This window comes from Nothobranchius furzeri, chromosome 6 (genome assembly GCF_043380555.1).
Source record: "Nothobranchius furzeri strain GRZ-AD chromosome 6, NfurGRZ-RIMD1, whole genome shotgun sequence".
NCBI classification, from domain to species: Eukaryota; Metazoa; Chordata; class Actinopteri; order Cyprinodontiformes; family Nothobranchiidae; genus Nothobranchius; species Nothobranchius furzeri.
In genome coordinates, this window is record NC_091746.1 from 54,567,459 (window position 1) to 54,669,794 (window position 102,336).

General features: G+C 40.5%; 3 protein-coding genes and 1 long non-coding RNA gene across 8 annotated transcripts; 1 reads left to right on the plus strand and 3 right to left on the minus strand.

The window, feature by feature from the left end:
* Positions 1-6,460: 6,460 nt before the first annotated feature.
* Positions 6,461-14,748, minus strand: fbxw5 (F-box and WD repeat domain containing 5). Its single transcript, XM_015942483.3, has 10 exons — positions 14,632-14,748; positions 12,487-12,682; positions 12,237-12,394; positions 11,842-12,025; positions 11,588-11,736; positions 10,424-10,759; positions 10,140-10,323; positions 9,912-10,059; positions 9,512-9,724; positions 6,461-6,980 (listed from the first exon to the last, which is right to left on the minus strand). The coding sequence occupies exons 2-10, from the start codon at positions 12,671-12,673 to the stop codon at positions 6,695-6,697; spliced, it is 1,845 nt and encodes a 614-aa protein (XP_015797969.1). The 5' UTR covers positions 12,674-12,682; positions 14,632-14,748; the 3' UTR covers positions 6,461-6,694.
* Positions 14,749-15,624: 876 nt separating this feature from the next.
* LOC107374889 (uncharacterized) lies at positions 15,625-16,359 on the plus strand. Its single transcript, XR_001571605.3, has 3 exons — positions 15,625-15,726; positions 15,926-16,009; positions 16,085-16,359. It is a non-coding gene; the product is annotated as an uncharacterized lncRNA (long non-coding RNA).
* Positions 16,360-17,582: 1,223 nt separating this feature from the next.
* LOC107374344 (PR domain zinc finger protein 12) lies at positions 17,583-20,923 on the minus strand. Its single transcript, XM_015942495.3, has 5 exons — positions 20,594-20,923; positions 19,203-19,393; positions 18,928-19,083; positions 18,566-18,680; positions 17,583-18,484 (listed from the first exon to the last, which is right to left on the minus strand). Exons 1-5 carry the CDS (start codon positions 20,811-20,813, stop codon positions 18,033-18,035), a joined length of 1,134 nt encoding a protein of 377 aa, XP_015797981.1. The 5' UTR covers positions 20,814-20,923; the 3' UTR covers positions 17,583-18,032.
* A 5,198-nt stretch (positions 20,924-26,121) lies between these two features.
* On the minus strand, positions 26,122-84,992 carry fubp3 (far upstream element (FUSE) binding protein 3). 5 transcript variants are annotated; one of them, XM_054744366.2, is made up of 19 exons: positions 84,840-84,992; positions 64,412-64,523; positions 61,503-61,533; positions 60,737-60,786; positions 60,589-60,660; positions 59,490-59,547; positions 59,099-59,261; positions 49,238-49,336; positions 48,988-49,092; positions 48,787-48,889; positions 48,457-48,557; positions 47,203-47,332; positions 32,063-32,223; positions 31,722-31,795; positions 31,578-31,654; positions 31,191-31,247; positions 30,926-30,979; positions 30,713-30,840; positions 26,122-26,366 (listed from the first exon to the last, which is right to left on the minus strand). In XM_054744366.2, exons 1-19 carry the CDS (start codon positions 84,933-84,935, stop codon positions 26,358-26,360), a joined length of 1,680 nt encoding a protein of 559 aa, XP_054600341.1. In that variant the 5' UTR covers positions 84,936-84,992; the 3' UTR covers positions 26,122-26,357. The 5 variants fall into 5 exon arrangements, with proteins under 5 accessions (XP_054600341.1, XP_054600340.1, XP_015797991.1 ...); XM_054744365.2 differs by having other exon boundaries at positions 30,926-30,976; positions 61,503-61,536; XM_015942505.3 differs by having other exon boundaries at positions 61,503-61,536.
* Positions 84,993-102,336: the final 17,344 nt, after the last annotated feature.

Consider the following 102,336-nt stretch of genomic DNA (forward strand, 5'->3'; position numbering starts at 1 on the left):
AAAATTGAATAAAACTCTAAATGTAATTTAAAAACTTTACTATAAACTGTTCCACACAAGGTTAACCACACAAACACTTCAACCAGTGTTTCCTTTTACTGGACAAATAGCGACAACGGCTCACAGTAGGATCAGTGATTGCTAAAATTATACTGTTGGCAGAGCTATCCAGTCGGCCTGTAAAAGTGAATATGAGTTTTCTTAAAAGTGCTTTAAAAGTACAAATGCCTGCTGTTACAAACATCTGACTGGCACTGCCCCCTCTGGGTATTTTAAGTATGATTCTTAAGGCATCATTGTATGCAACTTGCAGCTTATTCATGCTGCTAAATTAGTTTGAAATTTCACTTAATACCAGGTTTAATATCTGAGTTGTTTTATTTACACAAATTAGGAGTTAAAGTTCAAGAGACTCAGCAACCTGCCCAGGACTAGTTCACAGTTCTTCATGTGCAGGAAAGAAGGAAACAAAAGACTAAGTTCAGCTTTGTTCATCAGTGAAGAAGCTGCCATTAACAAATACTCAAAATATCTACTCTATAAAGTCCAAAATGTCTAAGTTTATGCATTTGTAGTGTTGAATAAAGTATAACAAATAAAAACTGGACTTCTTTTGAATTCATTTCAGATTTCTCTCCTCTGGATTGATTTAACAGTAACCATCCTCAGATATTCCTGAAGGTCTATTTAGATAAATCTTTTAGAACGTTTCATGCATTTTTAGAAGCCTCAGGTTTGACATTTACAGCCTCAGATTCTGTTTAAATATTTAGAGCACCTTCTAATAGGATCTCAGCATCACACATACACCTGTGACACCAATAAGTCACATACCGTATAAACACCCTATGATGACCAGAGTCTCAGAGTCGTATGTACAGTCTATGGTCTCAGGGTTAGCCGCAAAACACTGACAAGTCAGTGGCTCAATGCAATCTGCTGGGTTCCTTCTATAGGAAACTTTTTACTGATTGGCTTAATAAACTGAACTCTACTACTTTGTTAAGTGCTTTGAGACAACTTATGATTTGGCGCATATAAACTCAATCAAACTGAATTGAATATATCAGAATAAAGCAGCTGCTGCAAGAAGGAAAGAAAACACTGTTGAATCATTCATGACCAAATTTGTGGCTGCATGCAGATGCACTTATTTTAGTTCATGCTGGTTTCCTTCCACATTGGCTTGGTAGAATACGTCATCGCTGCACAATGCAGTGCTAAAGGGGGCCACCCAGCCTGTGGAAAACCCCCTCATTGGTTTGAAGAGCAGTAATGCATGTCCTTAACAGAAAACTACAACAAAGTTTGTGTATCTAATAAAAATGTAATTTAAATAATTTAGATATTTTGCAAAATAAACAGAAAATAACTGTTCAAAGATTTCTTGGGATTTTCTAAAGAGATTTCTAGCTAATTTGTCTAGAACAAGAACTCCAAATATTCTAATAAAATTTGCTATTATTTTTTGTCAAAGAGCAGAATTAAATAACGTGTTTGTACATCTAGTTCTGACTGTTAACCAGCAAAAGGATATATGCATCATCCAGCCTTGGAGGTTATGGGGTTGAGATAGTGCAACTTAGGACTCGGGTGTGTGTGTGTGTGTGTGTGTGTGTGTGTGTGTGTGTGTGTGTGTGTGTGTCAGTGTGTGTGTGTGTGTCAGTGTGTGTGTGTGTGTGTGGTGTGTGTGTGTGTCTGCCCGGCAACAGGAGTATGCCCACACAATGACTGTAAATAAATACAGGCTTTTAGTTTGAGTTTTCCCATATTTTAGGTGACATTCTGAATCTCTACTACCACCTAGAGGCAAACATAATTTTTGCACCATTCTGGCTATAGTCAGGGTCCACACAAACAACTCTGAAAACGTAGTCCACACAAACCCATAAAAACACGTGTGTGTGTGTGTGTGTGTGTGTGTGTGAGAGAGAGAAAGTGAGAGAGAGAGAGAGAGAGAGAGAGAGAGAGAGAGAGAGAGAGAGAGAGAGAGAGAGAGAGAGAGAGAGAGAAAAGACCAACAGACAGTGATTCAAGTGTCTGGCTTTGTGAGACGTGCTTTTTATTTCAAGTGAAATATGGAAACAATTATACAAAACAGGAAACATGATTGTAAAGACAGAAAGAGAGGGAGAAAGGAAAAAACAACCTTTACAAAAGACACCTCCAAAGGTCAATGGACAAAGTTCGAGTTACCACGAACGCTCTAAAACTCCGGTGGTTCACGTTGTGGCACTGGTGACAAATAGTAAAAAATAAATCAGTCAAATAATTTTAAATGTGGCAAACCCAAATGAAAATGTCAGTTTGTTGGAGGTAACACACCTGGAGCTAATACAGGGGAAACAGAAACTGATGAAGAAAATCAAAACTCACGTGACTGATTAAAGGGTTTGGGTTAGCTATTCTAATATTTGCAACTTCAATAAAGATCTATGAGTTGTACCTTTTTAAAAATCTGTAAAAAAGAAAAACATTATTTTATCTGCTAAAGCTTCTGCCCGTGACCTGACCACGGATAAGCAGAGGGAAATGGGATGGATGTATGGATAGATGTTTAAAAAAACACAATTGATAGTGTCAAACTGATCAACAGCAGATCCAGATAAATAAAAATTGGGGGCTTTTGTCTATCCATCCATCCATTTTCATCTGCTTATCGGGAGTAAGGTCGCGGGGGCAGTAGTCTAAGGCGAGAGGTCCAGACTTCCCTCTCCCAAGCCACTTGGGCCAGCTCCTCCGGGGGAATCCCAAGGCATTCCCTGGCCAGGTGAGACATAGTCCCTCCACCGTGTCCTGGGTCTACCTTTAGGTCTCCTCCCGGTTGGATGTGCCTGGAAAACCTCACCAGGGAGGCATCCTGACTAGATGCCCGAGCCACCTCAACTGGCTCCTCTCGATGTGGAGGAGCAGCGGGTCTACTCCGAGCCCCTCCCGAATGACCGAGCTTCTCACCCTATCTCTAAGGGAGAGCCCAGCCACTCTTCGGAGAAAACTCATTTTGGCCACTTGTATCCGTAATCTTGTTCTTTCGGTCACTACCCAAAGCTCATGACCATAGGTGATGGTAGGAACGTAGATCGACCGGCAAATCGAGAGCTTCGCCTTCTGACTCAGCTCTCTCTTCACCACAATAGACCGGTACAACGCCCGCATCACTGCAGATGCAGCGTCAATCCGCCTATCAATCTCACACTCCAGTTTTCCCTCACTCGTGAACAAGACCCCGAGATACTTAAACTCCTCCACTTGGGACAGGACCTCATCCCTGACACGGAGAAGGCATTCTACCCTTTTCCGAATCAAGACCATGGTCTCAGATTTAGAGGAGCTGATTCTCATCCCAGCTGCTTCACACTCGGTTGCGAACCGCTCCAGCGAAAGCTGAAGATCACGTTCTGATGAAGCCAACAGGACCACATCATCTGCAAAAAGCAGAGACCTGATCCTCAGGCCACCAAAACGGATGCCCTCAACACTTTGGCTGCATCTAGAAATTCTGTCCATAAAGGTTATGAACAGAATCTGTGACAAAGGGCAGCCTTGGCGGAGTCCAACTCTCACTGGGAATGAGCCCGACTTACTGCTGGCAATGCAGACCAAGCTCTGACACCGGTCATACAGGGACCTAACAGCCCGTATTAGAGGGCCTGGTACCCCTTACTCCCAGATCACCCCCCACAGGGCCCCCCAGAGGGACGCGGTCAAACGCCTTCTCCAAATCCACAAAACACATGTAGACTGGTTGGGCAAATTCCCACGCACCCTCCAGGATCACCCTAAGGGTATAGAGCTGGTCCAGTGTTCCATGGCCAGGACGAAAACCACATTGCTCCTTCTGAATCTGAGGTTCAACAATCCATTGGACCCTCCTCTCCAGAACCCCTGAATAGACCTTACCAGGAAGGCTCAGGAGTGTGATCCCCCATAGTTGGAACACACCCTGCGGCCCCCCTTTTTAAATAAGGAGACCACCACCCCGGTATGCCAGCCCCTGATGTCCACGCGATATTGCAGAGCCGCGTCAGCCAACACAGCCCCACAACATCCAGAGCCTTAAGGAACTCCAAGCGGATCTCATCCACCCCCGGAGCCTTGCCATAGGCTTTTGTCTGACTTTTAAATTTCTACAAAATTCCACCAAATTTTCTCCTTATTCCCACCCACCTTACTCCTGGATAGGCTCATGGAGAAACGATGATGCGAGCAACATCCAGTGAGATACCCGAAGTAGCGCATACCCATTGGTTTGCATGGTGAGGTTTCGTTGCTAGTAGCAGTTTATTTGAACGTTTGAAAAGATTTTAAACAAATATTTACCCCATAAAAGTACTTTGTGGTTGTCAAGAGAAAATAAAATTTGTTGCTACAATGGCTAAGTAGAGAGAGAGAGAGAGAGAGAGAGCGAGAGCGAGAGCGAGAGCGAGAGCGAGAGAGAGAGAGAGAGAGAGAGAGAGATAGGCTGCGAGGGTCGCTAGAGTTTTCACCGCCTCCCCAGAGATGGGGAACCACGAAGGATGTGGCTGAAATATCTTAACTTTAAATTTAACACTAATTTTATTTGCGTGTTCCTTAAATTTTGTTGTGAAAACCCCAGGGAGGAAAACCTGCATCCTACTTTGTTGTTGTGATATGAACCACCTCCGGAGAAGAGACGCCAGGTGGTAAAGGGAGTAGTCTCACAACAACAGGTATGATTTCATGTGTACAATTTTCTGAATAGTTATAATGTAGACTCTAGAGTAATGGTGTCCTGTTTGAGCTGTGGCAGCTGGTGTTCACTCATGTTTTCTGTCTCCCATTAAAAGAAGATTAGGACGGATGAGTCTTGTAGGGAGCCGAAGTCTCCTCCCTTTCCGGTCGGCTCATGGGTCCCAGAAGAATGAGAAATGAATGGAAGTCAATGGGGCTAAAAGAGCTCATTTCTAATCAGTTTTGTCTTTTTCCCCGGATCGCACATATGTTGTACTGCAATTTAAATGAAAACTAATGATGGGTGTTTCGGCCATGCTTGTCAAGTACTTTGATATTTATTATCAACTTGTAAATGTTTGTAATAGCATGACTACAAATTAAGACATCGGCACGTCGCATATATGAGGTCACCACAGAAACTTTTCTCCCTAGCGTAGCTGCTTCTTACCACATGGCCAGATTTATGGTGGTTCTATCCTCCTGAAAGAAGGATTTGAAGTTCGCTGAACTTACAGCATTTTCCCTGTTTTTCTCTGTGTCTGGTTCGATGAAGTCACTGTCGTGAAGGGAATTTGTAGTCCTGGACTTATTTTCACAAAAAAATAACGTTTCCCACCGTTTGAAAATAAGCCCCTTCTTGGTATCAAAATGCGTCTTTAAAATTCACGGACATCATATGTGAAACCCATGGCACATAACAAGCGGAATTAGAAAATAGCATTTTTTGCCCCATTGGCGTGCATTCATTTTTTTGTTCTTCCGGGGACCCATGGTGCGGAAGTAGATGGACGTGACTTAGGCTCCGGACCGGAAGTCGGTCGCATTTTCATGCAAAGGCTCACAGGGATAGAAATAAGGTGGATAGCCAATAGTGCAAATTTTGACTTTCAAACAGAGCCAAAGCAATGCAAATGTTTATTGATATTAAGGATAATTAATTATTTAAATAAAGATTTTGAGCTTAAGAATTCAGATTTTGCTCAGTAAAATTGTTTATAGCTTTTATAATATTTAAATTTAAAAATAAAAATCACGACATGTCCAGTGTGCACATTAATAAAGAGAAATAAGTCATATTAGCTATAATAATGAGCTAAAATGATCTTTTTATTCAGGCACCATGCACTCAAATGCACAATATTAAAAGCTTTTAAACTAAATGTAAAATCCTCTTATGTTTAAGGGAAAGGAAACATTTGAATGAAACAAATCAAGTGGGTAGGTTTTTTCTCGTGTCACAGGAGACTCTCCCAAATTAAAACGGTGCAGCTTTGTGCCGATAATAACTGAAACAGGGTCCTAAATACACTTTCAATTAAATTTTCATCTGTGACACGCTCATAGCATTTTGATGATTCAGAGTCATGCTTTGTGCTGGCTTCTCCTCCACCTACCTGGTATATTAATATAATCTATTTTCTAGAAGTACATACAGTAACGATGGATTATTTCTGAGACACAAAACCAGAATCTGACAGGAATAAAACCAAGGAAGACTACGTTAAACACAGATTTATCTTTTCTGTCCCTTTAAACTGTTTTATAACTCTCTGAAAACACACTTGATAAAGATTTTAGGCTGGAGACAATATTTAGAGATTCATAACGATAAGAAAAAACTTTGTAACGTTCAGTCACTGCACTTGACCTCAGATGAGAATGACGTGATCACGTCTCATGTCCAGGAGTCCAGAATCGTGTCGTTTGTGAGGGACGGCTCCGTCTCCTAGGAAAACCTTTGGATACAATTTAGGTGTCAGCTCTGCAACAGACCAGCAGAAGTTGGTGTTTCTTCTGTGTGCTGTGACAACATCGCCCCCTAGTGTCTGAGCCGCCTCTGGCAGCTGAAGATGCCTGATGTCTGCTTCAGGTCACCACACCAAGTAAAAGCACACACACACACACGCTTTACATAAACGTGGAGTGTGTTCATACCACAGAGGAAGAAGGTCAAATTCTCCTTGCTGTGCTCTCTCCCACATGAACCTGTTTTCCAGCCTCACAGCTTTCCGTTCACGCCACCCGCCAACGCAGAGTTCCTGCTTCGCATCAGCCAGGACGTCAGCAGGCTGCGGGGCTTCAGCTGTCGGGCCGAGGCTTGTGCGAGCCGGACCATACGAGGCGAACGCCACACCTTGATGGTGGAGTCGTCACTGGCGGACAGGAGCAGCTCCTGGTCAGCGGGGCTGAAGGCCACCGAGTTCACGACGTCGTCGTGAGCCAGACGTGCCAGGCAGATGTTGTAGTGGCGGTCCCAGATGTATCCGTGCTTGTCCTCTGCTCCGCTACAGGGGACGGGAATGTTAGGATAAGTCGGTGGAATTCCAGTAGGACATAAGTTTGATGCTTTACGTTACCTTACTCAAGCCACTTATAATTATTCTCAGATTTATTTATGTTTGTAGTAAAACAGGTGTGCAGCGTACAGATTTGTAGAGCATGTTAAATGTATTTAGTTGATTTAATATAAAACATATTTAGTTAAGTTTTTGTGTAAGAAAATAAAAATCAGACCTGAATTGGTCAAGAATAATGTAATTAGTTTCTTCAGGAGTTGCTGGATCAATTATAATTCACTGAATCTGGACTCAAGGTTAGTGGTTCTTAAAGAACCAGTGGTGACATCACTGCAGGTCACACAATTTTCAGTTAAGGCTTTTGAGATGATTTAAAGAAATTCTTAAAAATTACAATTTTTGTTGTAAAAAGCAAAAAAGCCATGACTAATAAGCATCGTTTGTGTTCATTTAGGGGCAGCAGTAGCTCAGGAGGTAGAGCGGGTTGTCCAGTAATCGGAAGGTTGCAGGTTTGATCCCAGCTCCCACCAGAGATGGCTGTTGTTGTGTCCTTGAGCAAGACACTTAACCCACCTTGCCTGCTGGTGGTGGTCAGAGGGACCAGTGGCGCCTGTGTGTGGCAGGCCTCATCTCTGTGGCTACATCATAGCTCATCCCTACCAGTGTGTGAATGTGTGAATGACTGATTGTGTTGTGAAGCGCCTTGGGGGGTTGTAGAACCCTAACCCCTTCTTTCCACGGGAGCCATCAGCAGCACGTCTTGCTCGCGTAAACTGCTGCTTGGCCCTTCCCACGAGACGCGAAGCAGCAGGGGAGCAGCTGTCACCGACCGAGCACGAAGTCACACGAGTGACTTCGTCAGTAAACACAACAACAAGCAGGAGAAAACTACAACATGGTTTGTGTTCTATGTTCTGTCCGTTTTATAATCGCCAATACGGACCTGAAAAACAAAGGAGACCGCTAGCTAGGTGATAACTTCTCACGGGGCTGCACATTTAGTAACTTTTTTAAAAGTAAAGCAACCGGAAGGCAGTACGTTCTTTATTCTGAAAATCTCTGGAGCTTCTCTCCATTTCCGCGTCCGATTTCATGTCTTTCCTTCCCCAAAAATGTCGAACTTGACCCGTTTCAGAGGTGTCATGCATAGAAAATAGAACCGGCGCGTAAAGGCCACGACATGCTGCTCCTGAGACGCGGCCGACTCGCGCTGCTGACGGCTCCAGTGGAAAAGGTTCTGTTGACCACAGCGGTTCCTATCAGCAGCTATGACGTGCTGCTGCAGTAACGTGCTGCTGACGGCTCCCGTGGAAAGCCGGGGTAAGAATGCACTATACAAATACAGGCCATTTACCATTTATCTGAAACCTCAAGATGGCTATAGGTTTCAGTTAGACTGTTCAAATGCGGTTTCAGAAACAGAAAAGGAGACCAAGTTCATGCACAGATGCAACACAGTTTTTACTTTAAAGATCGATGTATAATTTCCCAGGTGATGGGGGCAGTACATACCTAAATCATTGCAAGCAAGCAGTATTTTTGTGTTCGAGTAAGACCTTACCAACGGAAGCCCACTAGAGTAAAATATCCCTTGGAGCACAATTTTCAAACGATTACTTCATCAGATTGTTCAACCTCCAGCAAAATGACAAGCACGCCAGTCTCCCTTTCATCACTGGCGTCGAGTGAAGAGGTAAATGTGTAAAAGGTTTATGAATGGTGCAAGTTTGGTAACTGCGTGTTACAAATCAATAAGTTTGTTTTGTCCTCACAGGCTCCCGTAGGAGGAAACCTGGCGTCTAATACGTCTATGACTTAGACCTGCTCCCATGCATTTTAGACCCAATTTTATGGTTATATGTTACGAAGCCACCAGCATTTCACAACTGGGCATCATTTATTTCGTTTTAAACAAAATTTCGAAGGATATATCTAGAGATAAACGGTAAGAACTACACGTTGTAGCTTGGCTGAAGGAATGATTCTCCTCTGCAGTTTAAAAACAAATCTTTAAAAAATAATGACTAGTGACTAAAAATGAGACCTTTGTGTTCTTATATGTTACAGTTATTCTGAGTAATTTTCTAATAAACTTTCAAACAAAATAGTTAAAAACCACAAGATGTATGATGAATTTCCCAAGACACCTACACACAACTGTGATCTCCTTTGTATTAATCACAATGAATAAAATCCCCAGCAACAGATTATTAAAAACACCCACAAGTCAAATGCTGTCACTGCTGTGCTAGAAGGAAAAAGCTCAAGCCAACACCCCAGGAGGCTGACTTTTACACCCAAACAGGTTTTGAAATAATCTCTATCATGACTAATCTTTGCGTTTATGCCCGACAACATACATATGAAACTAACATTGCCTAAATCTTCCCCATAATGTCGTGTTTTGCTATTGAGCTATGCGTTAGCAAGTGGACAACGCCGACAGGATACTTAAATATCAACAGTTTACAGATTCTGCAGAATGAAAAGAACCTCAGTCCAAACCGTATGGAACTCACCTTGCAACAAAGTCTCTGCTGACATCGAGGAAGATGAAGAAGCACTCGTCGTTGGGCGTGAAGGCCCGATGCGCACGCAGACTTCTCCTCTCCTCTCGTAAGTTCTTCAGATCGATGACATGCATGTCGATCTCCTCGGCGATGGGGGGCGGAAACATGGGGTCAGAGATCACGCATCCTGCTGGCCAAGCCCGGCTGTTCACGTACAGATACCTGGAAACGTTATAAAATTAGAGCTGAGTCATGATCTAACAGTACCACTTCAGAGTGATTCCAGATAAACATTTGAAGGTTTTCTCACTAGTTGCATCCAACTAGCTGGTTTAACACAATTGAAGGTCCTGTTGATATAAAAAAATAAGTGTGGCACAAAAATATCCATTTAAAACGTTATATTTGCCTGTGGTCTGGAGAAAGGCCCATGCCGATGATGTGGCCGTGGATGTCGATAACATGGTCCAGTGAGTCAAAAAACTCATCTGAGCTTCGCTCTTCTCCCAGCACAGGACCAGAAGTGGTCATCTGGTCAGGCTTTATTCTCTTAATGCCTAGAAATGGAGGCACACGGCCTCGTGAGAGGAGAAATCTAGCAGCGTTGCGTCGTTTCATTTAGAGAAAGTTAGTTTACCGATCTGGTGAGGGGAGTATGTAAGGCTGCCGGTGGTGAAGAGTAAATACGTTTGGTCTTCTCCCTGCTCCGACTCAGAGGCCTCGATGAGGCTGGAGTCGGGGGCCTTTGTGTAGGCTCTGCCAATCATCTGAGCAACATGGGTCTCAATCTGCAGCTCCCTCGCCCCCACGTTTCTACGACTCTGGAAAGAAAGAGGAGCAAAAAGAGGGAGAAGGATGGATGAGTGGAGTAAAGAATATAAATAAAATCCTAAAAAATATCAAAGATTACACCCAGCTTACATGAAGAACTTGCTCCAGGCCTGAGATGGTGGGCTGGGGGAGGTGCGTGGAGGAAAAGCTTTGGCTGTTTGTTTCCCTGTGACACTTTTCCTCTCCCTCATCATCCTCCTCTTCCTCACTGCCAGACATTCCCAGGTCAAAGAAAAGAGGCTGGTGCTGATGCTGCTGTTCTCCCTTCTCCCTCCTCGCCTGAGACTGAGCCTCATAGTCCAGCAGTAAGTCTGGGTTGTCATGACGACGACAGTGGGCCACCATTACGGTTCGAATGGTGCTGGCATTGATATTCTGGATCTTGAAAAGACGTTTCACCACGTTGACGTTCTCCGACTCAATATCCTGAATTAGAAAGGCATAAAGGAAAATACAATGTCACTGATTTCACCCGTTAATCTGTTAGTGCTTTTAAAAAGGTTCTAGAAAGACATTTTACAATTGGAAACTAGTCTTTGAGCCTCTATATAGCATATGAAACTGTGTTAGGGCTCAAAATAGTTCAGGAGCCCTGATAAAGGGCCAATTACAACCCCAAAATAAAGCTCTTCAATGTAAAGATTGGTTTGCCACGCCCACTTGGCAAGGACAGGAAATTAATTGAGCTGCGTGATGATTGCCCTGTTTACCCTGATGACTACACCTCTGCCAGAAGATGGTAATTATGCGTACCACAATATACATGTAGTGCAGTCGAGTGAGTGTGTGTGTGTGTGTGTGTGTGTGTGTGTGTGTGTGTGTGTGTGTGTGTGTGTGTGTGTGTGTGTGTGTGTGTGTGTGTGTGTGTGTGTGTGTGTGTGTGTGTGTGTGTGTAGCAGTTCAAGCTAGCATTAGCAGTAGCTCAGGCTAGCATTAGCGGTACCTGATTATAGCATTAGCGGTATCTCGGGCTAGTGTTAGTAGAGGCTTGGGCTAGCGTCTGCACTAGCTCAAGCTAGCGTTATTTTGCAGTTAGCATTACTGCTAGCTTTACTGTCAGCTTGGGAAATGCTAATTCAATGCCATGTGTCTAAACTGATGTGTTAAACCAGCTTTTCTCAGAATGAACTGTTTCTCCGTGGCTACTACATAACTGATTTACACTGAGTTTTTGATATGTTACATTAAACACCCCAAGCGATGTGGTTTTGAACTTCGGGACACCTGTAAAAGCTGTGAATGAAATGTGCTCACCTGGAAGGCTTTGTTGAGCCAGAGCACTGAGCAGGACGTCATGTTACCGATCCAGTGCAGGTTCCCAGAGATCAGGTGGGTCTCGTTCAGCCAGCAGCCAAACACATCGTACGGTTTGTTTCGAACCCGCGACAGCAGCGTGTAATTTTCTAGTAGAAAAATTGCATTTTTTACAAATAAATCTTTCATTAAAATATCTAAAACCTAAAATAAATAAATAAAACAGGAAATTATTAATTTTGTCTTGCTCCTACCCATACTAATGACAGCAATTTCCCCAGATGACGAATGGTGTGGGCCCAGGTAGACCCCCGACACAAGCAGCAGACTATCATCAGGGTTGAACTGGGAAAACTGGGTGTAGCCCCAGTTTAATGGTCTCATACTGGAGCTGTGCACCAATGAGATATTTCCATCCGGCCGCTCTGTGTCCCACAGCTGCACACAAAGAGCAGGAGAATTTTAGAAGTAACTGAATGACAGACGTCTGGCAGAGTTATATGAAAACTACCAAACTGCATAAAAGATACAGGTTTTGGAGGGGGGGGGGTACTATGGTTGCATATTAAATTTTGTTTTGAGATCAGATAATCTGTTAATAGTCCCACAGCGTAAAGCAGCGACATGAAGACGCAGGCCTTAAGTGTACCTTGACTGTGCAGTCTTTGGAGCAGGAGGAGAAGCGGTGGCCCCTGTGAGAGAAAGCCAGGTGGAGAACTTGATCAGTGTGCTCTCTCAGCGTCTGAACCTCCACACAGGGGATACAGTCAAACAGACGCCTGAACTCCCGGTACCACGACAACGCCGCTGCACACACAGAATCAAAATAAGAACACTTTCTCTGAACCACTAGTAACCACTGAATCCGTCTGTTAAAGATGAGTTTTAAATATATTTACAAGGGTGTCGAGGTACGGAGCGTGGAATCCGGTAGTAGCTGTAGAACAGCTCCCTCCACAGGAACTCATCTCTGGAGACGGCCAGCCACTGTCTGCAGGTCAGACCCGCTCTCAGCACAGCATCATGGGGCAGACGCAGGAAGATCTCCAAAACCAAGCTGTCCGGCAGAACTGGACCACACTCCATCTTAACATCCTAAAGAACATGCCACAAAAACAACCATTTCTCTGTTACAATTACGACTTCATGAAAGTACATAATTATTTTGTTTGAAAATCCCTCGCTGATTTTTAAACTTTGGGGAATCTAACTGGGAAATCAAACAAGTTCAATGATTTCTAAAGACTGCTGTTAGTTTTTGGTGAAACAGCTAAAGTTATTTTTGTTTGTTTCAGTTCTGACACAATGTTTAATGATAATGCTATTAGTGTAGAATATTCTAGTCCAGGTTTGAGGAGTTCACTTTAATGATCCACATCAAGAACTGTTCCATTATGGCAGCAGAGCTATTCCAAGTCTGGGCCTCGAAGGCCGTATCCAGCACGTTTTAGTGGTTTCTCTGAACCAACACACTTGATTCAGTGGATGAATCACCTTTGGAGCAACTCATCAGGCTCAGAGCTTCTCAGCTTATAGCAGCCTGAGCGGGGGATGGGTGGCGTGGCCAGCTTCAGATTGTTTTCTTAAAGTGACAGCCATTAAACGGCTCATTCTGGACGGTACTGAAAATAACAAGAGTAGAAATGCTGAAATCACTACGTCAGAGATTTAATGTAAATAACTTAAATAAAATGTCATTTTTCGACCACAGGACTATTATAACTTCTTTTTAAGTCCTACATGCCTTCTCGATAATCTAACTGAGGCACAATCAGTATGGGTACTTATTTGTAGAGGCCGACCGATATGGGAAAAAAACAGTGTGTTGTGGTCCTTCGGGTCCTTTCTTCAGTCTAGTAGTGGTGGCAGTTGGCCACACAGGTGCCTGATTTTTTATTATTTTTTTTTTTATTATTGGCTTTTAAAAATAATTTTGTCAGATATAGAAAAAATTGAATATACCAGCCGGCCAATATATCAGTCAGCCTCTACTTATTTGGGTTGAATAGTACTGAGTTACATGCAATTACAATAACCCCAATTTAAAATATATAATGATAATCTGAAATATGACAAAATAAATTACAGACACTGACCAAAGTTAACTGAACAGTCTTGAAGGTTTGACAACGAATGCTTTTCAAACCAAAAATGAGGCACAGATGTAGACACGAACCAATTTTATTCATTCCTAAAGCTTAAAATCTTCTGCTCTAAAGCAAAGTAGCTTGTTGTCTTCAGAAAGGTTTGAACACTTTGTAGATCAATAATTAGAATTAAACAACACCCCACCTGTTGCAGCATGGTTTGTTTTGTTGTTTGTTGTTTATGTGAACTTAATTTGACTTCATCATCTCAAATAAACAACAGGTAAATGTAAGGTAGACATATAAAAAGAAATATCTTTATGACACAAAATGTTGCGATAGTCCTTTTGAGTATAAACTCCGATACTGACAATGAAAATGTTTTTCAGTGAAACATGTTACACAAACCCACATTCAATTACATTTAATAAACATTTATGTTGCAAACTGCTGCTAAAATAGGAGCCTGACAACTGTTAGAAACCATCAGAGTGTATGTACCTTTGTACAAAAAAATACAATAAAAATAATGATAATATGTCAGGAGAAATATTAGTGTAAAATCATAATGTCAAACCAGTCTGATTAATACGTTATTTTTCTGCATTAGTTCCAAACATAGATACAGACGTGTCAAGTTGACCTAACATGGTCAAGTTTTATAAATGAACGCAAAAATGATTATAAGTCACTTTACGTAAACCACACGAGGAAGACTGAGACGGTAAATAGAGGTTAAAATTCTACCTTTAGCTTCTTGTTTATCAAAGATAATATATTCATTCGAAGATAAACTAAACAGCTCAAGTTAGCGTTAAACTAGCTGTTAGCTGCCGTTTGTAACCAACTTTTAGCAAACGGCATTTAGTATTTCTGTATCTCTAATGAATCAAAGCTAATGCTGAAGCAGTTGAGCAAATTGTTTAATATCTAACCTCTTTAAAAACCGACACCCACCTGATAAATCAACGTCGGTTGGAGAAAAGCATCCAACAAACGGTTAGCTAGAAGCTAGCACCAGAAAAATGACAACAATCCACCATCAGCGAGACTCGACCAATCGATGTCAGAATCGTCGCTGGAGCAAGACCAACTCAGTTGATTTTGGTGTTTGTGAACAAGTGACTAGGAAGAAAAAACAAAAATATTGGTGTCTTTCTTATAATCATCACGTAAATGAAAGACTGTATTTACAAATCGTTGTACATTGAGGCTTAGTAAATTAGTATATACAAAATTTTAGAGGGCTTTAGTGGTCAAAGACAAACAAGTCAAATTTAAATAAAACAATTACATTCAGTGAAATTAACTCAATGCACTAATTTAACAACTGTTAAACATGTGAATGAATCTCAAACAAAATGTTTCATAAATTATTTTTTCTATAGATAAAAAAATAAACGCAAAATTAAACTAAAGACTATTTAACAAATAACACAGAAAAAGCACTAAGTTGAAAGATACAACACAAACGTTTGAATCTGAGAGAACAAAAAGCTCATTTCCATAATTTAAATCATTTTAAAATACCACAGGTACACGAGTTTTGACTGAGAGGAGTATGAACTTGTTTGTGCTTGGCTGTTGCTGATTTAAGAATCTAGAAAATTAAACAATGGCAATAAAAGCCAGAAGAATATACTCAGTTGTTTTAAACACAAGCATGATAACTGTGTTGCCAAGTAACAGAAATAAAACATCCATCATGTTACCTATTTATCTATTAAATGTATTAATTGTGATCAAAATAATAGTTTTCAGATACCAAATGTGCATGAGTCATTAACACTCTTGAAGTTACATTGTTCCTGAGGGAAAAAACCCCAGAAGAAATAAAGAACGAAACACGAGTAACACTATACTCAGCGTGCTTGTATCAGCAGTATCGATGACTCAGTGGGCAGCTCTCCAGAGACCACAAGAACCCATGGGACAAAAAAACGCTGTGTCACTGTTTTCTTGTTACAAATGAGCCAAGTAAACCAAAAGTTGCACGTTAACACCAACTAGAAAATATAGATTGAGAGAAAATGCTGTGACTGCTAATCTCTGGTAAGTTCTAATTGTTTGCTTGTATCATATCATTAAGTTGCGCAAATGATGTTTAAAATAAGATGAATTGTATCCTAATTATTGCTCATTTTTAAGTCAAACGTGAAAATGCATCATTAGGTTGAAAAATGCTGCATTTTAAACCTGATGGGAATGGGATCCAGTTTGATGCAACTGACATAAACCTGTTTTCCTGCAGGACTGCGTCATGCAGTCAACTGGGTAGTTTCCTGCTGTTGCTCCACCAGGAAAGCCACAACCTTTCCAGTACATGGGTGTAAAGGTGCTCTCTGTTTAGTAAGCATTCACTTTTTTATATTTCAGAATATTTTTATGAATGTTTTGTTTCATTTTGCAGGAGCAACAGTTTGGACGGTGCCCTGTGATGCAAAACCATCCAGTCAGAATTCTGTTTAATGCTTCCAGAAGAGGGCTCCAAATGTCCAGCATGTGTCACATATCTGTTCAATTGTGTTGTGTTTGTCGAAATGATGACCTGTCCGAAAACTCCTCGTTAGGAAGCTGGACAATGTCTGACAGCTGATTAAAACAACACCAACTCTACTGTAAGCATCATTCAGTAAATTATAAATAATAATAATAATAATAATAATAATGCATATGAGTAAACAAACATACCCAATAAACTGGTTAAAAAGCTTCTGGTGATTTTATTGTCCTTCTTATAAATTATCTCATGTTTTTGTTGCTACAATAGTCTTTTTGTGTGTTTGGCGCCACCATATGGAAACAAAACGTAAGTACAGAAGTAAATTACCTGCCCTGTGTGGTATTTGCTTAATAAGGACAAACGTTTATCACACATACGACTGTGACTTTTCAGACACTTAGACTATAAATTATTATGATCACAATATTATAAAAAATATTTCCACATTTAGATTCAAACATTCCTGATGCTTAATGCAGAAAACAGGCAACGCATGAAAGCATGGGAGTGGAATGAGAGGAATATGAGACGTTTTTCATTTTCCCTGGAGGTTTAATTCTAAAAAGCTACTATTTATTTTGTGAATTGTGGATTTTTCCTTTAACGTGAGTAAAAATTTCCTTCTATAGGTTAAGTTAAATTAAACAAGTTGGTGTAAGAGCTAAAACCCACATGTTTCCCATGGGCACTTTGAGGTGAAGGAACATAATTTTGGAGTCGTAAATGTTTAAATATCAGATGTAATAAAAAGAAGAAACAATGGACTTTTGGAGTTTCCCCAGAGTCACATCTCTAAACAACAATTTTTGGAAAATCTGAATAAATTCTATATAAAAATCTTATTTTTCATCACAGATCTGCTCTAAACAGTCGCAAGATGTAAATAAAAACAGCCACAGTGAAACCGCAATCGATTTTGCATGCCCAGTTTATTTTAAATAAATCTTTAACCATTTTGTTTCCTGCCATAAAATGTCAAGTAAACTCCTAATGCAGCATGTCAATGACTGCAAATTAAATTTAGGTTAACATACCATCACCAGTTATTTGTCTTATTTATTGCTTTGATTTAGTCTCAGTTCGATACATTTACATGGATTAAATACTTCTTTTAAAAGACTGATACCATAAATGAAATTATGTATTAAAAGTCTGTTTAAATTATAGTTTGTCTTAAACTGTTGCTGTTTTACGTCTGATTTGTTAAACAACATTTTTGCACTCCATTTCTAATATTTTTTCTGTTTGAAATTTAACCAGAGATCATTTCTGTGATCACTTCTTGTAATCTGGTAAATAAAAAAAAACTAATAGATTTTTTTTTTGCAATCAGAGAAAGTTTACACATTTTTCAGGCACCTGCAGAGCTTTTATTTTGAAGAGAAATGGAAAAATCCTCACCAGCTTATGAATGACCTCATATGATTTATTTAGAATAGCAGAACAAACGTATTTATATTCACATGTACAAGATACAATTTTACATTTACACAATCCAGTCTGTACAGGTTTAAAGTGACATTTTCTGTTTACAGTGAAAAAACAACGTGGCCCTTCCTTTTACCTTTTATTCTCTGACTGAGGATGTTTCCACCTGAGCTGCTCAATGTATCAAATAAAATAAACATGATGCAAAAAGGTAGAATTTTTGAATTTGAAGCACCAACAAGTGAGTCTGAAACGACATTACAAACATCAATACGTTATTTTCCCACCAAATGAACATTTATTTTTTTTAACAAAAGGCCATAAATTTACATTTCTTTGCCAAATGCTTCCAACAGGCTTGAGATCCTTTACTGGAATCTAAAGTGCAAACGTCGCTGCGCATCAACTCCTGCCCGGATGTTGGTCATCATAGCACCATGGTGGGAATGTGGCGCACCAGGGGCATCTGGTGCGGGATTGCGGCCAACTGTGGGGGGTGAGGAGGGGACACCTGCGGAGGCGCATCGGCACTATGCGCCACTGGTTTGTGTCGTGCGCTCTTCTGGTGCGCCCTGAGGCCCGCCAGCTGGGAGTATGCGCTCTGGCACACGTGACACTTGTAGGGCCGCTCGCCCGTGTGCAGGCGCACGTGATTGCGCAGCGTGGACGACTGGCTGAACCGGCGGTTGCAGAAGCGGCAGACGAAGGGCTTATCCAGAGTGTGGATGCGCATGTGGGAGCGCAGGTTGCTGCGGGAGTTGAAGCCGCGGTGGCAGATGACGCAGCGCATCCGACCGCTGGAGGTGGTGGAGGAAGAGGAGGAAGAGGAGCAGGAGGAGGGAGAGCAGGAGGAAGGTCCGTCGCTTGAGTGGAGGTCATCTGGGAGAGGATGGGATCATCCGTTAGTTTGTTTTAAATGAAAGATGTATTTCATATTTTACTTTATCTTATTTTACTCACCATTTCTGCTTTTCTTCTGCAGTTCTTCATCTGTTCCAGGAACTCCAGGGATTCCTAGGAATGTGTTGTGTGTGTTTCCATACCAGACCAGCAGCTCCTGGTCTGGTGGGATGGTCTGAAGGAAGAAAGGAGAAAAGAAAACGTTTTCTATTTTAACATTTCAAATTATTGCGCCATGTGTGTTTGTTTTATACAACGTTTCGTTCCGATAACAAGTCTTTCGGAGAAAAACACAAAGTTGTGAGGGTAGAATGACGTCAGTTTGCGCATTTTAAAGTCCCCGCTTTGCGCAAATTGCCAAATGCCTTTCGTTAACTGCTCAGTGATAAAATCAGCCTTTTCTTTGCGGACAAACTTCTCACCTCCACAGCTTTGTAGAAGATGCTGCTGCCGATCTGCACCACCTCCAGGTTCTGCTCCTGCTCGTTCCGGGCGCACTTTATATAAGTCATCCAGCTGCGATGGTCCTCTTGGCTGGCATCGATAAAGTAACGCACTGTTCCGTCTTCATTGAACACCTACAGATTAATAATAATAATAATAACAACAACAACAACAACAACAATAATAATAATAATAATAATAATAATAATAATAATAATAATAATAATAATAATAATAACAGGTCCTATCTCACCTCCCACATAAGATTGTTGTTCTTGAACAGATCCACGTGTTCAGGGGACAGGAGTCTCCCAGTAAAGGGCCCCATCTCGGTCCCAGCTTTGATCCAGGTCTTCGAGAAGATTCCCAGTCCTTCTCCAGGGATTGAACTCTGGGCGATGATCACCTCGCTGGGCAGAACCAAGCTGGAGAGCTTCTGCACCTCTGCAAAAACAAATAAAAACCAAATCAATAAAAGAAAGAGCAAAATTTGTTTTTTATAGATCTTAAAAAGTTACACTCGGGTTCTCAGCAGGATGAGAAAAGAGTCTCGTGAGACCGGATTGGTTTCCCAAAAGAATCAACTGATCTGGATTTTATTGGAGCTGCACCTCACTCTCCGTTTAATTCGATTATCTGGATGAATTGAACGTTTTGTTGTGCAAAACTCTCCTCGTAAAGCATTTTATTCACGGAAGAAAAAAAAGGAGAAAAAGGTGCTTCTTTAATGTCAAAATCAAAGATTCAGTCTGCGAGGAGAGAGAGAGAAAAGTCCGGGTTAAATGGTCCTCTATTGCTCAGGGTCCAGCCATTTGTCATGCTTCAGATGTGATATTCATTAAAGTTTACTGGAAAAGGGAACGGCTAATTCCAAATTCATTATCCTTTTAAGAACTTTGTCGCAATAAATTTGCGCTGAATGCCACGAGGACTTGTTTAAAAGACTCAGGAATTTCTGCAACAAAAAATGGAAAGGCGATTAGATGGTTGACATGCAATGAATAGCATTAGATTTAGCCTTCACGGCGCATTATGCGAGGAACAGCAAATCTTTTTAAGGGGAGAGAAAGAGAAAGGCTCCGGAGCCCCATAGCTGCCAAGAGAGGAAAAGAGACTGTCCGGAGATTGATGAATGCGGGATAAAAACCTCGAGACATCTCAAAGAAAGGACACCCTTTTCTCCTCCAGGTTTAAGTGGAAACTTTCCCAGGTCAAGCACAAAGTTAACCGAATGAATTTAATGCTCTGCGGCCGCAGTTACACGCCTAACAAGCTTCCAAACTGAGCCTGGAAGGGGTTAACGCGTTAAATGGCTGTGAATAAAAGCAGCGAGAAGCTGAAAGAGGATGGAAATCATTCTTTGGATGAGAAAAAGTTTGGGGATAAAGGTGCCGGAGAAGCTCAGCTGAAGGTCTCGAATTTTACACACACGTTTTTAGGGGGAACACCCGTTTCAGTCAATTACATTTAATTTTGCGCGATAAAAAAATTATATTGCTTGAAAATCTCTCCCTCAAAAATGCGTAAAAATCAAACGCGCATTTTACGCACAAGTGGATCAGAACAACATCGGGTTCAAATGACAGTAAAACACAGAAATGTTAAGTTTTGGGTTCAGATCCGAACAGAAGGTCCTACACATACCTCCAGCGAAGGACTGGGCCAGCACCTCAGCTGTGAAGGCGGTTTTGGGACTGCTGCTGCTCTGCCGCTCCTCCGTCAGGTGCTCCCCCAGCACGTTCCTCCACCTGCCGTACAGGAAGCTGTGCAGGATGTCCGAGGTGATCACTTCCGACAGCGAGCGGCCGGGACACTTAAATCCAGACTTGAGAGCCAAAGCGTCTGCGGGCAGCACGGAGCCCATGTTGCGTGAGAGTCTGCGGTTTTTGGACCGTTTTCCAGGCGGGGCGCTGCTCGTCAGTCCTGCTCCAAAGCGGGTTTGCGCAGGAAAGCTGCTGCGCCAGCCTGCGAGGATCCCCTTATATACGTAGCTGTGACCCCTGTCTAATTACTTATTAATGACACACCCCTCACAGAGAGGACCTGCCTGCTGCACCGCCACGGGAGAGGGGGCGCGCGCAGGAGAGAGGGGGGCACGTGAAACTTTATTTTTGTCATTATTTCTACTCAAAGGGGCTTATCTAATTAGAATGTTTTGCAAGAAGCGCAGATATTTGGTAAATGTACAGAAAATACATTTTTAAAAGTGCAGGAAAGTTAAAAATAATTGATCGAATTTGTGAATTTGCGCTTTGGCGCATCTGCTGCGTGTAAAGTTGCATCCGGATGAAAAAGAAAGTATATATATATATATATATATATATATATATATATATATATATATATATATATATATATATATATATATATATATATATATGCGCAAATGGGTCAGCGAGAGGAGCCAGTTGAAGTGGCTCGGCATCTGATCAGGATGCCTCCTGGACGCCTCCCTGGGGAGGTTTTCCGGGCACGTCTAACCGGGGGGAGACCTGAAGGTAGACCCAGGACACGGTGTCTCTCACCTGGCCAGTGAACGCCTTGGGATTTCCCCGGAGGAGCTGGCCCAAGTGGCTGGGGAGAGGGAAGTCTGGGCCTCTCGACTACTGCCCCCGCGACCCGACTCCATAAGCGGAGCGGATGAAAATGGATGGATGGGTCAAGGGAGTCTGGGAGTTGCTCTCCCATTTTCTTCTCAGGCACTTTGTATTCATTTGCTGGTAATATTAATTTTTTTGTGTGGCGAGTTAGCGCGGGAATGACAAGAAACAAGCGTTTTTCTTTCCCAGCATTGTTCCCTCACCAAAAAATGCAAAGCTGCTTTGACGTGCTGCACTTTTTCAAGCCCTTGTTGAGGTAAGCGGTTTAATATTCATGGATGTTCGGAGCCCCCTCGGTATTGTGGCTACGTTTAAGATGAGTATATATGGCCTCCTTTCTTCTCTCCTCTGTTTTTTTACTTTCCTTCTCTTGCCCATTTTTCGGGCTTGATGGACTGGGGCTAAATGGGCAGTTTTCCTTCTTTTTCAGCAGAGGACATCTTTATTCCATCCCCAGCTCACAGGTTTCCCATTCAGCTCCCCTCCAAGTAATGTCAGGGCCCTGAAAAGTGCTGCAAATCAATCTTTCATGGTGTTTTGAGTGCAATTTGACATCCATGCACTCGTCCTTTCACTCCAACAACTACAAGGGGGATTGTCCGAAAAAAATGAAAGAGAGAAAAGAAGGGGAAAAATGGGCAAGTTTGAGCTTTCTCTCTCTCTCTGTGCGTCTTTGCACGGGTATGAACTGGGGCAAAGTAACGGGAAAAGAAGATATGGGGAGTAAATACAAAAGGAGAGTTTTTCTCATCTTTTTGGAGCAGCAGAGATAGAAAAAAGGCAAGGTGAGTGACAGGGCACGAAAAAAGATTACTGTGAAACAGCTGCTTTTTATGAGCGGCCCCTCCCTGTTCCCAGATGAAATTTCTCTGCTCTTTCAATGGGATTCTTTCTCATCTAGATTGATTTACATTTATGGCATTCATGGCACCAAATCCCGGGATGGAGAAGGGTCTGGGCTGGGTGGGGGGAGATCGGGGAGGAGGTGGGCCCGCTTCTTTATTAAAGAGGAATTAAATGAATTGAATTGGGGTAACGCGCGGATTTGATTTGCTTATTTATGCATTAACCTGTGGCTTTATCTGGAGCTGGTAAAGCCGCGGGCATGTCCGCAATAGCAAATCATCCCGCTTAGCCGCTCCATTGTAAGACAATTTAAGCCATCATTGTGTCCATTTAAAGCCTATCAATTTAATGTGGATGATTGACAATTATTGCACAAAGAATGTGGTAATGGTTGGATTTCAAAGCGCTGGTGGGAAAGCGTTTGTTTGTGGAGCTTTACGCTCATAAATGAGGGAGGAGCTGCGGGAGGAAGGGGACAAAACACCGTTTGGTTTATTAGTCAAAAAAAAGTTTTAAAAGGGAAACATTAAATGGGAATTTATTTTTTAAAAAGGCTCCTATCCTAGCTTTCTTACTGAAACACACACACTTGCAGCGCAGGGTCTCCGGGGATTCTCCTCAGAGCGTCATTAAAAACAGATTAAGGTGCTGCCTCAGTGTGCTGGATACTCAGGATCAGCTTATCTGTAGCAAAGGTGAGAGCAGCACAGACCCTCCTCCCCCAAAGGGACCACTTCACCTCCTCCTCAGTGTTGATTGACAGGACAAGGAGGAGACGGGACACCTGCTGGAAGTGGAGGTGTGGGTAATTACGCACCAGGACAAAACAGCATTTTTTTTCTTCAAATATCGTTTTTAGTAGACGAACTGGGTTAAGGATCTTTTAGAAGGCAATGATAGTTTGTTTAGATGACTTTCCTCATGGACAAAAGAGGATTGTTGAAGACAAATATGGGCACCAACGAAGACGTCATCAGTGGAGGACAGCTGATCCATGTCTGGATCAGAGGAAGTTATCAAATGTTTTAGATGTGATTAAAAATCCCTAAAAATGTATTTTCTCCATTTAAAATCTGCATCTTCTCATCGTTTTACAGACGCTTTAAAATCACAAATATCACGTTTTACTGAAAGAACCATTAGATGGCCTGCTCTGTGACGTTTTAAGTCACAGCAGTAAAAGTCGTTTGGCTTTAATAATTTAAATATATCATCAAATCTGATTATATAAACTGCACTAAAATAAAATGGATTTTAAGTAAACATGTTTTAAATGGTCTAGAGGCCTTTTTATAAATCAACATAAAAATGTAAAGTTGAAATCGAGTACAAAGCTTTTAATCCTAAGTTATCAAATTCACACAAATTGTTTCAGATATAATAAAATTTCATTTTTAGTTTTTATCAAATTTTACAACCAAGTAAAGGTAAAGTTAAATACAGTTTTTTTCAGCTTTATTATAGAGTTTTGACAAAACGCCCCATTTTTTTTACGCTTTATAAAAGTTTGCTCAACGCATTATAAAATACACAAATTCCCTTTTCATAATCAAAATTTTTATGGTCCACTACACTGTTATTCAGGATTTTTTTTGCCCTTTTTTTCATCATAGCAGCAGCTTTTATCAGTTGTACAAAATAAACAAAAATACCCACAGTCAAAGTAACCTCAGTCAATGAAAGCTCCAAAATCACGAAGACGACGGCCCACAAAAGACCAGCAGGTCTGACGTGTCCACGGGGACGAGATGTTTGGGAGAGGGGATGGATCAAGGGTTGGATTTGAAAACAGCTGCACGGCATCAAAGCAGGAGCCTCCCTGCTGAGGGAAAAGATGTGCAGCGACAGAGCTGGAGGGGATCTGGAAGTGGAAAGGGGGAGGCCAGGGGACGGGAAGCAGCCAACATAAAGAGAAGAGTGCAAGAAAGTTGGTTTCTACACTTAACCCTCTCAGGCTCAAAATAAGTTTTGATAAAAGGACGAACCACCAAGTCCTTCAGGGTACTTCAGAGTTAAAAAATGCTCATGAAATACGTGTGGAGTAACCAGGTAGGTAGGTTTTAACTGTTGCAAATCTGCAACATCTGCCTCCAGAGGGTTAAATAACAGCTTGTTAACGCTTTTCTGCAAATTAATCCAACAATTTTGGGGGAAAAGAACATTATGAATGTTTCGTTCCATTTTCCTTAGCCATGCGGCGATGGGATGAAAGCATCGAAAATTCAGCACAACTTGACCACAAGGGAGGCTTGCGGAAAATTTATTTGAGTTTGAGAACTGGCAGTAGACTCTAGAAAATATATATTTTCTTCTTATAAAACAAGAAAACATACATTTGGCCTATAGATCCTCTAGGTTTCATCTGGTATTACACACAGTAGAGCTTTCAGTTTCAACACTTTTAGTAGCAGAATACAACAAAAGACATCCAACTGTTTAGAATATTAATCTAACATAAAATCATCTTCAACAGTACACGTAAAGGTAGTCTGGATGTTTTTAATACACGGTTAACTGTACACACGCAGGAAAATAAACACCATAATTAGACATTTGAAATTATATCCCTTTTCATTAAGAAATGACATTAATACCAGAATCATTCTCTATAATGATGAATCATTTATATTAGATCACACAAAGAAATAAAAAACTTAGTTAATTAAAACGTTATTAGCATTGGACTGAGTCCAGCGTCCCACAGAGTCCATGGCGAGGGCTCTGTGGGACGCTGGCGAACTGGGAGGTACCAAATAAGAAAGTTTTTGATCATAATACTTAAAACAGAAAAATACTACATTATTACACAGGTACGAATTGCAGAAGCTTAGCAGTCTTGAATAGTTTGTAGATACAGAGTGAACGCACACACACAAAATAATCTACCACTTCTTGTTTTTCTTCAGAACAAGATGCAACATCGAATTTCAAAAGAAAATAAAAAAAAAATCACACATTCACAATCTTTGAACATTTTCAGTAAGAAAAACAGAACAGAAAACAGAGGGACAACCTTCCTGCAACGCAGATCACAGGAAAAATTATTTTATAAGTGTCTATAATATATATATATATGAAACATATATATTTAAATTAACAGTCAAATATATGAGCATATATATATATACACATTGTTTTACAAGGTAGTAAAGGCAAAAAAGCTATTTGCAACATCCCCCTAAATCCTATCATATCAAATCACTGTAATAAATTATCCATGACATCTCAATTTCAAAAATAGGAAAAAAATATTATCTTAAAACTACAAGTTAAAAGTCCGTCAAAATATTAGAGAAACCATCTTTGTTTCAAAAGTGAAATAAGATATTGCACCTTTTTAAACCAGAGAACAATAAAATGACAATGGAAAAAACAGCATACAACGCACAAGAGGAATTAAATTAGAACTAGCGCCACTGGCTGACATTAAATCTGCTTTCAAACCTTGTAACAAAAATACATTTGCTGTAACAAAACATCACAGTTTCATTTCACTGAATTACGTAAAAGGAAAACATTTTAAACACACGCTTTTAAACATTTTACGACGTGACAAAACCGTATTCAAGACTGCTAAGCACATAAAAATCATCGTTTCATTTCCACATAACTAGAAAAAATAGATCATATTGCCTTTTGAAATGTTACACAACTCTTGGGTTCATTTTGGCGCTTACAATCGGAGTCAAGACAGGAAAAATAGATCAACAAAGCAGCTCTCTCAAGTCCAAAAAGGGATCCCAGATACTGTCTATTCAAAATAACAGTGTACATATGCATTTAGTAACAAATAAATGTTCCTGATTTTTTTTTTAAGAAATATTACTTAATCATACAAGTCATTCTACAGCTAGTGTTTCTCACTAAGAAAAAAGTCTTCAAGGCGTTGTAAATCTAGAACCCCTCCGTTAAAAAAGGGTCGTTTCATCCTGCGATTCAAGTCTTTAACCAGGGCGTCGTCTCTAGTGATCCTGCAGGAAAGCAGAAACGGTCAGTTTGAAGGAAAGGGTTCTGGTATTTTAGATATATGTACTTTTTTATTGTGTTACAACCAATTAGTAAGAGGCCCCTGAAACGGCCCGGAGAAACAGACACACGCGGAGTGAAGCAGGGCCGAATGATTTTAGAGTAAGTCTGGATTGAAACTGGTCAGGCAGAAACTGCAATTTCAATTCAATTTACGTTTGTTTCCAAATCAAACTTCAGCTCAAGATTCACAATGCAACATTTACAAACATGACATCATTTCTAGGGATGCATCCAAATGAAAAATCTTGGCCGAAAGAGAAAACACGAAGAGGCGGCTGAAAACCGAAACACTACAAGAAATTCTGTCAATATTTAGAACCACAACATTATGACTGTAAAAATAACCAGTTAAGCACCAAAGCTACAATACTGCGTTTAACGAGCCAAATCTAATCGCTCATTACGTTACAGCTTTACACCAGAAGACAGTGGAGATGTGTCGCTTCAATCTGAGCAACACTTTTGGGTGTTTCAGTAGAGATTTTTGGAGTTTATAGAATTGGAAAGTCATAATACACTGTAGTGTAAAGCACTTTGGAGTCCTCTGACTCTGAAAGGTGCTATACAAGTACAGGTCATTTATCATTCAAGTCTACTTAGGGTTTCTGCAGTGAATCTCGGTTCGCTGTCTCTAATCTAACACTAACAAACAGTGGAGGGACAGACTGCTACAGCCTAGGACTAGGCGATATGGCCTAAAACCAATATCCAGATATGAGGATTTCACCTCGATAATGACAAATGTACGATAACTACAGGTGTGGGCAGAAATAGAAGTTGTCCACTAGATGGGGCTGTCAAATGTATTACGTTGAGTCACATTTTTACGTGAGTCAAGGTGGTACAGCTACTTAAAGGTAAATGAATGCTGCCAACCTACACACAACTTTTCATTTTTTATTATCACATTTATTGACATGGGAAAAATCATCTCGATAAGTCAGAAATTTCAGTAACGATAAATTTTCAATTTACAAGTCCTGCTAAAAAAAATTAGCAAATTGTGATAAAGTTTATTATTTTCTGTAATGTACTGATTAACATTAGACTTTCATATATATTAGAGTAATTACACACAACTGAAGTAGTTCAAGCCTTTTATTGTTTGTAATAGTGTTGATTTTGGCATACAGCTCATGAAAACCCAAAATTCCCATCTCAAAAAATTAGCATATCATGAAAAGGTTCTCTAAACAAGCTATTAATCTAATAATCTGAATCAACTAATTAACCCTAAACACCTGCAAAAGATTCCTGAGGCTTTTAAAAACTCCCAGCCTGGTCCATTACTCAAAACCGCAATCATGGACTGCCGACCAGACTGCTTTCCAGAAGGCCATCATTGACACCCTCAAGCAAGAGGGTAAGACACAGAAATAAATTTCTGAGTGAATAGGCTGTTCCCAGAGTGCTGTATCAAGGCTCGTCAGTGGGAAGTCTGTGGGAAGGAAAAAGTGTGGCAGAAAACGCTGCACAACGAGAAGAGGTGACCGGACCCTGAGGAAGATTGTGGAGAAGGACCGATTCCAGACCTTGGGGGACCTGCGGAAGCAGTGCACTGAGTCTGGAGTAGAAACATCCAGAGCCACCGTGTACCGGCGTGTGCAGGAAATGGGCTACAGGTGCCGCATTCCCCTACAGACGGACTGCTGCTAAGTGGTTTAAAGTACTTTTTTCGGATGAAAGCAAATGTTGCATGTCATTTGGAATTCAAGGTGCCAGAGTCTGGAGGAAGACTGGGGAGGGAAATGCCAAAATGCCTGAAGTCCAGTGTCAAGTACCCACAGTCAGTGATGGTCTGGGGTGCCATGTCAGCTGCTGGTGTTGGTCCGCTGTGTTTTATCAAGGGCAGGGTCAATGCAGCTAACTATTAGGAGATTTTGGAGCACTTCATGCTTCCATCTGCTGAAAAGCTTTATGGAGATGAAGATTTCATTTTTCAGCACGACCTGGCACCTGCTCACAGTGCCAAAACCACTGGTAAATGGTTTACTGACCATGGTATTACTATGCTCAATTGGCCTGCCAACTCTCCTGACCTGAACCCCATAGAGAATCTGTGGGATATTGTGTAGAGAAAGTTGAGAGATGCTAGACCCAACACTCTGGATAAGCTTAAGGCCGCTATCGAAGCATCCTGGGCCTCCATAACACCTCAGCAGTGCCACAGGCTGATTGCCTCCATGCCACGCCGCATTGAAGCAGTCATTTCTGCAAAAGGATTCCCGACCAAGTATTGAGTGCAATAATAATTAACTGAACATAATTATTTGAAGGTTGACTTTTTTGTAATAAAACACTTCTTTTATTGGTCAGATGAAATATGCTAATTTTTTTTAGATAGGAATTTTGAGTTTTCATGAGCTGTATGCCAAAATCATCACTATTAGAAACAATAAAAGGCTTGAACTAATTCAGTTGTGTGTAAATAATCTAATATATATGAAAGTCTAATGTTTATCAGTTATCGGTTTATCAGTCAGACAATAATGAACTTTATCACATTATGCAAATTTTTTGAGAAGGACCTGTACTGCCCAGCCCTACTACAGCTATTATTAATATCGGCTGTAGAACTGCTACGGAAGGGAAAAAGTAAAAAATAAAAATAAAAATTTACGGGAAAAAAACAACCAAATGTGCAGTTCTGTCAGCTCAGAAATTGGCTTGGCTCCCTTAATCTAAAACTTGTTTTCTAAATGGTTTCAGTGGTTCTCGAGGCAAAAACTTGAGCAACTTCACATTGAACAGCACTCTGTAGCCCTCTGCTGACCAGAAACTTCACTCAGTTTTGTGGTTTGAGTAGGAACTTTGGAAGCAAAGCAAAGAGCTAAAAGCAAATTGAACATAGGTGCGGCCAACAATTCTCAGGGAGCTGAAGGAGGCTGAACAAAATAAAATCACAGACTGATGGTGACCTAGCTTGGTCGCTGAAATTGTTGCAAGTTTTTTCATACATTTTGGATCTTTATACTTCATGGCTTATTAATTAGTTGGCTCCTGTTAGCATTAGCACTTCTTTAGTGCTAGCCACAGCATGGTTGCTTACTGCAGCTGTAATTCCGCTTTAAACCAATAGAAGTGAGAAACTGAAAACTTTAGTGTTGTTTAAAAGGTGTAATATTAATTCCAAAAAACAAGCTGCAAAAGGAACCCAACATTTTATTAGGCTGTTAAATTCAAGTGAGACAAGTTGCCCGTTAGCGTCAAAAGAAAGATTGAGAATAAGATCTGGTCCTATGTTTGGTTTACACTCTGTGTGTGTGTGTGCACGCGCAAGCGTGCGTGCACTGGCCAACTTATTCCTGTTGTTGCTTTTAACACCCTCTAGTGTCCATTTGTAGAACCAAAAGCAAAGCCTATCTCCTGGCTGCGCGATCGTCTTTTTAACACCTTAATGTAACAGCTGCCACGTCTTCTGGCATTCTTTAGTTTCTACAGGAGTGGTTCATCACTAAAAGCAAATCAGCAGTGTTATGATCTAAAACATGCAGTAAACATGCTGGAAGCAAGAAGCAGCACCAGGTATGTCAGCTCCATTTTTTTTTTAAGTCCAACAGACTGGACGGGCACTCTGAAGTTGCAAGTGTTGTTTTCTGGCCACAGAGGGCGGTTGGGGTCTAAGTGACATTTCATTAACCTTGTTAAGAATCATTGAAGCACATACCGGCTCAAGCAAATGACTTAAAATATGAAAAAGGTGCTTTATTTTCTCTTTAATGGATAACCCTTTAGTTCAGATGCATTTATAACCCATATGATGAATTCAGTTAAATATGTGACGTCTGATATATAAATATGATTTTTAACTGATAACAGCCAAAACATTTAGGCATAAATCTATAAGTTTATGTTAACATTCTATTTTTGACTAAACTTTAAACAATTTTGAATTTTGAAGGAAAATTGTTTAGATCATTCAAAAAGTCAAAAAACGTAGTCAACTGAGTAACCGATTCTAAAAATAGTCCTAATAACTTGTGTTTAATTTTTTATGGAAAGGGCTGAACGACCATAAAACAATCACATTTCTGTTCCAAAAGTGTGATCCCATCCAAACATTAATACAGAAACTTAATCACTTCATTATTTACAAAAATTTGAAATTTTAAAGAGATGCAACTCATATTACACACAAGCTTTTGATTTTAATGGAGTGACTGTTTTTACCCTCCTAAAGAGATTAGCAAACATCAAAACCTCACCCCCCTCACACACACACGCAAACATCTGTGCTGTGAAATCCGTTGTGACACATGTCGGTGCAGAGCCGGGAGTCAGATCTCACCTGAAGGCCTGGGGCTGGTGTCTGCTGAGCGCTCTGGTTGAAGAAGGCCATCGGCTGCCTGTAAAAATCAACCCAGGCGTTGTAGTCTGGATTAGAGGTCTGCTGAGATCCAGGACCAGCTGTCTGGCCTGAGAACGAGAGCAAAAAGCCAAATTAAAAACCAGATATTTGTTTAAGATGTGCTGATAATGAAAAACTTCCTCGAGGACCTACCCCAGGTCTTGTTGTAATCAGGGGCAGAGCTCTGGGGTTGATTCTGCTGACCTGCTGAAAGCAAACAGATGTTTGAATCTTCCTTTCTAAAAATCTCAAAGGCTGCTTTTTGCTTTGGTTTAAAAATGCTGCTTCTACAAAAGTGTGAGGGAACTGTTATTATGTTGTGTTAATGAGATTTAAATTTAAACTTGGTTGATAAAGCAAAGTAAACTCAAGCTTAAGCTGGATGCCAAGTATTCTTTTGTTCTTGAGTGACTCTTGCCTAGCTTTTTATAATACTGGTCCCAGTCCATCTGGCCCGTCTGGGATCCATTGTGACCTGAAACCAGACACAGATAACACGACCAGATTTAGTGAGAGCAGGTTTTTGCTTCTCTTTTTTTCCTGGTCCTTTTTTTAGTAATTCTGCTTCCAAATGAATTCAACTGACAGAAAACTTAAGTGTGTCTGTATGAGAAGCGCGGTTAGTCGCGAGGAAATGCGAGCGTCTCATCCCTGCACTATTTTAGTCCCATTTCAGGTCCAATAAAAAGCTAAAACGATTTTGCTTGCATATAAAGTCAATCGGTCTGTATTATAACCGGTTTATTAGTTGCTTATTTGTGTGTGTTAATAATTTAACACCACTAGCTGCACTTTAAATACTTACTCTGGTCTTGTTGGCCTTGAGGCTGCCAGATCTGAAAGGTTGTACCCCATCCTCCAGTCATAAACATCTGAGGGCCACTGAAAGAAAAACGGTCTGTGTGAGTACCCGGTGATCGGATACTGTTAAATCTGAAGAGGAGCCTACTGTTGAGGTGGAGTAGTTGGTCCTTGGTTGTAAGCATTCACACCGAAGCTGCTGTTGCTGCTGATTCCTGGGCCCTGAAGAGGAGAAAAGAAAAGAGGAGGTGAGTGAGAGACCACACTTGTGTTTAAAGGGAGCCAACAGGCAAGGTCAAAGGGCAGGGGCGAGCGCTGATGCACTCCATTAAGTCCATTTGATGGATTCTTCATGTTTAACCTCTGGTGACATTCTGCTAGCCATCAGAACCACAGCAGCCCAGAAGCTCCCTGAACTGACATGTGTGCTCATGAATATAAGGCCAGACAATAGCATTTTAAAAGAAAAGGGTGGGGTGGACCACCTACCCCAATTCTCTCATCGATCAGCTGACGGGCTTTTTCCAACTGCTGAGGGGTTCCTCGGATGGAGAAGATGCGGACATTGGGGTCAGTGTTGGGCGGCGGGTTTCTCTGCAGCTCCACGTGGGCACGAGACTGCTCTTTGATGTTTTTGATGGTTTCTCCACCTGAAAAATGAGCAAAAGAGTTGATTCATTTCAGTTTCAGTACATGGACAGTGTCAATATTTTCTTATAGAAACTCAGTTTTCTACAAACCTCTGGGGAAAACACTGAAAAAGTAAATTTGGATGTCCGGGGTATATGCAGGAATCTCAAAATTAAATTTAAGACTTTTTCAAGACTTTTTAAGACCTTGTAAAAATTAAATTAAGACTATCGCAAAGAACTAATCAACTGTTAAACACTCATATATTGTTTTTAAATACTGCATCGCTTCGTTTTCCACTTCATGTTGGGTTACGTCACATCCGGGACAGCGAGGCTGTAGCAATAATACATAAAGCCAAGTGGCACAAAAATGCAAACCGCACGCATAGAAGAACAGTATATATATTTTTTTTTGTTTACATTCATCTATTTTTCATAGCCACGAACTCCGAGGCTGTGAATAAAGTGACAACTAAAATAACTCCCCCCAAACAAGGTCCTCAAGTGCTGCAGATGTGCATCTATTCTACAGTGGGTTTTGTAGTGACCTCTGACATTTATATACTTTTATTTTATTGAGAATATTTAAAAAAAAATTTCATGTGGTGTTTTTGCTAAATGCAAGCAATTTTCTACCAGTCCTACTGTTCAAGAGAGCTAAATATAATACATTGAAATAACTAATCATATAATGATTAGGAATCATCATATAATAATTAACTATTATTATGAAACTAATTTCACAAAACACCAAACATAAAAACATCTGAAAATATTCCAAATTCATGTAATTATTCTTAAGTAGGACCAGATCCCAACTCATCACATGTGGGACAGAGACTGCTCACTGGACGTGAAACTTTAATGTAACCAGATAGTTAAAATGTTTTTTTTTAACCTATTCTGCCTTTTATCTCTAACATGACTGTTAAATATACATACAATTATTATATAATTGATGTCTTATATATTCTATTTGAATTAAACTTGAACAAGCAAACAGCAAACGCATTAATGCTGTTTCTCAGTTCCTCTCCAGCTACCACAGCTTAACTCAGGCTGGACCTTCTACAGTGGCTCTGAGTAGCGATGGGTACCGAATTCTGTACTTTTTAAGGTACCGACCGAATTCCATAGTACCGACTAGGGCTGCAACAAACGATTATTTGGATAATCGATTAATCGGATGGGGTCTCGACACGATTAATCGGATTACATAGGGACATTTTTAAAAACTGCTAGGGAAACGTTATTTTTCTCCTTCCTTCACTTTATTAAACACACCATTATTAGAAAACAGTTCAATAGCAGAAAAACAACATGCCATCACCTAAATTGTCTTATAAGGTGTATAGACAGAGACCCTAAGCTACACTTATCTGTGACCTAAAATGCTTGGTCCAAGTTAAACAGCTTAAAGAGCAAGTCAACCCCTACCAGAGTCTAACTCCACTCCCGCTTCATGTTTGAAAAATGCAACACATGCTGTTGCCTGGCAGACCTGCTAACAAATACACACACACTCAGGCTCACGACAGCATTGTGACATCATAATGTACCAGTTTACATCATAGCAAACTTCTTAGCCAATAGTGGTGGCAGATTTAAATTAAAATACAGTGCAGAGTTTTTACCTGACAACGGCACAACACTGCCAGTTTGAGGCAGAATATTTAAATTTTAACTAAGATGCACTGAAGTGCCAAATTATTGATGACACGTGTCTGCAGCACGATTAGACACTAGTTTATTTAGTTTATCAGCAAAAAAAAAGTTTATTTGGGGGTGACTTGTTCTTTAAGGGCAATTCTCATCTGTTTTGTTTGATCTCATCTGTAGACATTTATTATAATTGGGGATGTCAAACAACTAATTTTTAAATGTAATTAAACATAGGCTGTGAATTAATCAAAATTAATCACTATTTCCAAAAATGACTGAAACAATACCAAATAAAACATAAATAAATGAATGCCATCCTCCTTGCGATGATGCCCTGGGCAACTGCCATAAAGTCACATCAAGAAATGTTGCTGATCATTCCAATGATCCCAAATACAGGGCCGGCTTTGTCGACAGGCGACACAGGCGGCCGCCTGGGGCGCCATCTGATGGATAGGGCGCAAAATTTCAAAAAAAAAAAAAAAAAGTTCATTAAATTCATGTTTGTAATATGAAATGCACTCTCTACATACTGAAAATTCCCCTTTGAAATGACATGAAATTAAAACATCAATATTTAAATTCTAATGATCTGGCTGCATTTCGAGCTCCCGCTTGAGCCACCGCTCCAATGCATTTGACCGTTAAGGTTGCCAAAGCTAGATCACGTGTGTGGGCAGCACTGTAGAAGGACTTCCTGTTGTCGTCGCGTTTAAACGTTTGACATTTTATGATGAAAAGAACGCCTAAGCCATCGGGATCAGCATTCCGAAAGCGAAGGAAGGAAGAAGAATAAAAACGGGCCCAAAGCAGAGGTATGTAGACTTTATAAGTTTTGCAAAGGAACTTTTTGCGTTAGCATTGTAGCTAACTGCCTCTCCTGTCACGCACGGTCCACGGACGGACCCTCGCTAGCTGTTTACATTCACAATACAGTATCTGTAACTTTAACCCATTCATTTTACTTTTGAATCGTCGTGTCCAGATGCAGTGAGCAGGGTATCCGCGGGTCCTTAAAAAGTCTTAAAAAGTCTTAAATTAGCTTTTCCAAATTTAAGGCCTTAAAAATCCTTAAAAATGACAAATAATCCTTAAATACAGTTTCCAAAGGTCTTAAATTACCAAAGACCCAATAAACAAGATCCTTTTGTTTTCCTGAATTTCTAGTTAGTCTTCAGCATTTTTTGTGTATAATGGTTGGCATAAGCGGAACCATACACATTCAGTTGGTTGTGAAAGGGGGCTATTTTTAGATGAGCACATTAGCTGGTTAAGCTAGTGGGAGCTTGCGCCATGGGGAAGGGCAAGTTCCCACTAGTTTAATGGTAACTGGATGGCTAATCCTACGTTCGCCACGTGGTTAGCACCGGTTCCAGGCAATAGCTGGAAATTATAGCTTAAATTTAATTTTAAAAGTAGCTTAAATTTGGTCTAAGTGGCCTTAAAAAGGTCTTAAAAAGTCTTAAATTTGGCTCCCTTAAACCTGCAGATACCCTGAGTGAGACAATGTTGAGTCTCACTGTGATGATGAAGAATGTAAGATTTTTTACTGGTTTTTGGAGCTTGATTGCAGCCTTTTATGAATGTTGTTTCAAGTTTTAAGTACGCATACAATATGGGCACTCTCGCCTTGGGCACCAAATTACCCAGAGCCGGCCCTGCCCAAATAGACTCACATTAGGCCACATGAAAGCAACTGAACCCAAAAATATATTAACCAGTATATAACTGCACTCACACAACACGCCTGCAGCAACAGTTAGGATTCCTCCCTTCCTTTTAAAAGCGTTTTTGCTTCCGAGGACACTGTGGTTGTAAAACCACATGTTAGTAGTCTGGCCCCGGTGTGATCAACCAGTTTCTGCGGGAATGTGACGGCGGAACCGGTTCGCAGCGGCGCTTACAATTTTATAGACTTTTTTTAACGAGCTTAGGGCATGTCTAGCGTGTGTAATAATCCGGGGGTTGGGTGAATCACTTTTGAAAAGTTTTTAACTTACCCGGACACCGAGCTCTCTCCTTCCTCGCTGATGATTCTGACATGCTTGCGTTTAAGACGCTGCATCATCACCGTAGTATCCCCGTGCCATGCTAAGTCTGACCTACAAACGTTGCATGTCTTCGCCTGATTTAACTGAAAATGCTCCCTAACTTTAGAAGTTTTTACTTTTTTGGGGTCTCGCTGCTTCTGCCATGTTCCTCTTACAAACACCTGCCGGCTCTCCACCGGTCTGCGCGCAACGGCGGGCAGGAGGGGAGGGGGCTTTTGGAAGAGTTGCGTAACACAACGAATCGATGACGCAATTCGTTGCCAATACTTTTAGTAATCGATTTTCATCGAATTTATCGATTCGTTGTTGCAGCCCTAGTACCGACTGAGCACTGATTCACGTCATTTGAAACGGTCCCTCGTTTCGGTACCCGTCCTTCATAACGAGAACTTGCCTAGACACCTGCGCAAGAGCGTTATGTCATCGGTCCCTGCGAGCGAGTTGTAAACAGAGCAGCGTGGGTATAAAGAACAAAAGCTAAAGCTTGGGTCCACTTCACTAAATGTGATGGGTAACTGGGTGATGACGAAACCAGCGACAACGATCAAAGTGAGACATCCTCATCTCAATCTGCTTCGGTAGGTAAATTAAATGTTTAAGATATTGTTAGCTTGATTTGTAAGCTTCCATTGCGCTAATGGTGTGTTCACTTTCTCCTCGGAACTCCGAATTTCCGACTAGAAGAACATGAACGCGCTCTAAAGTTCGGCTTCACTTTACTAAATGCGACGGGTGATTGGGTGAAGATGAAACCAGCGACAACAATCCAAGTGTGAGGCATCATTGTTTTAATCTGCTCCAGCAGCTAAATAAACTGTTTAAGATAACGTTAGCTTCCATTGCCACCGTTGTTATCAGCTAATGGTGCGTTCACTTTCTCCTCGGAAATTCTAACTTCCCAGTAGGAAAAATCAAAGAAAAAGGACGGCAAAAGGAATGAAGATACACAGTAAATTTAGTTCACAGAAAAGATGTTTGCTTCAGTTTAATTATCAGCTTATAAAACTACAAGGACGATGTTAAAATACAAACAGTTGTATGTTATTTATCGTGATATTTATCAAATATGGTTATATATTGAGAAAAAAATATATATTTTATGATAAAAGAGAATTAAAATATTAAACACTCAAAAGTATCTAAAACTGGTACCGTTAAGTAACCGGTATCGATTCCTAGGTCCCGGGAATCAGTACCGAATAAATTCAAATGTCAAAGGTACCCATCCCTAGCTCTGAGTAACTTTAGTTAGTTACTTTAAACCATCAACTGATTTTATAAATATAGACAGGCCCACTATAAAATAATGAAGGTTTAAGCAGCTTTTTAATGTTTTCACTGAATATTTGTGCTGACTTTCCACAACAGAATGATAGAAAAAGTACCAGAAACATCTTTAGACCTATTTATGTTTATTTTCCATTAATAGCATCTCATTAAGAACAGATCCATACTGTTTTGCAAGTTTTTCTTCTTGATTTCAAATCTCTTATATAACGTGTAGGGAAGACGTGCCTAAAGGGCTTAGCCTGTATGCACCTGAAACAGCAACTGCAACACCTTGTCGGTCAGAATCTTCTTTAGGTTAGGATGGACCTGTCTAGTTCTGGACAGAAAACTGACGTATCTGGAGGGGATTTTTATGATTTTACGAACTTTAAGCTCCAGCCGCAGCGAGATGTTGAAGCGACTGTAGTAGCGGTGCCATGATACCGGCAAACGCAGCGTGTTTTCCCCTAGCACCTGTGGGCGACGGTGGCACAGGAGTTAAGTGCTCGCCCCGTAATCGGAAGGTTGCAGGTTCGAGCCCCGCTCAGTCTGTCGCTGTCGTTGTGTCCTTGGGCAAGACATTTAACCCATGTTGCCTGCTGGTGGTGGTCGGAGGGACTGGTGGAGCCAGTGCTCGGCAGCCTCGCCTCTGTCAGTGCGCCCCAGGGCAGCTGTGGCTACATTGTAGCTCATCCCCACCAGTGTGTGAATGTGTGTGTGAATGGGTGAATGACTGATTGTGTTGTAAAGTGCCTTGGGGGGTTCCAGGACTCTAGAAGGCGCTATATCAAATACAGGCCATTTAGCTGTCTCCGTGACTGTGATTGGTCAAATGGCGACTCGTGGCCCACTAACAAAGATGGTTTGTGAAGAGGATGAACACTCCTCATTTTTCTGAAACTGATTCTTATAAAGAGCGACTGAAACCCAAATGAAAGACTCACCTTCCCTAAAACAAAAACTCATTGATTCACGTGAACACATTTGGTTTCATAAAAGGCAATTTTCGCTGAAAAGCATCAAGTTTGCTAATATGAGACGAACGTATTTTAAAATCACGTTAATATGAACCAAATTTAAGACTTTTTAAGAGTTTTAAGGGTCTTAATTTTCCTTTCATCAAATTCAAGACTTTTAAGACTTTTTAAGACCCCGCGGATAAGCTCAGATATAATGCCTTATCCAAGCCAAATACAGAGCGGATGCGGTCCACTTTACGTACGGCTTTTGGATGGACCGTCATTCACACCAACTGTGGTTCATGTGCTGAACGTCTCTGAATATTTGCTCCTGCAAGAGCACCAAATCTCTGGTAAACAAAGCCTCACTTTTGTTAGTAGTGATTAGAAATTTGACAAAACATTTAAAGCAATACTTGTAAAACTAATGTGAACTACTTTGACCCGTCATTAATAATGATCTTTGCGGAAACCATACAGAGTTTGGGAAGCATCCGTTCCACTCATTTGAATCAGGCACAAGTCAGTCAATAATCATTCCTTTTGAAAAATCAACACTGAATCCTGATTCACTCGAGCCAAAGAATTGTTTTCAAAACTTCTTCGGCAGCCAAAAACAGTGATACAAATATTGTCTGCAAAAGCTTTTATTAACAAATGGAAACCTTCAAAACCCAAGAAACTTTAATTTTAAGATTATCAGTGAAACTCAATAGCAAAATTCAAAATCTGCTTTAAATGTTCAGCTAAGCAAAAACAAATAACATATCTATTAGTGATGTAACTAAATATTCAAACTGAAATTTTGCAATATTTTGTGTTATGATCCACTCTTGTCAGCTAAGAACAGGAAACTGAGGCTACAATTCACACAGGCTCACCAAAATTGAATAGAAAATTAGAAAAATGTTGCCGGTCTGATGAGTCTCGATTTCCGCTGCGACTTTCAGATGGTAGAGTCAGAGCTTGGAATCAACAACATGAAAGCATGGATCCATCCTGCCACGCATCAATGGTTCAGGCTGGAGGTGCTGGTGTAATGGTATGGGAGACATTTTCTTGGCACACTTTTGGCCCCTTAGTATTAAATTATCATTGTTGCAACGCCACAGCATACCCAAGTATTGTTGCTGACCATGTCTATCCCTTTATGACCACAGTGTACCCATCTTCTGATGGCTACTTCCAGCACGATAATGCACCATGTCATTAGCCTCAAATCATCTCAGACTGGTTCCTTGAACATGACAATGAGTTCGTTGTACTCAAATGGCCTCCACAGTCACCAGATCTCAGTCCAATAGAGCACCTTTGAGATGTGGTGGAACGGGAGATTCACATCTTAGATGTGCAGCAGACAAATCTGAAGCAACTGTGTGATGCCATCATGTCAATATGGATCAAAATCTCTGAGGAACGTTTCCAGTACCTTATTGGATCTATGCCATGAAAGATTAAGGTAGTTCTGAAGGAAAATCTGGGTCCAATCCAGTACCAGCAACAAATAAAGTTGCCAATGAGTGTTTTTTCTATCATCTTCCCTGTACTGTGATTTCTGCTTCCACATTTAGTCGATTCATCACGGTAACGTCAACAAGACAAAATTGTCGACAAATTTAAAAATAGTCATTGTTTATTCTATGAAGCTTTTTTTTTCTTGCCTGCTGCAGCACGTTCTGCTGATTTCTACTAGAGGCACATACTAGTGGCCATCCGGGTCAGCTGTCCCATTACCGGAATAAACAAGACATCATAGCGAACCGGCAACGTAGCTAAAAAGTTTGGGAGCTATTCACCAAGATAAAAGAGAAGCACATGCAGTGCAAAACCTGCAAAGAGAACGCTCCTTTCAGGGGAGCACTATGATGATACACAAACGCTTTAAAAGGATGCTTGTTGTGGCCGAGGACGTCGCTGAAAGCTAATTACCTCTCGTTAGCTGCCAACATCAACAGAGAGTTGCTTGTATTTATAGCTGTAACAGTAGTGACGGTGATTTCATGACCTTCAGCACACGTATGTCCGATATTAGCTCTAACGTTAGGTTTTTTTTTAAAGTGCCTTTCTTCAACGGACGAGTTTGCTATTAAGCCAATAACACACACCTCGGCAGGCAAAGACGGACATGAGGCACCTGCGTTTTGATTAGTCATCTTGTCTTAATTTTTAGATTTCACATAAAAGATCACTTCAAACTAGAAGTTAATGATGGGTATATTAGAGCAGCTGCATCAGGTTCAATAAGCTATATTTTTTGCACAACACAATTAGTCAACTAATTGCCCAAAATAACTGGCGATTCATAGAATAAATTAATCATTTGTGCCAGCCTTAATTGTGATATAGCTATTAGAAATGTTGAGTTCACAGAGAAATGTTCAACTTTTTACTTCTGCTTGGGGATGATGTGTTCATGGAAAGGAAATGGCTTTTGTTTTATTCTCAGGTGTGAAAAATTCTCTCCATCTATTCTCACCATCGTATCAAACCAGACTTCCCATTCACTTAACTCTTGATGGTCGTACCTTTTGAAAAACCTAGCATGTGTCTTGCCACTTATCTACCATTCTCTCCTAACATCCATGCAAATCAGGAAACAAAAGACGACATCCCCCCCCCCCCCCCCCCCCCCCCCCCCCCCCCCCCGGATAGCATCAGATGCCAGCCAACGTGTGAGAAGAGCAATTACACCAGCAGGGAGAGATAAAACATATCTGGCAGGGAAAAAGGACAAAATTGAAGCGTATCCTCCTTCAGGGATATCGTTATTCCCTTACGCTTCCCATTCTCCATTTGTGTTAATTTATGAAACGAGGGGAAGATGGAGGAGTGCTTCCCGGGGTGTGTGTGTGTGGTGGTGGTGGTGGTGGTGGTGGTGGTGGGGGGGGGGGGTTCACCAGGCCTGTCCCAACATCAATTACACATTTGTTCACTTGTGCCCGACACTGATGACCCTGACTGACCCCCGAATGAAAACGCTCATCAGAAGCTCCTCCTATGGTAGCCCTCTCCTTGCTGCCCACAGACTGCCCATGGGCCATTAACTCATTGTCAACCAAATGAAACCTCTGCCTTAATGAAGCCATTATGATCTCTTCTGGTCAGACAGCAGAGAGCAATGAAGACCCTGACTATTCATTTCATGGACTGGGCTGTAGAGGAGGCAGATAATACGGGTCTGTCTTATTAATGAGACTGGTTTAGTGAGCTGCACAAAAGTGCAACTGGTGACAGCATTCAAGGCAAAAACCAAGGGACTAGTTAGCTGCTGGTCTGGAAAATAAAAGCTTCCTGAGGTATCAGGGGACAATAATGTAGTTGAAAGGTTTAGTCAAAGAAAATACATAAAAAGTCTGGAAAAACATTTTCTTCTCGTCTCCTTTAAAGAATGAAACATGTTGGTTTTAATAAAAACGTGAGCGAAAAGTCCTTTTAAATCATATTTGAAATGTGTTCACCAACGTTTATTATATACACCAAAACTGACAAAATCTTTAGAAAATTAACTTGTTTTGAATAGAGGACATTTATTTCTTTACAAATGTGATCTCTTTTTTTGACCCCCACTTAATTTCAAATCAGTAAAATCAGCTTACCAATAATTATCTGCCAGAATTGGCACTGGAACGTAATATCGGAAATGATCAGCTTCAGTTTTTACTTTAACAACAACTATACATACCATAGCGTGCACATGTTGTATATCAAACTCCTCAGCTTCTTCTCCTCTCACTTAAAATGTCAAAATATGACAGATCTGAGGAAGAGCTTTGGAGATACTTTTGTTCGTTTGGAACAACATGCAAAGTAGTAGAAATTTGCCCTATGTAGAGAGCATTTGTCAGGATTATCTCAAGGTGATTGTGATTCAGTTGCTGTTTTGGACTAAATAAATATGGCCTTTAACCATATTGGTTGTCATATTTTGGACAGATAATATTTTAAGTTTAAGCATGAACAACTGTGTCATGTTAGTTACATAAATTCATAGAAACCACCCATGCTTAGTAAAGTTTAAAATATAAGGGGAAAATAAAAAGAAATACAAAATTTCAATAGTTAACCCTAACCTGGAGGCATGTTTAAGTCAAACATCAATACTTTCTATAAGTTGCGCACTAAAATGCTAAAACTCCACCTTTAAAAAATTCAAGCGTCAGTTTCTTCTCCTGTATAAATGTGATTGACCTCACCACGTCTTAAAAGCTCCTTCCTATTGCATAATGACAAAGACCTAAATGTATTCCCATCAACTAAAAAACACCATACCAGTTAAATACCAAGAAGCAAAAATATTCTCTGACCCAAACAATCTTCTCAGAATAAAAGCTCCTAATGCGTGAACACCAGTTTTAGCGGTCTGAGGTCAGAACTGGCACCAGCAGGGTTGCTCTTATGTTCTATAGTTGTAATTAAGTCCAAGCAGGCTGGTGGGTGGCTTGATTTATCAAGCTGTGTGTGACTGAGTGTGTGTATGGGGTCAAAACCGAGGGGCGACCGGCTGCATATGGCATCGTAAAGATATTAATCACTGCACCCTTTAAGGGGCGGCTGACAGCACCCAGACCCACCGCCATCTCCACCATATTGGCTCACTTCATATGCTAATGCAGAGAGAGGGGGACGCAACGCCCAGGTTTATTTGTTTCCCTCGCCCCACTACAAGCACAAAAGCCACTTGACATTTCTATTGCCATGTTTTTATCTTAGGTAAAGAGGCCCCCGTCGACCCGCCCACCGTTGCACATATGCACGCACACACACACATGCCACCAAACTACACGCACACACACACCGCCTTCCAACGCAGTGGTCAATGACTTTTAAATAGCTGCCAATAGAGTGGGCATGAATAGCCAATAAGCTAATTCCTCTTATTCATTCGCTCTCTGCACTCTATTGAAGTGAAAGAGCCTCATTAGATGCCAGGCAGCCTTCCACATGATTGAGGGCTGTTATTATGCACCTTTAACAATTAATGTCACATTACACGCATTATCCCCGTCATTAAGCCCTTAGTGAAGCCAATGAATACCGCTTGTGCTGTATACATGAACCCTGGGGGAAAATAGGAGGGTGGCCGCAAACCCCCCTCCTCTCATCAGTTGTGGCCGAACACCAAACAGCATTCAGTTATTCAAAGCAAAGCAGCTGTCTGCAGAGTTGGACTCACTTTTAATAAGGCTGATTTGCTTTGATGAACTGTTTTATTTGAGAACGTCAACACAAGTGCTGAGTGAAACAAAGAGACCTGCAGCTTTTGAGTATTTCAGGGATCAGGAACTCTATCAAATGATTGAGTAATCAGATTTACACGTGAGCCCAAGTGAATCCATGTCTGTGATGTAAAAGTCTCATTTACTCTTTTTCCAATAAATTTGCTGTGGTCTCTAGAATGAATGAAAGGCTGGAGTTATTTTTGCTGCTGTGCTTCCGTTTCACCAGGAAGAGGCTTGTCGGAGCAACAGGCAGCGAACGATGAGAAGATTTTGAGTCTTAAGCCCGTTTCACACAGAATGCAGAATGGATGTGGCCTCGTTTCTTGATGGCTTTCACTAAGATCAAAAACTGTTTAGTCCAATCGGAGCATTCACACCAGCTGTGGAGCAGCGCAGATCTGGATGCAGAGCTCTGGAAAGTGTTGCATTATTTTTGCCTGTTTTTGTCTTATTAAAGTGTTCACAGTGTATGACAGTTCACATTATTTTTACAGATATATTTTTAAACAGTCAAGATTTCTCATCATTTGGAGCTCTTGTGGAAGCAGATATCTGAAAACATTCAGAACATAAACAAGTCAGTGTGACTGGCTGTCCATCTTGAATCCGTGCAGGAACCAGCCTGCTTGACTCATTAATACTCATGATATGCAATCGTCAAGCCTCTAATTGGCTAACAGTAGGGCTGTAGCGAAGCCTTGACGTCGACGGCTCAATTCTAAAAATTTGTCTACGTCAGATCCGGTAGTCGACGCACCACGCTCACTTGTTGCATCCTCAGGAGTTTGTAAACAGAGGAGGAATCTGCCTGTTTTTCCTCTAGTTCGCCCTCTTCTCCGCCTTCACTAACATCTCCGCCAAATACCGAAGACCCGGAACAATGTCCGTCCGCTACTAGATTCCTTTCCTGTTTTGGCCGCCTTCGTCTCCCGGCAAAAGACAACAACTTCCAGGGTCAAATGCATTGCTTTGTCTCTACCGCAGATGTAGAAAATCACCGGTAGTTTCTCCCTTCATAAAGGAGCCTTTTCAGACGTTAGGAGAGCTGTTTTGGTGGTAGCAGTCTCTCCTCCGTGCTGGTCTGTTTGCTGCTGGGTGTTTTTGGTTTATTTAAACTTGGTAACTTGAACTTAACATTGGTAAAGCTACTGTTAGCATTTTCCCTAACAGCTTCTTGCATTTGGATAAGCTGTTACGTTTTGGTTTAGAGTTAATCTTTTTTGTGGCGTAGATCTCCCTTTTATTACATTTAGAGCACATATGTCAGACTCAAGGCCCGCGGGCCGAGCATTTTTATGTGGCCCGCGAGATAAATATCAAAAATATATTAAAACTGGCCCGCTGGCCGATTTTACCGCAAAGACTTCAACTCCCATGATGCTTTGCTGCGTCAGCGCGGAGCCGACGCGCCCCCCTCCTTTGTGTTTTTTCCAGCGCCTGCTGCCGGTGTCTGCAGCTCCGCTGTCTCGGACAAACTAAACACTCCTCTCACTCAGCGCCGAGTTCACTCAGCTATTTTCTGACATTGAAGCCCAGAAACGGAGATTCTAGCCGCTCAGCAATGTGTTCACGACTGAAAGAAAAAGTTTTCCAACTAACGTCCAGACAGAGCTGATATAACTCCAGCGAGCAGCGACACGCTCAAACCAGCACGACTCTGTGGTTGCTGTCATTGTGTTTCCTCCCCGACACACAACAAGGTGGTCAAGCTGCTCAGACATGTTCATCAGCACAAACCTATGAGAGCACCTGTTGTCATCTAATGTTGTCATTATTATGATGAAGATGAACAAAACAACAGGAGTCTCCTCCTCAGCTCAGGTCAACCCCATGATGCAGGTATCTGGCTGGAACAGGTGAGCATCACAGTAAACCAGTGGAGCAAACTGAGCTTCAAATATGTTGGTTTTATGCTCTTTTTCTGCTCCAAAACATGAAAGTTAACAGGTGAGATGTTGCATTTTCATTTAAGATAAAATGATTATTTTATTTTGTTGTTGGCCCGTGAGAAAAGATTTAAAAGATTTTAAAAATGCTGATTATACCACAAGTAATGAATACCACTGATGCCTTTTATTTAAAACTGACTTGCTCGTGTGTAATTTGGTTATTCCACATTCAGTGTTAATGCAGAAATAAGTTTGTTTCCAAATTTAAAGGTTCAAAATTGCATTTATGTTGATAAAGAAAATGTGCAAATTTGCCGTCACTTTTTCAAAGTTTGGCCCTCGACTCCGTCCCAGTGTTTCATTTCGAAACCACCGTTTCGTGTGAGTTCGAGTTTGACACCCCTGATTTTGAGTGTTGTGGGTTTTCGGTTTAGTTTAAAACATCACCTTGAGTTTGGTTTAACCACCCAGTTTAGAGTTTGGACCTTTGGAGATCCTTATTTTGGGCCAGAACCCAGTGATCTTTCCCAAGTGGGACATCCCTACTTATTTGTACTTTTGTTTTAATTCCCCACAGGCAGAATTAGTTTTATTATTCCCAACCTGTGGATTGAAAGATTTAGGTTTTTTTTGTAGTTGTAAATAAACCTGATCATCATTTTAACTTTTAAATCCCGTTATTGTCCCTTCCTTTTTGCACACAAGCCAAACCCCAGGAAGGGTCGTAACACCACTCGCCTCACGCACATAAGTGACCAAAACAAAGCAGCATGGAGACACTCCGTCTCTCCAACCACCTCTCAGGCAGCAGCCTGCACTCCCATGCTCTACATGTCACCAGAACATAACCAACCGCAACACAATAAAAGCAGTGTTATACAAAATGGAAGGCTTGTAGTGTTTATTCTCTTACAGTAACAATTTATCAATTTTTTTTTAGGAATTAAGAGATATTTTGGTTTTTATTAACTGTGCAATAGAAAAATAATCATTAGATTAATTGTTTAAATAGTCATTAGAATAGTCGACTATTGGATAAAATAATCGCCAGAATAATCGTTTTAAAAATAATCGTTTACCCGCAGACCTAGCTAACAGCAAGTGGTCATGTAGTTTTAAGTGACAAATATAAGAATCTTGGTTCAAGCATTTTATGTGGCCGAGGGCAGCTTTAGGGGCAGTAGCAGCTCAGGAGGTACAGCGGGTTGTCCAGTAATCAGAAGGTTGCAGGTTCGATCCCAGATCCAACCAGAGAATGCTGCCTTTTTCAGTGCATCCCAGAGCAGCTGTGACTACATCCCCACTAGTGTGTGAATGTGTGTGTGAATGGATGAATGACTGATGGTGTTGAGAAGCACCTTGGGAGGTTGTGGATCCTTAGGAAGGTGCTATACAAATACACTTACATTTACCATTTAGTTAGATGCTGAAACAAACTTAAGAGCAGCGGTACTCAATAGTACTGCAGACCGGACCCCCTCTTTGAGGCCCTCCAGGTCATTTTGTTGAGTTGCCCTCAGACCATTACATTTGAATAATCCTGCTTTAGAGCATCACAAATAAATGTTAATTTTGCCTCAGATACACAACAGTGATTAAAATAAATAAGTGAAAATTTTTTTTTTTAAATAAATAAAACTGACGTGCCCCGATATTACCAACCAATATTTTTTCCATCATGTCTCCATTTGTTTCTGTTTCAGAGGGTGAGGGAGGTGATGTGTATTTGTTCAGTCATGTGATAGTGATGGTAATCATCTCAGAAGCATAAATGTGTGTGTTGTGTGTACATAATGTAAATTCAGCTTTAATATTTTTCATTCTATTTAAAATCTACTGATTTTAGAAGAAGCAATAATATCACAAATATCAGTTATCGGCCATAACCGTGATTTTAATATCGGATATCGGCCCAAAAATTTCATATCGGTGCATCACTATTCCTTACCTTTGCCAATCACGAGGCCACACTTATCAGCGGGCACAGCATAGGTCACCTCCTGCAGTCCTCCAGTCCCTCCCACGTTACAGTCCCCACGCCCACGGCGTCCGATAACTCCACCAAATCCATCTCGCTCCTGTTTGGATGGAAAAATAAATGTTTAATTCTGACACAAACATGTCTGAACGTTCCTTTAGTATACGACTCTACTCAAGCCATTTTTGCAAAACAATGCCGTCAATTTGCCACAACACCGTGGCGGCATCAGCGAGCCTTATTTCGTTTACAAGTGGTCAGACCGTGGCAGTAATGTGGAAAATTCAGTGCAGTTTCTGGTGATTTGACCTCCAGCTCTAATGGAGAAAAGCTCCAGGAGCGCAGCAGTTTGCCTCCTCAGCCGATTCTGTTTACAAAAGCAAAACTCACGGCCTGCATTTACTTTTATTTTCATATAGTTGCCGGCCAGAGTTCAGCAGTAGCTCTCCACGTGATCATGACACCTCCCTCTGTTGCACCAAGGCGCAATCCCTGTTTATAAGCCAGGCAATTACTGCAATATTACTACCAAGCTAGGCGAAGGAAAGCCGCAAAATTTGAAATTCACTGTGTCGCGTTTAAAGGTCACAATGTTGCAGTAATATGCTGATATGTCAGCACAGTGTGTCTTGTAAAAAGGGCTTCAGTTGGTGTCTCACAGACTATTGGATAATATCTATTATGACTAGTTGTCACTAGGATGATTTAAATTTCTTTATTTTTCTCTCATGGGACAAATTTGCTTTTGGGCTACCAAAAAAATAAAAAAATAAGTAAATAAAAAAATATATGTGTGTATATATATATATATATATATATAAATAAATAAAATACTTTACATTTTTAAAAACTTATACATGCTTGAATAAATAACATGTTGTTAAAAGGCACATATGACTTAAGTTAGAAATTGTTCTATTAAAAAAAATAAAACCATGTTCATTAAGTTATTTGCACATAAAATGATTTCAGGATCTTTATTCTCGACACTCCCAGTATGTTGCTTTAATGGTTTTAACCAATAATGGAAGAAATGAGTGCTTGTACTGGTTGAGCTTACAGCATCCTGAGTTTAGGAAAACATACTTGAAGGGAGAAAACACACACGTTAAAATGGTGTCTGTCTGAGACGGTTTTGTTCAAACAGTGGGGTTAGTACAGCAGTTGTACCCTCTGTGTTTCTGTGGGAGTTCCTGCTTTAAACCTGACAGCAGAAAAACCTACCTGAGCTGTCTGAACCAGTTCGTTGATGAGGTGGGCCGCATGGTGGCAGTGATCGGGCTGGCCCATCACCTGAGCAACTCGATCAGGACTGACTCCATCATCTGAACAATATAAAAGGTTTCAACAGTTTAAACTCTGAAGAAAAGCAACTGATGCCAAAAAAAACTTGTATAGCTACAAGGTTTCAATAAACTAATAACATCAGTCTAACCAAGAACTGTAGACTAAAACACATTGCCACTGAATTTGTATTTTAACACCTGGACTGTTGAGACACTTTCAACAGATAAACAATTGCTCCAGACAAATGAAACTTGAAGCTCCCCTGACCTTGTTTGAACTGGATCCTGACACCTGCATCACTCTGAATCTTCTTGATCATTTCTCCGTTCCTGCCAATGATGATGCCAACCGCAAATCTGGGCACAACCACCTGGAAAATCCAAACAGAATAATTCAGGATTCATTGACTTTTCAATTGCCATGAATGAAAGGAAATAAACTTGACTTTTCTGAGTTTGAGAGACTTACATCCAGACTGCTTCCACCCATTTTAGATCCAAAGTCCACCCTGCCTGCCCTGAAGTCTCCTTGGTCTTTGTCCCGAATGAGTTTCACCACAAGCTCACGAGCTTGCTGGTGGAAAAATTGTCAAACATTTAACAATTTATTTACAATGAATGATTCACATCAACCAAATTCAAATGGAAACAAAAATATTTTCATTTATTCAAAGAGCATAAAATGTGTAAAAGATGGAGGACACACTGCAGGGTCTGACCTGAACTTTGTGGGGATCTCCAGTAATTCTGAGGGGCTTGTCTGCTCCAGTGGGCATGGGGTCATCCTGAATCATTATCATCTGCACTCCTGTTCTCTCCTACAGGGGTACAATCAGACAGGCACACAAAACACAGCAGTTACCTGGGGTGCAAAACACTACTCACTCAGGAGGGCAGAAAGTTTGTCGTCAGTCAGGCGACACCAAATTTTTGAGCAAATGCCAACAATATGGGGAGGCGGTGAAAGAAAGAAGATGTTAAAGCCAGAAAAAAGAAAAATAATTACTAATAGGCAGAAATCTGCACTTTATACAGACAGTTCTGATGTAAAAATCATAAAGAATGTCATTCTTATTGATTCAGACCTGCTTTTAAAAGCAAAGATCCAGGTGGAAAACAGTAAATACTTCATAGTTTATTCATCCAAATTAAAGGTGCAATTTGTGAGAATTGTTTTGCGAAATGAACTCAAAACAGTGCAATGTCTCAATCATGTTCAATGGAAGGATAAATTGAAAGATTACACTTTCAGCCAGATGGGGGATTTTCAGTTTTTTTCCTTTCGAAAAAAACTAAACATGTTAAAATCATTTGAACAAAGTTACTGTTAGTGTTTACAGTCTGAGTTTTTGAGGCTGCGGAATCTGCAGCGAGCTAATGCAGCAAGCGCAGGCATTTGTAATTCGACACCACCAGACAAAAAGCTTCAGAGAGCCAAAGTGAACCAGAAGTTATTTCTTGTACCCCTTAGAAGCCATGGCATCATTTTGCTTTACTCCATTGTCGGGTGAAGCAGGCTAGAGGCCAACATCGAGCTAACGGTGAATGAGAAACAATCAGCTCTAAAAATATCACAAGCTACCTTTTGAATTACCAACAAGTCAATATTACAGTGAAATGTATGTGAATCACTAAAGTGTGGCATTTTAGAAGTCTTCTTCAAAGTCCCCATGTGTGAAATCCATTGAAATCATGATGAAAAATGTGACTCTTAAGCGCCATGCAGTTCAGAGAAAGTATTGCAGCTACGGTGGCTCACTCATGAGTTTGACTGTATAATCAATTTCCAACCTGTGTAGCCTAACCCACACAACTTAAAACAAGCTACTCGACCTTTTTTAAAAAGTCTTTATAATTATGACTGTTTTATCAACCTACCAGTCCTGATGGAAGCAAGCTAGTTCTGTTGTTGAAGCGGTCACGATTCACACACTGAGGAAGGGCGACGTCAGCCCGGAGGTCAGGTGTTTTGAAAAATTGTGTTCCCCTGAAATATTCTGTCCCCCCGTGTCGGGAGATCGCACTTCTGGCTATTTTCACAACATTTGTGATCAACTTTTATGGGAAAATTATGTACTGTAATAATGTCATGATTGTGATTTTTTTATCTGCATCTCCTCCTAAAAACAATAAAAAAAATACAGTAAAAACATCTCTTTTGCAGCAAGCTTTTTATTTTTTAAAGTTATGTAAAAAGATGTAATCTCACTCAATTTAACCATCTTTTATTTGAGGTAGTTTAGTCCTCATAATGGACAATAAGTTCTGTGAATTTGGAAACATTTGCTAAGGGCAACAGAATATTTCAGGGGAACATAATTTCCCACAACACCCGTTATAACCAGGCTGATGAAGGAGTGTTGGTAAGCCGGGAACATGCTGGAGATCAAGTAACCAGTGCTGACTTATCCACCAGCTAATCGTGGCTCATGGCTGGCGTGGTGGAGATGGGCATCACAAGCTACTAGTTAGCCATGGCTAGAGCCGGGGAGACGCGGTGTATGCTGAGCGTGAACTCCCATGGATTACCAGCAAAAGGAAACCAAAGTCTAAAGGTAACGTTCGAGAAGAAGCCCTCTGTGTCGGAGCGTCTCTGTAACGCGTGGAGAACTACATCGACGTTAGTAGACTGTTGTGGAGATGAAGCAAACAACGCTGACTTAGCCACTGGCTAGATGAGCGTGTTGGGTGAGACGGCAGGCTGCAGGAAGAGAGGAGACTTGAGTAGAAGGACTTTGCAACGGACACGTTGGGACCGGATCGGGAGTTCTGGTACTAGGAAAAGACGGATGAACAACTTCAGGTGAGTTTGGGAGTCAGGGACACTAATCGGAGGCTGGTGTCCAGCTAATAGCAGGTGGGGGTCTGAACATATGTGGCTTCCTTGTGTTGGACATGGCAAACTCACAAAATTTTACTTGTCTTTTGATTTGTTTTTTTATTCAAACTAACAAGTACAGCAAAGGTGTAGCTATTATTTTTATTTCTTAGTTGAAATAGCAAACTTCATGCTTCTAGGGCGCACTGCTGCCCTCTGCTGGTTCTTTCAGGTTACAGTCATAGTCCAAACGGGTAACGTGGAGCTCATATGTTTATGTTTATGTATTTAGCAGATGCTTTTGTCCAAAGCGACTTACAAGTGATAATCGGCATATTGCCCTTGAGGCTAACAACAACAATAACAACAACAACATTGACATCAGTCATGGAGAGTAGGGAACAAGGAGTGGACAGTAGAGAGGGGGGATGGGTGCAGGCAAGGTGCTAGTTAAGAAGATGCTCTCTGAAGAGCAGAGTCTTCAGGAGTTTCTTGAAAATTGAAAAAAAAAAAGCCCCTGTTCTGGTAGTGTTTGGAAGGTCATTCCACATTTGTGGAACGATGCAAGAGAAAAGTCTGGATTGTCCTGAGCGTGGTGTAGGCACTGCTAGCCGACGATCCTGTGATGACCGGAGCGGCCGGGCCGAGACGTAAGCCTTTTCAAGAGGATTCAGGTAGATGGGAGCCGTACCATCTCGGACTTTGTATGCTAGTGTTAGCAATTTGAATTTGATGCGTGCTGCTAGCGGTAGCCAGTGGAGCTCAATGAACAGAGGGGTGGCGTGTGCTCTTTTTGGCTGATTGAAGACCAGATGCGCCGCTGCGTTCTGGACCATTTGAAGAGGTCTCATATCGCGTCAGACCCGTGCCACAACCCGTGCACGCGCATTGGGTCCACAGCGCGCGTGTGAACGGGACTCGCGAGCGAAAATATACATGGCAGCGCGCGCGTGAACGGGACTCGCGAGCGAAAATATACATGGCGAGAGGTCATTTGTGCACTGAGAGGGAGCAAACTGTGTCTGTGAGCGCACAAGGATGTGCACAAGTGACAAACCTGCGTGCGCGCGTTGCCAACGAGCACACGGCAGAGGAAAACGTGCGCGCGCGGCAGCCTCTCTGCGCGCTCGGCAGCCTCTGTGCGCTCGGTTTCTAATTCCGCTCGCTCGGCTGTGAGGGCTTTTGGCACTCTGGAGGCGTGGCCTGTGGCAGATCTTTCCTGTCCTCTGATTGGTTAGTTTACCCCGCACTTTACTCTCTACCCATCTATATAAAAAAATCTGAGATTCAGCAGTTGCTGTCATAGCTCAGCTGGGAGAGCGGGTGACTCTCACTCTGGAGGATCCAGGTTCGAGTCCGGCCAAGGAACATAGAGTTGATGTCATTATTCTTTCCTAATTCCTGTGATATTATTTTACAGTTGTGACCGTTCAACTGTCATTAAACGTCTGAATGTTTGCTGGGCAGTGTTTTAAAAAGTGCACATAAGCTAGATGGTTTTAACCAGGTAAAAATAGACTTGTGGGTGTAGGTATGTTCAAGTTTAAAAAGTTCTTGCCTCATTAATGTTTTGTATATTTTTTTCAACATTTAATTGACAAATTATCCTTTCAAATAATTAATTGATGAGTTACATAATTGTCCATTTAGAATTGTTGAATGGACTGAGTCAAGTTTGGTGCACTTTATATATTTCAAAACATGTTTTTTTTTTATTATGCATATAAATAATTTTAATGTTAATTTATTGAAATATTTCTATTTTTTCATTACCTCACCCTTGTTTTGACAAAAACAAGACCTTGCTGGATAATATCACGGAGAAACTATTTGTTCACAGTACTTGGCTCAGTGAGGATCTGTATACCAAAGGAGGAGATACTCAGAAATCTGTCTGCAGATTGTTACAACCCAGACTGGAAGTGGTGGGCTGTAATAAGAAAGGAGACCAAACAGAGGAGTGGGGGGTTCAACAACTGATTTATTTAACAAAAGTAAGGATTTACTAAAGCAAGTTAGTGAACAGAAAATGGCCATCTCAAGGTTTTACTCGGATGTCCCTCAGCAGGGTGCAGCACTGTTGAAGGTCATCTGAATGAAAGCTTGATATGCAGCTTCTTTATGAAAGTGTGTAAATATACAGTGTGGTTGCCGTACATATGTTGAGGTTCTCAGACATCAGGCTTCTTTGCCCAGGCCTTCACTAGTGGGCTATTTTAAAAGTTGGTAAGGAGAAAAACCACAGCATATAGCTGATTGTTTACAAATGCAAGGAGGGGAATAACAATCAAAAAGCTTGTGTTCTTGGACCAGATGAATGGAGCGCTCCACATGCACTCAGAGATGTTATGGCTTCTGTTTCTATAACTTTACATGCAGACATTTGAGGTTTGCCAGAAAGAAAAGCTGGCCTGTACACTTTGCAGGGCACAATGTCATCAATGAAGAAACCCCTGTCTACCATGATGACCATCTCTAGTTGTAGCATTTTCAACACACCAGATTCCCAGGTTGGTCGCTGATAGTTCCAGCATACAGTGCTGAGACAAAGGTCACTGGCCTATGTGGCACAATCCAAATGAGCCTCTTCAGAGTGCAGTTGAACTTGAGGAAAATATATGACTCTGGAAGAGAGGGGAATATGGCCATTGACACCTCAGATCAGTGCAGTCAAGAAATACTGGTGTTTGGGTAGTCCTGAACGTGTTGTGATGCCCCCACCGTCTTATTGGGTTTTCATTTGTGTTTAATTGTGTTTTTCTTCTGTTGTAGGCAGCTCGTTAAGCAGCCTTGGAGGCACCTGGGCTCAGGGTGTGGTGCTGCCTACAAAGCCTACTGTTTTTCTGCTTTCACTGGGTCTCTCCTGTGTGGTGGAGAGTCCTCACTGGCCATTTTCTGTTCACTAACTTGCTTTAGTAAATCCTTACTTTGGTTAAATAAATCAGTTGTTGAACCCCCCCACTCCTCTGTTTGGTCTCCTTTCTTATTACAGCCCACCACTTCCAGTCTGGGTTGAAACAATCTGCAGACAGATTTCTGAGTATCTCCTCCTTTGGTATACAGATCCTCACTGAGCCATGTACTGTGAACAAATAGTTTCTCCGTGATATTATCCAGCAAGGTCTTGTTTTTGTCAAAACAAGGGTGAGGTAATGAAAAAATAGAAATATTTCAATAAATTAACATTAAAATTATTTATATGCATAATAAAAAAAAAACATGTTTTGAAATATATAAAGTGCACCAAACTTGACTCAGTCCATTCAACAATTCTAAATGGACAATTATGTAACTCATCAATTAATTATTTGAAAGGATAATTTGTCAATTAAATGCTGAAAAAAATAAACAAAACATTAATGAGGCAAGAACTTTTTAAACTTGAACATACCTACACCCACAAGTCTATTTTTACCTGGTTAAAACCATCTAGCTTATGTGCACTTTTTAAAACACTGCCCAGCAAACATTCGGACGTTTAATGACAGTTGAACGGTCACAACTGTAAAATAATATCACAGGAATTAGGAAAGAATAATGACATCAACTCTATGTTCCTTGGCCGGACTCGAACCTGGATCCTCCAGAGTGAGAGTCACCCGCTCTCCCAGCTGAGCTATGACAGCAACTGCTGAATCTCAGATTTTTTTATATAGATAGGTAGAAAGTAAAGTGCGGGGTAAACTAACCAATCAGAGGACAGGGAAGATCTGCCACAGGTCACGCCTCTAGAGTGCCAAAAGCCCTCACAGCCGAGCGAGCGGAATTAGAAACCGAGCGCGCAGAGGCTGCCGCGCGCGCACGTTTTCCTCTGCCGTGTGCTCGTTGGCAACGCGCGCACGCAGGTTTGTCACTTGTGCACATCCTTGTGCGCTCACAGACACAGTTTGCTCCCTCTCAGTGCACAAATGACCTCTCGCCATGTATATTTTCGCTCGCGAGTCCCGTTCACGCGCGCGCTGCCATGTATATTTTCACTAGCGAGTCCCGTTCACACGCGCGCTGTGGACCCAATGCGCGTGCACGGGTTGTGGCACGGGCCTGACGCGATAGTCTCACAGTACAGCCTGGAAGACCAGTTAGAAGGGCATTGCAGTAGTCAAGGTGGGAGATGACAGTAGATTGCAACAGGAGCTGGGTGGCATGTTGTTATGTATGGTCTGATCTTTCGTATGTTATACAGCGCAAAGCGGCATGAACGGGCAACAGAGGCAACATGATCTTTAAAGGTCAGGTGTTCATCAATCACAACACCCAGATTTCGAACTGCCTTTGAAGGAGCCAGATATAGGAAGTCATTTTGGATTGAGATATTGTGCTGTATGGATGGTTTTGCTGGGATCACAAGTAGTTCAGTTTTAAGCTTGGTTTACAGGTGCTGGCCAGTAAATTAGAATATCATCAAAAGGTTGAAAATATTTCAGTAATTCCATTCAAAACGTGAAACTTGTACATTATATTCATGCAATGCACACAGACCAATGTATTTCCAATGTTCATTACATTTAAATTTGATATTCATAAGTGACAACTAATGAAAACTCCAAATTTGGTATCTCAAAAAATTAGAATATTCTGAAAAGGCTGAATATAGAAGACACCTGCTGCCACTCTAATCAGCTGATTTACTCAAAACACCTGCAAAGGCCTTTAAAAGGTCCCTCAGTCTTGTTTTGAAGGCACCACAATCATGGGGAAGACTTCTGACTTAACAGCTGTCCAAAAGACAATCATTGACACCTTGCACAAGGAGGGCAAGACACAAAAGGTGATTGCTAAAGAAGCTGGCTGTTCGCAGAGCTCTGTGTCCAAGCACATTAACAGACAGGCGAAGGGACGGAAAAAATGTGGTAGAAAAAAGTGTACAAGCTCTAGGGATAACCGCACCCTGCAGAGAATTGTGACGACAAACCCATTCAAAAATGTGGGGGAGATCCACAAAGAGTGGACTGCAGCTGGAGTCAGCGCTTCAAGAACCACCACGAGGAGACTCATGAAAGACATGGGATTCAGGTGTCGCATTCCGTGTGTCAAGCCACTCTTGAACAAGAAACAGCGCAAGAAGCGTCTCGCCTGGGCCAAGGACAAAAAGGACTGGACTGATGCTGAGTGGTCCAAAGTTATGTTTTCTGATGAAAGCAAGTTCTGCATTTCCTTTGGAAATCAAGGACCCAGAGTCTGGAGGAAGAGCGGAGAAGCACAGAATCCACGTTGCATGAGGTCCAGTGTAAAGTTTCCACCGTCAGTGATGGTGTGGGGTGCCATGTCATCTGCCGGTGTTGGCCCACTCTGTTTCCTGAGGTCCAGGGTCAATGCAGCCGTCTACCAGGAAGTTTTAGAGCACTTCATGCTTCCTGCTGCTGACCAACTTTATGGGGATGCAGACTTCACCTTTCAACAGGACTTGGCACCTGCACACAGTGCCAAAACCACCAGCACCTGGTTCAAGGACCATGGTATCCCTGTCCTTGATTGGCCAGCAAAGTCGCCTGACCTTAACCCCATAGAAAATCTATGGGGTATTGTGAAGCGGAGGATGCAATACGCTAGACCCAACAATGCAGAGGAGCTGAAGACGACTATCAGAGCAACCTGGGCTCTCATAACACCTGAGCAGTGCCACAGACTGATCGAGTCCATGCCACGCCGCATTACTGCAGTTATTGAGGCAAAAGGAGCCCCGACTAAGTATTGAGTGCTATACATGCACATTCTTTTCATGTTCATTCTTTTCAGTTGGCCAACATTAGAGAAACAAACATTTTTTCATTGGCCTTTGGAATATTCTAATTTTCTGAGATACCAGATTTGATGTTTTCATTGGTTGTCACCTATAAATATCAAAATTAAACGTAATAAACATCGGAAATACATTGGTCTGTGTGCATTGCATGAATATAATGTACAAGTTTCACGTTTTGAATGGAATTACTGAAATATTTTCAACCTTTTGATGATATTCTAATTTACTGGCCAGCACCTGTATGCTTGACGCATTCACTTTCCGCGCGGTGATGCGGCTCGCGGCTGGAACGCGCTTCACAACTCGCAGCGTTTATGGTTTGTGCGGCTCGTCTCTGCGGTGAGCCAATATTCTCCCTAACTGAACGGGGCAGCATGGAGCTCTACAGCATACATCCAACACTACACCATAGTAGAAGTAGAAATTACTGTTTACAACACGGCATTTCAGCATTTTTAAAAGCGTTCTCGTCTTTTCCGACAGTGCGAGCTATTTCTCTCCAAGAATTATTAACAACATGTTGATCACGGTGATCTCTGAGAGCTGAATCATACAAATGTCTGTATTTACGAACCTCTGCCGTGCCGGTCCGCCATGTTTTTCCGCGTCCGTCCGTCCGCGTGGTTAGAAATTTTCCGAGGTGCGCATTGCGGAAATCTTGGGCCGTGCGGAGACGCGGTGGAGGGGTGTGGTTGTTAAAATGACGCAAAATGACGCAACTTTTCCGCGCGGAGCCGTGCGGACCTCGCGGACGCGTCAAGCATAAACCAACCTTTAGAGCGGTTGAGTTGGAGATGGTGGGATTTCATCCATTTTGATATGTCAGAGAGACAGTTTGATATTCATGCAGAGACAGTGTGGTCGTCCGGTGGAAATGACAGATAGAGCTGGGTGTCATCTGCATAGCAGTGGTAGGAGAGGCCATGTGATCGAATGATCTCACCCAGTGAGGTGGTGTATATGGAAAAGAGAAGAGGTCCTAGTACAGAGCCCTGGGGGACTCCTGTGGCAAGATGGTGCACGGTAGAGGATTGTCCAAGCCAAGATACACTGAATGATCGTCCTGTGAGGTATGATTCAAACCAGGCGTGTGCTTTCTCTGTGATGCCCATGGTAGAGAGTGTGGACAAAAGGAAGCCATGGTTGACAGTGTCAAATGCTGCCGATAAGTCAAGCAGGATAAGCACAGAGGATTTGCCTGTCGCTCTAGCTTCTTTTAAGGATTCCGTCACTGCTAACAGAGCAGTTTCAGTGCAGTGGCCCTTTTTGAACCCAGATTGGTAAGGGTCAAGCAGACAGTTTTGTGAGAGGTATTCTGTGATCTGCTTGAAAGCCACCCTTTCAATGATTTTGGACAGAAAAGGGAGGAGAGAGATAGGTCGGTAGTTCTCCACATGATTTGAAGGAAGAGATGTTCTTTTAGCAGCGGTTTAACATGAGCATGCTTGAGAGAGGTGGGAAATGTACCGGATGTCAGTGATGCGTTGACCACATGTGTGACTGCTGCGGCTACTGTAGGAGCAATAGCTTGGAGCAGCTTAGTCGGAATGGGGTCAAGTGGGAATGTAGTAGGGCGGCTGCACATGAGAAGCTTGGACACATAGTTCTCAGCGACATGGGAAAAAGAGGAAAATGAAGCAGTAGGGCTTGAGACGGTTGGGCTTGAAGGAGTTTGTGGTAGTGAATGTTCAGGAGTGGCCAGTTGAGTAAACTGTTTGCTTATAGCTGCCACTTTGTCAGTGAAGAATGAACAGCTACTGGATGGTGGATGACCATCGAGTGTCAACCACAGTTTATGTATATAAAAATTTATAATTTCAAGTTGACAGGAATATTTAGAATTGATGTTGGTGAGAAATATTAGTGAAAAAGGACAAGTTTGTGAACTGGAAACACAGGATTTGATGGTAAACTGGCAAGAATATCACACACTGGGTCTTTAACAACGAGAGTAGTCAGGCTGTAAACACGACAACGGGTCATTTTCGTGTGCTATTTTAAGTGAGCCTATAAACGAACCTGCAGTTGCTTAATAGTCTCCCCTCCCTTGCCTATGACCAGGCCGACTTTGTTGGCAGGGATCAGGATCTGTTGGATGGAACTGTTGCCATCCATGTCGTTGTGGAAGCCTGGACCATACCGACACTGCTCTATAATCTCACTCAGGAGCCGCTTTGCTTGACTGTGGAAAGGAACGAAGACCAGAAAAAAGTTATTTTTCAACAACTTCACACAAATCTGTTGAGCAACAATTCTTTAAGACAAAAGTAAATTTAGTGAGCAGGTATTTCTGTGACAGAGCTGGATGCAAACAGAGCTTTGGGTTTGTGTCCCATTTCACAACAGAGTAAACTTTACTATTCATTTGTGCCTGCGACTGCGTGAATCTGTCACATGTGTTAGGACTTACTCAATGTTTTCTGGGCTCCCAGTCAGTGTGCAAGGTCTGTCCAACATGCCCCCGCTGTCTACGAGAAAAAACAAAACAAAACATGAAAATCATCTCCATGAATACAAGAACATGTGCTCAACAGCCTAATTATTTCTTTGTACCAAGACAGAAATTATATTGTGGTATCGAAACTATCATTACAAACAAGTACTGGAAAGGCAACAAGTGCATGAACCAACTAAATAAAAATAATAATATTTGGCTACACACATTTTCCAAAATATGCATCACTATATAAAAAAACAGTACAGGTTAAAATTGGGCTGCATTAAATCAAATTTATTTTCTGTTGGGTTTAACCCACTGTGTCACCTGGTAAAACAAGCTAGCTTAAACATATTATTCATGTCTTCTAACAACGTTCTAACATGGTATAGTTACAAATATATTGCAGAGATTAAAAAATAAATAAATAAAAACAAATAATGAAGCTTTCTTGCATTTGATTAAAAACTTCAATAACACGACTCGGTCAGACTATTCGGGTGTTGGTCTCACTTTACCACATCACTTTGGCTTTTACCAGAGCTCTCCACTCATTATGCGCTCGCACATTTTTCAAAATAACAACTGGTGAGAGATGTTCTCCGCTCAGTGCTGGGAAAGGAGAAACAGCTGGCTGCTACCACTGCGAGTGGCGTTTACTGTGGCGATACCGATTCACTTATCAGGCAGACGATGATAGCCAACAGGAGGGGTGAGAGTTCTGTGACTGCTTGAAAGCTAGCTAGGTTTACAGATTTGCCATTGCAGCTATAACGGTCGTGGTCGTCTACTGTTGTCGCCAATTTTCTGTCTCTCACTCGGCACTGTTCTGGAGTGTTAGACGAGGTGGCTGATTAGCCCACGTCCTGCAACAGTGGAAAGAAGATATATATATCTATATATATATAGAAAAGTTTGGTCTCACTATTTCATCATCCCAGCTCTAACGATCAACGATTGAAATCGCTATTTCCATCAGAAAGCATTAAGACCCCCCCCCCCCCTCACACACACACACACACAAGGGCTTCCATTTGCATTTAATTCTTGAAGAAGAAATGTTAAACCTCACCTGAAGCAATCTGGATCTTACAACCTGATTCTTGTTGTATTCTTGAGATTTGTTCTCCTCCTTTTCCAATAACTGAGGATGAGAAAACAATTTAGAAACCAAAAATGCAGCAGTAGGAAGAAACAACTAATGAAAAGGAGACACTTACTGAATCCAACCATCTTATCAGGCACTTGGAAGTCTTCTGTTGTAAAAGCCCTGTTAGACAAATGTAAAGTTAAAACTAATAATCATTATGTTTTATTTATTTTCATATGCAAATTCATCTATTTAACCCCAATAAATATCTTAATAAAATGCGAAACACTTAATGACAAATTCTAGCTTATACATGTCCATTTGATTTTACAAAAAAACTGTTGAGTTTCAAGCATTAAAGTGATAAAACATAGCATATGTACCAAAAAAAATGAAAGATTTCACACTTTTAAATGGTAGATGGCCTGTATTTGTATAGCGCCTTAGGGTGCTACAACTTTCAGTCATTCACACGCTGGTGGGGATGAGCTACGATGTAGCCATAGGTGCCCTGGGGCACACAGACAGAGGCAAAGCCTGCTGAACAGTGGCACCACCAGTCCCTCTGACCACCACCAGCAGGTATGGCGGGTTAAGGGTCTTGCCCAAGGACACAACAGCAGCATTCTCTGGTTTGGAGTTATTATCGAACCTGCAACCTTCCGATTACCTTCCTCCTGAGCTAGTGCCGTCCCTTTTAAGGTGTGAAAGGTCTAAAGGGAGTATGTCATTATTTAAATTATAATGAAAAAAATAACAAACTAGTTGGGAAAATGTAGACTGATCATTTTTGTGCACACAAACATAACAAATTAACCTCCAGTCCTAACTTAGGCAGAGATTAACTGAAAATATACAATGTGCAACAAGGAGCATTACAGAGTGTTTTCTCTCACCTTTGATGTACCATTGCACTGAGATGGTTCCCTACTGAGAAAAACAAATAAAAGAAAGTAAAGCAATTAAAATGTGAGAAATACTACAACAAGGCTTCAAACATTTTAAATATCAGCTAAAAGATGGAAGACTGAGTCAGTGCTGGAAGGGATGGGAACACATGGACATGAAGCTGCCAATTCTGCATGTTTGAGTCTGACCCGCAGCAGGAAGCTTTCACCAGCATGGAAATCAGACCCACAAGTGCACGAACGAGCGTTTCAATCAGAGCGGCAGCCACTGGGTCACTGACTGCTGGTCCTGAATTGAATTTTGACAGGTTGAATCAAGTGAGGGTCCTGCAGGGTCACTGGAGGATGTGCAGCCATGGACATTTGGACTTGAATTGATATCTTACAGGTTCAATCAATTTTACGGTTGTTTGCACAGATTTCACTTCTTCTGGAAAAAGCTATGGGGTTAAAGCCTGAGAATGGAACAGCTATGAATACAAAAAGGGGAGGTGTACTGACTTCATACAAGACTGTCTGATAGTGTGAATGAGTGTACTTTCATAGTTGTGTAATAATCAAACGCTGACGGCCAACAGCAACGCAAAAGAGTAACCATTTCTGTCATTTCTCCAACTGTGTGACAACCTTGACTGAGAAAAACTAAGGACAAACTCTTGTCAACAACAGTGCATCAAAGAAACCTAAACTCGAATTGCATACAATTTTCCTATCCATGTATTCAAGGCTGAACTGTCATACAAACAACTATGACAAGATAAGAGGAGGATGGGGTAAACGACTACCGTTTCCACTTTGTGAATATCAAATGGATCAAACATTTGCTCCAAGTGTGAGGCATAAGAAAAGATTTTTTTCCTACACCAGTGTCATACATAATACTCCAAACTACACAGCTCTCTCTTCAAAGAGTAGAGCAAATCTGAAACACGCACTGATAAATCCAAATCCTATTTACGCTCATTTATTCAGTAGTACACAAAAATAGTGTTGTGCAATATTGAAACTGCTTCTATGTACTTGGGGTTTATAGATGGTGACTAATTTGGGGAACACTGGTTAGGTTTTCACAAAAGTTAAACTTCTAAAACTACTTCTACAAAAGACTGGACCTGAAAAACAAACCATGAGAGCAATCAAGGTTTCCCCATAGATTTATAGGCCTGGCGGACAGGCAGGCAAAGCCTCATATTTATATTTTTTTAAGGAGTTTTTAATACACCAAATTAACATTTGAAATGTTACATTTAGCACTGAAACTAGGCCAGGGACGACAACAAATTTTGCTGGACGATATATTGTCCAACATATTATTGATGATAAACAATATTGTCGACATTATCGAGACCAAAATTACCACTTATGTAATGCAAATAATGCAAGTACACCCTTTAAAATGCAATAACTAAACCTTTATTTAACTCACTTAAGTGATATATTTTCAGCAGTAATGAAGCGTCTGAGATCCGTTTGTTTCCTTTGAAATCGTAGAGATCTACATTATTGATTGTAGACATTTTCTGAAAATACCCATCTCTAGCCTCCTTCACAATTTAATTCCTGTAAGGGGTGCATTCATCCTTGTTCTTTATATCCATCCTTTTGAATCTTGTTCTGCTTTAACTTCAGCTGCGGCTTCCCCAAGCAACGCGAGTCATACACCTAAAATGGCGCCGGGGGGGGGGGGGGGGATATACCGAGGCTGGAATCATCATCCCAGCCCTAGCTGAAACGAATATTGAATTGATTTGATTAAAAACTCCTCAAAACTTTTTTATTTTAGTGATTCAAGGCTTTGCAAAATGCGCACACCGCAGCTGAACTCTTATTTACATAAGACAAATTTAACTGGTGCACAACTTTTGTGATCATCAGCACAGACGAGGAAGATGGAAAAAACGATAAAGGCCAAAACTCTTGCAAAATGCAAAAGCGGTCCTAAGTTTGGAACCATTTTAAACTCAGAAGAAGTGAAAACGCGGTTGAGTGTCTCCACTGTAAAATGGACTCCTCTTACCATAACAGCACAAATTCAATCCAAAGCTACTTGAACAGGAAACACCTACAGTCTTCAGCAAGCCTCAGGAGTGAATCTGACTAGGTAGACTAATGCTCATGATGCTAATGACGCACTAATGAGCGCACTTTTCATTCCATTTTCAGTGGGGACTGGAGTTAATCTGTTTACATAAAACTAAGACTGAATAAACTCTATAGAGGAAACAAAATTCCCCGGCATTGTGTTTTTGTAGATGGCTGCAGTGGTGTGGAGACCCACAGCTAATACCTGGAGTCGTGCTGTTGCTGCGTCGCTGCATGCTACGGTAGGCATCTTATGACCCATACAGGGGTCAGGAATACTTTCCATTATCGGAATTGTATTATTATGGGTCTGGTAAAACCATATTTCAATTTTAATCTTCCTGACAACTTAGGACCATGTGATATTCCAGTTTGACTTTAATAACTCTGCAGAAATTCCTGAAGTAATTCAGCCAACCCTCAGCCAATTTGTGCTTGTTCCTTTGTTCCTGTTAAAAGGGAGTTTTCCTCTCCACTGTCACTGCATGCTTGCTTAGTATGAGGATTGCTGTAAAGACTCTGACACTAGTCAGTGACTCGATGTAATCTGCTAGGTTCCTTCTATAGGAAACTTTTTACTGATTGGCTTAATGAACTGACCTGTATTGGAATGTTTATTGTGTGAAGTGCCTTCACACGACTCTTGTCGTGATTTGGCGCTATATTAATAAACTTGAATTGAAATTTTATGCATCAAGAGGCACTACATTTAATCAAGTATTTTCATAAACTGTTTTCATGAGTATGAAGATGCTACACAGGATAAAACTGCAGCACCAAACACTACAAACAAAAAAGGTGTAATCAAGACTCACCTCCATTGTCTAAAGAACGTTTTTGTCCCCCAAAACCGTAGAGGGAGGGGTCTATGACTGGACAGGAGCTGTTCATGGTGGGCATCTGGTCTCCTCCCATCTTGGCTGCCATCTGGAGACGACACAGCAGGGCAGATTAAAACAAGAGGTTCAGTGTTTATATTCTCTGAATGAGGACCCTTTCTCAGAAAAAAATATTGGAAAACCCTTGACTACAAGAATAACTATCTCCTTTCTTCTTGTTTGCATAAGGGCATCGAGTTTTCAGAAAAGTTTGGTCTCAACAAACTACCCAAAGCATGTGGAGAGATCATCTTGACAACAGCTTTAACACTTTTTGTTGTGTTAAGGCAGCATAAGCCAGTGTGCTGTAGCCCTTAAAACATATGTTGGCCTTTTAATGCATTTACTGAAAAATAAGAAATAGCGCCACGAAAGTTACAAAAGCCATTTCCACACCCAGGATGTCCACACACAGTGTTGTCATCAGTAAAAGAGTAAAATCAGACAAAAAGGAAAAAACATCGATGGAACAAATCCCTTATTTCTATTTATTTACCTGATCTGGGAAATGTTTTGACTTTCTTTAGAATAGATGCGCCTTAACCTTAAGTTTTAGTGACTAACGTATACTAGAAAAAATTTGCGAAACAAATCATGATTATCCAAATTACATCTGCTAGTTAACCAGACAAAAATCAGGGTTTTTTTTTTTTTGGTTCCACCATGGCTTTTAAAAACAAGGACAAGACTATGCAAACTGTAGTAATAATACAATTATTTATGTAAGATTAATTTGTCTGGTGTCCTGAACAAGTATTCTGGATTGACAATAGCTTTCACACACACACACAGGTAAAAAGCAAAGATTCTTTCAAACTAAGGTTGAGCAATAAATAGGGTTGGCCATCGAGCATCGATTGGAACCGGGACCAACTGTTAGTTATTCCTGGAATCGTTTAAAGTTTCTTATTTTGATTCCTAGTTTCACCCGGCTGAACTCGTTTTCTGGGGGAAACCCTGCTCGATTCCCTCCAACCTGATACAGCCAATTAAACAACAGAAGATTTGATTTCGCCATGGAACAGAACGCGTTGACGGCTTTGCCGCGGGTCGCCTCCCATGTGTCAGGTAATAAAAGTGACAGCGACGAATTTCGCAGATCGCGGTCATTTGTCGCCTCCCGTGTGTCGAGCCCATTACTGACAGCAGCTACATTTGAGTTTCACTTTCTGTCCTGACTGAACGCTGCTGCAGCATGGAGGTGTAGTTCTCAGTCATCCTGGACATGATCATTCTGAGAGTTTTAGCTGAAAACAGCTGGACGTTTCTGGATATGTTGGAGACATTTAGCCTCTCATCTCAGAGGCTTCTTCCACACTTTGGTTGTGGTCAGAAACAAACACACTGGTTGTGCTGCAAGTCTTTTTTTTCCCTCCAAAACATGTTTTTGTCTAAATGAAGGTGATGTTATTGTTCATAGAATTAACATTCATGTTGAAGTTAAGATTATTTCATCAAGTAGGACCTATGGTTAGCTACCTCAAGTAAAACATGTCATGTTTTGAAAGAACCTGAATTGGGAATCGATAGGAACCGGAATCGAAACAAGGAATCGGAATCAGAATCGGAATCGTCCAAAATCAAACGATTTTGCCCTAGCAATAAATAACATTCTAACCAAGCCATATTAGTCGGTCAAATATATTCATGCAGAAGACACAGCGTTTCCCTTACATAGGCGTAGCCGTGGCCGGCCGCCATGGCTGAAATCCCAGCCTACAAGATCCCAAGTTTAATAGATTTTTTTTTGTGCCGTTTCCCGAAGAAGCAGCGGGAACTACTCTGTTGTTGCTTGTGATCACAGCCGGCAGGCAGCAAGGAGGAGGAGGCAGGGCAGGGTGGTTACAGCTAGGGATGAGACACGGATAAAGCATTTTTGACAAATACGAGCATGAGACGAGTAAAACTCGTTAATATCTAATCGTGCTGAAGGAAAATCCTCATTGGGTAACTGACTGTCTTCACGCTCTGTGATTGGCCAGTCACATAGAGTGCCCGCCCCTCCCTACACACAAAACTCTGCAGCCAGGAGCTCAGTCCGGCCCGTGCATCCACGCGCACACACACAGACAGTAACAAAGCTCTCTATGCATGCTTCACTGTTGCTCACGTTTCTTCAGTACTCCCTAGGTTTTCTCCAGCTCACCTCTTTTTCAGTTGAATATTTAAAAGTTACTTTATTCGTAACTTACGTGGTGCATTTGACAAGACAGAGCTGGAAACTGCTTGTGCGTGGGTCGGTCACTTACTCCTCTCTGGTCATTTTTAAAAAAAATTATTTTATCTCTCTCTCACTCACACCTTAACATTGTTTTGTTTAACTGTGTGTGGGAAAAATGCCAACAACATTAGGAAAAAATCAGTTTAATCAAATTAAAATAAAAAATATTGAAAAGTTGTGTCTGGTTCTAGTATTTCATATTACCTAGTTCCTACTGCATGAGTTCAGATGTATTAATTAATTCATGCACTTAAATATTGATGTTCTGATTTTATTGAAAAACGTGTTCTTTAATAATTCATTTACTATTGTGATCAAAAATATTTAATCTCAATTCTAAAGGCTGCTCTGTAAATAGTTTTCAAATAAACAATACACATAGCAACTTCTGATCAATCCATATCAATTTCAGATTCAAAATAATGTACTGATGTAAACCACACCCACTAATTTCCAAATAATAAGTAAGAGGTGCATTCATCTGTATCTCCTTTGATCCACATTAGTGATATTTTCAACACCGGAACAGTGAAGCAAACAGATTCCTGAGTTTGTTAGTAATTTTATTTATTAGGTGCATCTGACCTGTTCCATTTTTCTCTGAAATGAGATCAAATCAGTGCTTCTATGAGTTGTCTCCTTTCTAGAAAAAACACTAGAAAATTTTACTTTATTATAATATTCACTGAAATGCATTTTGATGTTCTTAACAAATTAAACGAAAGATACTGGTCAATAATGCCAAATTTGTGTTTCAGTCATTTTTATACTGGCTTAAAAATATTTCATTAAGTCTGCTAAGCAGGGGTGTAGAACATTTTTAATAGGGCCAGCCCAGTAATGACCTTGGACCAAAATAAAGGGGGGGGGGGGGGGCTAAAAGTTTTTTTTCCAGACACCAAGAAAAATTTAATACCAAATCCTCCCTGCAAAGTGTGTCACAGAGTTTAAAAACAAAAATTATTCTTGTGCAAATATTGGTGTATTCACCTTTAATACTAGTTATTAAAATGCAGCAGTTGCTGGATTGGTGCAGTTCAAGGTGGAGTGCATCAGATAACACAATATTAACATTCCATGTACATGTGGCCTATATCATATCTTTCACAATATTACCAGTAATTATTTCTTGTCCAGAGAGAAATCTCATGTTAAGCAAAATTCATGTTGTAATTGCATCCACTGAGGATTACGCTCACATGGGTCATGCACGGTGGAGGCATTAGTCATTAGGGCAAAAATGGCTGGAATCTGACAGTATGGACTCATATTAGAGATCGCATTGTGATGACTCAGACTCTCTGGTTGATCTTTTATGGGTATTATTTTCGGGTAACTGTTGTCTGTAACCCACACCTTAAAACGCTTAACCTTTTCAACAGAATCACTTGTAACGAAGCCTAGCATAACAAAGCAGCAAAAACCACAACCGGAACAACCTCTCCCGCCCGCTGAACTCACCTTCACAATAAACCGTTAAATTATTCAAACCGTTTCAACATGTTTGAGGTAAATTGGCCACTAAAGCTCTTCGTAGATGTATTCTGATTACACAGGGGAGGGGTTTGGGCCATCTTTCCAGACAAGTAGGATGGATATATGGTTATTTTTCAAAACACAGAAAAGGTTTCTCTTTACCTTGCTGACAGTTTCGTTCACGGCAGCAAATAAACCGACAATGCAGTTAAACAGAACTCTGTTGGCAGCCACTAGGGCTGAATGATCTATCGTTTTTGGACCGAAATCGCGATTTCAAACAGCACGATCACGTTACCGTCAAAGCTGCGATTTTAGCGGTTTTGACTGATCAGTTGTGTAACTATGTTTTTACATCCATGGTTTTCCCCTGTGATATGGCCGCAGCAAAAGCCAGCACGAGGGAGGGGGGTTGGGTGTACCGTCCACAGCCAAGCCCAACTCAACAGCTGACAGAGCTGCATGTTCAGGTTATTTTCCCCGTTTTATGTTCCCACACTCAGCGCTGCTAGAGCCGATAAGAATGGCACCATAGGAGAGTAAAACTCATTCATTTTAAGCAAAACTTAGTTTTACTAAAAATTTTTAGTTTTACTTTAGTTTAACTTGGGCTATTTGCAGAAATAAAAACTGGTGAGTAGTTTATAATCAGCATTTTAAACATAAATTGAAACCGAAGCTCAGAGAGGGAGAGTCTTGCTGCTGCAGCATCCTAAAGGTGTGTTTTCATTGGTCGGTTGCAAACAGGAATCGTGGGTTTTCATGCAGTGCTCGAAGGCTTTTTGAGGCCGATTTGGTCGTGAGACAGCTCAAAAAACTGTTGCAGAGCCGGTCACCCTGTACGTTCACAGCAGGGTGCACATATATGCAAATCACCCTGACCGTTTTCTGACACAATTCTGCTCAGGACGAGGGATTTGGCAAAGACGGCCAGAAATCGCATGATATCGGCATTAGGCTCTGGATGGCAAATTATATTGTAGTTCAATAATGATAAGTAATGTGTGTTTCAACCACACCAGTGATGTAATTTGAGAGTTATCAGCTTGTAAAAGTTTTTAATTAGCATGACTACAAATCAGACATCGGCACGTCGCATAAATGAAATCACCACAGAATCTAGTCTCCCCTAGCGTAGCTGTTACTTACCAAATGGCCACATTTACGATGGTTCTTTCCTCCTGAAGCAAGGATTTGAAGTTCTCTGAACTTACAACCATTTTTCCTTCTGTTTTTCTCCGTGTCTGGTTCGATGATGTCAATTTTGTGAAGCACATTTGTAATCCTGGACTTATTTTTACATAAAACCTAAATGACTACCCACACACACACACCCGTTTGAAATTAAGCACGTTCTTGGTATCAAAATGCATATTTAAAATTCACAGACATCATATGTGAAATCCATGGCACATAAGCGGACTTAGAAAATAGCATTTTTAGCCCCACGGACTTCCATTAATATTTTTTTTCATTCTTTTTGGGACCCATGGTCCAGAAGTAGATGGGCGTGACTTAGGCTCCCTATGTCAATTAGGGCTGAAACGAATCTAATGACTATTCATTAAATTGTTCGGTTAATCCATGCTTTCGTTCTTTTTTAAACACAGAAACAGTTTTGTTTACCTGTTTGTAGCTACAGTTTCGCCGACGGTTGCCGGCTTCTTCAGGCTGACGCTGATGGTGGCGCGTCACTTCCTTCTCCGTTTATCTGCGGGCAGTAGAGGACGTTGTCGCCCTCTACTGCCCGCAGATAAACGGAGAAGGAAGTGACGCGCCACCATCAGCGTCAGCCTGAAGAAGCCGGCAGCCGTCGGTGAAACTGTAGCTACAAACAGGTAAACAAAACTGTTTCTGTGTTTAAAAAAGAACGAAAGCATGGATTTAGAAAGACACAGCAAGAACACACCTAAGTTGTTCGGTTAATTTTTTACTGATTTGAGGCTTCGTTAAATGTGCGCACCACGGTTTGAACACATTTTACTGGCATACTATGCAGTAATCTAGGTGCAATGGAGGAAAACAGAGCAACCAGCAAAGACAGAAACCATTGTAAAAGGCAGAAACACTCCAAAGTTTGGGATCAAGACTGTAGGGTTGGGCATCGAGCATCAATTGGAACTGGTTCCAACTGCTGGTTTTTCCCAGAATCGTTTAAAGTTTTTTTTTTCCCGATTCCTAGTTTCGATTCCTAGAATGCAGACGGAAGAGGAATCCGCAGCCGATCTCCGTGAAAAATAAACATGAACAGCAGATTAGGGCTGCAACAACGAATCGATAAATTCGATGAAAATCGATTACTAAAAGCGTTGGCAACGAATTGCGTCATCGATTCGTTGTGTCGCACAACTCTTCCAAAAGCGCCCCCCCCCCCCCCCCTTCCCGCCCGCCGTTGCGCGCAGACCAGAGCAAGTCAGATCAGCGCGAGGGAGAGCCGGAAGATCAGCGCGAGGGAGAGCCGCAGATCAGCGCGAGGGAGAGCCGGCAGATCAGCGCGAGGGAGAGCCGGCAGACTTGCGCTGCTGCGAACCGGTTCCGCATTGTCGCGCAGCGATCCAGGCAGCTGCTTCCAGCGCACGGTCCATTCTCAAAGTGGCGCAACCAAAAAACTATAATTAGCACACGATCGTTCATGTCCGCACATGTTCTCTATTTTCTGTCTTATTTGTGCCTGAAGCTCGCTACTGCGGAGCTCATCACCTGTGCTGTGGTGATGTCACCTCACGCAGCATCGAAAACGCGCTCTGCGCTTTTCGGTCAGGAGATCCCTTTGATCTGCTCAAAAGTAACTGATGAGGTGAAAAGGTAAGAATCCAGGCAACAGATTTTCTGGAGAATTATGAGGAGATGCAGGAAGATGAGAGACAGACAGGACAGGAAAATAGTTAAATAAAAACAAGAAAACAAAACAAAGTGTTGAAAAGTCAAATGTAGGTAGATTTATCTCCACGACACGTTTTTACCAGTAAAAAACAATAAGTTATACACATGTCATATTTATACATCTGATACAATTCAGATCACCTTCAAAACTCAGTCACACACCCAGGGCCGTTTCAAGACATTTTGGGGGCCAAGGCAAAATGACCCCCCCCCCCCCCCCATAACTGGGCTCCCCAGAAGCCTCTGTGTAATCCATGCCCTCTCCAGGAGTGTTAGTTATACAGTGTTTATAAAAGCCCCTCAGACATTACTGACATGTTCTAATATTATCAGATGAAAAACTAAATTATCAGACATGCTGTCTCATCTGCTTCTTTTAAAAACTTGCAAAAAGTAACAAAACCATTTGAAAGCCACTATTTGTGGATTCTCTGAAAGTTTCCATGGAGTGTGTGACAACTTATTTTTTCATTGATCCTATCGTCTAATCTCACAGCTGAAACAAGCATCCTTAATAATCTGTGCACAGGAAGCTTACCGATGCTGTAGTAAAACAAAAGGTATAATAATTTATTATTAATAAAACCTTGTTGCAGCACTAAAGCAGAAAAATTAGATTTTGCATTAAATATGCAAAATATTTACATATGAATAGTTTTAGAGCCCTTTAATTGGCAGAATCTGATATTAATTTAGTTCTTACAAAAAAAATGGGTCCCAACATGGTTTGTGTGGCGTTGCCATAGTGTGACGTCATAGGCACAGATCCCCTGTCCTCTTGTTTGGAAATGGAAATATGGTCACCCTATATTAAACAAACTATCCACCCGGGCTTTTGCGCTGCACAGAGACGCTTCGCTGCCTACGACTGAATGTCAGTTGAGAGTCAGTCTCATGCAGACTGACCAATGAAGAGAGGGCCTCAAGTTAAGACCCTCTCCTCATTGGTCAGTCCACACGAGGTGGGTCAAAGGTTACTCTGGGCGGGTTACGTGTTGTCAGGCATTCAAGTATTGAGTATATTTACTGCATATTACAGTAAAATATTCTGTATGTGACCACATTATGGTGATCCTTGGGTCGTGATGATGGAGCCCTTGAATATTGTTGCCCAGGGTACAACAAAGTGTTAATCTGGCCCTGGTTCCGCCGTCACATTCCCACAGAAACTGGTTGATCACACCGGGGCCAGACTACTAGCATGTGGTTTTACAACCACAATGTCCTCAGAAGCAAAAACGCTTTTAAAAGGGAGGGAGGAGTCCTAACTGTTGCTGCAGGCGTGTTGTGTGAGAGTGCAGTTATATACTGGTTAATATATTTTTGGGTTCAGTTGCTTTCATGTGGCCTAATGTGAGTCTATTTGGGATCATTGGAATGATCAGCAGCATTTCTTGATGTGACTTTATGGCAGTTGCCCAGGGCATCATCGCAAGGAGGATGGCATTCATTTACTTTTGTTTTATTTGGTATTTTTTCAGTCAGTTTTGGAAATAGTGATCAATTTTGATTAATTCACAGCCTATGTTTAATTACATTTAAAATAAATATTAACAGATGAGATCAAACAAAACAGATGAGAATTGCCCTTAAGCTGTTTAACTTGGACCAAGCATTTTAGGTCACAGATAGATGTAGCTTAGGGTCTCTGTCTATACACCTTATAAGACAATTTAGGTGATGGCATGTTGTTTTTCTGCTATTGAACTGTTTTCTAATAATGTTGTGTTAAATAAAGTGAAGGAAGGAGAGAAATAACGTTTCCCTAGCAGTTTTTAAAAATTTCCCCATGTAATCCGATTAATCGATTAATCGTGTCGAGACCCCATCCGATTAATCGATTATCCAAATAATCGTTTGTTGCAGCCCTACAGCAAATTGTGATCAACGCTTTTCAGAGCTGATCTCACCAGCTGTCTGTGTGCAGCACCGAGTCCCCTCCCCCCACCCTGCATGCAGCGGCCAAATATAAACAAACGTGTCTGCGTCTTCCAGAGTTTTACACCGTAATGTAAATTTTAACTTCTGCAGCGAAAAATGTGGCGTAGAGGAAACTTGTTAAATACGTCAACACAGTGGATTTAATAGAAGCTTTAAAGAACAAACTCTGGACTGTGTGAGGTGAGTTTGTCTCACTGCAGAAGTAAAAACACACTGAGGTCAGCAGTCAGACACAAGCCGCTCACCAACGTGTGTGGCTTCTCTGTGGTGGACCACACCTGCTTCTGCCACAATAAATAATAATAATTATTATTATTATTATTATTATAAATAACATTTAAATTTCCTTTTTGAACTATTTCTGTTGAGTTTTAATGTTTAAAATCTGTTAGATTGTTACTGACAGCTGCTACGTTTTAGTTTCACTTTCTGTTCTGACTGAATGCTGCTGCAGCATGGAGGTGTAATTCTCCGTCATCCTGCACATGATCATTCTGAGAGTTTTAGCTGAAAACTGCTGGACGTTTCTGGATATGTTGGAGACATTTAGCCTCTCATCCCAGAGGCATCTTCCAGACTTTGGTTGTGGTCAGAAACAAACACACTGGTTGTGCTGCAAGTCTTTCTTTTTCTCTGAAACATGTTTTTGTCTAAATTAAGGTGATGTTAGTGTTCTTTAGGGCTGGAGGTAAACGATTATTTTTAAAACGATTATTCTGACAAATATTTTATTGAATAGTCGACTATTCTAATGACTAGACAATTAATCTAACAATTACTTTTCTATTGCACAATTAATAAAAACCAGAAAATCTCAAATTCCTCAAAAAATTGAAAAACTGGTACTGTAAGAGAATAAACACTACAGGCCTTCCATTTTCTATAACGCTGCTTTTATTGTGTTGCGGTTGGTTATGTTCTGGTGACATGTAGAACTTGGGAGTGGAGGCAGCTGCCTGAGAGGTGGTTGGAGACGGATTGTCCCCCTTCCTGGGGAGTTTGGCTCGTGTGCATAAAGGAAGGGACAATAATATGGGATTTAAAAGTTAATTAAGGTAGCGCGACTTGGGTTGCGAATGACCAGTCACCAATTCTTAGAATTGTGTGTACTGAAACTCTAATTTCCCTCTGGGATGAATAGGATCTCTGAATTTGAATTGAAATTGAAAATGATGACCAGGTTTATTTACAACAAAAAAACAATCTTTCCATCCACAGGTTGGGAATAATAAAACTAATTCTGCCTGTGAGGAATTAAAACAAAAGTACAAATAACTAACGATGTCCCACTGGGCATAGATTACAGGGTTCTGGACCAAAATAAGGATGTCCAAAGGTCCAAACTCTAAACTGGGTGGTTAAACCAAACTCAAGGTAGGGCTGGGCGATATGACGATTTTAGACCGTTTTACGATCTACACATCTGACGGTCTGTCATTTTTGAGTAGGGTTGTCACGGTATGAAAATTTAACCTCACGGTTATTGTGACCAACATTATCACGGTTTTCGGTATTATCGCGGTATTTTTTAAACGGTGTTGCATATGTTCAGAAAGCATTGATAGTCCTGTTCTACACAAACTGAAATAGTTTAGAAAAGGTTTAACAGTGTTTATTAAACCTAAAATAACACAAAGCCTTAGCAAAAGTGCAACTTTTCACAAGTAAAGGAACAAATAGCTTATTTTTCTGGAACATGTTACAGTAGTCAGTGCAGGTTTAAATTATACAAATCCAAACATTCAAAACATAAACAATATGTAAACAAATCAAAGAAACACCACTTGTTTTCTCATATACTTGTTTTCTTCATTATCAAAATGAAAATCTAAAACTCCAGTCCACACTTGACTTGAGCACTGTACAAGTCAACCTTAAAAAATATGTATTTAAAATAAATAGCCACTTTAAACAAATTACTAAAATAACTACTACACTATGTAATCAAATCCAAATGTTCAAGTATAAATGGCATTGAATAAGTAAACAAATCAATGACAAGGAACTAATTGTATATTTCTCTTCATCATCAACAAATAAGATGCTTCATCCAGCAACAGGGTGTCCGTGACACGGTTTAAATGCTGGCAGAGGACGCTGCGGCTGCAGTATATAGTGACTCGTTGCGTTCTCCCTCAACCAAAAGTCCTCACGTCATGCATTTAAGCTAAAATGCTAATGTCAACTTACCTTGCACTGGCTCTAGAGACGTGGGTGATGGTCACGCAGATGTGCCATTCGATTCGAAGTGTTGCTGCCTTTTGCAGACACTTGTTTCCTGCACGTTCTGCAAACGGGATAGCCGTCTTCTATTAACTGTCCCTCAGCATTTTTCAGAAATCCAAAATATGCCCATACTTCCGATTTAGTCTTCTTTGAGGGCTGATGGATGTCCTGGGCGCTGCCGTCTCCTCCTTCGGCCATTATTTCAGCTTCAAAGTTTTGGTGCCGTTGCAAATTAAAAAGTGCGTGTGCGCGCCGCGGGAACTTCAGCTGAAGCGACGGTGGCTGGTAAGGGTCATCGCGCCGAAACCGCGGCCACGGTAAACCCACCGAGATAATATAGTTTTTTTAAAAACTGGACGGTTATTTTTATTGTCAACTTTTTTACCGGGGTTTACCGCTATACCGGTTACCGTGACAACCCTATTTTTGAGAGACCTTTTTATCACGATTCACAGCTCTGCTGTTGAAATTCTGCCTCTGAATGAAAAGGGAACTTACCCCAGGCGAATGACACGCCTTTGTTTGACCCTTAACCAATCAGATTGAGTCATAGTAATATATTAGTGCCCCGCTTGTTTTCACCTGTGTGAACAAACATGGCTTCGCCGCGGCTGAGCGACAACGACGTTTTCGTTCCGAAGAGGAACGCAGGGTTTCCTTAGCGCGCGGCGCTAACAACTTAGTGACGTGACATGTCTCGGAGAAAGCTTAAAAACACGTTGGACACTTCTTCTGAAGCAGGAAAATAACACTTCTTAAGCAGAGCACGACGTCGCCTCGACTCGTTCACCCTCTGCCGAGCCGGACTGAGCTCGGTCACTGGGTCGTTGGAGCTGCCCCGTGACTGCCTGATGGAAAACCAGCGGGTTTCATCAGACTCGTAGTTTCTTGTTTTTGCTGGGGACCCCCTGTATTTTACCGCTCCCTCCTGCAGTCTTCCCCTATTACAATTTAAAATGATTCTGTAAACTCCGTGTATCAACAGAAACAATCTCTGCCTCTGCCAGCTGCAGTAAATGTAGTTTCCAAATAATAAGAGGTGCATTCATCTGTGTATCTCCTTTGATCCGCATTAGTGATGTTTTCAGCACCAGAAAAGTGAAGCAAAGAAAGATTCCTGAGTTTGTTAGTAATTTTATTTATTAGGTGCATCTAACCTGTTCTATTTTTCTCTGAAATGAGATCAAATCAGTGCTTCTATGGGTTGTCTCCAGGGTCCGAAATTAACACTCGCCAAATGCGAGTAAATTGCTCCATTTGGCGAGTAAATTTTTGAGTTCTACCTGCCACATGGCGAGTAAATATTTGCACCAAATTAGTCATGTTTATCAGTCATCTTCCATGGATTTCTGATACTCCTCCCGCCTGCATGCAACTTACACAAACGTACGCGAAACGTGAGCGCCGCATCCAACGTCATTTCCACCTATCCCATTCAATCAGTCTATCAAGTTAGCAGTTAGCTTCGTGTTAAAACTAGCGGTGAAATGTGGCGGTTTTTAACTGGAGTGAGCCAGCCTTCCAAAAGATAACTCGTCGAACTGGAAGAAAAACCACCAGGACCAGTTGCAACCAGAATATTTTGTGAAAAGTGGCGAACTGGAGGTGGCGGAGTCGTGAGACAATGGCTACATTATGATGGCCACGTAGCGTTGCTGCCTTTCACAGACAACTGGCCCTCGGCATTCTTCAAATATCCAAAAAATGCCCATACTTCCGACTTTGTCTTCTTTGAGGGATAATAAATGTCCCGAGTGCCGTCTCCTCTGGCCATTATTTCAGCTTTAGCTTAAAGAAAGTTTTGGTCATAAACAAAAAAGTGCGCATGTGCCGCCGGCAACTACAGCTGATACGGTGGCTGGTAAGGGTCACCGCACCTACACCGCAGCCACGGTAATCCACCGAGATAATATATTTTTTTTAAAACAAGACGGTTATTATTGTCTACTTTTTTACCGGGGTTTACTGCTACACCGTTTACCGTGACAACCCTAGCCCTGACACACTTTCAGATATTCTCATGGTGCAGCTGTGTTCTCCAGAGATCAAGGACTATGACCCAAATGAGGCTGTAATGCTTTGGCACAAAGACGGTGTCAGAAGCAGGAGGCCAGACTTCATGGACAGAGAAAACAAGGAGTCTGACTAGATTTCAATGAAAGAGTTCATAAAAACATCTCTAAAAATAAATAAATAGTAAAAATGACAAAAGAGTTGTTTCCCTTATTAATTGATGTTTTAATTATTTTGTCACTCTGTTTGGAATCAACATAATATAGAATTACATGCTTTAGGTAGATCTAAATCATTTAGAATTTTGGCCGGTAAAAAATATGCTTGGCCGGTAGATTTTCATCATCTACCGGCCAACTTGGCCGGTGAGTAAAAAATTTTATTTCGGACCCTCGTTGTCTCCAATCTGCACTGGAAAATTTTTACTTTATTTAGAGACTTGTTGCAGAAAATATTCAGAATGCGCAGTTTTTTGCTACCACAAGCGATCTAAGGTGCAGCCGCACATCAGAGCCGTATTTGAGCTTAACTATCCACTACATGAGCAACTGGGAGCTACATAGTATTTTGAACAAGTTAATGTTTGCACAATATGTTTGCAATTGACATGTTTGCACTTTAAATATGTTTACGATTTTAATTTATGTTAAGTTACTTGAAAAATGAGAAAACTGATTTTTGTAATTGTTTCTCAGGACTTTTATCATCTCTGGTGTGAGTTTAAAATATAAGTATGTTAGCACTGTGTTGATTATCCCTAATATGAATAAATGTTTATTTATTCAATGTTTCTCTTCTTTAATTCGCAATTGAAGTTATGCTATTCATGGATAAAAAATCATGATAAAATCGAAATCGTGATAAAATATTAGAAAAATCGTGATATTCTATTTTTGCCATATCGCCCAGCCCTAACTCAAGGTGATATTTTAAACTAAACCGAAAACCCACAACACTCTAAATGTAATAAAAGGGAGATCTACACCACAAAAAAGATGAACTCTAATCCAGAACGTAACAGCTTATCCAAACACAAGAAGCTGTTGGCGAAAATGCTAACAGTAGCTTTACCAACGTTATGTTGAAGTTACCAAGTTTAAATAAAACAAAGATACCGAGCAAACAGACCAGCACGGAGGAGAGACTGCTACCACAAAAACAGCTCTCCTAATGTCTGAAAGAAGCTCCTTTATGAAGAGAGAAACTACCGGTGATTGTCTACATCTGCGGTAGAGACAAAGCAGTGCATTTGACCCCGGAAGTTGTTGTCCGTTGCCGGAAGACGAAGGCGGGCAAAACAGGAAAGGAGTCTAGTAGCGGACGGACATTGTTCCGGGTCTTCTGTATTTGGTGGAGATGTTAGTGATGGCGGAGAAGAGGGCAAACTAGAGGAAAAACAGGCAGATTCCTCCTCTATTTACAAACTCCTGGGGGTGCAACAAGTGGGCGTGGTGCGTTGACTACCGGATCTGACAGACGTCATTGACGATTCGCTACAGCTCTATTGTTCATAGAATTAAAATTCATGTTGAAGTTAAGATTATTTCATCAAGTAGGACCTGTGGTTAGCCGGCTCATGTAAAACATGTCATGTCTTCAAAGAATCGGAAATCAATAGGAACCAGAATCGAAATGAGGAATCTGAATCGTTCAAAATCAAATGATGCCCAACCCTAATCAAGAGTTTATCTACAGGTAGATTAGCTAATGCCAAGCTAGCCTGTAGCACTCTGACGATCAAGTGGAGTTCAGAAAAAGCGTAATGGTTGTAAATAACTAAGCTCCACAGAAGTAAGAAAAATCCCCACCATCCCATTTATTTGTGAATGTCTGCAGCAGTATAATGGAGCAGAATTGTTGTACCTAACTGGAGTCAAGTTGTTGCTACTGAGAATCAGTGGTGCTGCACCACACCTGAAATTGTAGCGCCACAGCTATGATATCAAACCCCCACTCGCTCTCACGGCCAAAGCATGGCACCAAAACATTCCGCGCGATAATACCCCGTCCTCGCTCTCATGGCAGTTAAACTGTACGCGAATGTAAACGTAATGTATATGTAGACAAACTTGTTGATATATGTAGATAACTATGTAGATACATAAACTGGTTTATATTCAGTACAAGTTAAATAGGTTTTTTTTGCCTCTGTTAGTTGAAAAATATGAGAAAAGCCCCTTGAAAAAATATTCGTTAATTAAATTGCAATTGCGATATTGATAAATAGCTATTAGATTTTCCTAAATCGTTCAGCCCTACCTTGCAGGTGTAAATAAATAAATAAATAAATAAATAAGTTTATTCAACAAGGCTCTGTTATGACAATGATATCAGGTTTCAAATTTAGTTTGCAATAATGTTGCAGTGTTCGTGAATGGATGAATCACACAACACAATCAGTTATTCACCCATTCATACCTGGTAGTGATGAGCTACATTATAGCCATAGCTACCCTGGGGCGCAATGACAGAGGCTAGTCTGCTGTACATTGGCGCCACCGGTCCCTCCGACCACCACTAGCAGGAAAGGTGGTTTAAGTGTTTTGCCCAAGGACACAGCAACAGACTGAGCAAGCTCAAACCTGCAACCTTCTGATGATCGGGTGAGCACTTAACTCCTGTGCCCAGGTCACCTTTTAAAACCAGGTTACAAGTTTACTTGTTTCTCCACAAACAACAACAAACAAATATGTGCTTCAGCATTCAACTTTAATCATTCCAAGAGGAAAAACAGCAAGTTAAAGCTTTAACAAAAGCTTGTTTGTGATCAAAGTCAGATGATGCCTCAACCACAGAGTAATTACCATTGGTGCATTTTTGAGCACCTCAAAAATGCATCTGTTTTTCTGGCAGTGTGTTCCACTTCTCATTTAAAACTACAACAAAAGTGCTATCACTTGTATAAGGCATAGAGAAAAATACATCTACTTTCAAAAGAACCCACTTGCCAATCTCAAGTAGACTCCCACAGTCTGCAGAAATGGACATTTAAGTCTTCTGCATGAGAGTGTTTTCTATTCTGCCTTAATCTGTCACCGCTCCTTTTACACTAAAGTATAGCATTTCAGAAAATTACACTAAATTGGCATGTGTACCCAAAAATATGCTCATGGAAATTAGAGTTTCCCTTCACCTTCAGGGGTGATTATCTACTTCAGAATGCCACTGGGGGAGGCGAAGCTGCAATGCAAATAGACATAAAAGAAAGCAGGTGTGAGGCAGACTTTACTGACCTGTGTCTGCAGCCACAGATACGGTAAGCAAACTTTATAAGGGAAGTAAAGTGAAGTTGATTATGAGTGTACAATGTTAATGCTGTTAATGCTTTGTTTCTAAAAACTGAATTTTTTTTTCTCCAAAAACTAAGGCAGTGGGGTGCCAAAATTAAAATAAGGTGTGCCTGTTTCAGGAACTAGAAATGAGCCAGATCATAGTTGAGGTTCAGACGATAAGATTTAGTCTTTTTTCCTGGTATTTGGAAAACAGGCCTTGGATTGTCCAACAGCAACGCAACTCTACCACCAACTTGAACTGCTTTGCAAATAGGGCTGCAACAAATGATTATTTGGATTGTTGATGAATCGGATGGGGTTTCGACTCGATGAATCAGGAAAATATCAAATCAAATAAAACTTTATAAAATGCTTTTCATACAAAAAAATGTAACTCAAACTGCTTAACAGATTAAAAAGACCCCACGTATCCCAATGCCGTCAGCTAAATTACTTAATTAAAAACTTCTAGGGAAACATTTTTTCTCTCCTTCCTTTTGCTTTAATAACAAAACATGATTAGAAAACATTTCAATAGCGTGCTTAACAGGCTACCATCTAAATATATACATAATTAAACTATGATCAGTAAAATTGTATGCATTTCATTAAAATGTTCAGTAGTAAGCTACTGGAAATGTTAATAACATTTATCTCATTCACTGCCATTGACGACTTAAGTCGTCATTTGCATTTTTTTACTGTGTGGGCATCGGAACGAGCCCCCGCACTGTGAGAACAAACATCTCAGCTCTAAAGCCAATCAGTGTACGTCACACGTCACATGATCAGGAAGCAGAAAATCCATGTGTTAGGAAATCATTTTGGGCCACTGCTGTAAAAAAAAAAAAAGTGAGGCGCGAACCGGAAAAGCTTCTGCCGATCATAATTCAACAACAGATTATGAAAGAACGGCTAAAGCTCGAAACGCGCAGATTCATCCTGATGTAAGAGGCAAGTCTCTGCTTTGTTTTGGCGTCGACATCATCCTAATGCGCAACTTTCTGTGAATCTTCAACAGTTAACACGGTGAGAAACGGTGGCAGCGAAGGGCCTTACCGATCAGGAAACAGCTGGCAGCGAATGCGTTAATATCTGCAAAAAATGTTATGGTGACATTTATTGTGTACGGTTAGGCAATAATCATGTTTAAATTATGTTTACAAATGGATGCGTTTGTGAATTACATGCTACAGTGGCTTGCCACAATCTTGCTGCGGTGTTTAGCAGAGCAGACTCGATAGTAACGGAAGTGGTTCTACTCCATAGCGTTGCAGTCGGCTAAGAATAAACAGGATAGTGAGGACTTTTCTTCTGCTGTAAGAGTTTAGATGCTCTCAGGCCTAGTCCACACGTAGCCGGGGTTTTTTAAAAACGAATATCCGCCCCTCTAAAAACTTGCATCCACACCACCGCGTTTTAAAAACAAACTGTCCACACGTACCCGGATAAATACGTTGTTATGGACATGCCAGACCTGTAGGCGGCAGTACTTCCCCCGGTCTTAACCTCGTCCTTCGCCTGTGGTCTTCCGCAAGGAGCAGTAATTCCGCTTGCAAAAACAAACAAGCAGAAAGCGCTTGGACAATTGATGGATTGGGTAGTGACATAGCGCAGCTCTGAAGGCTTCCATGATGTCGGCTAGTGTAAACACAGGTCGCACACGTGATGTCAGCATTTTTTGTCGCGGAAAGTGACGTTGCGGACCTTAAAACTCCGGTTTTGTCTGTCCACACACAGACACCCAAAACGGAGAACATGCAGATCTTCACTTTGGCCTGAGTTTTTAAAAAGATCCGTTTTCGTGTGAAAAAACTCCGTTTTCGTGTGGATGACAGGCCAAAACGTAGAAAAATATCTACGTTTTGGCAGATCCCCGGCTACGTGTGGACAGGGCCTTAGTTTCACATCCATCATGTTTTTTCAGAACCCTACGTGATCATGAGCCTGCTACTTGCTAGCATTAGCTAATTTACTCATAGTTGCACTTTTCATCCCAGACCGTTTCTGCTTTTGTGTCTTTGCTGGTTTCTGTTTTTCTCCACAGAACCTTGATTAGCTCACTGTGCGTCAGTAAGCAATTTACTGTTCTAAGTGTGTTGACCCCCATCAAAACACCGGCTTTCTCTCTCGTTCTGATTTGCCTCGGTCTGCTCTGTTGCCTCCTACACATGAGCTGCATGTATTGACTGAGAAAGGTTGCACAACACGAAAAAAAGTTACACAATAAATCGATGACGAAATGCGTTATCGATTTTTATTGATTCAGTGTTGCAGCCCTAGACGTTGATGTTTCATCTCCCCAAAAAACACAAGCTTGAAGGACTTCTGTTGTGTGGTGGAGTTCCTAATGCTAACAGTTAGCTTCTACTAGTTGCAACATTCTCTGCGGTTTCCTGGATGCAAAAACAACAGCCTTCCCCATCACGAGTCAAAATGGGTGCATCTATTTTCTACCAGAAGCTAACGCAGGAAATAGGGTTAGACTATTTTCGTGTTCAGCCTGCATGATGACCTCAGAATGACCAGTTAAAATCAGAAATAATTAAAAAAAAAGATTTTTTAATGAAGTACCACTTTAAACAATTGAAATATTAACAGTTTTCTAACGGCCTTTAGCCTAATTTATACTTCTCCCTCAGCTTCGCAAGGGAGAGACGCATACGCACTGACAGACGTTTTGCTTTCAGACTTCTCCGTCAGCTGGGGGTTGTTGCGAAACAATTCCCCGCCAGGACAACAGAGGGCGCAGCGCTATTCTGAGGTATACTGCCACCATTACAGTCACGTATCCAGTTCATGATAGTGCATTTACATAGTTTTAACATATTTAATAAACTTTTGAATGTGAATAATGTGTTTCTCATTCCACTCCACCTTTTCATGTGATAGGCACCTCTAAACCCATAGTTCTCGTCTTTTTATCCATGAATAAAACACTTGCTACACATCTTTGTACTCCTTCAGCCACCTCCTGACCGGTCACAAGCTTGCTTTCTCGGTCTCTTTCGACTGATAGTTAAAATTTGGGCACGTCTCCACTCCCCATCGCGCACCAAGTTGGGTGAGTCCGTAAATGCTATTTTTCAATGTGACGTATATCGGACTGGTTTTTCTAAACCAAGCATTTTCCTGTCTATTTTATATCAGCAGCCAATGCAGGAAATAAGGGTAAAAGACTATTTTCACATCCAGCGTGCAAGAGTGACCGATTATATTTTAAAAATATATTTCTCAGAGAACTTGGTGTTTTAACTTGTTTTAAATCTATATGTATCTATATTATACTTGTTTTCATGTCTGTTGTGGGACAATGTGTGTACTGTAACCTGCCTTAGGACAACAGATTAAACTTAGCTACTGAGCTAATTCTGACATATTTACACTGATATTCATTGCCGACTTGATTAATGCACACGGCCTTAATCAAATAAAATTCAATCAATCCCTTATCAGGGGTGTACTAATCCTCTAATACAGAAATCTGAATAGTGTTAGATCAGTTTATAATGGTAAAACAGGAAAGGGTTGTGAAATGCAGACTGATTTTTGCCCTGTATTATATGTTTTTTGTCATACAGTAATGGAAAACTCCATGTGAGGTCAATAGGAGGTGTTGAGGGGGGCTTAGTCAACCAATGACGTTACAATATATGGCCTAATTCCAACACTACTGCGAGAACACGCAGTCACACGAGATAGCTGGATAACGACGGTTCTGAACATGTTTTTGTCATTATTCGCTACACAATATGCAATACGTTATTAGTAAAAGAAAGAAAACAACACGTCAGTGCTGCGTAGTTTAAGCTACCTAGACATCACCTTAACCTGGGAAACTACTAGTTACATCGATGCTGACTTATAACTTTAAGCCAACAGCTGTTGGGACTTTGTCTTTTTAACTACACGTGTTTTTAACACAGAGATTCACACTGTAAGGCACGCAAGTTTAATTCGTAAGTTAGCAAGCTAAGCTAACTGCAACTTCAGCGACTTGACAACAGGTTGCAGCGTACCGACTTAACTTTATAAAGTAGAACAAACTTTGACAGTACAAAAAAACTTCGTTTCATACGCCGCACATGACTTGGTTTGTCCTTTTGACGGCCCTGACACCGAGTTAAAGCGTCTTCCGTTCGCTGTAAACTTTAATCTGTACGCTCAGCTACGCCGCCGTCTCGGCTGCTGTTAGCATGTTAGCTCGCAGGGTGCATGGAGGAGTGTTTATGGTCCGGGAAGACTCGAGCCAAATCTCGGCCCTGCTTCGCATCCAGACACGCTGTTTCAGGTCCGAAAGCAGATCATATGTCTTCGCAGATAAGCATTTTACCTGTCGGACTCGGCGTATCGTGTCTGCGAAGTCATCTTTCGTTCCTGGCTGAGCAACCGAGGCCTGTCCCTGAATCAGCTCCGCCATCATCATCATCCACCTCGGCAGCTGAGAGCCACACTTAAAAAAAAAAACGACACACGTGCCAGGCTAAAACTCCGCGAGCCTGCTGATCTCGCGAGTTGATCCAACAACACGTTTGGAACATATGGAAGCAAACGCCTTGTAGCCTCTAGCCAGAATGATAGAACTCATGGATTTGGGTATTATGCAACGCTAAACCTACATATTCCACCTGTCATTAGGATAAATTGTATTTAATAAGTGTTTACAATTGAAATCTAATAGTACTGTGCAAAACATGTCTGCCAAACGTGTTGTCTTTGTTGTTTTGTAGACTGAGAAAAGAAAATGGGAACATTGAAAAAAAAAGTCAATTTAGAATGGAGTCTCTTTATGTGGCTGCATGGAGGCGCAGTGGTTAGCACTGTTGCCTCGCAACACGAAGGTCGCAGGTTCGAAACTCGGCTGTGGCCTTTCTGCGTGGAGTTGCGTGTTCTCCCCATGCATGCGTGGGTTTTCTCCGGGTACTCCGGTTTCCCCCACAGATCACAACATGCCCTATAGGTTAAAATAAAATTGTAAGTCGCTTTGGGTAAAAGCATCTGCTAAGCACATAAACATAAACATGTTTTCAAGTTTATTTAAATGCAACACTGGCTCATCCCATGAAGCTGATCACCTTTTAATACTTTAATGTGTCATAGGTCAAATTAAAGTGACATTGCTTTGCCGAATATTATCCATGACTCAAAATATAAGAGAAGTCAGAGTAAGTATACAGAAAAACTTTGAATGACCCTCCAGAAAGCCTGGATATTTGCTGAAAATATAATGAAATAAGGGATGGCTCAATACTTTTACACTATACTATAGGCATTGTCAATGTAAAAGGAGGTGCATTTCAACCAGAATGTCTTCTCCAAAGTGGTCTTATAAATAATGATGTGCCCTCACAACATGTATAAGCAAAAACTGTCTTGTGGACTAACTAACTAACTAATTGAATAAATATATAAATAAATAATACTATTCTGACAACCATGACTGGTTAAGTCAGAAATCACAGTCACACTCACAAAACTCTACAGGTGAAACTCAAAATATTTGAATATGGTGAAAAGTCTATTTATTTCAGTGATTCAACTCAGACTGAGAAGTAGGGATGTGTAGTAGTTAAATTATGACGATATGATATGTATCACGATACAGGGGAGACGAGACGATACAATAAATCACGATATATTGCGATACATTCAGTCAGACGATGTTAGCGTTTATTTTAGACTGAATTTATTATAGGAAAATTCAGAAAACAGTCCAAACCGATACTTAAATGTTTATCATGAGGTATCTGAACCATAACAGAGGGATTTGCATTTCAGTGATGGAAACAAAACTCTTTGCGCACTGCTGCCAACTAGCGGTCGGCGTTTGATTTGCATCAAAAGAAAATAAAATACACAAATGTTTGCATGTAAATTCTTCCAAAAATTAGATGCACAGCTTTTGAATATCGATATGATATTGCAGGAAAATATAACACGATATATTGCGATATCGATATTTTCGACACACAGCTTTTGAATATAGAATGAAAATGAAAATTATCACAATGTACTGCCTTATTGATATTTTCTCACATCCCTAATCTAAAGGCTCAGGAACCATTTGCAGGTGTTTTGGATTCATTATCATTATCATTATCGTCATCATCATCATCATCATCATCATCATCATCATCATCATCATCATCATCACTTTATTTACACAGGTCCTTCTCAAAAAATGAGCATATGTGATGAAGTTAATTATTTTCTGTGATGTACAGATAAACATTAGACTTTCATATATATTAGATTAATTACACACAACTGACGTAGTTCAAGCCTTTTATTGTTACTAATAGTGATGATTTTGGCATACAGCTCATTAAAACCCAAAATTCCTATCTCAAAAAATTTGCATATTTCATCCGACCAATAAAAGAAAAGTGTTTTTAATACAAAACAAGTCAACCTTCAAATAATTATGTTCAGTTATGCACTCAATACTTGGTCGGGAATCCTTTTGCAGAAATGACTGCTTCAATGAGGCGTGGCATGGAGGCAATCAGCCTGTGGCTCTGCTGAGGTGTCATGGAGGCCCAGGATGCTTTGATAGTGGCCTTAAGCTCACCCAGAGTGTTGGGTCTAGCGTCTCTCAACTTTCTCTACACAATATCCCACAGATTCTCTATGGGGTTCAGGTCAGGAGAGTTGGCAGGCCAATTGAGCATAGTAATACCATGGTCAGTAAACCATTTACCAGTGGTTTTGGCACTGTGAGCAGGTGCCAGGTCGTGCTGAAAAATGAAATCTTCATCTCCATAAACCTTTTCAGCAGATGGAAGCATGAAGTGCTCCAAAATCTCCTGATAGCTAGCTGCATTGACCCTGCCCTTGATAAAACACAGTGGACCAACACCAGCAGCTGACATGGCACCCCAGACCATCACTGACTATGGGTCCTTGACACTGGACTTCAGGCATTTTGGTCTTCCTCCTGACTCATGCACCTTGTGTCATGGGCTGAGGTAAGCTCATCCTCTAATCTGCATCAGCATTCATTCCAGGTGAGCGGTGTCTGAATGGGACCAGCTGCAGCAGATCCATCATCAGCCACTGCTGGCTTAAAAGGAGGAGGAAGACCACTAATCAACGCCGGTTGATTACTCCACACGGGTATATCCAGTTGGAAACTCTCCTGCACCTCAGTTACTAAAACTCTAGTCTAGTTATATTTTTGATTTTTCTACTTGACGCTGCTCCTTGTTTTTCCCAGATCCAGCTCGACTACACCCCTTCAGCCAAGCTCCTTGACCTCTCTTCAGCCTGCATCTTCCTTCCCTCAGTCCCGTTCATCACCGCTCCTCCATCCCCCTCTGGAACCCTTACCTCGACCCCACTGGACACTTTGATACTGCCTCCTCAGATCTAACAGACCTCCTTACGAACCATCTCCCCAGCAGCACAGTAAGACCTCCACTCCTCCACCTTCAAACCACCAGACCAGACCTCCTACTAATCCGACTCTACTTGCAGGTCCAGTTTTCCCCCTCACCCCAGCATCTCCCAGTTTGGGACGTCCTTAGTTGAGCACAGATTAATGAAACCTTTATTTAATTTTACATTTGTCTTGTGTTGATTCTGCATGTCTTGGGTCAAGCACTTAAACCCCAACATGACACCTTGATTTCTGAATGACATGCAAAATTTGTTTTAATCCGAAAAAAGTACTTTGGTCCACTGAGCAACAGTCCAGTGCTGCTTCTCTGTAGCCCAGGTCAGGCGCTTCTGCCGCTGTTTCTGGTTCAAAAGTGGCTTGACCTGGGGAATGCGGCACCTGTAGCCCATTTCCTGCACACGCCTGTATACGGTGGCTCTGGATGTTTCTACTCCAGACCAGTGGCGGAGCTTGATATGTGCAACATGTGCGGCCGAACAGGGCGGCAGTCTGCAGGGGGCGGCATTTAATTTCTTCTTTTTTTTTTTTTTCTAAAAAATTTTTTTTTTTTAGCATCAACCAATACATAAACAAAACATAGAAATCGCATGTTCTTAATAATAATAGTGATGATAATAATAATATCTCTGTAATAAAAGCACAACAAAGTGTAACCCATATTAACTACTCCCTGTCACATGACCCACGTCAGCTGTTGTGAGGTCCCTCTCCTGATTGGCTCCTTCCACGTCGCGGCAAAGCTTTTTTTTTTTTTTTTTTTTTTTTTATTTATTTAGTAAATTTACAAACAAACATGGCACCTTGACAATGTTAAGTTCAAAACTTAAATTCAAAAGGAGCAGTTAATATAACATTTGTAAGTATCCAGTAAAACAGAACAACAAGAGACAAAAGAACATGAAGAACAAGTACAGCTTTCAATGAGGGTACAGCATATATCATACAGAATTATGAAATCACTTTGGAAGTTCAGCTAACATGTTATATAGATTTTCACTATATTTGTTGAGTTGTTTCAGGGATTTTAAATATAATTGAAATTCTATTAAAAAAACATTGAAGACAGGGGATGATTGCAAAATTCGTTGTTTATGGATAAAAAATTTGGCTAAACAGAGGATGATATTATAGCAGAGTTCTTTATCTTTATTATTGAATATAATCCCAAATATTATCATATCTTTAGTGATGTGAACTGGGAGTGGTATTTTAGTTCTGATCCACATCTCTAGCTTTTTCCAGAACAATTGTGTTTTCTGACATTCATAAAATATATGATCTATAGTTTCTATGTGATTTTCGCAAAAAGAGCAGTTGTTGCTATCAATATTAAAACGAGCTCTTAACAACTCTTTTGAAGGATAGATTGCATTCATTATTTTAAAGTGGGTTTCTTTAGCTTTCGGTGGTATAGGTAATTTTAGGTAGATAGTTCTTATTTTCTCAACAGATATTTTATCAAATTTGTAAATTATGTTATTTTTGTTTGTTTTTCCAGGAAAAAGAGATTCATTTAAGGCTGATCTTATTGTAAGATTGTTGCATTTTCTGTCAGTTAACAGAAGACCTTTAATAGATAAGATAGGAAGGATTGGAATAGAACATTGATGTTTTAGATATTCTTGGGCTTGGATGATAAACTGTTTTGGAAGTGCATTATGTAACCTGTTAAAGTCAAGCTCAGAAGCCTTAAAATTGTATCTTCTGCAGAAATTGTCATAATTCAAGAGCTGACCATCTACATCCATTAAGTGTATAATAGACCATATATTGTTATCTAACCAATCTTTATAGAATAATGATTTGTTTCGGTGCAATATAAATTGATTGTTCCAAATGATTATAGAGTGTGGTGAGTAGTTATGTACATATATCATTTTCCAATACAATAAAATTTGTTTATGGAACTCTGAAAGTTTAATGGGGAGTTTGTTTATATTGTAGTCAGTTAGGAGAAGAATTTTTAAGCCACCAATTTTGTTAAAGATGTAATTGGGGATACTATACCAAAAGACGTCTGGGTGATTTAACCAAAATTTTAACCAGTTAATCTTTAGGGTGCCATTAAGACATTCAAAGTCAATGGCCTTTAAACCTCCATCTTTTATTTCTTTAGTCATATGAGCCTTTTTAAGGTAGTGTGGTTTGTTTCTCCAAATAAAGTTAAAGTTTGTTTGATTTATTTTTTTAATTAGGTCGTTTGGTAAGGCAAGGTTACAGGTTGGGTAAACTAATCTTGATAGACTTTCCATTTTGGTGAGATAGATACGACCTAGAATAGAAAGGTCACGTTGGAGCCACAGGTTAAGTTTAGAATTTCCTTCTTTAAGTTTATTTTCAAAGTTTAAGACTGAATTAAGTTTAGGGTTTTTGTTAATGGTCACTCCTAGATATTTAACCTCAGATTTTATAGGGATATTATGTATTTCTTTTAACACTGTGTCGTGAATTGCTAGAAGTTCACATTTTTTTAGATTTAGGTTCAGACCTGAGGCCTCAGAGAAGAGTTGAATCTTTTGGATGGCTATAGAAATTTGTTTAGAATCCTTTAAAAAAAGCGTGGTGTCATCTGCAAGTTGACTTATAATTAGATCAGTGCCTAGAACATTTAATTTTGCAATGTTATCACAGTTTTTTAAGTACAATGCCAACATTTCGGTAACCAGAATGAATAGATATGGTGAGATTGGGCAACCTTGTGGGATTCCAACATTAATATTAAATCTAGGGGTGGTGTTTTTTGGTAGGATGACACAGCTGTTTATGTTGTCATATAGGCCTTTAATTAAGTTGATAAAGTTGGTACCAAAACCCAGGCGTTCTAAGACTGAGAAGATGAACTGATGTTCTACAGAGTCGAAGGCTTTGTAAAAGTCTAAGAAAAGTATGAATCCATTGTCAGTAATCAGATCTTTGTATTCAATTAAGTCCATTACCAATCTAATGTTATTATGGATCGATCTGCCTTTTAGAAAACCGGATTGTGATTCACTGACAATATCTGAAATTCCTGACTGGAGGCGTAAGGTAAATATGTAAGTAAGCAATTTATAGTCCGAATTTCTAAGTGTGATGGGTCGTCTGTTTTCAATATTTCTTGGGTCTTTGCCTGGTTTGGGGATAGATATGATGATGCCTTGTCTCATCGTGGGTGGAAGAGTAGAATTATTAAAGATTTCCGAAAAAACTTCAAAGAGTAAAGGTTTTATGTCCTCCCAGAAGTGACGGTAGAAGTTACCTGTAAGGCCGTCTGGGCCAGGTGCTTTATTAATCGCTAATCTTTTGACTGCCTTATCTAGTTCGCTCATTGTAATTTCCTTTTCACAGGTATTTTGGAAGGAGTCATCTATTTTAGGGATGAAGGAATCAATATGGTTTAGAAAAGCATTAGAATTAGGGGCTGAAAATTTAGAAGTATATAAATTTTGGTAAAAGTTGAAAATTTCTTGTCCTATTAATTTTTCATCCGTGGATTCAACATTATTTATTAGTAAAGAGTTTATAGAATTTCTTTGTTGTCTTCTTTTTTCTAGGTTACAGAAATAAGCAGTGTTTTTCTCACCTTCCTCAATCCATTTGGCTCTCGATCTAATGAAGGCTCCTTTAGTTTTTTGTATGTACATGTTATCCAACTTTATTTGAAGGGTTAGGACATTTTGCTTGTCTATCTCAGATGGATTAGGTTTATTGCAATATAAGTTTAATTTTTGTATAATGTCTAATTCTAAAACCTGAAGTTCGTTTTTAAGTTGCTTACTAAATGAAATGGAAAGTTGTCTGATTTTGTACTTTAAAAATTCCCATTTAGTGGTTGGACTGTTTAAATCTTTTGAGTTTACAATATCTGTAATAAGTGACTTTATTTTTTTACAGTAATGGTCATTTTGGAGAAGGCAAGAGTTAAATTTCCAATATTTGTTTATCCTATAAGTGTTGTTTTTCGGCTTAATTTTAAGTGATATAAGGTAATGGTCCGTTAGTGGGGCAGCAGATATATCAGAGATGAAGTCATATAATAAAAGTAAGTCATTAGTAATAAGCCAATGGTCGATCCTTGATTTATTAGTTGAATTAAACCATGAGAATTTCTGAGTGACTGGGTTAAGGTGTCTCCATATATCCATAAAATTATGTTCAAAACAGAAGTTGGTAAATAATGGATTTGGGTAGCTTATCTCATATTTAGATGGCCATCTATCCAGAAATTCATCCTGAACAAGGTTGAAATCTCCTCCAATAAGGACATTATTGGTGGAATGTTTGGCTTTTATATGGTCTAACCGTAAACCTATTTCTTCCAGCAATATTTTATTTTGAGTTAAGGTATTATATCCATATATATTTACTAGAATAAAAATAGAATTTTCTATGTTTATGGTAAGAATTAACCAACGGCCAACAATATCATTCTCAATAGAAGTAATTTTACCTCGAAAGTTTTTCAACAAGATGGCAACCCCAGCTGACCTTGAAGAGCCATGAGAAAAAAAGGCTTCATCTCCCCATTGCTTAGTCCAAAAGTTGCTGTCTTCATGTGTAGAATGAGTTTCTTGTAAAAAGGTAAACACAGCATTTTTCCCTTTGCAGAATAAGAAAAGGCTTTTCCTTTTAGTGATATCTCTCAACCCTCTTGCATTGATAGAGATTAACGAAAGTTCGCTGTTTATAATAACCATATAATGAACAAAAAAGAACAATATAGGATGAGCTAACCTAAAGCAATAAGAGAACCTAGGTAGCAATCCCCAAAAACTATAATCTGAGTGAACAACATTTATAACATTTGCGGATCTGTATCCTCATACAACTACAACTACATACATATGTAAATAATCATAAGTGGTCTCATTTTCACTTACACATGTTTATGTTAAACTGGCTAGGGTGTAACCCGCTGTCCATTGATGAAGGCATATGGACCTTTAAAGGTGGTTTTCAGCCCTGCTTTTCTCGCTTGTTCCACCCTGGGCCATACCGCAAGACGTGCTTCACGGTCCTCCTTGGTGAGGTCCTCGGCGAATCGGATGTTGAGCTCTCTGCATGTGGGATGTTGTTTAGTGGATCTCCAAAGTTCATCTCTGTAGAAACGGCTGGTGAATTGTATGATGACTTGTCTTGGGTGATCAGGGTTTTTGGGGCCGATACGGTGAACAGAATCCAGAATGAAGTTAACCTTCTCCTTCCAGCTGGGTTGGATCTTTTTAATGATGTCCGATACACTTTGTCTTGTGTCCTCCTCTTTGTCCTCTTTTAACCCTTTGAGCCGTAGGTTCCATTTTCTTTGGTATCGGTCAAGGTTTGAAGCTTTGTTTTCCAAGTTGTCAACTTTTTTGGTTAACACTTCATTTGTGGTTTTCAGCTGAGTTATTTGCTTTTCCATCTGCTTATTTTTCTCTTTACAGTCTTGAATTTCAGCGCTGTTAAATTCAACCGCTTTGGCAATGTTAGAGATGGAGAGTGTATTTTGTTTGAGGTCAGCGCCAAAGCTTTCCATCATTTTTTGTAGACCTTCAATGGCGGCTAGTAGCGCACTGTTGGATACATTAGAGTCGGTTTCTTCTTCTCCTTTTTGTTTTTTGTGTGATGTTGTGGCTTTGCAGGGTGATGAAAGTGGGTTTTTATTACCTCTTGAGTTGGTGTCCATATTTTCCGAACCAAGGTAGTCGTGAGTTAGCAGGGCTTTGTGAGCTTTGCTGTTAGCTTTAGCCATTTCTTCGTGTTTCACGTATGGCCTCATCCACTCTTGTTTAGCTAATACCAGTACTAGTTGTAGAGGGTAGTTTTATATTCCCGATGAGATTTTTCATTAAACATTAAGTAATAATAGTTCTTAAATTAGACCATTCTTTGAGGTTGCTACCGGAGCTCCTTACAGAACGTCTGCTCCTTCCGCCATCTTGCCTCCCTCTACGTCGCGGCAAAGCTGGCTGTGGGGGAATTCTTCCGGGCTCGACTCCTGCTGTGGCTGTAAGCTTGTTGCTTTAGAACGGTGTTGGAAAACAAAGCGTTTTTCTCCCCTCAATTCATTTATACTCTCATTTCACCTCAGCGGTAAGTGTTTCATGATATGCTAATTTTTTTTGAGATAGGAATTTTGGATTTTCATGAGCTGTATGCCAAAATCATCAATATTAGAAACAATAAAAAGCTTGAACTACTTCAATTGTGGGTAATGAATCTAATACTTATGAAAGTTTAATGTTTATCAGTACATTACAGACAATAATGAACTTTATCACAATATACAATTTTTTTGAGAAGGACCTGTATAGCACCTTCCAACTGCCTGAAGAAATACCAAAGTGCTGTACACACTAAAACATAACAAACCCATACAATGGTCATCAAAAATAGACATAAAGAAAAACAGATAAAAGCAGGAGATAAGAATGATAATAAAATAAAAACAAGGTACCTAAGTGCAACAAAACTGGATCAAAATTAGCTAAATGATCTTATAAATATGGCTAGCTCACATGCTGAGGAAACACCACAGTAAAAAAAGCATGTCTTCATCCGAATCGGCAGTGAGGGTGCTTGACGGACCTCAAGTGGAAGACTATTGCATAGCTTGGGGACCAAAACTGAAAAAGCCTTGCTCCTCTAGTTGAGCATTTTGCTCTTGGAACAATTAGTAGGTCATGCTGTGAAGACCTAAGCACACGGGATGGTTTATATCAAGTGAGTAAGTCAGTCAAATATCTTGGAGCACAGCTAGCTAATAAGAAAGACTGAAATATCTCGCTCTGCATGCATAATGAGTCTGCCTTATATACTAGTGTAACCTTTTATGTTGAATTCTTGAAATAAATTACTTTTTGCACAATATTCTAATTTAGAATTTAGTTGGCATAACAATAAAATGAATTAAAACATATTCTAAGGAGACATGCTGATCACATAAACTAGATATAATTGGTATTTTCACAATAAGAGTTGGATTTTAAGCTAATATTTATGACAGAACAATCAGAAGAAGACTGATCAAGGATGGCTTCCATCGAAGGGGTGATCAGAGGAATTTTTTTCTTCTTAAAAAACATAGCAACCTTTGTTTTCTTGGGCTCCAAAAGTGATCAGAACAAACTACAAAGCTTTTACACAATGTTGGAAAAAAAATTTGTTCAGCAAATCAGCACAAGCAACTCATCTACCTAGCACGGCGGTGGAAGGTTGGTGATTTGGGCTTGTTTTGACATTACAGATGCGTCTGCAAGGCAAGATCATTGAGACATAAAAAATACTAAAATAAAAAAATGAAAACAGTAAAATGAAAAAAGCTGGGTCAAAGTTCAGTATTTGTTCTGAATAAATGTCCTAGACAGATCTTAACAAATAACTATGTGATGACAAAATACAGACAATGTCATGTAGAAGTTACATTATTTTTCCTAAGGGTAGACTTAGTTTCACACACTTCTCTTCAGTTTTTAATTAGTTAAACAAATTCTTGCATTGTTAACTTGAGAATTTTTTTTAACACATTTGAAAAACTGGTCAATCTAGATAATTGTTTTCTGGTCTGTCCCAATGGGTAAAATGTTAATTCACTTTACAGCTCTTTCTGCTGAGTAGAGATGTTTAGAGGAACACTAAAGAGTTGTAATGTCACGGTGTAGGAGGTGGAGACGGCGGACCATATGAGCTGAGCAGGAGGTAAAAATGCAGGCTTCGGATAAAGTAAAAATGGTTTAATGGCAGGATGGGATGAACAGGAACACCAACAAACAACAATGATCTGACCAAGGACAGGGGCAAAACAGGTGGTATAAATACAGAGGGCTAATTAGGGAAACATGGGCAGGTTAACGAGGGACAGGTGAGAACACTAAGGGTAATCAAGGCAGGAGAGGAACACAGTCAGGAGGGCAGGGGCAGATCGTGACATGTAACACTTTAAGCTATTGCTTTCAAATTGTTTTCAGTGATTCTTGATGCAGAAACTTGACCAACGTCAGATTGCACATCACTCTGTAACCCTCTGCTGACCAAAAACTGCACTTAACAGTTTTGTGGCATGGGTAGGTGCACTAGTGGGGGTCTTCTACCTGCTTCAACAGCTGTTTGCTCTCAGTAGCTAATATAAAAGTTAACATATTGTTTCTTATTTTAGTATCATTTGGCTCGTGTTAGCATTCAGGCTTTGTTAGCAGTAGCCACGCCAGAATGCGGCAGGGTTATTTACAACAATTGTAACCTCATCTGTGCCCCAGACAAGCTGGTTCCCAAAGTCAGAGACTCTCTTGGTCAGCTTGCTTCTCACACCAAACCTTCCGTCAGGAATCTTGGCCTGACCTTTGACCCAGCTCTCACCCTGGATTCTCATGTCAGTTTTCTTGTTCGCTCTTCCTTCTTCCATCTCACATTGCTAAGCTGAGTCCCATTCTGTCCCGCTCTGAACTTGAGACAGTTGTCCACACCTTCATCTCCTCACGCTTAGACTACTGTAACTCTCTTTTCACGTGTCTGAGCAGAACCTCCCTGAACCGTCCACAGGTGGTTCAGAATGCCTGTGCTCGGCTTCTGACCAAGTCCTCCAAACACACCCACATCACCGCGCTTCTCCTCCAGCTTCACTGGCTGCCAGTCAACTTCAGGGTTCATTTCAAGAAGACCTGGTTCTGGTCTATAGGGCCTTACATGGACAAGCACCATCTTACATTGGTGATCTTCTTAGTCCCTACACCTCCAGCAGGTCCCTGAGGTCCAGTGATCAAAGCCTACTGGTTGTGCAGCGCATCAGGCTAAAGACCAAAGGTGACAGATAATTTGCTGCTGTGGCCCCCAGACTCTGGAACTCTCTCCCCCTGAGCCTGAGATCAGTGGACTCAGTGGTCTCCTTCAAAAAGCAGCTGAAGACTCACTTGTTCAAGCTGGCTTTTGTATGACCTTCTTCAACTCCTCTCTCTTTATTCTGCTCCCCCCACCTATTCCACCTTCCTCAGGATCCACTGATTTCCCTCTTTCCTATTTACTCTCTCTCTCTTTAACATTTTTAATCACATGTGTCAATTTTTTTGCACATTTTAAATATATTTTTAACCATTTTCTAAATTCTTTTTTTTTATTTTTACATTTTTTGTTTTCGTGAAGCGCCTCGTGATTTTTATCTTGAGAGGCGCTATAGAAATGATATTTTCGTCTTCTTCTTCTTGTAATTCTGCTTTAAACCAGCAGGAGGGAGAAGTGGGAAACTCATTTAGTATTACTTTATATGAATGTTTTGTTATTTACAGTTAAATACTTTAATTTATTTGAAAAAGTAAGGATGGAGGGGTGGGAGTCCATGCGACAGACACCAAGATACCAATTTGGGATTGTTGGTTCTTTTCCCAGCAGCCTTTGTGGAAACATCTGCCGTTGCACATCTGGAAATTGCCAACAGCCAGACAGTAGAAAGTAAAATTGCTTCAAATTTTCAAGGTTTTTATGCAAAACTGTTTCTGCACCAGAAATTGTATCCAAACCTCAATGAGAAGAGTCGATCAGGGAGGGCTAAGACTGATGTGTGGTCTGAATAGAGTCCAGACACTAATCATTTAGGTCTTTGTTTCTGAGTGTTTTTTCATGCTTTTGTTGTTATTTCTTATAGATAAATTCTAATATTTTGACATTTCTCACATTTATATGCAACATTTTCATACAGCTGTTGACTCTAAAAATGTAATTGACATTCGGTGTCTTTCACACGTTTGTGCATTCATAATTCTCTGCTCCACTTCAGCCTCTGGGCATGTTACTACCTCCAAAGAAGAACTGAAGAAATTATGTGGCAGCTGAGAGCTTTTCCCAGACATGCAGCCCTAAAAGGAAGACCTCATATTTCACATGACTGAAGTCTGATCTGGACTGCTAACATGTTGCAGCCATGTGCTGTGTTGCCAATATATTCACACCCGAACCCAGAGGAAACGGTGAAATGGTTTTAGTCGTTTAATCTCAAAGAGTGAGCCAGTTGGTGGTCGTGATGTTCAGCTATAGGATGCACACAAGAGAACCACCTCAGTCAAACACACTTGCAAACCATTAGAATAAATTAAGCCTCCGTCAATTCACTAGTCTAAAAAGTGAAGGCAGTTAAGGGAAGCGTGGGTCTCTGGAGTCTTGCCTATCAAGCAATCGGAAGTGTTGCTCTCAAGTGTGTGTGTGTGTGTGTGTGTGTATTGCTGTGGTTATCACAGCAGGCTGATCAAGTGTCTCAGACACACAACTTCCTCCTTGTCATTGTCCAGCACAGAATAGATGCTGGTTCCCAGGGTTTTTATCAAACACTTTATCAGACTTCATCTAAAGCACACACTCAAAAACTCACCATAGATTATATATATATATATATATATATATATATATATATATATATATATATATATATATATATATATATATATATATAACATATATATATATATATATGTTATATATATATATATTACATATATATATATATATTTTCTCATGGATGTATATATATACATATATATACATATATACATATATATACATATACATATATATATACATATACATATATATACATATACATATATATACATATACATATATATATATATATTACATATATATATATATATATATATTTTCTCATGGATGTATATATATACATATATACATATATACATATATATATACATATACATATATATACATATACATATATATACATATACATATTTATATATATATATATATATATATATATATATATGTATAATATATATATATATATATATATGTATAATATATTTAAAAGAAGTGATTGATTTTATTCTGATTTTAATGCTTTTGTGGTCGTTTTTGTGGATTTAGAAAGCATTTAGAAAACTGGAACATCAATTTTGGCGCACTTTTCAGCTACAGAGCTTTTACTTCCAGCTGTCGTTCTCCTGCTCCGAGCAGGCAACATGAAACTCTAATTGCTGTATGATTGTAATAGTTCTGCATAGATTTCTTAAGGCAAGGTGCAGTTTCATCTGGACATTCTGAGACATACCAGCAACACTTTTGTTTGAAGCAGGGAGAAGTAAAGAACTCTGCTATGACAAACAAATCTTTTTGAAACATTTCAAACATCAAATAAAACAAATATATAAAAACAAAAAGAAACACATGAAAGAAATTGTATAACATTACAAACAAATCTTAGAAAACACAGTTACTCTTAAACATGTTTTCACTATTTTGAAATTTGCACATAAATGTTATTTTAAAATAAGCCTTTGCATTGTTTTCTTACTCCAGTTTTTACTTTTAAAGTCACTGTGAGAGTTGGAATTTTAAGAATGTAAAAATTGTTAGATGCATTTTCTTTCTTTCATTAATTATTTATTTATTCATTCATGGAATTTCCAGAAAAGTTACTTTAAATATATATCAAACGTTATATATATACATATATATATATATATATATATATATATATATATATATATATATATATATATATATACTATAGTAAAGTCTAAGCACAGTTTAATTTATAAATATGGTGTTTTGTACAGAGCTCTGTATTTCCAAAGCTGTGGTTTTGTGTAATCTGACCAATGCTGGGAATTAGCTTTTAGTGCATTTAGAAACAGAGAGCTTATTTATGAGCAGTTTTGCAATTACTTTTCTTCTCTTTTTGTGTTTTGTTAGGTTTCCTCTTCCTCCTTCACTCACAGACCCCACCCCAAATTTTTCTGCATCTCAGATATGTCTTATTACGTTTTCTTGCAGATTTGCCACATTATGGAAACATCTCAACCGTTTTATGATTGAACAATTTTCAATGTTACAAAAAACAAAACAAAAAAAAAACATTGATTATTGTGTTTTATTGTTTTTTCTGAGTCCACACACCTGAAGGCTCACAGTCTGGCTTCTTCAAATATTTATAAAAATGCAGCATTACAAAAGAACTTTTGGAAACAAATACAAATCTTGAGGTGTCTAAAGTTTTTGTGTTTTTTCTCGTGGATGTATTTTATGAACCGTCTTGAATTAGAATAATCGCTGTGGTATTAGAGCTGGAATTAAACAGTAATAAAGGAAAAATCTGACAGATAACATCAAGTCCTGATTGACAGATAAAAAGGATAAACAGACAGGCTTTCCTGTCAACAATAGAAGAGGCACACTTCTACCTCCTTGTTTTTACCTCTTTTTCCATTTTACTTTGCGCCTCCTCCACCTCCCACCACCACCACCACCACGAGCCACTTTGCTTTGATTCAGCTCTGTATCTGTATTTTAAATGACTCAATTACATGGGATCCCGCAGAGAAAATTACGGGTGGTTTCCACTATTTCTTTCCACTGGGACACCAAGACCCTTTCGCTGGCTCCAGTAACCCCCTCCTATTCTCCGTCCCTCCCTCCTTGCCACTCTCTCCACCTGTCCTATTATGCTCCACTCCCACAGCCGTCCGCTTTTCTTGATAAACATCCGCTTTGCTGGGTGTATCGGAGACTGACAGGAAATAATAGCTAAATGGTTTTGTTTGTGAGCTCTCGGCACGGTGAGCTGACAAAAAGCGCTTTGCAGGTAATTCTTTCGCTGTCACCACAAAACACGCCGCAAAGAGTTTCTTAAGGATGACACGAGGTACTGCTCGGATCCAAACACTTGGCATGACAGTTGTAAAAGCATATCAGCAGGCATAGCTGCAGGAATGGAAAGGATGTTTTTTTATTCCTCCAAAGCACAGCAGAAATGGGATTCTTTTCGGCACTTTAAACCCACAGCTTACGTTGCCCTGAGGCATTTTAAAAAAGTGGAACTGAGCTTTCATGCTCTCCACTGGTGTCGAAGCTGCTTTCAAAACTACTGCTGCGTCGCTCAGATTCACTAGAGTGCAAAGAGGCCGGATCAGCTTCTTGGTGACAGTTCAACCATGAAGCAGATCCATGAAGGCCTGCTTACTGCAAACATATATGTTATTGAGCTAAAAGTTACCAATTGTGCTCTATAAGAATAAAAAAGTTTATGGAATCAGTGGAAGGCTTCCCGATGTTTAAAAACTGCATCTTTTGAAAAGTATTCTCTTTACCACATGCAAACTGAATATTGCCATACCATTCCAGCTTTATAGCATATTCAGAATCAGCATGACAGCAGGCCAACGTGCTGAACAGAGAAAAGACAACAAAACAACAATTTGTTAAGAAGTGGTGGCTTTCAAGCAGATCACAGAATGCCTCTCACAAAACTGTCTGTTTGACCCTTACCGATCTGGGTTCAAAAAGGGCCACTGCACTGAAACTGCTCTGTTAGCAGTGACGGAATCCTTAAAAGAAGCTAGAGCGACTGCCAAATCCTCAGTGCTTATCTTGCTCGACTTATCAGCTGCATTTGACACCGTCAGCCATGGCTTCCTTTTGTCCACACTCTCTAGCATGGGCATCACAGAGAAAGCACACGCCTGGTTTGAATTGTACCTTACAAGACGATCATTCAGTGTATCTTGGCTTGGACAATCCTCTATCGTGCATCATCTTGCCCCCAGGGGTCTGTACTAGGACCTCTTCTCTTTGCCATATACACCACCTCACTGGGTGAGATCATTAAATCACATGGCTTCTCCTACCACTGCTATGCAGATGACACCCAGCTCTATCTGTCATTTCCACCGGACGACCACACTGTCTCTGCACGAATATCAAACTGTCTCTCTGACATATCAAAATGGATGAAATCCCACCATCTCCAACTCAACCTCTCTAAAACTGAACTACTGGTCATCCCAGCAAAACCATCGATACAGCACAATATCCAATATCCAATATCCAAAATTACTTCCTATCTCTGGCTCCTTCAAAGGTAGTTCGAAATCTGGGTGTTGTGATTGATGAACACCTGACCTTCAAAGATCATGTTGCCTCTGTTGCTCATTCATGCCGCTTTGCGCTGTGTAACATACGAAAGATCAGACCATACCTAACACAACATGCCACCCAGCTCCTGTTGCAATCTACTGTCATCTCCCGCCTCGATTACTGCAATGCCCTTCTAACTGGTCTTCCAGGCTGTACTGTGAGACCTCTTCAAATGGTCCAGAACGCAGCGGCGCGTCTGGTCTTCAATCAGCCAAAAAGAGCACACGTTACCCCTGTGTTCATTGAGCTCCACTGGCTTCCGCTAGCATCAGCATCAAATTCAAATTGCTAACACTAACATACTAAGTCCGAGATGGTACGGCTCCCATCTACCTGAATCCTCTTGCAAAGGCTTATGTCTCGGCCCAGCAGCTCCGGTCATCACAGGATCGTCGGCTAGCAGTGCCTACACCACGCTCAGGACAATCCAGACTCTTCTCATGCATCGTTCCAAAAATGTGGAATGACCTTCCAAGCACTACCAGAACAGGGGCTTCCTTTTCAATTTTCAAGAAACTCCTGAAGACCCTGCTCTTCAGAGAGCATCTTCTAAACT

Excerpts from the sequence above, each read along its gene's own strand:
- fbxw5 (XM_015942483.3), bottom strand. The coding sequence starts at position 12,673 with ATGGAGTGTGGTCCAGTTCTGCCGGACAGCTTGGTTTTGGAGATCTTC. Across the intron at positions 10,060-10,139 it reads ATACTCCCCTCACCAGATCG|GCATTAAGAGAATAAAGCCT; the intron begins GTAAACTAACTT and ends CTCCATTTCTAG. Across the intron at positions 6,981-9,511 it reads AGCAGAGACTTTGTTGCAAG|CGGAGCAGAGGACAAGCACG; the intron begins GTGAGTTCCATA and ends CGTCCCCTGTAG.
- LOC107374344 (XM_015942495.3), bottom strand. The coding sequence starts at position 20,813 with ATGGGCTCCGTGCTGCCCGCAGACGCTTTGGCTCTCAAGTCTGGATTT. Across the intron at positions 18,681-18,927 it reads TCTTCTACAAAGCTGTGGAG|ACCATCCCACCAGACCAGGA; the intron begins GTGAGAAGTTTG and ends TTCTTCCTTCAG. Across the intron at positions 18,485-18,565 it reads GCAGAAGAAAAGCAGAAATG|ATGACCTCCACTCAAGCGAC; the intron begins GTGAGTAAAATA and ends ATCCTCTCCCAG.
- fubp3 (XM_015942505.3), bottom strand. The coding sequence starts at position 84,935 with ATGATGATGATGGCGGAGCTGATTCAGGGACAGGCCTCGGTTGCTCAG. Across the intron at positions 49,093-49,237 it reads GAGATCCCCACAAAGTTCAG|CAAGCTCGTGAGCTTGTGGT; the intron begins GTCAGACCCTGC and ends TTTTTCCACCAG. Across the intron at positions 31,248-31,577 it reads TCAAGGCCAACAAGACCAGA|GTCACAATGGATCCCAGACG; the intron begins GTAAGTATTTAA and ends GTCTGGTTTCAG.